General features: G+C 43.8%; 6 protein-coding genes across 7 annotated transcripts in view; 3 read left to right on the top strand and 3 right to left on the bottom strand.

Annotated features, from left to right (window-relative positions):
• pcsk6 (proprotein convertase subtilisin/kexin type 6) overlaps nt 1-5,681 on the top strand; it is a 54,639-nt gene extending 48,958 nt beyond the window's left edge. The window contains exons 20-21 of the mRNA XM_080539943.1: nt 2,479-2,591; nt 4,938-5,681. Coding sequence (XP_080396069.1) covers nt 2,479-2,591; nt 4,938-5,035 — 211 coding nt within the window. The 3' untranslated portion in view covers nt 5,036-5,681. The remainder of the gene's footprint in view (nt 1-2,478; nt 2,592-4,937) is intronic.
• An 11,064-nt stretch (nt 5,682-16,745) lies between these two features.
• Nucleotides 16,746-20,933, top strand: snrpa1 (small nuclear ribonucleoprotein polypeptide A'). Its single transcript, XM_080539870.1, has 9 exons — nt 16,746-16,921; nt 17,122-17,269; nt 17,435-17,513; nt 17,712-17,758; nt 18,047-18,149; nt 18,772-18,851; nt 19,227-19,305; nt 19,653-19,746; nt 20,126-20,933. The coding sequence occupies exons 1-9, from the start codon at nt 16,840-16,842 to the stop codon at nt 20,560-20,562; spliced, it is 1,149 nt and encodes a 382-aa protein (XP_080395996.1). The 5' UTR covers nt 16,746-16,839; the 3' UTR covers nt 20,563-20,933.
• A 1,711-nt stretch (nt 20,934-22,644) lies between these two features.
• Nucleotides 22,645-26,901, top strand: selenos (selenoprotein S). Its single transcript, XM_080538805.1, has 6 exons — nt 22,645-22,808; nt 23,630-23,761; nt 24,062-24,168; nt 24,505-24,594; nt 24,711-24,780; nt 25,479-26,901. Exons 1-6 carry the CDS (start codon nt 22,760-22,762, stop codon nt 25,556-25,558), a joined length of 528 nt encoding a protein of 175 aa, XP_080394931.1. The 5' UTR covers nt 22,645-22,759; the 3' UTR covers nt 25,559-26,901.
• An 18,006-nt stretch (nt 26,902-44,907) lies between these two features.
• On the bottom strand, nt 44,908-75,183 carry slc6a2 (solute carrier family 6 member 2). Of its 2 annotated transcripts, XM_080539390.1 has the most exons (15): nt 74,925-75,183; nt 73,804-74,294; nt 72,435-72,566; nt 71,088-71,322; nt 61,334-61,472; nt 60,783-60,917; nt 59,704-59,807; nt 57,817-57,941; nt 57,030-57,142; nt 53,525-53,653; nt 52,155-52,254; nt 51,168-51,268; nt 49,158-49,325; nt 48,029-48,100; nt 44,908-47,698 (listed from the first exon to the last, which is right to left on the bottom strand). In XM_080539390.1, the coding sequence occupies exons 2-15, from the start codon at nt 74,102-74,104 to the stop codon at nt 47,675-47,677; spliced, it is 1,878 nt and encodes a 625-aa protein (XP_080395516.1). In that variant the 5' UTR covers nt 74,105-74,294; nt 74,925-75,183; the 3' UTR covers nt 44,908-47,674. The 2 variants fall into 2 exon arrangements, with proteins under 2 accessions (XP_080395516.1, XP_080395517.1); XM_080539391.1 differs by lacking the exon at nt 74,925-75,183 and having other exon boundaries at nt 73,804-74,318.
• Nucleotides 75,184-86,695: 11,512 nt separating this feature from the next.
• lpcat2 (lysophosphatidylcholine acyltransferase 2) lies at nt 86,696-99,592 on the bottom strand. Its single transcript, XM_080539235.1, has 14 exons — nt 99,303-99,592; nt 98,666-98,808; nt 97,059-97,276; nt 96,701-96,813; nt 95,867-95,927; nt 94,786-94,844; nt 94,128-94,162; nt 92,722-92,776; nt 92,098-92,180; nt 91,619-91,744; nt 90,577-90,730; nt 90,088-90,186; nt 89,044-89,185; nt 86,696-88,620 (listed from the first exon to the last, which is right to left on the bottom strand). Exons 1-14 carry the CDS (start codon nt 99,411-99,413, stop codon nt 88,445-88,447), a joined length of 1,575 nt encoding a protein of 524 aa, XP_080395361.1. The 5' UTR covers nt 99,414-99,592; the 3' UTR covers nt 86,696-88,444.
• A 3,874-nt stretch (nt 99,593-103,466) lies between these two features.
• Nucleotides 103,467-116,875, bottom strand: mmp2 (matrix metallopeptidase 2; the record flags this gene model as incomplete). The annotated part of the gene is made up of 12 exons (XM_080539947.1): nt 116,709-116,875; nt 115,666-115,814; nt 114,621-114,749; nt 114,261-114,434; nt 113,411-113,584; nt 111,915-112,088; nt 111,290-111,445; nt 110,907-111,033; nt 106,272-106,408; nt 105,047-105,206; nt 104,403-104,512; nt 103,467-103,570 (listed from the first exon to the last, which is right to left on the bottom strand). The coding sequence occupies exons 1-12, from the start codon at nt 116,858-116,860 to the stop codon at nt 103,467-103,469; spliced, it is 1,746 nt and encodes a 581-aa protein (XP_080396073.1). The 5' UTR covers nt 116,861-116,875.
• Nucleotides 116,876-144,179: the final 27,304 nt, after the last annotated feature.

Raw genomic sequence — 144,179 nt, 5'->3', positions numbered from 1 at the left:
GATGTCTAATTTACCAGTCATAGATAGCAATACATTTGTAAATTCCTTGTATCATTGTGCAATAATGTAAAGAAGAAAAAAAAAGAGGTCAAAAGAGAAAAACGAAGAAAAACAAACAAACAAACTGGGTCTCTCAACAAACTAACCGAGACCCCCCCAATGCTCCAGAACTGAGCATTCCCCCCACCCACCTGTTCACTCCCATAACGCTGAAAACTACTCCACACCGAGTGAGGAGTAGTGAGGCTGAACTGATTAATCTCCTTATAAAAGAGTAACCTTCTCCCTCCACTAAATGTGAAATAAAAACCTAATTAACAAAGTTGGTATATTGGTCAACCACCACTAAATGTTAAGTATAGAAGCCCATTGTGAATTGTATATTATAATAACTAAAGAATGTGGATCAGCAGTTGACACCCTGAAAATAACTGAGCCCAAACTGAGTTTGAGCGGCATGTTATGGGGTGTTGCTGTTATAGTACATACACATACATGTGTTGTTCAGGAAACAGTGCTGCTCGAATAGTGCATTGTGGGATTATGAGTTTTAGTGTACCCTTTCCGTTACTTTCTGACCTACCGATCCACTCTAATATCCTCAAGGGAAACACATTGGCATATTAATCGCTTAAATAGACACAATTCAACTTGTTTCATGTAACTTGAAAAAACGAATAACTGTGAAATAACATTGTAAACCCGTATCATGGGTCTAGCGTAGCATTGAATCATTGTTGACGGTGAACTGTGTTCGAGTAGTGCATTTTGGGACATTGAGTCTTAACGTGCTAATTTCTGAGCTACCCTCAACTGAATGACCCCAATATTTTCTCCGAAAACATAATAGTATGTTAAATCACCTAGACACACACAGTTTAACTGGTTTGCAAATAAACATATAAGAAAAAAGAACAATATAAACCAGTGTTAGAGGTCTAACATGACGTTGCTCGTTATCAAAGCCAGCAGTAGTGTCTCATATACTCATCCACTACCGTTCTCTTCTTGGATTCGTTTGATGAAACTTTCCACTTCTGTCGGTGTGCCAAAAGTTTGTGTTTTGTCCTTGTGTGTCACCAGCAATCTAGCCGGGATCAACATGCCATGTTTTATCCCCATGCTACGTAATTTCTGTCTGGCCGAGTCGAATTCCTTCTGCTTCTTGTGTTCTCCTGTCGCTAGGTCGGGGTAGAAACGTACTGGTTTGTCCTTGTGTAGGATTTGTTTTTGGGCTCTGGCTGCTCTTAATACAGTCACCTTATCTCTGTCGTTCAGGAATTTCATGATCATCGTTCTCGGAGGCGCGTTGGGCTCCCGTCTTTGACCAATGCGATGAGCTCTCTCCAGTGTGAGTTTGGATCTTAGTGCTGCGAGCCCCAGTGTCTCCGGTATCCAACTCTCGAGAAAGGTGCAGGCGTCGTCTCCCTCCTCTCCCTCCCGCAGGCCAACGAGTCTCAGATTAGACCGCCTGGCTCTTGATTCTAGGTCTGTCACCTTGTCTTCCAGTTCTTGTTTCTTTCCCTCCAGAGAGTGGACCTTAGCCTGGAGGACATTCACCTCATCCTCCATGTTGGAAATACGGACCTCTGCATGTGTAATTCGTTCCGTACATTCTCCCATATCTTTCCTCAGTCCATCAATTGCGACCAACATTTCTTCATGTCGGTTTGCAGACTCGGACCTCAATTCTCTGATAGCTTCCAGAATCCTGTCATATTTTCCCCCTTCTCCCTCGGCAGTTTCTGTGATCCCCGCGCTGCTCGAGTTAGCTTTAGCATCGTCCTTGTTTCTAGGAGAGCTGAAGTCCATAATTTTAGATTGTACTTGTGGGTTCTTTCGGGTACTCGGTTTCCCTTGTGTAGACGACATCTTTTACGAGTGGTATGGCTGATTTTCGTTGACTTTAGCTAGGTTTGTAACAGAATTTGTTTGACGATTTTAGTGGAGGTGAGAAAACCAGTCTTCTCAGCACGCCGCCATTACCGGAAGTCAACAAATCACTTCTTACTAATCAGCAGAGCCAACTTTACATTTCACCCATCTCAATGAACTCCCCCCTCCCTCTCTCTCTCTCTCTCTCTCTCTCTCTTTCTCTTTCTCTCTCTCTCTACACACACACACACACACACACACACTTGATGAGAGTTGTCAGTCTGTGAAATGACCCGCTACCCTTTTTCTCCCTTGGCCCACTCTGGCAGGCTCACCCAGAACTAAATATTTCATCACATTCTGCTCCTGTTTTTGTTGTCTTGTCACTGTCAATTATTCCACACAATATTTGAAATGTTTACTGTTTACATCGCCCTCTCTCTGGTAGCAGACGAGGCCAATTTATATACAGTACCAGTCAAAAGTTTGGACACACTTTCCCATTCAATTGAATGGGGAAGTGTGTCCAAACTTTGGACCCACATACTGTATTTCCTCACTTTTTAAAGCTGTTCTCGATCTCTTTTTTTTTTTGCTATCCAGGTGCGAGGAAAATTGTGTGAGTTGCGACAGCCCCGGTACAACCTGCAACAAATGCAAAGAGGGCTTCAATCTGGTCAGCAGAACTTGCATTGTGAACGCCACATGTAACAACGGTGAGTTCCGGGGGCCTCACACACAAAGGACAGAAGTAGCGGAATAGCGGACAGAAACTTCTTCACCTGTAATTACCCCCACCCCCACCCCCACTCTGAATACCCAATGGATTGCTGCCACTCTTAACAATATCCTTGCTATGGCTCACATCACACGCATTTAATCTTTCTCACCACGAGTGAAGCAAGTGGCACATCTAAAAGGCTCTAATTGGCATTAACAAGCGCCTCTCTTCCCCCTAAGCTGCAGTAGTTATCGCTATCCGCGCCAGCCTCTCGTTCTTTTTCCAAAGTAGTTTCCGTCTGTTAGCCAGCACACCTGCTGGATCATTATAGCTGTCAGGTTTACAGTGTGTGAAAATGGCTGTAATTGAACTGGAGACGTTTTTTTTCAACAGGCTTTGTCACTCTGAAGTGGTAGGTATATGGAGCTGGTCGTACTCGCACGCCGGCTGTAATGGATTTTTGCGTAAAGGGAACTATACTAGTAGTCATCTTCCCCCCCCCGCGCTCAAGAAAATGAAATTACTTTCCGATAATAGGCCAATGCATGGGAACTAAAAGCAATGCATGGAAAGAAGCTTTTGAGGAATATGGTCATCATTGAAAGAAATCCCTCTTTAGCTTTGAACAGTTGTTTGGGAGTAATGAGTGTTGCATGGTGGGGGGATACTGCATAGTATTTAATTATGTGAGAGGTAACATTAAAATGTCTGCATCCAGACATGGCTTACTTTTTCCCCTGACACATTTGTTATGGTGTTTGGCTAGCAGCTCAAGGACAGAGAGAGCTTGCTGTATTGGACAGATCGATGTCTAGTCTAGATGTCTCACTGTTTCTGCATTCAACAGCGCTAGCTGGCTAGCTAACTGCATCATGGGCCTGGCGTGACAACTAGCAGTTGGCTGGAGAAACTGCCTGGCTCCCAGGCTACTTGACTCTGGGTCTGAGGGAGGGTTGACTGACACTGACACAGAGTCTAGTTTGAACCCCCTTGCTAAGCCACTATCTGGAGGATTTCAAGCTATAAAGTTGGATGTTTCACATAGGTGGCCATAGAGAGGGGTTGTTAAATGCGAAAGCAGCAGAATGTTTGTTTGTTGTGCTATAAATCTGTGTTTGTCCATCAGGATGCACTCAGCAGGAGGGTGTGACCCTTATGGTACGGTATATACCTGCCAATGAGGAATGATGGGTTTGATACCCTTCCTCATTCGGTTCCATGCTTTACAATGAGCCCATCCTCCAATGACTACCTCCACCAGCCTCCCCTTGTGCCATATACAGTACTGTATATAATAATAATAATAATAAAAATAATAATCATAATTATGAGAGAGCTGCTGTATTGGACAAATCGATGTCTAGTCGATCTGCCGACTAGACAGACTAGACTAGATTATTATAATAATAATAATAATTTGTATAGCACTTTTCCTGCAAACGTCGCAGCTCAGAGTGCTCCGATATATGAATATAATATCCAGTATGGTTAGTAACACTGCCCTTGTTTGACCTCATGTTTCTTCCACACAGTTTGTGGCCCACAAGGAGGAACTCTGTCAGGTTCTCCGGTGGTGTTTTTCAATTGTGTTGCTGCGGGGAAGAGAATGTGATTTGGGTTTGAAAGTGCTGGGGCCTGTGGCTGTCTGTGGCTGTCTGTGGCTGCAGCTGCGTAGAGCTATAGGAGGGAAGGGAGGAGGGGGAGGGGGGGGCGGGAGGGGGGCAAGCGAGGATTGGCAGACTAACAACAATGTTGCTATGAGTAAACACGGCCCTGTATGGCCTGACTGCGCTCCCGTGGCGTTGCATAAGGAGGCCGGGGGTCTGGGGCCTGGTTAACTGGCCTCTCTCTCCAGCAGGCAGGCTCAGAATGGCCCAGTTCCACCAGACAAACCTCAGCCAAAATTGTACTGTACCCAGGGTGAGGTGGGGGGGGGTGGAGGAGTAGGGAGAGAGGAAAGAGAGAGAGAGAGAGAGGGGGGGGGGGGGTGGAGGAGTGGGGAGAGGAAAAAGAGAGAGAGAGGGGGGGGGGGGGGGGGGGTGGAGGAAAGCATGAGAGGGATGGTAGGAGGGGAAGGAAAGGGCATACCAACAGGAGATGAGGCTGAAGGGTAGAGGAGACGGGGGTGGTTGGAGCGGAGGGTGGTATGGAGTTCAAACTGTGGAGAGGGAGGAAGACATACAGGTGGAGATTGTATGGGTAGTGGGTGAGAAGATTAGATCTGATTTCTCCTCTGCTCTCCCTCTCTCTCTCTCTCTCTCTCTCTCTCTCTCTCTCTCTCTTTCCCTCTCTCTTTCTCTCTCTCCCTCTCTCCCTTTCCCTCTCTCTTTCTCTCTCTCAGCGGATGAGGTGTTCTGTGAGATGGTGAAGTCCAACCGACTGTGCGAGAAGAAGCTGTTCCGTCAGTTCTGCTGCAGAACGTGTCTGATGGCCGGCTGAGACCCGTACGAGAGGAACCAGAGGGGAACCCTAACCCCCTCCACCAACCAGAGGGGAGCCCTTACCCCCTGCCCTCCACCAGGAACCCTTACCCCCTGCCCTGCCCTCCACCACCCCCTCATCCGCTGTACATTTCCAAACTAGCTAATGTCTGTGTTTGAATGGAAAACAACGAAACAAAACTACTCCTCTTGTCAGTTTACCCTGCAAAGGGTAGTTGTGATTTTCATAAGATATATTTTTAAAGTCGTCTGTTTTATAAACTGCATACAGTATGTAACATGTACAAATTGTTTATTTTTTATTCAAATGCAACGTCATCATGAATTAGGGTGCTTTTTACGACTGTACATGAAGTCGCTATCCAAACCACTGGGCACACGGTTAGTATGAATTGGTCGATAAAGAAAAAGGAAAACACCAGCTCTGGAAATAAGATCAGCTTTTTCATACTCAAAACACAACTTACCTATACAGACTTTCTACCAGGCTTTTAGTTTTTATAAAGAAAACGTGTAAAACAATTAAATATGCTGTACCATGTCAAATGTTGTTGTACATTTTAGATATGTATGTGTTGTTTAAAATTTGCTTTATGTAAGTTCAGAGGACTGAAATAAAGGTGTACGTTGTGTATGATAACGTAAAGGTGTACGTTGTGTATGATAACTTGCCTTTGTTGCATAGAAGTGTTTCACATGTGGGTAGATATTACAAACCAGTGATGTTCCCTGACTCTTTTCCTCACATTTGCATTGACCTTCTCATGAACACATCATCCCAATGCTTTGTCTCAATATCATCCCCTCCTGTCTGATGGCACCATGCTCTATGGTGATCACACGCAGGTGTTCAAGCTAACAATAACATGCTGCTTACTGCCTTTTAGCTTGTTAAAACACTAGAAGGGCCGTGAGGGGTCACGGTGACCCCTGTGAGTGAAAAAAAAAATCTATCTTTGCACTCGATCAAATTTCAGGACCCTCCTTTCATGACTTTTCCTAGATATGTGCGTTCTACCACCCAGTAACCTTACATTTTCAAAATCACACCAGGATAAGCTAGTAAAAAGCTATTTTGCAGTTTTTCTGTGTAGGAAGCAGGTCAATTTACAAGCGGCCAACTAGTGGTCGTTGTGTGTAAATAGCAGCTTGAGCATTGTAAAGAGGGGGTCATTTGACCCCTGATTATTGTAAAAAAAAAAAATAAAAGACACGGCTGTTCTAGAGTTAACAGCAATCAGGAGCGCAGACCTGAGCAGTTTCTTGTCTCGTTTACTATCTCTATTGCTTTGTAAATCCTCCCTCCTTCTCAGATGCGTGCTGCTTTTTTAATCAGTGATTTCATTAAGTGCTCCTTAGCCTTACTGTAGATCACGATCCTTGGCTCTCACCACTCTTGCTTGTTACTTTTGAACCTCAGGTTCCTCAGGAAGGAACAACAGTCAGTACGTGTATTACCATAGAGGGGCGACAGTGGTCCAGGGTGGTAATTCCATCAACATCGCAACTCTCGCAAGACTTATCAGATGAATTCTGTTGATGGAACACGTCCCAGCTTATATACCCTAGAATCAGTGATGTTGTGTTTGTTTGAGTAGGAGATTGTCTGTCGATCACACACTTGATACCTAAATGACAGAGGAACAGATACAACAGATCATGTTCATAACATTTCACTAAATCAGACCCTGGTGTCAGTTGGTCAGAGATATTCTGGCCCTGAAAATTAGAGGGTCAGCTGGAGATCAGGAGAGGCTGGTGGAGGTAGAAATCAGAGGACAGGCTCATTGTGATGCCTGGAATGGAATAAGAAACGGTATCAAACACATGGTATCAATGATATCAAACAACCCATCAGAACCCCAAATATTAGCTTGTTGGTTTGATACTATTCCTAATTCCATGTCATGCATTACAATGAGGCCGTCCTCCGATTTCTACCTCCACCAGCCTCCACTGCTAGAGATGTATCAATAGAACTTGAACTCCATTATAATTATCCCTCTATGGCACACATTATGAATCCAGTTGGCAAAAAAATTTTGGAGTGTTTTTTTGTCTTAGAATAGACCAAATAAACATAATCTAAAGAAATTTTAAATAAATATTTGTTGGGGGGTACTTTTTGGGATGCGTTGCCTTGAGGCAACACTGTGCCATAATGGTCAGTCAAAGTCAAAGTCAAAGTCAGCTTTATTGTTAATCTAATATATGTACAGACATACAGAGGGCTGAAATTGCGTTTCCCTCTCATGCACGGTGCATAGCAAACAAAAACAATAAATAACAGTATAATACGACAAGATTAGACATAACTATATATACAAAAAATACTAGATAAAATATTTTAAATGTGCGGTACAATGTACAGGGGTGGAATACAATAGACAATAGTGCAATAGTGCAATAGTGGTAATTGGCTCAGTATAATAGAGTAAAGTGGCTAAAGTACGTTATTGTAAGTAATGGTAAGTAATGGCATGGAGAGTGCCCCCGAGAGGCGCCTGAGAGGTGCCCCAAGAGAGGCATGCCTGCCTCTTGACAGGTGCGCCTGACCAGTGTCATGGTGTCATGGTGAATCCATGGTGGTACAGTGTTGCCTCAAGGCAATATTTGCAACTTACCACAATGGTACGGTGTTGCCTCAAGGCAGCATTTGCATTTTAACAAGTTTCCATTACTTAATTAGCAAATAAAGTAAATTAAACTATTAGAAGGTAAGCTTTACTTAGCTATTATTATGAATATATATTTTTCCAGATTGAAAAAGGCCAGGAAAATATGTTTTCAGACGATGTTTGTGGAGAGAAATGGCTAAGCTGATCCTTGTGGGACAGCCTGCAAAAAAGGGATTCAGCATGGCCTCCAGAGAGACATGTGACACATTCAAACACTGCCTTTGGTTCCTTATGGCCCTGCCTCTTTTTCTAAGTATTGCATCATAACTGGGGATGCATTGTGTGAATGTAAAAGGCCAAGAATGGGTATGTTGCCTAGAGGCAACAAGGTGCCATAGAGGGTTATGTCCCACTAACGCTCCTGTATTTCCCAACATTTGAATCAGGACATTTCTTGGAAGGGGGTCTGGGGTATTTCCTATTAGCACACTCCTTGAAGGGAACTCTGGGATTCAAACAATAACAACGCAGTCTCCCTGACAGAGCTGAGGGCTGGAGAAATGAAACCACTCTCAAATTCTAAGACATCGCTGTCCATCCATGAGGACTGTCCATCCATGAGATTCCAAAAATATAGTTTTAACAATGTTTGTTGACAATGACATTGTTTACCAACAATGGTGTACCACAAGTTAATAGTTGGGGTTCTGATGGGGTAAGACAGACTACAAGTATTCTTCTTCTTCAAGAATCAGTGGCTATATATCATTACCGGTAATTTAAAAGTAAACAAATCTACAATGTACCCACATTGTCCCTAACCTTTTCTGATCCAACGGACCCACAGGTGGATCCGAAGTGATAGAAAGAGCTTACCTCGATCAATTCTCTTCATCGATATCACATTTTTTTCGCAACTTTGCATGCTATACGATGCCACCAATTTGTTTCCGAGACGGTAAACACGGCCGAAGTCACTTCCAGTTTTCTCCAACTGGAGAATGTGTCATGTCCGGTTTCAACGCCGAATTTCCATACCATTGGTCGGCCAACCCCAAAAAAATCCCCCCCCCCCAAAAAATAAAAATCTGATACATGAGAAAGATCAAATGGCAAAGATGGTGCCAAAATATCTCCAAATGGCCTAAACATATAGGTGTCCGCCTAAACATACCTGTACTAAAACAGGTACAAAGTTGCATTTGCTCACATTACTAGCATCGACTTTGGCACAAGTACTAATAAGACCCTGGAGTACTGATTCCTAGATGATTTGGGCGTGGTCATCAGGTTTCCAAGGTGATATTCACTGTAAAAGCTGGGGGGGTTTTGGGGCGGAGACTGAATTTGAGATGTTTTATAATGTTCTAGCTCTATTTACTCTGACACAGTAACATAGATTTTGATTCTGACACTTCTACAGCCACCCCACAGGTGTTAGCTTTCATTTGATAACAAGATCATTATGAAGGCCCTTGTGATTGTGGAGATATTCTATATTCACTGTGGGCATGTCATTTCGAGCAGAAAACCAGAGAAATTAGGTGGATAAGAAGTTAAGGATGCTCTACTGATCTCTCAGTACTGGGGACGTCCTCTGGCCTTGTTTTCTCTCTACTTCACTGGAAGATGTGTGTTTCCAGTCATTTATCCTCCTCACCCCTCTTCACCCCTCTTCCCAGTAGGTTATTGACTCCTAAACATCCCCCAGCCCAGTGCAGATTACATTTGACAGAACAAGAATGAGCGACCAAGAGTTACCTCATGTGTTGGATTGTGGGCTGTTGGCTGTTTGACTTGCTTTGCATCAACCATTGTAATATGGGGCTAAAACACACACACACACACACACACACACACGCACATACAGTACACACACACGAGCACACTTACACATACACACATATGGGCACACACACACAAACACGCACGCACGCACACACACACACGCACCACACACATACACATACACATACTCATGCACACACACACACACACACGCATACGCACACGCACACGCACACGCACACACACACACACACACACACACACACACACACGCACACACACACACACACACAGATACACACACACGCACACACACACACACAGATACACTTGAGGAGAAACAGATGCTCTCTGGTGAATGACCAATGGGCTAAGTCTTGACCTGACCAGACTGAACTATGCTCTTGCACTGAAGTACTGGTTAAGCTTGAAGCCTTACTCCTGCTGTTTCTCCTTTACTGCTTGACAACATCCAGGCCTCTCGCTGGCCAAGTGAGTGTTTGGGAGCTGGGTCAAGTTGTTCCGGTAACAGAGGTCCAAGTGCTGTCATTCAAGAGTGTGTTTGCTGCATGCCCTCAAAGGAATTATTCTCATGGTTTCATCATTTGTAGACACTATAAATACCATTTTGGGGTACTTATATATGCCATTTAGCTAGCGCTTTTATCGAAAGCAACTTACATTACAGTGATGCATATAATCTTCAGTATATATGGTCCCAGGGGGAATCGAACCACAAACCTAAGCATTGTTAGCCCCATGCTCTACCAACTGAGCCACAGAGGACCACCAACGTGGTTATTACCCGTAATCTCTTTATAGAGATGGTTTGTGGGGGAACATTAGATTGTGAGTCTCCTGGGATGTGTTTGGTTGCACCAAGGAAATTACAGTAATCCTTGGCTGCACTTTGTGGCATCTGCCTTGATTATTGTTAATGGGCGCCTCCCTTTGGTTAAGAATGGAATTGCAACTTTTTCCTTCTTTTCAAGCTATGGAGCTATGGAGCTTTATTATGATTGATGGTTGATATCAACTTTTTTGAAATGTCAGTGGGTGAATGTACTTCTTCCACATAGCTTAGCAGGTCGAAACTTTCAAATGTGATATAAGGAGAGGCTAATAACAGGGGTCTTACCCAAGGGTGCTACCCAACCTTCACTCTCTCTGTATAACAGAACAGTATGTTCTCTCTTGAAATATGAGCAAAAACCCTCCAGTCCGTGCTAGAAATCCATCAGTTAGACTGAGGAAGATGTGTCTGAGACCGAGGACAATATAGAAGTGAACTCTGACGATTATAATAATAATAATAATAATAATAATAATAATAATAATAATAATAATAATAATAATAATACATTTTATTTGTAATGCACTTCACATAAAGAAATCTCAAAGTGCTACAGATTAAAAACAAGAAGAAAGATAAACAGGTGGTCAGGGAGAGCATTCCACAGCTGATTTGAGGATGGGGGGGATGTGATGATATTTGCGCACCCCACCCCCCCTTAGGACTCTGATCATAGGTGTGATCATTTTGGGGGAGGTAATGACTATTTTACAGTGACTTATAAAGCACTGGGTCGATTGGAAACAACATAGAGAGTGTGTAGCCATATGGAACCTAACCTAACAGTAGGCTTAAGATCGCCAGGGGAACCCCAAAGCCCTCTGGACTATTGGACTATTCTTGAAACTTGAAAGACTCCTTTCATCTTTATTCAAGTTTAATTCCTGACCCTGTTTGGGGTTGTTTGAGTCTGAATCCTTTATCATCTGTACAATCCTATTTAGCTGGGTTTAACATCCCAGCCTGGCGCATGAATCATCGCTCAGCATGACTTTTATATCTTTTAGTCGCTACCGGGATCCTATTCAGCACTTTGTTTCCTCCACAGAGGGATGAGTTACTCTTGAATTAAATCGCCCAGAGCCTGTTCTTGGTGCTGCTGTGTGTGTCGGTGATGACTGTGTTAGGGAGGTGGCCCGGCATTGTTCCAACGTGACCCATTTCTCAGTCTGATAAGCGTGTATGATTGGGAGAGTCTCAGAGATGCAGTATTGGTCTGGCGAGAGTCACAAATCTTCCTCTACTGAGGCCTATCTCTCTGTACAGGAGGAGAGGCCCTGTGATGGAGCTCCCTGGGCGGTTTTCATGGGACTAATCACTGAACAACTGTAGGATATCAGGGCAGATGGATTGTCGTTGCAAAGTGTCTTGACTGCAGCTGCAGGAGTAGAAACAACAGGCAGTAATAACACTGTGGTCTATACGGCTGTTGCAAATCAAATCTAATCACATTGTGTTTATATAGCACATTTCGTACACGGATGCAGTACGATGCGCTTCATGGGATGAACGAGTAGAAAACAGAGAGAGAAAATAAAAGAACAATGAGACAAAAACAAAAGGATAGAATGTACGAGGACCATGGGAGTTAAACAGTAAAGACAGAACGAATGAGGTCTGTAGGGACTAATGCATGGAAAGCTTGAATGGAATAACAAAAGGATCCAGTAGCTACTAAAATAATATACTAATATACTACTACTAATACTACTGCTACTACTACTACTACTACTACTACTACTACTACTACTACTACTACTACTACTACTACTACTACTACTGCTACTACTACTACTACTACTACTAATAATAATAACAATAATAATAATAATAATACATTTAATTTAAAAGAAGGCGCCTTTCTCAGTCGGACATAGACACTTCAAGGACACTGTATAAAAGAAGAAGAAGAAAAAAGAACCTAATATACAATAAGATAAAATCGTCACAGAAAACAGTGGAAGAGCTCAGGCAACTATGAGGAATAGTGTTACACAAGAGATATAACAGGGATATAAAAAGGATGAGCTAAACGGACTGAATGACTAAACAACTAAAAGCACCCTAAGTAAAAGCAAGGCCAAATAGATATATATTTTTTATGCTGTTACACTCTTTAGACCTATTGATAGAACGCAGGCATGAGTCAATCAATCAATTCCCTCAGAACTAAAACCTTCAGGCTATGAGAGTCTACTATCACTCCCTGAGACGTCTTCCTCATCTTGCAATCTGCCTCTCTCACATATGAATGAAGTTCTCCTGGTTCTGAATCCCTGGGTGCACAGCCACAGAGAGATAGATAAGCATTTGAAGTGGGAGAGGTGGGAGACCATGGGCACGGGTAGAGCTGGGCTGAATGCTAAAGAGCGTCTGTGCTGGGGGGGTGGTGCTGAGTGGGCATTAGATCACCTCAGAGTCTGTGAGTACAGAAGGTTATCTCTGTCTGTGTAGCTATCGCCTAGCAGCAGCAGATTAGTTTGGGAGATCGCTCACTGAGGAGGGAACAACTGGAGAATAGTTGCCCGGGCAGAAAACAAGGGATTTGAACGATAACAATGCCACTTATCAAGTTTGGAAGTGTGGAAACTGAGAGAAAGTAACATTTATGTAATGATGCAGTGGGTTATTTTTAAGTTGCCAAACCACATCATGGGAATAATATTGTAATAATACAAATCTAATATTGTAAATAACATGTCAAATCATGTTTTTTAAAATATATATATTTTTAAGTGTGACGCCTCCCACTCTGCCTAGGTGCACGATCTCCCTACTTCCTGAAAGGCAACTGGGATTAACATATCCTGTCTCACTCTATTGGTTTAATTTATTAATCAGCTGTGCGGTAAACTGTTGGAACACACAGTGCACAGCTGATTAATCAATTAAACCAATAGAGTGAGACAGGATATGTTCATACCAGTTGCCTTTCAGGAAGTAGGCAGAGTGGGTGGGTCGTTAGGCTGAGTGGTGTCACCTGGGTTTGGGGAGCTGGGGATGTATAGATAAGATGGGTGTGTCCTCAGCTCTCCCTCTTCCTTCCTTCCTTCTGATTTGGTTCCGGGGTTTGTTTGTAAGGTCTCTGGGTACCAGGTTTTGGGGCCTTTCAGTTTTACACTACATACTGTATATCCATACACCTCTTACACATACAACATACATTATACAACCATTCACTCATGGCATACACGACTGATTCTTATCCATAATCATATACATATGTTATTTAGGTTATGTTGGCTTATTTACTTAAATAAAACTTTAATTGTATCATTTAAACACGTGTGGACTCCCTTATTTGTTACTACCTTCGGGTGTGTAACATAAGTTACCAAAGTATTTTAGTTAGCAGAATGTAGTCAATGTGGGAATCAAGACAACAACATCCCTGACCTGACAACTGGTGAGCATCAAGCCTCAACCCACTGAGATAATTGAACCACAAGATCATATACCGTAATGTTAATTCTGCCATATTTCATTTGTACATAGTAGTTGCCAGGGAGATACAGTATGAATAGCAGCCTTATACCAGGGGTATCTAAATCCAGGCCCAGGGGTCTGCACTCTTCTTTTCTCTCTGGCAGTCGATTCATTGATTTCATTGATTGGCCAGAGAGTCTACTGAGTAGAGGAAAGTAGGTGAGTAGACTAGTTTCCAAATTCCGAATCAAACCCTGATTAAGGCAACGATGAAAGCCAGCATTGCTTGGTGTTGCCCTAAGGGGCTGGATTTGAGTAGTCCTGGCCTATACAATACCCTACCCTACCACTGTGACCAAGCCTTCCTGTCAGCACATTGTTATGAGCCTCAACCTCTTTTGTTCTGTCCAGTCCAACAATCCCTAAGGAGTTGCGAAGACACCATGCCTTCTGGAGCAAATCACAGAACAACTGCCAAGCAGAAAAACCCATTACTTCTAGAGAATAAGAACAGCTACTGCTCCACCGAGCAGAAATTGCTCGACAAATCCCCTCTGGCTTACACCAATAGTAGGAGCAAAAAGCGACTTTGAAACTCAAGAGCCACGCCTGGTAAATAATAATGTGAGAAACCACAGAGGGAAAATGCCAATCCCCCTGGGTCCCCACCGAGAGGGACTTACACACCCCAACAGGAAAGGATGTAACTCATCCTGTCTGTGAGAATCACACAAATGGTAGAGAATTACAGGGGCATCTGTCTGGACAAGGAAACAATGATTAAGGCCCTCTGCGAATGAGATCTCCTGAAGTCCTAAATGTTTCCACAAAGGTTTTGTGAAAATGGCTTTGTAAAAAAAATACTTTCTGTACGTCTCTGGATACAGTGTCTTCCTGAGATGAACAGGACTAATTGCAAACTCTAGCAGGGCCGTTACTGGAGTAACATGCTCAGGTTATGATTGGAGATATGTTCAGGATTTCTTCTCTATCTGGGTAGGTTTCCCTAAATAAAGCAATTATTTTCTCTTCATAGTTTTCTTATTGTTATATCACAACGTTGAAAAACACGATCACTCTTAATGGTTAAGAAATTGACAATGACCACATTTAGAGAGATTTAAATTACATCTTGGTAGGTGTGATAGTCTCTAGATTATCATTATGAACTCTCCAGGAGTAGCATTCTCTTATTAATGTTAAAGACAGGAGTTTAATCAATTATTAGGTTAAAAAGTGCACAGGAATTCACAAAATAATTGTGGCTACACAATAGCGACACATCCTCCCTCGTGTAGACACAGCCGTTTTTAGAACTATTTGGGACATCACTGTGCAGCAGTTAACTTATTCAGAGGAAGCACACTGAATATTTATCAGTTCATGGACATTTGGTGGTATATAAATTTAGATCAAAAGAAACAATCCCACTAGGATTTACACGCTTGAAGACTTTTTTAGTGGCAGAATAGGCAATATTCAAAGTAAAAGAAATACATGCTTCTTACTGCTCTTTCATTCTCTAACATATGTAACATTTTGTTTTATTGTTTATTTATGTTAACTATGCTGATTAGGAAACATTGAACAAGAGTCCATTCCAGATCTACCATTAAGTGTATATCTATACTCTTCAGATATTAAAACACTGAAGAAACCAACAAAAAAATCCCTTTCTTAAAAATACAATTTCAGTTTGGCACGCTGCACACAAACATATAGGTGATATACCTGTATTGTCTCAATTTACTCCTATATGGGGCAATGAGCAATTTACAGTAGTATTTACAGGGTAGAAACGATGGAGGATTTAGGTCATGGAATATAAACGGTGTTAAGAAAATGATGGATCTATATGTAGACGGAGTGTTGCTTTCTTTTGATCAATTATGTAAAAAATATCAAATTCCTAAAAAACACTTCTTTAAATATTTACAGTTAAAAAGCTATATGTCATCAAAATATAAACAGATAATGTGTATACCACCTCTATCAAAACTCGAGGAAATAACACTTGTACATTTGGAAGAGAAGGGCCACGTATCTAGGTATTATAATATACTAGTGGCACATAGTAACTAGACAAATTAAATGCTTGGAAATCTGACATACAAGAAGACATTGACGAGACTGATTGGAATGCTGCTTGTTTAAAAGCGCAAACACACACGATAAATACAAGGTTTAAACTACTTCAACATAAATGGTTGATGAGAACGTACATAACTCCTGTCAAGCTCCACCATATGTCTGCTAACATCCCAGACGTTTGTGTTAAGTGTGTAGATGAGAAAGGTACTCTATTTCACTGTCTATATGGGAGTGTCCGAAGATCCAACATTTCTGGAAAGATGTTATAAAATGTTTGTCTGAGATATTTAATGCCAAAATACCGTTAAATGTAAAACTCTGTGTGCTTGGAATATATCCGGAGGACTTTATACAGACATCAAAACAGACCAAACTTCTGGACTTTGGACTCCTTCAAGCCAGGAGAGCCATAGCACTATGCTGGAAGAGTATGGGCGCTCCATCATTGAGAATGTGGAAGAGGGGGGGCTCTTGGAATGTATTGGTCTGGAAAGATTAACCTATATTATTAAAGGCAAGCGGAAAGACTTTGACAAGCTGTGGGAACCATACATGAAGAACATGTAGGATAGAATACTTTATACAAAGTGGAGGAAAGTTTTGTTTTTGTATTGTTTTTTATTCAATCCAAAATTGATGCAAGTTGTGTGTGTCTATGTTTGTGAACTTTGTTATTGTATGTTTCTCTTTATTTGTCTTTTTGTTGTTTTGTCTTTGATGTTGGTATATAAAAAATGATAATAAAATATTGTGGGGAAAAAACAACTATGCTGATTAGGCCTACACTATTGTAGTATTATGGAGACTTGATTTTCTAGATGCAGTTTTACGGTTCAGCGGTAGAAGGCGCTCGCTAAAATGCATTTAACTATTCTCATTTTGTGAGCGAGTACCCGTAGTTCTTCTTCCGGGCGCCAGCGTGTTGAGAACGCTTTGAAAGACTTGTTACTTTTGAAATAAGAAACTCGCCTGTCTAGTTGTTGCTTTTCTAATCCGTGTTAGCTCGTTATCACAGTTACTGGCAATATGGTGAAACTGTCGGCAGAGCTGATTGAGCAGGCAGCTCAGTACACGAACCCCGTGCGGGACAGAGAACTGGATCTGCGAGGTGAGTCTCAACCCGCCAATCTGATGCTAGGCCTTGTAGCTAACTGTTAGCTTACAGACTTGGGTGATGTTGCCACAAGTAGAATATGCAATGCAATCCTCAGGTCCAAGATGGTACACTATCTTATTTTGCTATAGATACAGTGTTTTCAACCAAACAGAAGTTAACCTATTTTTTCCTCTTGTATTTCCTTCATGTAGGTTACAAGATCCCTGTACTTGAGAACCTCGGTGCTACCCTAGACCAGTTTGACACCATAGACTTCTCTGACAATGAGATCAGGAAACTGGACGGATTCCCTCTGCTCAGGAGGCTCAAAACGTTGCTTATGAACACCAACAGGATATGGTAAACTGGCTATGTTTCTAAAAGGGTGTCGTTTTTGTTTCACTCGTTGTTTTACACCTCTTTGTCTTCGTCTGAGGTTCTCCTTGTCTGAGAATCATAACAGTAACATCTGGTGATGTACTAACAAATTTTTTTTTTGTTGCAATGATGTGCTTTTCCTCACAGCCGCATTGGTGACAATCTTGAGCAGGCTCTGCCATTTCTAAAGGAACTAATCCTCACAAGCAACAACATCCAGGAATTGGTAAGTCGTCTCATTATCACCATCAGTACAGATTGGGTTTATCAGTAATCTCGGAATCATATTGCCTTTTCAAAGGGATCGCCAGGTGTTATCGCCAGGCCTATTCAATATGGTAAATCCAAATACCGGTACCGGTAGTTATCATTGTAAATCACAGTACATTGTTATTATTGCGTAACCTTGTGTTCTCACCACCAGGGTGACTTGGATCCATTGGCCTCAGTGAAGACATTGACCCTTCTCAGGTATGTGGTGAACACTCTGACTCCTGACGTGGTCATATCACAACAGGGGACGCCGGTGGAGGTAGAAATCGGACGACGAGCTCATTGTAATGCAAGGAATGGAATGAGGAATCATGTCAAACAAGATGGAATGAAAATTATTCTTTATTCCATTCCTTGCATTGCAATGAGCCTGCGATCATTTCTACCTCCACCAGGCTCCCCTGCACCACGATTATGATAAGGATGCATATCAGGAGGATGAGGTTAGTCAAGACTGAAACCTTCTATAATCTGTTCCCATTCCAGCCTGTTAAGGAATCCAGTAACCAACAAGAAACACTACAGGCTCTATGTCATCAGCAAGATCCCTCAGATCCGGGTTCTTGACTTCCAGAAGGTGAAGCTCAAGGTAAGTGCCGCTGGCCTTTGCTATGAGATGAGCATGGTTACGTCATAGAGAATGAATGAATGGTCTTTATTGTCATTGCTATAGTACAGGTACCAAACAACGAAATTTGGGAGGGGTGGCTCCCCTGGTGCTAGGAAAGAAAAAAAAACTAAAAAAACAAGAAGGGAAAGGAGCTGGTTAAAGGGAACACTCTTAAAGGTTCTAGTTGATATAATACAAGTAAATGTATTATTATGATTACTTGACATTGACAGAATGTTTTAATGAGGCCCTTTTTGTACATTTCTAACCAGGGTACACACACACAGCCTTGGGCACAGTCACACCCCCTTCAAACTAAACGGGTGTAGTCAATAACATAATCACAAGCGGTAGCGTGATAAACAACCCTTCCAGCAGGAGAACACGTTAGAGGGCAGCTATATGAGAATGTTCTGCCCGGCGACCAGAGGTCATTATTCTCCCTGGCATGTTTAGAACGGTGCTTTATTTGAAGTTGTTTCCCCACAAACGTCTGTCTGTCTGTCTGTCCGTCCTAACCACTGCCTGGGGGTCAAGGTGCCCCGCCTGTCTGATGATAAAAAAGCTTTAACTTTAACTGTGTGATGATGTATTACCTTAGGAGCGCCAGGAGGCGGAGAAAATGTTCAAGGGCAAACGCGGTGCTCAGCTCGCAAAGGATATTGCCAAGCGAACAAAAACGTAAGATGAAAGTCCCTGTCGGACAGCAGCTCCCTAGAATCACTGGACACTGGCGGTGGGGTGGTGTCGGAATCACCGGAATACTACTACTACTACACCCCCCCCCCCCAATCACCCCTGGTGTAATACGGTGACTGGTGTATCTAAAACCTGGGGTAGCCAAACTAGGCTTGTAACTAGGCTTGTAAACCCAAAACCACAACCCCACGCAACCATGTTTCTTCGGAGCGCTGTCCTTGGGGCATTTCTTGTCCGTGTCAGTTTATTTTACTTGAAGATAAGATACTACACCTGAGATACTACTACACTGGTTGAGAGGTTTGAGAAGCACCTGCCTCCCCCATGTTCTCTCTAACACGGCCGCCTGTGTTTCAGGTTCACCCCGGGGGCTGCCGTGCAGCAGCAGCCTGAGAAGAAGGCAGGCCCAAGCCCTGCGGATGTGGAAGCGATCAAGGCACTCAATGATTTTTTTTATTTGTTTCACAAAAAAAAAAAAATATATATATATACTAGCTGTGTATATGTGAGCCTCTATTTCTTGTTTGGTGTTTGAATCTGAGGGGATTATTGTGTTGTTCACTCTGCTTTCTTATGAGCTCTTGAAACAGGATGTAGTGTGTTCATACAAGCACGTTTTACTGTGGCGCACAGGTCAGCGTGTCCTGCAGGTCCTGCCTCACTTATTTATTGTTTTAATACGGGTTGCTAGGCGAAAATAAGTGGAACTGAGCGCCTGATATCCCAAAACCGACCCCCTTACCCGCCATGTGAACTGATGTATTTCTTTCTGTTTCTTTCCAGAATGCCATCGCTAACGCCTCGTCCCTGGCTGAGGTGGAGAGGCTGAAGGGCATGCTCCAGGCTGGACAGATCCCTGGACGGGAACCCAGACAAGGTCTGTACACAGGATCAAACCGGCCGCATCTGGTGCATTCGATTGCTGCCTGAAAGCCGCTGTTTACCACTAAGATTTAGCATAGGATTTAGCATAGGGCTCCCTATTGGGTCATTCTGAACTGGCATCGATTTGCGTGGTCGGGCATTTCAGATGTTCCTAGTTCCAAGGAGCGAATGAATTAATATTGCAAAACTTTTAATCTGGATCAGAATTATTATAATTTTTGCGTTATCCTGTTTTGATCCATTTTGAAACACTGGGCCCTGGTGTTTAGCCCAGTGGGTGGCGCTGGCAATCCCATCTGGGAATCACTTCATAGCATCCTACGCTTTGGCTAACCCTTTTCTCCTTTATTAAATGTTCTGTTCTTGCCTAGGTCCGCCTGAGGTGATAGAAGTGGAAGAAGAGGAAGAGGAGGAGGAAGAGGTGGTGAAGGAGGTGGTGGTGAAGGAGGTGGTGATGAAGGAGGTGGTGAAGGAGGTGGTGAAGGAGGTGGTGCAGGAGGTGGTGCAGGTAGAACCGGAGGAGCCGATGGATGAGGGTGGTAACGGAGAGCAGATGGAAGAGGAAGTAGAGGCCGAGGAGGAGGAAGGAGAAGAGGAGGAAGCGGAAGCGGAGGAGGAAGAAGAAGAAGAGGAAGTACAAGAGGTAGTAGAGGAGGAAGAGGAAGAGGCTGAAGAGGAGAAGGAAGAGGAAGAGGAGAAGGAAGAGGAAGAAGAGGAGGAGGAGGAAGAAGAAGAGGAAGAGGAGGAGGAAGAAGATGATGATGATGATGATGAGGAAATGGAGGACACACCTGTCAATGGATCGTGATTCTTTAATGTGAATCTATTGTCTCCAGTTTTGATTGTTTTGTAGGTTCATATTTATGTTGAACGTGCATGTACCGTTTTTTTTATTTTATTTGAGAAAGTAAATGTATTAAACATGATTTTTACAAACTTGTTTCTTTGATTTCACTTAGAATGGATAAAACTGAAACCCATGATGTTAGTGTTACGAAAATTTGCATTGATCATTTTGGATGATTTTGCTTTCGGTCTGTACATAAACACTTCTCAGAGGTAATCAGTTTTGGAAGCCATTGCAATTGGATGTCAGTCTGATATCCATAATCCTTTTGTGTGTAAAGTATTTGATTTACATTATGCTCTTTTGGCATTATGTTATGTGGTGCTTTACCAAGTGAGACCACAAAATACAATAAATTGCTTTGAATAATGATCTCTGTCCTAGACTGTAATTCTGATATCAGAGTCATGGATGCAGTGCATATTCTCAACAAAAGAAAACGGACTAACATGCACACAACACAAGTTCACACCAGAGGTTTCTGGGGTTATTGCTCTGCTATGGTTCTGTCGCCCCCTAGTGGATGACGATACCCGTGTCAGGGTGGTTGTCCCGCCACTTGGGGGGGGTCAGTCTGGGTCCGTGTCCCCCAGCAGTGGCTACTGTACTGTGAGTAACAACCATAAGTAACTTTGCCACTTTGAGAGGAATTCCTAATATATATCCTTTTTTGGAGGACGGACTAAGACAATGCCAGAAAGAGGTAGTGAGGGAGAGGAAGGGGGAAAGAGAGGGACACACACTGATAGAAATGGAGAGTGATGGGCAGAGATGGAGAGAGAAAGAGAAAGAAAGAGGGAGAGAGTGCCAGCCAGTTTCCTGACCTGGGAGCAGCCTTGATGATGTTGTCGACGTGGAGGATCATCTCAGGGGCCTCGTTGGTTCATGTCTGGACACGCAGGAAAGGGTCATCACACACAGGCAATGGAAGGAGAGCCAGTTCTCCATCCGTGTCCCTGATTTGGACATGTAGGATTGGAGGGGAGTGGACAAGAGTAAAGTTCAGGGACAAGGATGGAGAACTGGGACTCGGGGTGTAATGTTGCTTGGACATAGACATTATAGACATTATACAGACATAGACATAAACATTCTACACAGGGAATGATAGAAGAGGAGAGAGGGAGTGATAGAGGGAGTGAGATGTATATAGAGAGGGAGTGATGGAGGGAGAGAGGGAGACAAGACTCACTCAGCCCGTAGGTGGTCTTGTTCTCCTGGTGAGCCGCCCTTAGCTCTACATACACACGCACGCACGCACGCTGTAAAACTGCACATTGTATGTAGCTACTAGGGTGTGTGTTTTAACTTCACGCATTTTGTAACTTTCAGGCACTGACATTTTGATACCGCCTAAATGCAATTTATCCAGCCCAACCCGCCCAAATGATTTCCCCCCCAGCCCAATGTGATCAAAAGTAGCCCATTCGGCGGTAACCTGCCCCATCTGGCAACCCTGTCGCTGATTTGCAAAGTCATAAAGGCGTCTGCTAAATGCCAAAATGTGAATGACTACATTTCCCAGTATACATTATTAAGCACTTTGAGCTGCAACGTTTTCAGGAAAAGTTCTATACAAATAAAAGTTATTATTATGAAGTTATTACTGCGGGTTACACATGCGCAGTAGTATACAAGACATGTTGAATAGAGCCGAAACGGCTTACTATGGGTTGTTGAATACCGAATAACACTGCTTCTTGGTAATAAAGAAGGCTTTCAAAACCTACGCCGAGTTTGTTATCTAGTGGAATGACGAACATAACACTTGGCGTAGCAAGTGTATGGTTACTGGACTTTCCGGCAATAAAAAGGTTTTGGGCTGGTTTTTTGGGGGTGGATTCGGCGGTTTTTAGACTGGTTGGGCTGTAGCTAGGGTTGCCAGATGGGCAGTGTTTTTGGGGGGTGGATTTAGCGGTTTTTAGACAGTGGTTAGGCTGGAAATGGTCGATCCCATCTGGCAACCCTGGCTGTAGCGTAAACGGTCAATCCCAGCTGGCAACCCCGGGCCACGTCATTCTTAGCTGTGTTGTGGTTGGACCGGAAGTGAACGAGCTAGCCAGCCAGCTGTGAGGTGTCAACATAAGTTCATCTGATGTGGTGGAACGTAGACAGCTAGCTAACAAAACAACGGTACACATTTGAAGCTACTTCAGAAATGGAGGAAGATCTTGAAAATCAAGATTTCAGTTTCCTACATCAAAGTGGTAAGCAAACCGAGCTATCTAGCTAGCTACATAGCTTAGCAGCAGGATGAGATCTTACAAACGGTTGTCAGTTAACTAGATCTAGCGAGTTCACCGTCTAAAAGACACTTTTCTTTTTGCGCAGGATTGTAATTGTGTCAAGTAGAAGTACACTGAGCCCACAAAGTAAACATTAGATAACTAGGCGACGTGGTGGAATGGATACAGCTAACGCTAGCTTATAGCAAGCAGGGGATGACGAGACGAATATGACATGATACGACTTTACATCCAAGTGACTGCTGTGTGTGTGTGTGTGTGTGTGTGTGTGTGTGTGTGTGTGTGTGTGTGTGTGTGTGTGTGTGTGTGCGCGTGCGTATGCGCGTGCGTATGCGCGTGTTTGTGCTTGTGTGCCCTGTAGACATGTCAGATATACAGAAGCCTTTAGAGGCGACTTGGGTTAGCGACATCCAGCCTGAAATCCCATCCGATATGGATTCTGTCAGTCAGCAAAATGCTAGCATAGAGTACAGCACAGTGTTTTATCTGTACAGTATAGTATAGTGGATAGTGTATATAGCCTTTATTTATGTAAACCAGCTCCTTTCCCTTCTTGTTTTTTTAGTTTTTTCTTTCTTTCCTAGCACCAGGGGAGCCCCCCCTCCCAAATGTCGTTGTTTGGTACCTGTACTATATCAATGACAATAAAGACCATTCATTCATTCATTCATTCATTCATTCAAACAACACCACTCTGACATTCCTGAGCAGAGCACTCCAAATATGACCACAATACATGTTGTTGAGAATCCGATTTATTCTCCATCTCTTGTCCACCACAGTGGGGACTTTCGTGGCAGAGTATGGATGGTACCTGCTGTTCGTGGTGGCTGGGGTCTACCTGCTGATCCAGCACCTGAGCAAGTGGAGAGCGAGCCAGGTGCAGAGCAGCACACAGAATGAAGAAGTGAAAGGTAAGGTGCATTCCATTTGACTTAAGGAAGTGAACCATCTATCCACCAGACATAGCAGGAAAAAGTAATCTATGCTCTGGCCAGGGGCCGTTGGCAGTTGTAGTGCTAGAAGAAGGAATAAATAACAAATAAAATAATAAAAAGCAAACAGGTGCCCGTTCCTACAGGAATGACAAGCTCCATATGCGTGTAGTAGTGTGCTAGGCTGTATGACATTGCATACGTGGCTGTCTGCATTTTTTCAGTCAACAGTACCATCAAACTGACACATTGTGTGGGATTTTTTAATTTCATGCTTAGATCCCACGTCAGTGTTGCAGAGACGAGAGGCATTGGAGGCATCCAGGCAGAAGATGCAAGTGGAGTTGGATGCTAAGGCAGCCCTGTTCAGAGAGAAACAGCAACAGGTGAGACAATGCTCCTTTCTCAACAGAAACTTGATTCCTCACACCATGTCCTCCGCTCTGCACCTGCTTACTACTCAAAGGCATTGGAGGAGAAGATCTAGGTTCCTCCTCTTAGATATTCTCCTCCAATGCTTTTTTGAGAAGGAAGCAAGTGAAAGGCAGAGGAGAGGAATCGTGTTTCTAACATTTGAGAAAGGGGGACAATACGTTTGTCATGGAGCCATGTTTGTGTAACACAGCTTTTTGTCCCAGCACACAAAAAAAACACGCATTGATTGTTCCTGCTATATCTGAGCACCTCACCAACATATTTCTCCTTCTGTCCTTTTCCAACAGCTTGAGGAGGAGAAGAGAAAACAGAAAATAGAGCAGTGGGACAATATGAAAGAGGGGAAGAGTTCCAAAGGAAATGTACTGAGAGCTCAGGTTAGATGTGCAGTGTCATCACAATCGTTTAAGATGTAGTTGATGATGGAGGATGTTACTGGTTATTACGATTCACTCCTTCTTTGTATCTAACGAAGCTTCCTGTTACTCAGCAGAACACAGAAGAGGCCAGCACTTCCACAGCTGGGTTGAAGAAGACTGACAAGAAGCCCCTAAGGAGCAGTGGTATGTAGAAACGTACTTCATTATTTCACACACCGTTTGGAATACTACATAACCCGTACTACACTACAGAGCCGTAACCACGCTGAGCTGTACTGAGCAGGCCCGGTTACACATCCAGCATAATTGCTGAACCAGTGCTGGAGAGTGAAAGGAAAACATCAGAGCCAGCACAGTGTAGTTCGGGTCGGCCCTGTAGTGTGTCAAGCCCCAAAGTGAGGTCCACATACACATGTAGGCTACATGATAGGGGGCAATATGGGGTGGCTGTGGCGCAGGAGGTAGAGCCGCCGTCTAATGATCGCAAGGTTGGCAGATCGGCGTTTCGAGCCCAGGCTGGCCACATGTCAAAGTGTCCTTGGGCAAGACACTGAACCCCAAATTGCTCCCAGTGAGCGGGCCGGCGCCTTGCATGTGAATGGGTGAATGAGAGGCTGTTGTAAAGCTCTTTGGATAAAGGTGCTATATAAGTGCAGTCCATTTACCATGATAAGTTATTTGCATGCCATGCATGAAGTGGATAAGTGGAAAGCACATTTACTGTACATGTGAATGAAACGTATCAACAGTTTAATGCTGGGGGTCAGTGGTGTCTGTGCAATTATTCATGTGTTACGATTAAGCAAAGCTAAGGAAAAAGTACTGGATGCTTGTGGCTTCTGTGTGCCAGTCGCTTATGTTCTTCGCTGTGTGTGTTTCAGGCTTTAACCCCCTGAGTGGGGAGGGGGGAGGAGCCTGTGTGTGGAGACCAGGAAGGAGAGGGCCGTCATCAGGTGGATGAGGTTAAAGAAGGTCAGAGACCCATTGGTCACACTGACCAGTGAACTCTGACCCCATGACCCCTGACCCTCAGGGGCACACACTGACACACTGAATGAAGCTGCCTGCTCCCACAATTCCCCTCATGGTTACTGATGAAAACAAATGTTTTTATTTGGGTTTTCAATTCTTCAGAGATGTAGTTTCTGCTGATTTCACGTCATTTATGCTTCAGTAATATGACTATACTCATCAAAATCCACGTGTTGCTGCAATAAGTAATATTTTCAGTTTCATAGTATTTCAACATTGAAGGAAAACGTAGCTTTGTGAAAGTGACAGCTTCTAATGATGCCATCCCTTTAAATTGCTCCTTTGCGAAAAGGTTTGGCTGATGACTTTCAGAGTAAAAGTGTGTGTGTGTGTGTGTGTGTGTGTGTGTCTTTTTTCTTTTCTTATTTTTTTTATATCCCAGTATGCTTTCAAATGTGTGCCAACCAGGCTTCATGCTGTGACAGTACACCCGTTGGTGACTGCTGTGCACTTTAGTGCTCTTTGTACTTTGTAAATCAGGGGAGGCTGGTGGAGGTATACATCTGATGACAGCCTCATTGTAATGCAATGAGTGGTGGTCTAGTGGATAGTGAGTTGGACTTGTGATCGGAAGGTTGTGAGTTCAAATCCCGTCTGAAACCACACCACTACTAGTGTGCCCTTGAGTAAGGCACTTAGCCCTCAGTTACTCCAGGGGGAATGTCCCTGTAATTCGTAATTGTAAGTCGCTTTGGATTAAAAGCGTCTGCTAAATGGCAAAATTATTATTAATTAAAATTATTATGCATGGAATGGTGTCAAACACACATGCTTATTCCATTCCATGGAGTACAATGAGCCTGTTCTCCAACGTATCCCTCCACCAGCCTCCCCTGCTATAAATCAGATGTAACTGTGGTCTTCTTATCTTGTAATGAAATAATCTACTCATGAAATGATTAGTTCCAGGAGTTTCTGTGAAAAAATATTAGATTACAATTACAAGAAATGAAATTACCGTACTATAAATATTTGTATCACAATAAAGCTTCTATAGTTACACTGTCTTTGTACTTTGAATATGGTGATTTATTCTAGGAAATGTGGATAGTACAATCATCATCACAGAGGTACAGTGTACACCACCTGTTCTACTCATAAAGGTATTTAGGAGTCAAATTAATCATAATCAAGGAGTATAAACTATATCTTTTTATTTGTTTTACATTTTATGATTTGCAAATGAAAGACACAATGTAAAGAAAAGGCACATTAGGCCTTGTCAAGAAGCCTCCCCTAAAAAGTAATCATAAAAAAGTACAATATAATATTTATAATAATATTTAATTGTTTGTCTGAGATGTAATAGGCTACACTGTATGGAAATCTCCTCACCAACGGAAGTTGAGGGTTAAAGTGACGCTCATATTGTTATTATATGGTAATAAACAAGCTCTCTTCCTCCAAGTGTTCTTAGTCAAAATATTGTGATATTTTATAATCGTTCTAGTATAATAGCCTACTAGAACGAAATCTATCACCACTAGATGACAGCATTGCCTACAGCAAACCCTTTCTTGTGAGAAGAAAACCACTAGTAGCCTATTTGTGTGAGAGAAGAGGAACATCGATCTCAAGTAGTTTCAACAGTCAAGAGTGGCTTGCTCTCTTCGACTGATCCAGGGACAGAGGATGGGCTCATTGTGATGCATGGAACATTATTACAATGAGCCCCAGATACTTGACACCATTTCCGACTCCATTCCATGCATTAAATGAGCCCGTCCTCCGATTCCTGCCTCCACCAACCTCCCCTATTGTAGACACTGGATTGGGGTCAGTTTGGGGTTATTAGGGTAGAATTTGGGGAGAGTAACTCAACCCCAGAGTCTCATTTAACCCACTGATGAGTTAACACCACTGTATATGTTTATAGAAAATGTGAGGTTTTGAAGATTCAAATGTTATTCTTCATTTCATACCGTATATATACTGTAGCAACATTGCTGTAACATAACACTTTTTGGTCCTGACGTTACAGGATTGGTCATATGATCCAGAATGATAGGTCTACTATGTGTTGTGATTGTTTATTCGGTACATGTATTTTCCCACAGTTGGGGAGCATTAGTTGGCCCATCAATTGCTGTTGTGTAGTTTGCTAGTCTTTGCCTGCTCTGTCATTTGACTTTTGAAGAATGTTTCTCTGAAAGAGGATTTTTTTCTTCTTCTAATTAATGGGATTTAGCTGCATCAGAAAAAACAACTTGCTTGTGAAAGAAAAGCACCCCCTGCCCACCAATCACATTGATTAGGACTTTCTAATACCACGCCTAAGGGGGGCTCAAGACGATCCAATTACCTTTGGCTGCCATCGTTAGCTTGACGGGGCCCTTGAGTCAGTCTCCATTGTCTCTGGTAGCTACTGAGATCAGGCTGCAGGGACAATGGCTACCACACAGAGAGACTGTCCTAATGAGGCAGTGTTGGCTATGGTAATACCTCTGCTCTAAAGCAGCTTTATTCTCCACCGGGAGCTGAGTGAGTGTCTCTCCTGGCTGTCTCAGGCACCTCCTGGCAGCCTGTCGAGTGTCTCTGCTCCTAGCGGAGGCTGGTGGAGGGAGGAATCAGAGGACAGGCTCATTGTAATACATAGAACAGACTGGAGAATGATATCAAACAAACACACATATTTGATACCATTCCTTTTTTCCATCGCATGTTTTACAAAGAGCTCGTCCTCGGATTTCTACCCCCCAACAGCCTCCCCTGCTCTGCTCCCAGCCAAGCGAACGTTGTTAAATGTCCCTGTGCAAGTGTGATGCATGTGCTAGCCTCCATCTGTTTGGACAAAACATCGCTTTTTCCACTCAAACGTTGACAGTAGTCGTTAATGCTTGCATAGCAACGGAGACACAGTTAGGTCCGATGTACTTGTTGCCCCTATAGCTTGAGGCAGCTAGGCCATCACCCATTGACCTAAATCTCACCTATTGACAGTTCTATTAAATGATCAAAATAGAAGAAAATAGGAGAAATAACAGATGAAAATCATGTTAGAAAAGAAACAATATATTGTCTTTTATTGCTTTGACTACTTTCTGTTTTGACATAAATAATAACTGTTTGATGTTTTTTTAATTCTAGTTGTGTGTTCAACAGAGCGTTCAGACCGTCTGGCGGCGCGTTCATGATCTTATTCCAGAGTGGTATGAGACCATCTGGTGGGGCCAGCCCTTATTGGCTGTGGACCGAAGTCGTGCATAACCTCCCAAAAGCCATCCAGCAAATGTACCCCTTTTTATGCTCGGTCACGAGCCGTGTGTGGCCGCAAGTCAGGGGGCCTTGTGCACAAGTCTGGCATGAACTTGTGTGTTTAATATGGGGAAGGGTTAGTGCGTACAAAATGTATGTCAACGGAGGTTGAAATCGGAGGACATACAGGCTCATTGTAATGCACGGAATCGAATGAGGATGATGGTGTGTGTTTGATACCATTCCTCATTTCATTCCATGCATTCCAATGAGCCTGTATGTCCTCCGATTTCAACCTCCACCAGCCTCCCCTGGATTAAACAACACACAAGAGCTGAGATACACACTTACCTTTGTGTCTTCTTCTTTCTTTTCTTTCTTCAGCCAGGCTCGGACACTGTCTGAGGCCAATAGCACGAGCATTGGGTGAGGTATTAACTCGAGATCTGCGTGTGTAACTATGACATTTGCGTAAATCTTGCATTGACGTCAATGGGGCAGTAAGTGTAAAACGCTCGCAATGACGTCAATGGGAAATTTGTTCGACTTGATCTATACCAGCAGATTCCACCTATTTACAGCGTGCTGCGTGACACATGTTCTAAGTAGCGTGTAACATGTAACATGTCAGCGTGTAGACTAGGACTGACAGGTGGAATGAAGCTGTTTCCAGTCTAGAGGGTTAGAGTTAGGGCCTCGTAATGTCCCTCACTGTGCCACTCCATACAGCTGGGGGAACAGGGCTTAGAGCTCTGTGTATGTGTACCAGATGTCTGACTAGAACCATAAATATCCCAGATAAGGCATACGGATATCCGTCTGTTAATGTCTCTGGTCAAACACCTAATGCACTGTTTCATCCTGTCATGGGAACACTCTGCCGCAGTGTAACTCACTTAGAGACTGGTTTCCTATAGTTATTGCATGAAAAAGCACTGTAAAAAGGAATGTTAAAGGTAGCGTGCTGAGAAACATTGACAGATGTATCCTACCTCCACAGGGTAGCTTTTGTATTATGACAACCGAATGTCCATTTTGTTTAGTCTTAACTTTCCTGTGTGTAGAGTATGTCTGTCTAGGCTGTGTGCACAGAATATACTGTACCACTCTTCACAAACGACTAGATCTGGAAAAAAACAACAACCAATGACCTCCACTCTCCATGTGCTCGTGTCACCATGTTCTAATGTTAGAAGTCTCCCTGGTGGTCTGAGTCTGAGTGTGATGGGCAGGCCGGCCCTGACAATGCTCCAGGGGTCTCTCACACACACACTGGAGCTGCGCTATGGCCTCCCAGGAAATCCGCCCCAGATGGATAGGATAAGATCAAGTCCACTTCCTCCTGTGACAGAGTGCAGAGGACTAGGAACCAGCCCAAACAGGATTACAGCAGGAGAGATGGAGATCTAAGCCTTGAGTCAGAGAAACAAACATTCGGTTTGTGTTTGTGTCTTGCTCAGTCTGAAGGACAGGACAAGATTGCCATCGCACTGAGCGGCTGCGCATTATCCGCACCCCACTCCTGACAGCCACACCCCCCCCCCCCCCGTGGCACTCTGCCACTTGTTTGTGTTGAGTGTTGGCAGCGATGTCGCGGGGTCACCAAAGTGGAGGCTGGTTGGCGGTAGAAATCGTAGGACGGCCTCGTTGTAATGCATGGAACGTAATGAGAAACGGTATCAAACGTGTGTTTATTACAATGTCTTATTCCGTTGCATGCGTTACAATGAGCCCGTCCTCCGATTTCTACCTCCACCAGCCTCCACTGGGTCACCACGCTGGGTTCAGAGGGTTGAGTAACACCATGCCTCAACCCCATTACGTCTGGGAATGTGATAAGCTTGCACTTTCAGCGGCCTATCTTTTGGAACTTTCCTTGCAATGTTGTCTTCCTCAAGGACACAACCTGCTTTGATAGTGTTTCTCCTGGGAGCTGATGGTTCTTTGTAATAGCTGAATGTACATTGTGAATGGAATAACACAGCTTTTCAAGCGACTTCCTGAGGGAAGACATTAACCCTGGATGAAACTGCTGAGCCATCACTTTTTGTCCCCCATTACAATAATGGGTATCCATGGGTCCCTGGGGTCTGGTGCCCCTTATGGGGGTCTTTGTGGGAATCTACTATTCCATACAGTGCAAATACAATGATATTCACAATTTGCATGGCCTTAGGTTCTTTTGAAATGATGCCCTATAAGTAACCCATTTCTTGTCCTTCAATAAACATGGAGAGCATTAAAATAGTATCTAGAACAAGCTTGCCTTTGCAAACTGCAGTATTGCCTGATACTTTGATGCTACTATACAGAAATAAACACCAACACCCAGGCCTGACTCAGCCCGGTGTAATCATTGACGCTGTATGACGATGACAAATCAAGAGAGAATTTCCTGTTGATACTGATCATGCCAGAAGTTGTACTGCCAGGCCTTTATTTGTTGCACTGTCAAGCCTTTTCCCAGAGTTTCAAAGCCAGCTCTGTCACCGTAGCCATTTAGCTCATTGCCATCTCAGTCCCTAAGCAGTGACACCTACAATAGGCCGGAAATCTTGGTAAAAAATACTGGTGCGAAATCCCTGCACTGCTGTATGACAGCGGTTCCCTCTTGACCTCTGAAATACTTCAACACACCCTCGCACCAGACAAAACAAGTCACGCTATTGCAGTCACACAAACAACAGCTGTGTCGGAAACATGCGTGATGTGTGCCGTTAAACAAATGTTGGGAGTGCTGAGGTTTAGCCATGGCTCGCTGACTAACCATGCTCGGCCAACAAGAAGTGCTTCCACTGTTAAAGCTAGTTATGATTGTGCACTGTCTATGGCTATGCAGATTCTGAGGTATACATTGCAAAACATTTCTACATTTTCAAGGAAACCTTGTGTGCCACAGATCCCTGTACTTCATCAGGGTATGGAGTCTCAACCATGAATTTAAGTGTATAACTTGTGTTTTTTTTTAATTGGATTTGACACTGAGCACGAAGTTATAATGCATTCATAGTTCATTATACTTAATTAGTACTTTTTAAATGTCTTATATCATCTCATAATGATCTTGAGCTATTATACGATATTTTGTGTCAGTTCAAGGAAAATATCTGACAGGCAGACAGACATATCGTATTATAATGTATTATGAAGATATTACAAGGTATACCGGAGTTATAATGTTATTTGTGTGCCTCAAAGAAAGTCTGATGTCCTGTCTGATGTCCTGTCTGATGTCCTGTCTACCATTCTTGTGAATCTTAATGGAGATGACTAAAGCTTTGTGTGTAGGTGGATCATTTTGTCAGAGTATTGGCATGATTTATGCTTGGCAAACCTCCAAGGATGTAAATCAATTAAGCCTAATAGGTTAAATCATATCAAAGTATTTGTCTACTCTCTCAGTACAAGCACAGGTCCAGAATATTCAGGGTCCGTAGCCAATGTCTTTGAAATTAGTTTCATACTGGATCTGTTTCTTTATGAATATCTTACAATGCTATTCCAAACAATGACATCATGTGCAATACAGTGAAACAAAACATGTGGCTTGGGAATATTGACTACCATATTATGAAAAACTCACTTTTTCAGTGCTTGTGCACATACATTTGGGTCTCTGACACACAAACTGCGAAATAAAACAGTTTTTTTGTGGGCTGCCTATTTCACAAAACATGCCATTCTACAAGTCATTCAGATTTGCCTTCCTTTCCTACATAACAGAGGGGTCTCATTAGAATGACACCCTCCCTGATCTGAGTATCTCCGCCTACAGCTGCAGGACCCACAATAATGTTTACGGTATTACCGGTAGTTTAACGACACACGTGTTAAAAACAAATGCTCAAACTGCAGGAATTCCTTTGCCTGGCAATGTTGTGTTACTCTGATTAGCATCCAGCAGCTAACCTGCTTAGACCACAAAGCTGCAGTGACCAGGCAGTGTGTGTGAAGGCCAGGCTAATACGACCATTCTGATCCACAGACACTCTCAGCGTTACTTATAATATTAGTATTATGACTACTGCAGCTGCGTTGCAGTTCTGGTATAAACATGAATACTGTCAACAGCCCTCAGCCTCTCCTGTTGCGGTCATATAATCTTGTGAAACTGCATTTCGTTGTATAGTACTTGATGGCAATGAAGTTGAATCTAATCTAACCTAATCTAATTTGATCTTCTTTAATCGATCTTCTAATCTATAGGTAAAGGTGATGTAATTGAACCAATCATTTATTTAACAAAAAATGAACAAAGATGCCAATTCCTACTGAGGCCGAGGCTATGCCCTAATAGCTGGTATTGCCTCCTTTGGCTGAAATAACCTCAATTGGACTTTGGTTTCCTATAACTGTCTACCAGTCTCTGACACCGACTGGAAAGTATTTCCCACTTCTCCATGCAGAATTCTTTCAGCTGTGTGACGTGTGTGTGACGTGTGTCTTGCACGCACAGCCCAATTCAAATCACCCCACACATCTCAGTAGGATTAAGATCCAGGCTTTGACTTGGCCATTCCAGAACTCTCCATTTCTTTCTTTTGAGCCATTCCTTGGTGGATTTACTGGAATGTTTGGATCATTGTCATGTTCCATGGTCCACATTCACTTCAGTTTAAAGTTTTGGACAGATGATCTCACATTTTCCTCAAGCACCCACTGATACAATAAAGAATTCATAGTGGATTCTATGATGGTGACCAGGTCCCACTGCAGCAAAGCAGCCCAAACCATTTCCACCCCCATGCTTCACAGATGGTATGAGGTTCTTAAATGCTGTCTTTAGTTTACGCCAGAAATGTCTTCTGTTGCTGTGCCCAAATAATTTAACTTTGGATTCATCTGTCTATCAAAGCTCATTGTTCCAGAAATCCTGTTGTTTGTCTAGGTGTTCTCTGGCAAACTTTAGTTTTGCCTTGATGTTTCTTTTTTACATTGCATACCTCCAATGAAAATCAAACTTGTGCGGTCTCTTTCTGTTGGTAGATGCATGTACTTTTACATCAACTGTGGCAAGAGCTACCTGTAGGTCCCGTGATGACATTCTAAGATTTTTGGAGACTTCTTGCGGTCTGCTCTTGGGCTGAACTTGCTATTCATGTCTGACCTGGCCATGTTGGCAGTTTTTTAAAATGTTCTCCACTTAACTATTATTTTTAAATTATTTTCCGGACAGTGGAATGGCTGATTTCTAATTGTTTGGAAATCTTTTTAAATCCTTTCCCAGACTCATATGCATACAACCTTCTTTCTGAAGGCCTCAGAGAGCTCTTTTGATCTCGTCATGGTGATACCACTCACTTCAGCATTTCTGTATTTGTTTAGTTATATTACCTCCATCTCTCGATATTGTTAAAACGAAGATCAAATGTCCATATGTGTAAAATATGTTGAAAAAAACATTGGTTTTCATGGGGTGTCCTATCCTTTTCACATGACTGTATATTAACTTGAAGAGTATAATATGGAACATTTAACACATAAGCAGACGAAGAGGTCTTTATAACATTAGAATCAACTATTGTCATTGCACACACGCCTATTAAAGAAAGAGTACACTCATATTCAGTAATATCAGAATTATGGGCTGCGTAGGGGCGTCTCTATCTAACTGTGGGGTTGTTGAGGGACATGTCTGTCTATGCCAGGGAACTTTGACAGCCTCACAGCATCATTATTACTTAGATATGATAACAGCATGTTGATGTTTCGAAATGGACAAATAGATGGCCATATAATTATTTTTTTGTTATGATTTGTTAAAATAACATTGCCCTCAATATTTTGCCTGCTAGTATAAACATGTAGGCGTTTTTGGAGTGCAGACTCTGTGAAACAAGGCGCTAAGAAAATAGAATGTGTTGCCCAAAATACACATACTTTGGCCTAAATGGCAATTTTCTGAATCATTGTACAATAACATTCATTGAGCAACACCATGTCATGTATACGAGTGTTGTGGTCCACACTACTAATGGTGCGTGCTACTGTTTGTACGTGTGTGTGTGTGTGTGTGTGTGTGTGTGTGTGTGTGTGTGTGTGTGTGTGTGTGTGCGTGGGTGTGTGTGTGTGGAGGATGAGGAGATGGGCCACTTTGCCCAAACAAACACAGTCCAAGATTGATTGCACTAAGAATGCTTTTATGATCCTAGCCAGTTACTGTGAAGTGGAGTAACTCCACAGCATGCTGATTGCTGGCAGGCAGGTCAAGAGTGTGGCAACACCTGCTCCCCATGGTTTGCTTTTACTGTCATTCAGGCCTTGTCCACACCAATACGTTTTTTGATAAACGTGTTTCGTATATAAAAATATTACCGTCCACACAAGCATGTTTGTAAAAATATCTATCCACATGCATACGCATGGCATGAACGCAATATAAACGCTGTCATTGAGCATTCCACCCCATAGCCCTGCTGGCCAATCAGACGCCAAACAAAGCTACTACCGGTTCTTCCGCGTTACTGCAAAATACAACATTTTAAATACAACATTTCTCCCTCATAAGCAACATGCTGCCTCGGGGAAAGGAGTCGTTTGTTTGGACAGACATTGGACAGATACAGACAGGCTAATTGTGTAGCCTCGACCACCATTGCCTGTTGTAAACAAAGTAGTTACTGGCACCAGGATATGACGTTGGAGGGAACAGCAAACAGCTGCAGTGCGCATGATCATATAAATCTACTCGCATGATGACATGTCAAAAATATACAGCGTTTTTAAAAATCTTCACTGTGGCCGGAGTTTTTCTAAATGTTCGTTTTCAGGGGGCAAAATGTTCTTTGCGTGTGGACGAACCCCCCAAACTGAATATAAAAATCCACGTTTATAAAAAAAAACGTATAGGTGTGGACAGGGCCTCAGAGAGGAAGTCGGGATCTATCAATCAATCACAGTCATGCATTGAATGCACTCCAAAACCTATAGTAAATAAACTATAATACAATAAAACAAAAGGTAGGAGATATACGAAATAGATACAATTAATATAACACAATAAAACCAGGAATAAAACAAGAAATAGAAGATAAGATAGGAGTAAAAGTGCAAGTTGACATAGATACTAGATAAAAGGCCAGGCTAAAAGGGTGTATTTTAAGTTTTCTTTTAAAGACATCCACACTGACAGCCACACAAGTCCTCTGGCAAGCCGTTCCACAGTCTTAGGCCATAATGGCTAAAAGCCACTAGACCATTTCAAACTGTGCAGTAATGTCAGAATGGATGTGTTTGAAAACAGCCCAGCTTCTTTAAAGAGTATGGCCAACCTTAGGGAACATCTGCTCTCTAATCTTCTCCAATATCCACTGTACCTATCAGGCTGTGGAGGCTGGTGGATGGGGTAATTGGGAGGACAGGCTCATTGTATTGGATGGAACGAAATAAGGAATGGTATCAAACACATGATTGTACATGTGAGCCCAATGAGCCCATCCTCTGATTTCCATCTCCACCAGCCCCCCCATGTACACATTAAGCACATGTTAAGCACTTACAGTAGGTGAGGTTCATCGTAGCCTCGTAGCACTGAGTAATAAAATCTCCCAGGGGGGTCAGATCAACTAGCATTGAGGACAGTAAAAAACGACCTACCGTCATAAGTCATAATGACAACCACTCAGGACACTCTGCTTTCTACTGGAGAGTGGGGAATGAGATATACGACCACTGATGGCCCGACTTTGAAGACACTCAACCCCACAAAGGTCCTCATCACCGGGGGTTGGTTGTTCTGGTGTGAGTCTGTGGTGGTGGCCATGGGTGTGTGTGTGTGTGTGTGTGTGTGTGTGTGTGTGTGTGTGTGTGTGTGTTGGCGGGGGGTGGGGGGGTTATTACAGTGGTCCAGAGACAGAAAACAGGAAACACGTGTAGCACTTCATCCCTAAAATGTGCCCTTGGCTTGGGAGTGTTATGTGGCATAAAGGAATGCTGGTCCATTAACTGCAAACTTGGTGCCCACCAGCTCTCTCTGGTTCTTCTGTGAGGTTGTGTCCTTCCCTGGGCTCCAACAACAGTGGTAGTGAGTGGGTGGTAGTGGTGGTCTAGTGGATAGTGAGTTGGACTTGTGATCGGAAGGTTGTGAGTTCAAATCCCGCCTGAAACCACACCACTACTAGTGTGCCCTTGAGTAAGGCACTTAGCCCTCAGTTACTCCAGGGGGATTCTGTCCCTGTAATTCGTAATTGTAAATCGCTTTGGATTAAAAGCGTCTGCTAAATGGCAAAATTAAAATTTAATTAATTATTAGACCCCTCTTTTAAAGGTTATTTTTTTCTGAGTGGGCCAGTCCCACTCATATTTTTCATTTTATTGGATAGAGATAGTGAAGGTAGACAGGAAAGTAAGGAGGAGAGGGCATGTCAGCAGGGCATGGGCCGGATTCGAACGCATGCCGACATGGGCATATGTGTGTACTGTAGACCGCGGTGCTGGACCACTGGACCACCCCAGGCCAGGCCACAAGAGAGACCCCTCTTTTAATAACGCTGGAATGTGATCCTCATCCTTCAATGCCAAATGCCTCATCCTCTAATCCCACAATGTTAAAAATAGGGGACTATATTATTGTATCGTATTAAAGGATGGTATTTGACTGTGTCAGGTATGTGGCGTGATGAGTCATCTGAGGAACCTACAGTCCCAAGGAGCATGGTTGTCTCTATTGGTTGTTTATTATTTAATTTCATACATAGATAAAAACTTGTGTTTTGATTTTGATTTATACAGGGATACCCCACTGAAACCAAGGTCTCTTTTCCAGGGGAGGCCTGCTTACATTAAAATATATATGACTGCTTTGGTGAATTTCTGTTGAATTGGTCAGGGGAGACGACGCTGATTGCAAATATATCCTCTGTTCCCTTTTCCCTTTACTTCATGCATCACGACCCACAGTAATCTTTCCACAACAACCCCGTATCGTAACACATGCAACATATTTGGCACTAGTCGGTGGAAAACCAAATGGGATATTACACACATACTGAATCAAAATAGAAAAACAATAATCGCTCTAAATGTAACAACAAAGGTTTTGGTTGTAGACACTGCAGACACCGACTAATCTATGATGTCTCTGTTGGAGAGCAGAGTGGAAAAAAGCTCATCCCTCACTGTGCTTTCCTCCTCTGTCCAACAAAAACAACCACAGGGAATATTTACTGTACTGAAAAAGACCATTGATGCCTGACTTCCCCTGTTACACCCCAAATACTCCCCAGCTCGGGAGGAAGAGCCCCAGCATGACCTCCTCTCTAATATTAGTCTATTCAAGTCCAGTCCCATAACAGCTACAGTATGTGAACAAGGTAGAGGGGCTCATGTTACGCAGGAACATCCCCATGGGACCGTAGTACAGGAAGGAGATTTCATAGGGTGCACGGCCCCCCCAGCTAGAGGCAAACTCACCATTTCCTATAAACAAACCTGCCCTCTTAGATACAAGATCAATGCAGTGATTCTATAAGTGCTACTTGGCTGAACAAAATAGCTTGGCACGGCAGACGTGAGTAAGTCTGAAGACAGGGACATACTGACTGTGCTTTCTTGGCCAGGTCTTCCTCGAAAAAGAGATTTTAATCTCAAGGGACCTCCTGGTTAAATAAAGGTTAAGAAATTAAAAATACTTAATGTGTTGGCAAATGTACAGTCATTTCCAATAGAAAGTTACATCAAGTTGCATTGTGTTGCTTTAAAAAACAACAACAACCTCTGCCTCATATTTACCATGCAGCAATCCACTGGAAGATTTAAACATTACTTCTTCACAGTAACTGTCAACCCCAAAACTACACTGGCAGTTTCACAGTGACGTGTGTCTCATCTCAACTGTGAATTTGGCTTTCAGATGTTGCTAATTGTCAGTTTGAATAAGGAAGTTGTGAGCACTCCAAAATCAGTATAGTTTGCTGCAATGATGTATTAATTGTGACCAAAGCTCCAATTTGTTACTGGCCCAAATGCGCTCCTTCAGTTTTTTCAGTATAAGAGATGGTGGGCAGATTGCCATCTGCAATTGGGATGAATTAATGTTAAGATGAAGATGACCTTGTCAATCAGAAATGTCACTGAAAATCTTGTTACCATATTATTGTTATTGGTCATCTTGAAACGTTTGTGGAAGAAAATTGGAGCCCCATAGTTGTCCCACTTGGCATTGATGGATGCTAAAATGGCCAAAGTTTATTTTTCCAATAATATCTGTCCAAACAAAGGCACATTGGATTACTTACATTCCAATGTGTCTTGTTTGATTTCCTGTGTACAATGTAACTGTGACCACCTAGTGCAGTTTGGCAGTTGTAGGGAGATCATTGCTTCACACAGAGGAAAAGAACAACACATCAAAATGTGTTAGGGATAGTTGTTATTGTGGTTATCCAACCAGTACACTGTTGCGTAGTAAAATGTTACGAAACCCCAAAACTGGTGGCAATTGAGCTGCCACCAATTAAATCAAATCAAAACCCTACATAAAGTACTGAAACCCATTTTTGTGAAGGTTTTGGGACATGTTTTAGGATGTATAAAACGCTCATCATGAGACACTTTGAAACATGACATGGTGTGTTGTTACACTAATATATCAAGATTTGTGATCAAAACTCAAATCTAGAAGTGTTCGAGCAGTCCAATCATTGTACGATCATTTAATCTATATTTCCATACTGCAAATATGATTATTATGAAAACCAACTGTGTTTTGGTGTTTGGATGTTGCTTTAGTGGTGTGTTCAATCATACTTGTATTGGGTTTACATTGAAACACCATTCAAACATTCAATCTTAAGTACACCACTTTCTGTGGTTTCAAAACATGTACGTTTTGATTCACCTACTTCTAACAGTGTAGACCAATATCTGCTATGTCCCAAATTAAATCCGCAATAGATAATGTTCATTTTGGTCAATTTGTCAAACCATTTGTCATACCCTAACCCTTTTCACCATTTTCCAGTTGCCCAAATCCCTTAGATAGGCTGTGATTTTAAGCCTGAATGGATAGTATTTAAAATATGGTTGATTCCTTTTTTTGGCATTGAGGTCATGACATTCATAGGTTCATATGAGATATCAAGCATAAACCTCCACAAAAGTATTCTGGTATTGCTTAGTGGACAAGAAAATCTCCACTATGCCAACTATGCTTTAGATTTTTGTATAGTGGATTACTGAATTAACCTCTCAATAACAACACATTCTCTGTTCTGTCAATCGCTTCATGTAGGAGTCCCTGCCATCAACAAAGGAATGATGTTAATGCTTCGTCACATGGATTAAACTCCGGCAATTGGATTATGAGTAGAAAACATACCCTTGATATTGGATATTAAGGCAAACCTACAAAAGTCCTCCTTTCCCCCAATCACATTAGTGCCGCACAGAGCCTGCAATTAGGAGGTAGTCTGTGAAAGGCCAGCTTGACTTTTATTGGCTAAACAAATTTGATGAAAGTTTGGTGGTTTTGACCTTTTTGTTGCAGCAAGGCCCAACGGGGGACTCAGCAAGCAGAGGGAGATAAGCCTGATTGGAATAGCAGACGAATAGGACCCTTATCAAATCAGATCATCAGAGAGAGAGAGAGAGAGAGAGAGAGAGAGAGAGAGAGATCATCATCTTTTTCATAATGTAAGTGTCCAATAATGGAGTTCCATGTAAAATAAAACATTTAAGACATCCTGCTTCTTGAAATTCTGTTATTATTATCTCCCATATGCAGTATCCCTCTCTCATTATGCTGGCCCGTGCGGTTACAACCAAATGACCATGACACCTGTGTGGATAACAGCATACTGTACTGCTATATTCAGCAGTACCTCCTAGAGATTAAAAAATAAACAGACTGTGCAACATTTTGGGACTTCATCTTACTACTTACCCAGAGTCAGATGAACCTGTCGATATGTGCTAAATTAATGGAAGTCACCAGGAACATCTACATTTTTTATACCTTACCATTGCAATAACGGGGAGAAAAAATCCACTGGGTGCATTTGAACGTTACTGTACATCAAACGCTAAATCAGGAAAGCATGCCGAAGACCCTACAGTGTGTACAGGGAGTCCTTGCCATCACACGCAAGCATATTTCTCTCATGTTTTAATAGAAACTATGCAGTTCTGGTAATAAAGGATTATTGCAGCTTCAAATTAGGTCTTAAGCTCTTGGCTTCAAAGCGTCCTACTGGAGAAAAAGCCCTTCTCCCCTGCTCAGGCAAGCCTTTGTCTGGCTTTGACGACACCCCATGGCAGAGCTACTAGAACCTAGAGACACAGTAGTAGATATCAGGGGATAGGATATGGGAGGTGGTAGTGAGTGAGGGAGGCTGGTGGAGGTAGAAATCGGAGGATGGGCTCATTGTAATGCTCCGATTTATACCTCCACCAGCCTTCTCTGGTTGATATACTACAATTAATATCCCAGTGAATCGTGAAACTTGAACAAAAGCAAAGGAACATTTCCCAACCCCAGAATACTCCATAAAACGACGAAAACGACGAATCTCAAACAACTCTCAACCAGTCTTTAAACCTTTCACAACCCCATATACCCTAAACTACCCCCCCCCCCCCGCAAAAAAAGAATAAAACAAGGGAACATGGGGTTTTAAAAGAAGGAGATCAACCAATTAACCATAGTACCCATGGCAATATCAACTGGTGATGTTAAATCAAATGAGTAAAATCCAATCAAATCCACATAATCATGCCTGAAAACTCTGCATTGGGCTCCCATGCAGGGAACACATATAGCAAGGGGCCACCTGGGGGACATAGAGGACCACCATATGCATAATTTAACATCAGCCATGCCCACGACCTGCCGAGTGTTGCGTTTGTCAGTTTAGCTTGATCTAATGCTACACAATGCTGGCTTCACAGCCATTTCCCCTGACTCTGTCGTGCCAAGGGGATGATCACTCCGCCAGCTGGGAACCTTTGCAGGGAGTGTCAATTTGGACGAAAAGATAAACGTGGCCCCAGACTGTAGACATTAATGAGGTGATATAGTTATTTTAGTAAAGCTCTGCCACTCATGACTGTTGGCAAGCAGATCAGATGTCTTAAATCAACATTTATTTTAATGTTATTGGGTGTTTCCAGGTGTTTAAGTACTGGCTGTCACTTCCAAGGCAATCACTTCTACTAATTAAACAAACACATATGATTTGTTGGCAGAACAAAAAAATATGGAAAAATAACAGCTGTCTCTCTTGTTTTATGGCTAATCCAGCACCTTCCTAACGGCTTCACTTCAAGGGCTTCCTTTCATGAAGAGAGACACATTTGAGAGGGCCTTTTAAAATACCAACCGTAGAAGTGATCATAAGTTATAGCAGAATGTACAATTGATGGTGACCTCTGACCCATAGTTTGACATGCTCTTAAACAACACAGTAAAAAGAGTAAGTACCCTTCAGAACTGATAGTTCTGGCCCTTAGGGGGTAAGGGGCGTGAGGCGCTTCTGTAGCGTGAGGCGGCACGTGAGGCGGAAGTACACCCCCTGGACGCTGGTCCCATGGAAACACACCGTAATAAGCATAAACTCCTCACCTTAATAAGCATAAACTCCTCACCTTAATAAGCAGAAATTCCTCACCTTAATAAGCATACATTCCTCAGTTGATTGTACGGCGCCCCAGAATGGCCTTAGAAAGAAAGCATAAATAAAACGAGGCCACAATTCAGTACCTCGAGCGCACGCGATAACATTTTGTAAATTGTGGCCTTTTTTAAAAATGGCCTTCTACTAACAATAATGCCTTGCAAAGCATGTGTTGTCAGCATGTCTTGAGAACTCCTCCCAATACTAAAGTAAAGCCTAATTAAGAGTCTCTATCCATATCTGCCTCTAAATAAAGGCAGAAGTGTCTCAGTCAGGCTGGACTCAATGGCGTGGCCTCTCTCACAAATGCACACTGCTAATGTGTTGCTTTGAAGGACCAAAAATGTGTGCAAGTCTTTTTTTATTTATTCGTGGGAACGAGTTAACCAAAACGAAGGAACGACTTAATCAAAACGAGGGAATAAATTGTTAAAACGAGGCCCAGACTTACTACATCATGTGCACAGGATTTATTTTTTCTCTCTCTTTGGTCACTCCAGGGCTCTGTATGATTGGTATTTCTTTTAATCTGTGAGTGTAACTCTTGCTTGTGACAATTCAGTTTGTAACAATGATCTTACTGTCAGGCAGCCTTTTGATTTCTGATAGGGTTAGACATTCAATGTTTCCTTTTTAATGATTTAGTTCATTGAATTAGCAGCAGTAAAAGGATTACAAATGCCTCTAGACAAGTGTGTGTATGTGTGTGTGTATGTGTGTGTGTGTGTTTGTGTGTGCGTGTGCGTGTGCGTACATGCATGCGTGTGTGTGTGAGGAAATCAACTGTTCAGAATGATTGGCGGCTAGGCAAACCTATCTGACAGAGACAGTGTGAGAGAGTACCACGATCATGTCATAGATATTTGGGAAACCCTCCAGGAATGTGTGCAATAATAAACCATTAAGATATACAATAGCCGTGCAGGAGAGACAGGGCGTGTGTAGGGAACCCCAAACCTGCTAATCATAAACAACAAAGCCAGCAGCAGGGTCGTCAGTGGCACAAAGACATTGAAGGCCCATGTGAGGGCCATGTGACATGGACACACAGTGGACACAAAGAGGAAAGAGATGGAGGGTGGAACGGCACAGTCAGCTGCTGCAATGAGAAGTCCTTACTCAGCAGGAACACAAGAGAATGATAGCAAAATGAGAGCAGATCAACTGTGATCCGTCAGAGTTGATATATGGCACTGTAGTCTGCATTTATCTGTCTGTCTTTCTATCTTTCTATCTATCTATCTATCTATCTATCTATCTATCTATGATCTATGCAAGTGCAGTATCTTATATATTATTAATATATAATTATGTCTGATTATGATATCTTTCTCGCATAAATGTGCCAAGTAGGAAGAATGCCAGTGTGTATTCGTTTTTTCCCTTTTCCAAGTTTATTCACTTAACTCTGAGCACCTGGAGCAAACCATGCATGAGCAAACTTTTGTCAAACAACGTATGATAACAAGACATTTATTTTCAGCTTTTGGAAAATGACTGATAATAGCTCATTACATATATGTAATATAGTATAGAATATGTGCTATGCACGCATTAATAACTGTATGCTCGAAGTAGTGTCACCAAAATGGTACATTTACATTTTATATTTATTTAAAGATGGTGTGCTGGCTGCATGTGTATATTTAACAAGGGGATATTTTGACGGCATCACTGTCTGTAACAAGTACTATGTAATGAGAGAGATAAACAGGCTGCATTGTTGCACTAAATAATTCACCTCTCCACAATTGAACGGTTGCCATCAGCTTCTCCCCACATTGTTAGGGCTGCCTCCCTCCCTCTGCTGTGTGTGTTGTTCTGGTAGAAATGCTTTGATGTACTGTATACTGCCAGTCAACACTGCAAAATATAGCCTAGCAGGCATTGTCAACGTTAGAATGAAACACAAACAATACAATTCCGATTATTGCTTTGCTCCACAAAGAGCCTTGAGAAGAAATGTTTCCAGAGCAGCAATGAAGACAGTTTTTTTTTTAAATTCTCCCTCTGTCGAGGTACAATAATAGAGCACATCCTGAAACAGTGGAGGAAGGTGAACTGGTCTCTCTGGAGGAGCCCTGGGGAGCACTGGGTGTGAGGCTACAGGCCGGATGTTCCCTCCCCCGGAGAAGACCCTCTTCCCCCCATCCTAGAGCTCCAAACACTCCCAGGCCTGGTTCCTCTGCTCTCAGCCCCTTCATGTTGTACTGAACAGTCTGTAACTGACAGCCCTCCCCCCGCACCTCAGGGGAGGCTGGCGGAGGTAGAAGTCGGAGGACGAGCTTGTTTTAATGCGTGAATGAAACGTAGCGAGGAATGGGGATCTGACACACCTGTTTGATATGTTCCTCATTCCATTCCATGCATTACAATGAGCCTGCCCTCCGATTTCTACCTACACTGGTCTACACATACAGTACCCACCCACTACGGCAATAAAACACTGCAAACACCCACAGTGTGTGTGTAGAAGAAACTCTTTATTATAATAGTGTGCATATTTTGGACTTCTTCATAGATAGTTGTCACTCACGTTCAACAGGACATTTGTATTGTACACAATATTCTGTAAACATAGTTCAGGAAAGCCAGGGCCTATTTGTCTACATTCATGTGGCAAACTTGCCCCAGGTTTACACTGAAGAATACATCTCTAAATAGTTCATCTTACCTACACCGAACACCATGATATAACAGTAGACAGTTACGTTTAAAATACTTTACATTCACGTTTTTATAAACAATTTGATAAATACAAGATTAGATATTTAACAAAAGAATATATTCATATATTTTTTATTTCTTATACTCCACATATATTTGAATTTCTATGTGTGGCTTCCCTCCTGCCAGTAAAGGTGATCTACGATATCATATTCAAATTCAATTTCATTGCAATAAATAAAGAGCAACGGAAATGAACAAAACAAAGACGCAGCTCTATAGGGGAACATTTTGGCACTTCCTTGGTGGTGAATTTCTTTTAAGTCGAGGTCAATTTGACAAAATATGCTTCAACAGATTACAATGAAACATGAACAATCATTATACAAATTAGGCTTTTAAAACATAACGTCACTTGCCATTCTTACACACGCATGCATGTACGCATGTACGCATGCATGCATTCACGTCGCACACACACACACACACACACACACACACACACACACACACACACACACACACACACACACACACACACACACACACACCTACAGTAACATCCATAGGGTACAAAACCCCAACACATACATACATACACTTCTTTGGACCACATAATAGCAATGCATTGGAAAGGTGGAATAGCACAAATTAAAAATCATTACAGCCTTCTTGTTTTGGTAAATGTACCTGTTTTATAATTGAAGTTAAACTTTTGATAAAACAGGGAATTTCCGGGAAAACAAAATCTAAAAACAATAAAAACATTCCCTTCTCACTAAGAGTGCTTCCTGGAGCAATCCATAGGAAACTTAACAAGACCCTCTGACAATGACTACTTTTACATGATGAATTCATAATACTCATATATGGTGGACTGAAATCCGTAAGTAACTGACTGAAATCCGTAAGTCAAATCATTGCTCAAATTTCCCATTAATATCAATGCAAGAGTTATGGAAAATGTCAGAGTTATGCTAGCAGATCTCGAGTTAGGATTCCAACCATACTGAATCAAAACCCTCTATTGAATCTTCACCATTCCCTCTATGGGTCTTTCAAACCTTCCTATCTATCCACGAGGGGTGAGGTTAAATGCATTGGAATCAGTAAAATAAGCATGTCTGAAGAGGAAAAGATCCAAGCATGATGTAACATTACACTGAAGCTGGTACTGTACAGAGAGTACCTTTAGAAAATGTGACATAACTACATTATGTGGATCTGAACTTGTTGTAAAGGCCATCAGTAAAGCTTTGGAATTACCACTACCACCATTAAAAACGCAAGTCTCAACATAAATTGTTCCCTTTTCTGTAACAGAGGAGACAAAAGAATATATATTTTAAGGTCAGTTTCAGTTTCAGATGCTCAAGAGTGCAAACTGTGATGAACCTCTAGCTTACTAAAATAACAATCTGAGAACATTGCCATTCAAACAAAATGTATTTACTATATGTGATTGTGACCATAGAGAATAACATCCACAAACTCTGATTCTGATCTGCAGGAGAGGGTTCCTGAGTCTCTGGGGATATATATAAACACACATAATATAAACCTTTCTGTTTGGACTGATGAAGGGGGCGAAGAAAGAAACATTTACACGTTCTGAAGTGTCTTGATAAGGCACTGACATTGTTGAGCTGCTCTTTTAAAAGCATGTTGAGAGTGGGTGGGGAGTTTCTCCCAATAATGACTGTCTTATGTCTATCTATGCAGCCATACACAAGGGGCATTTACATTTTAACCATTTAGCAGACGCTTTTATCCAAAGCAACTTACAATTAGAGATGACAGGGACAGTCTTCCTGGAGTAACTTAGGGCTAAGTGCCTTACTCAAGAGCAACACTAGTGGTAGTGTTCCCAGGTGGGATTTGAACTTATGACCTTCTGATCACCAGTCCAACTCACTATCCACAAGGCCACCACTACCCCCAAAGGAACTCTATATTTTGAAATGTCTCATTCACCTTAAAGCTTGAAGATCTTCTTCAAAAAGAATCAGAAGACACAAAGCAATGGGAGACATGGTTGCCTCCCCCCTGCATACATTACACACGAGAGCAGTGGTCATTTGGTACTTGTGTGTCTTGATTTCCCATCTAACCCATTCTGTAGACAATGGACACAGAACACTTAACAAAAAATCATAGTAAAAAGAAAAACACATCAACATGAAAAACATGTAACTTAAAACATGTCAATGAACAAAAAACACCTGTTGAGCAACTCCATCTTGTGAGGTGTGTAAGGTTGGAAAAACACATGATAAAAACACACACACACACAAAAAAAAAGCAGAAACAGAGAATATTGACTCTGTGTAAGTTGATGGTAAAAGCCATAGCTGGTTGCCAGAGATGGAGTGGAGGGTTAGGGTTAACCCTTCCCATGCCTTCCTGGATGAGAAGGCATGGTGGCAGGAACCTGACACTCTCTCTGTCCATCTTCCAACAGGAGGCTTAAGAACAGAAACGTCTGTCGTCATCGTGCCGCCTCAGCTCCAACTCAGCGCCAACACCGAGGGGTTTCGGATAGTGAGGAATGTAGAGCTGTCCGCTGTTAAATGTTAGATGGCCAACCAGTGCTTGAGCTGAAATTAAAAACGGAACTCTGATTAGGTGGAGCTCATCAACATCACGTTGATTTGGCTGAAAGCTAATACACGTTCGCTTTGATTGGACGGTATCATTCATTTGCCTCTAATGACCACGCATCAGGAACGGAGGTAGAAGTTGGAGGATATGTGTTTGACGCCATTCCTCATTCCATTCCATGCATTACAATGAACCCGTCCTCGGATTTCTACCTCCACCAGCCTCTCATGATGCATTCATTCTAATACCAAAGAGGCAGCATTCATGTACTCATTGTCCGTACTATACATACTGAGTGCTGATGTGTGCGTTAACAGAGCCCTTACCGTGAACTGTCTGATGTTGCCCTCAGCCACCAGATGATGTTCATGTTCTGGTGTGATGCAGTAGGCTATCCTCTGAAAAACAAAATCATTCCATCACTTTCACCTTCACTGTCTGAGCATGCACAGGACATCATCCGAGGAGGCTATGTACTTGGTGCAATGCTGACTGGAGGCCAAGATATATGATGATTGTAAAGCTACATAAACTGTGGGAGTTATTTGAAGGAGCAAGGCAAACAACAACATCCTCCCTAATAATACAATATAAACAATACAACAATATAAACCCCTGAAATGGACTTTAGCTGTTGTGTCGGTCATTAGCTGTTGTGTTTCTGCATTCGCGCACTGCCCTAGAACACCCCTGACCATAATAACATGTTTGTATTCAAAGAGAGTATCGGGTAGGACACTTCATTTTAGAAAGCGCTTTCGCGGGATGAAAACAGCATTCGTATTTCTTTCAAGGGAACTCATTCCGTGACGATTAAACATAGTCATTACAATCATTAGGAAGCTTTTAGAATGCGTACTGGACCTTTAATCTATGACCCATTTCATTACATACATTAGATCCTCCCAAATGAGGAACATTTTGATTGTTGTAATATTACGTACCGCAGTTGACTTTATTCTGGCTAGACAGAATGAAAAACATTTACTGTTTGAGTGTGAGTGTGGCTGTATGAGATTGGACTGGCCTTCAAATTCAACTCAATTCAACTGCATTTGGTACTGTACTGTATGATACACTTGGAGTACAGATAAAGGAAAAAGATGGTCATGGAATGACTGAGAGAGTCTAAACACTCTCAGCTATCAAAAAGGAAATGCCACAGGGAGTGAGGAAACACAAGGTAACACTGTTTACTGGAGGAAAAGAAAACTTTCCACAGCTTTGATGATTAGAATCGTACTTTGAACCAGCGAAATAACTAATGTCTGTGTCCCTCAAGTAACAACACCATCCAGGGAAAGATCAAGAACACAGTTCCAAACGCTTTGATGCTCATAAGACTTCAGGCTACACACCAGCAATGATAAATTGCTTGATTACATTAAATCAATACACACACAGTGAAGTACAGTATGAAGCAGCAGACAGGGGGTTTGTTGATTTCGGACTGACCTGTTTGAATGTCCCCGGCACAGTGAGGAACTTGTAGATGGCGTAGACAGGGACGAACAGCATCGAGGACAAGGCCACAGACCAGCCGAGCACATTGGACCACTGGGGGAATACGTAGTCGTCGTATTTCAGGCCCGTGGAGGTCACGATGCTGGCAATCACCACAAACTAAGGAGAGGAAACGTGGTTAGCACACTCCTGAGGGAGCCAAATAAATAAAAAACAAGCGTTTGTGTGAGAGCCGTGCAGTTATTTCTTTTTGGTAAGAAGCCCTTCTTCAGATGATTGGAATCGAATTGAGTTGATGGGCCTGTGAGAGCAAGGCCTTAGCCTCCCTCTGGGGCTGATATTACATCAAACTGTAATAGACTTCACTCCAGGTAGTCTGGCAGTCATCTGACACAGACTGGAGCCCACCTGATCCCTGGCCTTCCAGAGTAGCACCCATCAGTAACGGTTATAAATCAGAGGAGAGGTCAGACTCTCCTCCTCATCTCTAGTGAATATCAAAGGCCAGCATATTCATAATTCGCCTTCCAATGGCATTTGCCAATGCTACACCCAGAGAGTTCTGTGCAGCCTTCCTTCCTGACATCTCTAGTGCAGTATGTGTCTTGGACCAAGAGATAGGGGTAGCAGTACTGTACTGTACTCTGTACATCCATAAGTCCTAATCCTTACACAAAACAATGTAAGCTCCCATCAGATATAATGTTACTGTTTATGTTTACAGTCTTGATGGAATATTAGCTTTCAATCTACGTCTTGTCTTGTTTGCCGCAAGCGTTTTCCATGAGGATCACTTACTAAGATCATAATCAATAAAGATCATTAACGGGAAAAGGAACATTTCCCATGTGTTTTTAATAACCCTGCTTTTTCCAAAACCACATCTGTATTTCATTGACATGACATCTAACTACCGGTACCTAAAGTATATAGACTGAATGGACTTCTTCATGGACATAAATCAGTGTATTTCACAACTATATAAGGATGCATGTGATTCAAAACCACATGGAGATTAGGGATAAGCATCATGATTTTCCAACCAGTAAAACATAATAAGGGGTAAATTACAAATTATAGGCACATTAAAAATGAGTAGCCAAACTGAAATGGCTTTTTGTTATGCATCTATGTACTCAAGTTTCTGCATTACTTCAAGTAAAAGTAAATCACGTTAGCTTTTATGATTACATTAGATTTTCCTCACATCAGAAGCCTCAGGGTGGAATATCTTCATGTAGCCAATCAACATTAGAGCTGTCACTACCAATGAATGAATGAATGAATGGTCTTTATTGTAATTTATATAGTACAGGTACTATACAACGAAATTTGGGAGGGGGGGCTCCCCTGGTGCTAGGATTTTTTTTTTTTTTTACTAAAAACAAGAAGGGAAAAAGAGCTGGTTTACATAAATAAAGGCTATATACACTATCCACTAAACTATACTATACAAATAAAACACTGTGCTGTACTCTATGCTATGCTACTCTATGCTATGCTACCAAGTTGAAGCCACTAATATAAATATTTACCAAGAAGAGCATATCACATTTCACTGATCATGTATACCTATTCCCCTTAAATCATAGCCTACCTGATAGGTGAAAAGGTGTATTGATACAATTCATTCAAATCTGTGAGATGTCTAGCAGCGGGCCGATGAAACTTGCTAACATGCAAATGTTAGCTTCACCATTGCCCTAATCGTGACTGGAAAACCGTGTGCAACATGTCCAAAGGCTCAACAAAGGTCAAAACCATGTACCAGGTATGAAACGTACCCCAAAGAATATCATTTCAAAAAGGGTGTCTGACTTGAAGATAAAGTCTGACTTTAAGGCTGACTTTAAGATAACCAAATATGATCTGGATTGGTTCTGTCACACGGATTTACTCAATTACATACTTCAAGATTTTGTCAAGTGCTTTGCCCTCCCGCCTCCTCCAGCCCAGACATCCCGCTACCACCCCCAACTCATGCAGCTTCCTCCCTCTCACCAGCAGAAAAGCAGGGCTGACAAATTTCCAGCACAGCCTCCAGTAGAGACCTGGCTTGAAGCCCATCATGCGCTCGATATCGTCACTGAAGCGGTCCACTCCTGGAGGGGGAAACACACAACACAGACCACAGGCCTCAGGCTCTTTCCACATGTACAGTATATCAGTGGAGGCTGGCAGAGGTAGAATCATAGGACATCATTGTAATGCATGGAATGGAATGAGGGATGGTATTTAACGTGTGTTTGACACGTTAAATACCACACACGCTCATTCCGTTCCATGCATTACAATGAGCCCGTCCTATGATTTCTACCTCCACCAGCCTCCCCTGCAGTATATAGACCCACAGTCAGCCTCCCCTCTCTCCCCTTGTCACAACACCACGGGATACCTCCTCATTCACCCGTAGCCATACACACACAGGTCAGCCAGTAGCTGAAAAAAGACTCTTCCTGCCAGCTAGACATTGTTAAAAGTCTTGCAGCTTCCTCAGTATGTTTTGTCACAGTATTTAGACCAGTTTGTCCATAGTAAGGACATACGAGAGGTGATAGTAAGCAGGGGAGCCTGGTGGAGGTAGAAATTCGGAGGACGGGCTCATTGTAATGCACGTCCATTCCTAATTCCGTTTCACACGTTACAATGAGCCTGTCCTCCGACATTTTTTCTAATGTCATCAGTTGCTGCAGGGCCTGGGGAGTGAAGATGCCAGGGGGGCACAGGGGTTGTGAGAGAGCCCAGTGGAGGACATCTGGAGGGAGGGAGGGGGGGGGGGGGGGGACTGATGGAGGGAGAGGGGGCAGTAGGACCTGGAGCTAATGCACAGGTCAAGGTACAGTACTGTATGAGTGGATGAAGTATTGGAGTAAGCCAGGTTAGCGGTTAGTTAAACACAGCTTGAGATTCAGGAGGATATACTGTATATATATACCTCCCTGTATGTTGCTGTAGCTGTGTTAACAACATGTGTTACTGGTGACCTACCATAAAACCAGGACACCCCTATGGCCTCAATCAACACGGCAAACAGTATGGAGGTCCCGGCAGCGTAGTTGTCCAGCAGAGTCAGCACGTATATCCCTCCCTGCAGAAGAACAACAAGAAAAAGAGAGAGAGAGACACGCACAACATCAGAAAAACCACTCGCAAAAGGCACACCTTCCTTCCTCCAGCAGAGATCTGTCCTGGGGGGCCAGTATATGTATATTGCTCTACCAGGGTTCCTACAAGTTTCAACAAGTCAAATTGAAGACCTTTTTAGACCCTTTTTAGACCTCTTTGGATAGAATTTTAGACCTATTCACGACACCATAGCTTTTTGTCATCCTCCTCGAGGTGATGAAATTAGGGATTTCACTGCCATACCGACAAAAAAAGGAAGCGAATTGGCATTTTTGTTGGGTTCCAGCTTGATTAATTTCCGCGTAAATAGATGTGGTCGGACTGATTTCCTTGCAGGATCTCATTTTTAAGACCTAGCACCTCATTTTTAGACCGACTAACTGAAATGTAGGACCTTTTTAGGCCTTATGAATCGGATAGCTGGATTTTAGACTTGAAGGCTTTTTAAGACCAGCGCGGGAACCCTGAGGAACCGACCGATACTTTGGCCACAGTTTGGACGTGCAGTGGCTGGTGCCCAACGGAGGAGGACCACAAACACCACTCCTGTTATGAAGGAGGCGTGTGACATCCCGGGATCATCAAGGAGAACATGCGTTTTCGCGGAGTGACCATCTAATTGCCACAAAATTGCTTTTTTCCCGAAAGTTTGTTGATTATTTTCCTAACGAGGAACTGGAATGTTCTGCTAAGCTATGGCTTCAAACAGAGCTGTCTATCTACCCTCTACCGTCACACTGAGATGCAGGCTGGACATACTGCACAATCTTTATGGAAATCTATTTTAATGAGCTGAGCACAATTTGCAAGAGGCTTTGGCCGAGACAGTCTCTCTTCTCAAAAATCATCATCATTACATCATTACACCCCTTTCCCTGTCACCAATTGTAGAAGGATTCTCAGCAGCACATACTGGCAAGTTACCGATTAAGGACAATGTGTAGCATTCTTTATCCAATCATATGAGGAACAGCATGTGAATTTCCAAGTTCTAGACCCCCTCACCCACCCAACGTCATTTACTCATGCAACAATTGCTGCCTCTGTTATCCGAAAGCTCCATCTCAGGTAGCAGTGGCGTAGTGAATGAATGCGGACCATAGAGAGAAGCAATTCAAGCAATCAGTGTCCTGACTTGACTCTGCTATCATCCGAATCTCAATGCGAGAGTTGTCTAAAGTGATGTTGAGGTGGATAAAAACACGGAGCGCGGCGCAGAGGAAGAGACTCACATTTGTGACGCAAAACAAAGCCACCAGGAAGGTCCCGAACGCCGTGCAGAAAGTGAACAGCTTCCTGTGCCTCTTCAGGAGGACGTAGTCATCCGTGAGTCCTGTGATGACTGCCTCCATGCCCCCCATCTGAAAGGAAAACAGAGGGATGTTTAGATATCACACTCACACACACACACTCACACACACACACACACACACACACACACACACACTCACACACACTCACACACACACACACACACACACACACACACACACACCCACACACACACACACACACACACACACACACACACACACACACACACACACACACACACACACATATATATATATGATGTGACAGGGTTTTCAAGTTGTTTGGCATTGTTTAGGGGGAGAAGGTGCTCATGTATGGTCAATACAACCAACTACAATACAACTACTTGTTTCCCCTTTATCGCCTTTCTGAAACTGTTGAAAGGCATTCTCTTACTTTGGAGAATGTTTCTGCTTGAGGCTGCCTTCTCCTTAAAGGGATGGATCTGATCATTCTACTTGCTGGAAGGTACTAGAAGATATATACTGTATATATATACACACATAACCAAATTCAAAGACTTTGATGTACTTTGGTACTCATTCAAAAGGTATGAACAGTATCAGTAAGTTGAATTCAAGTACCGGTACACAAAACGTATAGACTGTAATTAACCTCCTACAGTGAATCTCCTCTCACTCACTGACTCATTCACTCACACTCACACTCACACACACACACACACACACACACACGCACACACACACACACACACACACACACACACACACACACACTCGCACTCGCACTCGCACTCGCACTCGCACACGCACACGCACACGCACACACACACACACACACACACACACACACACACACACACACACACACACACACACACACACACACACACACACACACACATACTATGTGATAGGGTTTTCAAGTTTGGCATTGTTCTCCATTTATTTGTCCAAATGTTCAATATCCATTTCAAATCTTTTGGTTTGAGATTTTCATTCTTCCAGATCCCCCCCCCCCCCCCCCTTTTCCTTTGCACTGCTCCTCTTTGTTTGTTAAATAGTTCTGGTACCTCTTGCAGCTTTGAATGCATTTGAGACCATTTGTGGTGTGATGTAAACCAGTCCTCCTCTCCCTGCAGCCTCTCGAAAAAAAGTATATTATTCACTGTACTGTACTGAGTGAACTGCTCCCCTACATCATCTTGAATGAGGCTCTTGTCTTGTCTCCAGGCAGCATTATCTCATTCAGCCTCTGGGAAGCATTTGAGAGGGTAACAAAAACAAGCGGTAAAAAAACAAATAAATATTGAATTAATTGATTTTGAAATACTACAGCCACAAACCCACTCCTCCTGGCTGAAAACGTAGTTTCTGAAAATAACTGAATAGGTTTTAGCAAAACCTCCAGGGCTCAATTGGTGACATCAATATTCTCAACCCAGGGATGTGCGCAAAACCTCTTGGGGAACACAGACGTTACAGTTATGGTGACGAAATCCTCCCTCTTCGCTGGTGTGTCATTGGAGAACTTATGGAAGGTAGTCAAAGAGGATATCCAAGTCCCACCCAATCATGCTGAGTGTTCTTCTGAAGGCATTGTGTATGTTGTGACAAAAAAACTACCGTAGTTTCAATGTTTTTAAGTGCTCTGCCTATGACTTCTGCTGGGACAGTGGAAGTGAATTCCCTGCAGAACTTGTGGTGGTTCATGCTAAATCCATCCATTGACATGTGGCGATGTTACAGATTGAGTTTGACTGTCAACTCTCTGAAGAGGGAGAGACAGTTCTCCGCCGTGCCGTGCCCTACAAAGGCAGAGTTGAGGTGGTGTGTAGTCATCTTTTGGTGGGGTCTAAAAACCTTATAGGCAAATCCATTTGTTTGAACTGAAGTTTTTAGTTGTTGTTTTTTTGGTCTGATTCATCAAAAAGCAGCACATCTTTCTTCTGCAACTTGGCCAGTAGGTGGTGCTGAATGTAAGGCGCAAGTCCCATGATTGGTCATGGAGGATGTCTCTTCCCCCTCCCCCCCACTGGCAATTAACCTGGCAACTGCACTATCTGGAGACATGGCCTGAAATAACTTGGAGTTGTCCTTCTTCAGCACTTTTGCAGGAATTGCGGTGACATGGTCCACATCTTTTCTGCACGCCAAAAATCATTATGTCTGACCCTGGAGGCTGCATGTCATTGCAGCAAATGACTGAGGTTGTGGATTCTGCAAGAACCAAACACAACATTACAATTACCCTTTAACTAAATTGCAATTAACATTTCTATCTGAAAACAACATGGTACATCTTAAATAGTATATACAATTACATTATTATTTTAGGCTACTCATATTTCAACCCAAGGCCATGCATATTATACAGTAATATATTGTGTTTGTGTACATTTCATTACTTGTCTAGCAAGATAGCTAACATGTCTGTTTTTAACAAGCCAGGCTAGCAACTCTGTCATTTAATTAGCTTGAATGAATTAGCTTCATTACCAGCTATCAAGCCAGCTCATTCAATTCGACTGGCAAAGCAATTTCTCATTAAAAAAAGGTAATTTACCTGTTGGTCTGGTTGGGCTACTCCGGAGGTTATAGAGGGAAAGTCACGTATTGATGAGGTGGCAGCATTTAGAAGACACTGGCTTGGTGTTTTGCCTAACTTTGTGTGGCTCTTCACGGCTGCCACACTGACAATCTCAAAGTCTTCCACACAGTTCTTACACACACACACACACACACACACACACACACACACACACACACACACACACACACACACGCCTGCATTTGCGCAAGACTAAGAGGTGTGAGTGGTACTCAGAAATAGAGTAAAACTTAACATAAACAGCATACTGCACAGTGCACAGTACTGTAACAAAATGACTCAAAGAGAGAAACAGAATCCCTTTAACGCGTAGTGCTGCCATGGCCATTTGATCACAGCTGTGAAGGAAAAATTGTTCCGATGCTGTGCAATTTCTCATCTCACTTCATTCCTAGATTAATGAGGACAAATCTCAATCTCCGAAACGTTCCACTGAGTGGTGCAATAAGTAAAGCAAAGATTTTCCACCTCTCGCCTATATGGGGTTATTGGGCAACATTCAAACAGTTGCCTTCATACATCGCTCTGGGTCTGGAGATCATCTGGAAAGGAGGCTATTACACTCTAAGCGGCGGTTGGAAAGTTCTCCAAAACAACGTATGAGCACTTGCTAGCAGATGTCCATCAGTGGAGGCTGGTGGAGGTGGAGATCCATTGCATGCATGGAGTGGATGATGAACAGTCCATTCTATTCCATGCGTCACAATGAGCCTGTTCTCTCCGATTTCTGCCTCCACCCGCCTTCCCTGAGGCCTATGCAGATATACAGTTTATACAACGCCAGCGGGGGGGTGGGAGGGTCGGATGGATGTCGTAATATCTAAAATAAACATTCATGAAACAATAACTCACAGCGCTGTCAATGCCCAGAGTGAGCAGCATGATGAAGAACACTATGGCCCAGAAGGTGGATCCGGGGAGTGTTGAGATGGCCTCTGGGTAGATGATGAAGACCAGTCCTGGCCCTGCACTCACACAGAGACACACACACACACACACACACACACACACACACACACACACGCAAACACACTTATGATTCTACGAGCATAGCATATCAGCAGCAACTGTAAAAGAGTCATATTGTTGATTTGGGTAGGAGGTTGAAATGAACCAGAGGGGTCCAATGTTGTCTTCCGCTTGACCCTGTCAAGAAGGGGGGGGTACGGAGATAACTTTAAAGAGATAGGGCCGAAACATAACGTGGGAAAAGAAGAGGAATGTGTTCGAGAGTGTGGAGAAAGGAGGAGAAGGAGAGAGTCAGGAGACAAGCTGACACAGCAGTGACATGTCGTTGAGGGAGAGATGAGAGATGAGGAGAGGAGGGGACACACCAGGAAAAAGCATGAGACAGAAAAAGGAAAGAGTATAAATAATTTTCACCCGCACCCAATTATCTTAGTATCACTGCCAAACGTCTCTCAACAGTCTGACTTAATGTGACTTACTGGAAATTGTTCCCTCGAAATAGTAGTCTTAGATATAGTCTGCTATTTCCATCTGAATCTCTCTCTAAGCTACTATGACATTCTATGACAATCTGTTCACTGTGTAGAGCAGGAATGAAGAGTTGCTCAGTATGTGATTGTGATTGTCTGTATGTGTGTGTGTGTGTGTGTGTGTATCTGTCACCACTCACCTTCAGTTGCCACGTCCTCTATCTTCACACCATGTTTGTAGGCCATGTACCCAAGAACAGAGAAGATTGCGAACCCTGAGAAAAAGCTGGTGACGCAGTTCACCGTACTGGTCAGGATAGCGTCCCTATATGAAGGAAACACACACGCACACACACACGCACACGCACACACACACACACACACACACACACACACACACACACACACAATAAAGAGGTTAACAGTTTGTCTTTGGCATGCAGCAATGCAGCATCATGACATGGTAATCTCCAGCCAAACAGCCTTTTCCAGAGTAGGAGGGAATTCAGTTTAATGAGGAGACCGCCTTCCTTCTCCCTGTGTGAGCTTTCACGTTTAATTACTGCCTGTGGTCTCCAACCAACGGTCACTGGACAGAGAGTACAGTGAGCATGACCTCAAATGCCTCGCTAGTGCATAGCTTGGCTTTTTTATCAGCATATTTATGGACATAACAGCCAACTTTCACACGCTTTTAAAAATCCGCCCTCTGGCGCAGGGGAGCACACATCGGAACTTTCAGCTGGGTAACATGGGGTGAGTTCAAGATGGAACACAAGTGAGATAGATTGTGTTGAACTGTCGCTGCATGCAGCGAGTGTGTACATCGTCATGCGTTAATAGAGAGGTTGCATTTGAACTGGGAGCCAGAGAGCACTTTTACTGGGTCTCCTCCTGGACCTGTCCTCATCTCTAAGGTGAAAAAGTAGAGAAATATGCGCATCCAATTCATCAGGTGCAAGACAGAAGACCTCAGCAAGGAAAAAAGGAATGTCTGCAACTCTGGAAAAAAGGAATGTCTGCAAACCCATGGTGATTTAATTCAGACAAAAACGTTTTTTTTTCTTCTTCTCTCATCTCTCTACGCGACCATCACTGAGGAGGTACATAAACCTGTGGTCTTCCATCCAGTTAAGTTTCGCTCTCTCTTTTGTTTCTCAGAGAAACCGTCATGTAAATCCCACCTGCCATAGCTCCACCGGTCCCTTAGGGACAGGCAATGATGAGAGGAGGAAAGGGGGGGGGGGGGGGGGGGTGGTGGGAGGGAGGGGTTTGGCATACTGCCCGGCAAACTGTTAAAGTGGGCGATGGTACACCTCTCACCTCTCAGCTTGGGCAAAACAAGATGGTAAACAGGTTAGAACTGGAACTATCTGATCGGAGTTCATTCTAAGTCTCAGTTCACTTTAGTTCAGTAAAAGGATTCGGCACACACACACACAGCATGGCATACTGCACGGCAAACTGCCCGGCAAACTGTTAACGTTGCCGATGGTACAACTCTCACCTCTCAGCTTGGGCAAAACAAGATGGTAAACAGGTTAGAGCTGGAACTATCTGATCGGAGTTCATTCTAAGTCTCAGTTCACTTTAGTTCAGTTAAGGATTCCACACACACACACACACACACCTGGAGTATACCACAGAGACAGGGCTTGTTGTCCGCATACAAGAGTCTGTCTAAATGCTGAATGGATCTAGCTGATAGCAGGCCTCTACTACCTCACTTCCACAGTGACCTATAGCATGGATAAGGATCAACAGAGCACACAGTTGAATGCCTGTTTCTCTCTGAGGGAGTAATCAGACCACAAAGGAAGGACACAGTGCCCGTGGCCATCATCTGGCACGACCGGTTACCCTGATCCTGTTAAAGCCCAGCCAGAAGGGAGAAACGGACAGATTGGGATCACCCTCCATTGCCCTCCATTTTCTCTGCTTTTATCCATTTAAAAAGAGGAAAAAGATAGACTCTTCTTAACAAAGCACATGATCTATTGACATAAGCTTGTTCTAGGCCACCCACGGGGGTATAGAAGGGACTGTGTACAGTAGGACAGCATCGTGATAGGGCATGACAGTAATACCTGTAGCAGTTGTTGTCAAATTTATTGTAGCTGGCGAAAGCGATGAGCACTCCGAATCCGGCTCCTAGCGAGTAGAATATCTGAGAGGCAGCATCGATCCACACCTGCAACAAACACACAGGGAGGGTGGACAGACACAAACACTTTAATTTGAGTGAGTTTCCAGGGAAGGATCAAAACACCAGCTCTCACAGCTTGCCTCTAATCAAAACAGTATACATAGTGTTCTTTTGTTTTTAGGGCAACAACCTTTAATTCTTCGACTTGATTCTAAAAACAGACTGAGCAGGTTTGGTTTTCTGAATCGGACGACTGAATTCATTTCAACATCGGACATGGCTAGGGTGAAGTAGTCCCCGCGGTGATACACTGTAGTGATATAATGAGAGGAATGTTGTCATTGATTATGTTGCGTAAATGGTTGTGGTAATTGTTTGTAATATTATTGTTCGTGTTGTAAGCAGGGCTCCCCTGAAAACGAGACCTTGGTCTCAGTGGGACACCCTGAATAAAAGGTTTAATAATACATAGTAGGTGAGGTTATGTTAAAAACAGAAACATATTGACTAATCCTGGTGTAAAATAGAAAATGTTGCCCAGAGTGTAGTTGGCTGGAGAGGCGTCGTTGGCCTGTAAGTATGTGCGAAGTGTACAAAACATGATTTGTCTTATGTCCTGTACTATAGTCACTTTTTTATTATTATCTTGAATTATGCCTATTGCCTTATTGTCTTGTGCTGCAATGTCAAGGACCGAAGCCTAAACATTTTACTCTCTTACACTTGTGTAATGTGACGTAACATTAAACTTGAAACTTGAAACGTTAGCAATAGCGTGTCTCACTAGACTGCAGAAAAGTTTTTCAATTTCAGTTGGACTGCTGGAGGGGTGCTCAGTCCATGGAATATGGTCTAAAGAGAAGAGGTTCTGGACTTGAGCAGATTGATCCCTTCAAAGATGTTTTACTTGCTGACGTGTTTCGCAGATAGCTCCTTTGCGTGTTTCGCAGATAGCTCCAGATTTCACATTTGAAGGGATCAAGTTCCACCCAGAACCGTCTTCCATAGGCATTATCTCACCTTGGGGTCATGGAGCTGTTTGAAGTCGATGTGGAGGTAGGCTCTGATGCCGTCCATGGCCCCAGGCAGAGTGACGCCACGGATGAGGAGCACAAACAGCACCACGTACGGCATGGTGGCGGTGATATACACCACCTAAACACACAACACACAGTATGTCACGACGACAGCAGCAGCAGCAGCAGCATTTCAGTTGAAATCATGTCCTATGACAGTATGGAGCAATGAAAATCTTGTTCCATTCCATGTAGTGGTGTACATACATACATACATACATTATTTGTGCATGACTCCCTTCCTTTACATACTGGTGTGAGAATGCGTGGGTGAGTGTTCTGTATACGGGGATGTGTGGTTTGTGTAAGCATGAGTATTAGTGTGTGTGTGTGTGTGTGTGTGTGTGTGTGTGTGTGTGTGTGTGTGTGTGTGTTGTGTAACCTAGTGTTAATGTGTGAGTGTGTACGTACACCACCAATACAGTATTGCATGTGTGGTTTGTGTAAACATGAGTATTAGTGTGTGTGTGTGTGTGTGTGTGTTGTGTAACCCACCTTGCCTGAGGACTTGACCCCCTTCCACAAACTGAAGTAAAGGATGAAGACCACTATGATTAGACACAGGGCGAGCTCCCATCGAGGCATGCCCAGGTCCCCAATGCCCCGGCTCTCATGGAGGTGCAACACGCCCCGTCTAGAGAAAACACACACACACACGCACACGCGCACACACAGACACAGACTGTCACACACTGCTCTCCTGTAGATACAGTACAGGGCCCAACCTGTCAACAGCAAAAGCATTAACAAAGACATACTGTAGGTGCAAGGATACATATAAGGACATTCGGCAAGGCTACACATTCTACAAGTGTTTTCCTTGGCCAGGCCTGGAGAGAGGTGTATTTGTACAGGCCAGGTGGATCCACCCAGGCCATGCTTCAGCTGGGACAGATTAAACAACACAGTCCCCCAGTCTGGGTGAGAGGGTACAGACTGGGCAGGCTCACCTGCTCTGAGAGGACCCAGGGCAGCTGAGAGAGAGAGGACTGAGAGGGCCTCTGAGGACAACCATCACTCAGAACCACCATTTTAAAACACTTAAAAAGGAGCAGAATGTACACTTTTTCCCTAAAAGGCTTTTTCCCTAAATGCCCATGATTCATCGCTGGCAAGAAGAGATGTAGGAGAGTATATGTGGGAGAGATGAAAGATGATCTCTGATATCGCAAAATATGTATGTTGAGGTGAGGTCCTCAATTGGCCTTTACATACCTATTTTACGATTAGGTTGTTTAAGATTATTTGCCGCTTTAACGTTGTTAGCATTATGTACGTTTTTTTGTTTTGTTTTTGTTTTTTTTCTGATTTGATCCCTTTTTCACCCAATTTAGTATCCAATTGTACCCAACCTAGCATCCAATTATCCCCTGCCTATTGCGTAGGATCCGCCGCACGACCCCGTGGCCGGCAGCCCCAGAGGAGATAGCCAGGCAGACTAGCTGTCTGGCTCCTCGAGCCCGACACCGTTATTCCGGCACCCAGGGGGCGGTGTTGCGCGACGGATCCTTGTCCGGAAATAGTCCTATACCCCCCTTGGGAGCGGCCGCTCAATATGCCGCTCCCTGTGAGCCCCGGCCATATCCGGGTCTGGCGAGACCGGGATTCGATCCCAGTCCCCGGTGGGCAGCTTGCACTAGAGGCTAATGCTTAGACCGCTGCGCCACCGCGGGGCGTAGCATTATGTACGTTTTTACAGTGAGATTTACAGGGTGTCCAGTGAGGAAACAGAAGTACATTCTGTACATAAAACATTCACCTCAAACCAATAAATCAATTTGACACTGAAATAAAGTTTCCACCAACGTTAAACAAGATGAAACGACTTAACGACAAGTAGTGAAAAGCTTCTACTTGAACGCCATAATGTGATTTCCATATCCATGTCTTCACCTAGCTGATTTTCACGCAGGACTCTTCGTGCTTGAAAAAAGAAACTCTTTTCTTCCCTTCTCACACACACACACACACACAGACCCAGACACACACACACACACACACACACACACACACACACACATGCAGACCCAGACACACACACACACACACACACACACACACATGCAGACCCAGACATACATACACACACACACGCGCACAAAGCAAATGCTTTGGCAGGTGGAGGATTAATTACAACTGTGCCTCCAGGGACCCACTCCCTTCAGAGTGCTACTCGCAGTGGAAGAGATGCTAAAAGGTTCAAGTGTTTTACGTCACGTAAATAAAAGAGACGAGAAGCAGGGGACACAAACGGTGTCTCCTCTCGGGAACAGGGTGTTCAGCATTGTGGTTCTCTAGTCTCTGCCTCTGCAGTTGTTTGCACATTATTTACATGCACTTTATGTTGGCTAAGAGTTTTTGTAAATTAGCATTTGAAAATAATGGTGATCATCAACCTTCAAGGGCTAGGTGGTGGGTGTCAAATCCAGTTGGATAATGGTACTCATTCCCTTCAGAGTGCTCCAACCACTCGTCACGAGCAGTGAAGGGGTGCTTAAAAGTTTTACTGGAACATAAATAAAACATTAAAAGCCTAAATGAAGCATTCGTATTATGTATCGTATTTGTCAGTTTTACTACAGTCCAACTATTTAAGTGTTTTGAGGTAACATACTGTAAGAAGACACTGAATAATGGACCGAGCTTCTTTTGACAATGTCAATGAAATAGAAGAGAAACATTTCTGTATGTGACAGCAGCTGGTGAAAATGGGAACAAGTTGGCAACCAATCAAAATGTTCAGACTTTTATTCGCTGAGTAATCCCCACTACTCTACACTACCTAGGTAGTAGTGGGGATTACCCCCCGAATCCATTGCATTGCAATGTTTTGGCTTGACTAGCCGAGTGTGTCATTGCTTTTCAACAACGTTGAAATGTATTGACATTTTTCAGAATAAGCTGCTGTCACATATGGAGTCACTCATCTTGTTCCTAAGCACCAACTCTATTACTGTGAGTGACAACATTATATCTATTCAAATTGTCATGACATGACATGACTGCGTGGAAAAACAACATATACACCCTTAAAATCTATTGTTGAGGTAATCACAGTCTCTGATTACAGTTGACTATTTCCCCATCTAGCTGTTAAGCACACCAGAGCTTCGGCTGAACCCAGGAGAGGGCTCTGCTCGGCGGGGGACAATGATGTGGGACGTCTGGATGTAGACATCAAAGCCAGGCCAGCCTGATGTTCTATTCATCACAGCACAGATGGTTGCACATCATTCACAGATTGCAAACATCGTATATATCTCTTGTACTTTCTTCCCCCGAAAGTTTCCTCGAACTGCGTTGACCGTCTGATACGGTTGGCTGAGACGACCCAGGGCGATAAGTAGAAGCCTTGCATCTGGATCTGATACACAGGTTGGTTACACAACCCGGCCGGGCCCTGAAGGCACAGGACACACAACCGCCGTGTCCAGACTTCCAGGCCCAGGGGATCATGGGAGCTGCCAGGTCAGTCATAAATACGTCCAACAGTAGATTTATCTCCTCCTGATAATAAATTCAAAGCTGTGAGCTCTCGAGGGAGTGCTAGAGGAGCGAGGGGAGGGCCGTCTGAGAGGGGTAAAAAGACCGCCCCTACGTCCCTGACTGGACACAGCCTCATGTTGGTCTGGTGCCTCTAGCATAATGTTTACAGAGAGTCTACTATCGTACATCTGATAAATACACTACCAGTAAATGCTATCCATGACATCAATGCGTGTTCCTTTGGCCCAGTTGTTCTAAACACTTGTGCTCTTATCTGCATTCTCTGAACTGGTCAACAATAGTGACCAAAAGCCTTTTGGTCTGTGGCCAGTTGTTTGGCTACTGTCCACAACTTCCCCTCAGGATCAGTAGTTTACGAGAGGCGTTTTACTAAACCCTATAACCCGGTGTCTAGTGGTTATGACATTTAAACAATAGTATATTGTATGTATGTTCTATCAAGTTGGTGTCACTTTTTTTTTATGTTTTCCAGGTTTAGACTGAATCGACAGGAGGAAGTGGGAACACCAAACACCAATGCCCTGACGACCCTAAGACACACGTGACTGGAATTGATTAAATATATCAAATCAAAGTGATCTTTGTTAGAATAATACCAAAATAGAACATAAAAAAGGTGCACTTTAAGTTTAATTGCGCATTGCCTGAATCACAGCAGATTGAAGTAAATTCTATGCAATTAGTACTTTTTAATGAAGGCAATACATCAAACTCCCCCTGACATTAAATTGAATGCAGCTGTTCCGGCATATTATGTATAGGATGTAAATAAACCATGTATGTAAATAAACCATGCTTGTTGACTAAATTCTTTGATAGTGGATTTACTTAAGCACGCAGGATGCGTTTATCATGTGTGCAGATTTGAACGTAGATATGGTTTACCACTGCCCCTGTAATGCAACTCTAGTTGTGCGAAGCCACTATCACATATTTACCATAATCATACATCAATGTACATCAGGGGAGGCTAGTGGAGGTAGGAATCGTAGGACGGGCTCATTGTAATGCAATGAGAATAGAATGAGGAATGGTATCAAACATTGCAATGAGCCCGTCCTCTGATTTCTGCCTCCACCAGCGTCCCCTGATCAATGTGCATTATTGATTACTCTCCTCAAAGACCAAGTGGTTGGCGAAAATGCTAAATCTTTGCTAGATTTCAGCTCAGTCTTTGCACTTGAAGCATAAGTATGAACTGGTGATGTCATAAAGCTAACAAGGGTTCTGGTTGACCTGTAGCCTGACCCCCTGACCCTGAGGGAATAGCCTGTTCAACACCCCGCTGAGGGAGGCACCAGTTACAGCTGACGGCCCATGAAACAGCCCAGCTTTCATACCTATAAAAACTAGATTTACGCTTGATGAATGGCCGCTTGGGGGATTGCGAGAGATCTCGGATCTGATGACTGTCTGATAGAGGCTTGGCCCAGGACCAAGCTGATGTCCGGGAGAACCACCTAAATACACCGTTTCCTTGAGGTAACCGGTGCTTTTGGCTGTCCTTCTCCAGCACCATGTACTGTATGTCCACTATGTCTCCACAATGACCCAAAGTCAGACCCTGGTGGGTCCTCTTACTCAATCACTCTCATTCTCACTCAATACACCAAAGGCCCCCCAAGTCTCAATTGAATGAGCAATTATGTTCAAAGCTTGCGACTGACGTCTTCACAGATGCAACATTTATGGGAGTACACACAGACCTCCTGGTGGTTGTCAAAACAAACATATTCCAGACAAGGTAACTAATGCTCTGAGTGAACAACAGGATGACCTCAGATGATGAAACCACAGAACTCCCGAGACAATGGCCGGACAGCTTTTTAGGCCATGCGAGCGAGGTAAAGTGAAGTGTTGTTATAAATGTTTAAACATTCTTCTTACTCTATGGATAAGAGAGCATTTGGCGGTATGGAGATGGGTTGGAACCAGGTTAGGAGTTATTATGGGGTCAAAGCCTTTGTGGAACTGTCGGAGCCAAAGTGATGCTTGTGTGAGCATTGGGAGTGCTAAAGGATGATAAACACGTCTAATGTTTTGAATCAGCTATTTCCAGATGTGTTGCATAAATCAAAATAAACACATATTCTAATTATCACGGACGGGTTTTTAAAATATATTTTTTATGGATAATAATAATGGATTATAATAATAACAGCAATCATCGATAGGAGAGGCCGATGCTTCAAGTCACAGTGGTGGGTTGTCACAGCGTATATGTTTATGCAGTACCCCCAAATTCTGAAGCGATCCGCCCATCACCTTTTGCGATACGATACTTGATTTCACATTGAAACGTGTCTTTCCTGTTGTTCTTTATGTCAGAAACCAATGATAGGTTCGCACACAAATAAGGCAGACTGCAGTATCTTTCTTTGTCTTTTTAAAAAAAGAAAACAATGATTTCGCAAGCATGCAGCAGCAGGGGAACAAGTGCACTGCTGCATTAGGAGTGGGAGCCCAGACTCCTTCAAGCCAGGAGAGCCATAGCACTATGCTGGAAGAGTATGGACGCTCCATCATTGAGAATGTGGAAGAGGGGGCTCTTGGAATGTATTGGTCTGGAAAGATTAACCTACATTATTAAAAGCAAGTGGAACGACTTTGACAAGCTGTGGGAACCATACATGAAGAACATGTAGGATAGAATACTATCCACAAAGTGGAGGAAAGTTTTGTTTTTGTATTGTTTTTTATTCAATCCAAAATTGATGCAAGTTGTGTTTGTCTATGTTAGTGAACTTTGTTATTGTATGTTTCTCTTTATTTGTCTTTTGTTGTTTTGTCTTTGATGTTGGTATATAAAAATGATAATAAAAATATTGTGGAAAAAAAGGAGTGGGAGCCCAAAGATTGGGCAATAAATGTTGAGTGTTTGCCTGGCTTAAAACGCCTGGACACTGGACACTATACTTTGTAGAGATTAATGTAATGGTTCTGGACAAATATGGGTACGAGTGCTCCCAGCAGCAGGGACATGTACGACTTGGAAAATTGGTAGGAAATCTATTACTTGTAATCAGCACTCGAGTTGAGGGTGGATGAGTGGGGATGGCATCCCCCCTGAAATAAAACCAGTAAAAATCATCCCCCTTCTAAAACTGCCATCCCCCCTTTCCATCCCTTATGTCATTAAACATGGTATTAATGCTATTTCAACATTTAGTTTTGCGCATATTGAGTAAAATACTGTGGGCGAGGGGGCACGCACACATGCAATGACATTTTTACCAAGTCACTGACAATGAAGTCACTGACGCTTTGGAGATGCTAAAATTGTCCCCATATTATAAAATCCACCATACCTCCCAGATTTTCTTTTACAACTTGAGTACTGCTTGTAAACCGGTGTTACAACGCTTCGGTCTGGGGAAACCGGGGCCCCACACAATGCAGCACACTGTGGGGTGTGTGCGTGCGCCGTGCGGTACCAAACAAAAACGCTGCGAAGCCGCAACTAAAACTAAAGAATTTGTTGAGTGACACAGAAAATGCCACAAGGAAAACCGAGGGGACGCTGGACAATGCCAAAAATAAGAAAAGATAGAAAGTCGTTGACAGTTGGTGACACCAAGTTCCCCACTCTGAAGAATGTGAGACTCAATGAGGAGGAACACTATGCAAAATGACCACACAGGGCGAGAGCCTTACATGACATTTACATTTTTGGTATTAGCAGATGCCTTTTTTCCAAAGCGACTTACAACAAATACATTTGTCTATGGTTGTGAATCATCTAAGCTCTGACAACAACCCATAAACACAGGCAGTTTAACCAGCCTCTTAGTGGAGCAACAGGGGGTCTGAGGACCCTGGTCTGTCATTAGAGGTTATGGCTCAGTTGAGCCTCTCTGATGGCAGCGTAAGTGACACCTGCTGCATGTCCGCCCCTGAGCGGGACATGACACTAATGACTATGCTATGGGGGTCTTTGCACTCCACCACCACAGATTGCAGGGCAGTAGTGATCAATAGACCCAATAATAAAGCCTAATAGGAGAGGAAATGAGGGCTTACCACATCCTCCGACAGCTGAGGAGAAGGCAGCACACACATCAAAGTGCTGTGGTGTGTGAGAACCAGAGTAATGCGCTGAGGGGATCTATGTGTGTGTGTGTGTGTGTGTGTGTGTGTGTGTGTGTATGTGTGTATTGACTGATCTGTTAGCGTTAATAATGGGAGAGTACAGCATCAACACAGTATTGCATGTGTGGTGCGTAAGCATGAGTGTGTGTGTGTGTGTGTGTGTGTGTGTGTGTGTGTGTGTGTGTGTGTCTGTGTGTGTGTCTGTGTGTGTGTGTGTGTGTAGGTGAATATTGTGTACTGGGGTAGTGGTGGCCTAGTGGATAGTGAGTTGGTGACCAGAAGGTCATGAGTTCAAATCCCACCTGGCAACACCACCACTTGTGTGCACTTGAGTAAGGCACTCAGCCCTAAATTACTCCAGGGAGACTCACTGCCCCTATAATCTCTAATTGTAAGTCCCTTTACTGCTTAAAATGTAAAATGAGTATTGTGTGTGTGTGAGTGTACCATTTAACGTTGTGTGTTAAATGGTGTTGATGGTTGTGGGTGGGTGGGGGACTGGAGAGAGTGCTTGCTCAACAGCTTGAGAAACAGCCTGTGCCATATATTTAAGTGGTTGGCTCCTCCACAACTGGCAGATGTTAACCTCTATGTTTATGGAAGACCATGGAAGATCTGATGCACTGACTCTCCTGTTCAACACTCAGCTCAATTTTGATTAAACATGGATGTTGCAATATTAAGTACTGTTTACTTTTTTGGGAAGTCAATTGTATGCTAGAGAACCGAGAGAGGTAAGTACCACACATATTAACCACACTCTCTCACGTCAAGGACAGTAGTGAGATGTCTCCTCTATGCCCTTCCTTCTGGCCTCTAGGTTAAACAGTTGTTAAACACCCAAAAATAAGGTTGACTCAGATCTTCCCTCTGAGAATACCTCCGTCTTAAAGGGAGAGGCAACTAAAGGGGGAAGAGATGGAAAGAGAGAGAAAACTAATAAGAGATCCAAAGAGAGGGTGATTGATCGGTGTTAGCTCGGTGTTCCCATGGTGCGGGGGTGACCATGCTTCTGAACTCGTCGTAACCTTGACGTAAGCAGTGTTATATGAGCCTGTTACCTACGTAAAGGCCTGTCTGTTTACAGTGAGATTACCAGAGTTAGAAACCCCCCTGCTGTTCCTGTCCCAGCTGCCCCCACTGCCTAAGTCCCATGCTCTTTATGAATGGACAGGTTCGGTCTGTCTAGAATCAACTACAGTAAGCCTCTACTGGGATAGAATGGCTTTCAAAGGGGCATACAGTACATCGGACCTAGCTAAAGCTCTATGTGTGGGGGGGGGGGCAATGTCTATACAGTACACCCAGTGGAGGGTGGTGGTAGGCTCATTGTAATGCATGGAACGGAATGAGGTTGTATCAACCTCGATGGCAATCCTCATTCCGTTCCAAGTATTTACAGTGAGCGCATCCTCCGATTTCTACCTTCCACCAGCATCCCATGGTATACAGTATTACACTACTACGGCTTGCATTTTCTAGTAAACACAGGGGGACTTGCTTCTATTCACTTCAGGTCACTTCGCGTCTACTTCTTCTGTTGGCGAGAGGAAATGTCCTAAAGGAAATCCTTGGATGCTGATTAAATAATCGCATGAGACTTCAATGCAACAAAGCAGTGTGGGAGAGGGTCTTTAATCTGCTGGTCGGCTGCCGGTGACGCACTCTTAGCCTGTTGTGTTCCAGCTCCCAGCACATCAGCTGGGAGATAAGGCCACTTTTTTGTCCCAGGCATTTCATCGACTTCCTTTTGGCTGTAAAAACCAATCTTCATATGAACTAGGGAAGAACTGGGTCTTTCTTTGAAGTGCAAACGGATGGAGCTTTTAGCTTTTTTTCCCTTTTTTGTCAAGATCAAATGCGGCAATCTAAGCTTTTTATATGCCTTTCGTTCGGGCGGATCGCTTCAGAATTTGGGGATACTAACTGCACAAACGTTTCAATGTGACAGTGACCCAGTTCACAGAGAAAACGCCTAAGTAGTGTCATACATACCGGTACCATACACAGATTCAGTAATTCCCAATGAGAGAAAATACCGTAACTTTGGATAAACTACATCAATACTTTTTATTTGAATGATAAACTTCCGATGAGACAAACTAAGTTAACTAACATTAAGTCCAAAGCGTACTCTATTCAAGTCTATTCAAGTCATTCCAGGACTTGGATTTCATATAGGCCACTGGCCAGTCTTATGAAGATGTGGACTTTAGTGGGGATTTAATGGCAGGTGACAAGAGTGTACACACACTCTTAAGTCCAGTTTGCTACTGAACAGTGACTGGCCTTTGAACTGCAAATGTTCACATTTATCTTTATGTCATAGATGAGGATAATCCATCATAAATGTCATCAATGAACACAATGAACACTTTCCTCTTTCCTCATATCAATCAATCCTGAACATAAAGTGCTCAATTTCCACTTTCCAAGTTGCCAAGTTCAATAACCAAGCTTATAAATTGCCTATGGCCTACTTCAAAGCACATTTCTGCCTCTAATAGAAAATGCTAAATTTGACACAGTTTGTATTTGGCACAGTAGGTCTGCCCTTTAAAATCATGTTAAGGAGCCAGTGTCTGTTATCTGCTGTGACAGTGGAGGGGTCAGGTCAAAGGTCAAAGGAAAGGACCAGCCTGTGGGTACTCACTCATAGAACTCCGCCGCCGGCGTGATCTTGTACTTGGAATACGATATATTGCCCAAGAAGGAGGCGTTTAGGAGCTTGGGGTCTGTGCAGTTCTCACTGTTCCAGCTGTTGCCACACCTGAGCCAGGGCAAGTCGCTGGTCATGGAGGCGAAAAGGTAGTAGAGAGACCAAGCTATGATGACGTTGTAGTAGAAGCCTACGTACAGCGCTATGATGATCACAGAATAGCCCACACCTGAGGAGGAGAACAGCAAGGTTACAGAGGACACGAGGAATGCAACTACACCTGTAGGTTTATCAACGAGGTCAACCAGGTATCAATCATCTTGTAACTCTTGTAAGGGGAGGCTGGTGGAGGTAGAAATCGGAGGATAGGCGAATTGTAATGCATGGAATGGAATCAGGGTTGAATTCCCTATGACACGATGGTCAATGCGGAGCGTAACACTATGTGGTACAGCCCCGACACTAAACCAGATGCCAGATAGGAAAGGCATTGGCATACTTTATCTACACAGTTTCACATGTACAGACTGCATGTCGGCTCTGTTAATGTGTCATGTGGACATTTTCTGGACTGTACAGAACTGTACTTTTCTGTACAGACTGTAGCAATCATTTTCCACAGCATGCAATATACCAATTATTTACAGCGCAGGTTTAACATGTAACATAGGTCAGGTCACATGTCACACATGCATGCAAAATGGGGGAAATGTTCAGGATCAACAGTTCAGAGGTGGTAGACTAATGAAGCTGTCAAAATGAAAACTGACAGACAGACAGACAGACTGCCTTTATTGGGCCGAGCATAGCAGGACAGAGCATAGTAGCAACAGGGGAGGCTGGACTTGGAGTTCGGGGAAGGAACACGTGTTTGATACCAATCCTCATTCCATTCCATGCATTACAATGAGCCCATCCTCTGATTTCTACCTCCACCAGCGTCCCCTGGGCTATAAGATATATCAGATGTGTCTCAGGATTTACTGAACACCTATGAACAGCCACAGCTTCGGTTACAGTGTTATTCCTATCCTTCAGAGAAACAGTCACAGGGAATGGTGAGGAAAAGAACATTTTGACATTTTTGGGAAAAAATGTGAAAGAAAATAAAAGAGATGTGTTAAATCAATTAGACTGTATCAGACGGGGGACACTCCGAGGGAAACCAGAGAGCGAGAGAAAGATGAACAAGAGGAGGTGGAACTCAAAGAGAGTGAGAGACAGGTTGAAAGGGGGGGGGGGAGATAAAAAGCAAAAGCCTGGAGGTAGGAGTGGGTGAGAGAGTGGGAGATGGACAGAGGATAACAGAAAGGAGTGGTGGGGGAGAGAGAGACAGCACACCTTTAAATGCAGGGCATATCCTCCAGACAGTGGCAGCCCCCTGTCTATTGTATTGCCCCAAGGCTAGCTCCATATAGAACAGGGGCATCCCAGCAATCACCAGGAACAGAACGTAGGGGATCAGAAAGGCACCTGAGGTGGAAAAAGACAGCATGTGTGATACACTGTACCTGTATGTAGAGACACAGAATGTGAAACAGACCTAGGCATTATGTTTATAGGCAGCATATCCCTCTATTATTTGTGTATCTTGCGCTGAACACTATAAACACACTATCTGCCCTTCATCTGTCTGTATCTAATAGACTAATTTGAAACAGACATAGAAATGATCTTCATAAGCCGATAAGAGAATACTTTAAACGGTGCAATCCCCTTCATCTGTCATACTTTAATTTGAGCCCTTTTATTCATGGTTTAAAACAAAAAAAACTGTAGCACTCAGTTTGGTGATCACTGCCTTTCAGCTGTTCCACAGCTGAAGAGTTGAAAACTATTATGACACATTCAGTTCGCCCCCCAAAAGATGAATGTCTATTTTCACTATGTGAAGTGAAACACAGCCAAAATTAAAGGGGACCTGATCCTTTCTAGTAAACAGACCAGGGGAGGCTGGTGGAGGTAGAAATCAGAGGACAGGCTTATTGTAATGCATGGAATGGAATGAGTAAATGGGATTATACTATTATATTGATACCATTCCTGATTCCAGTCCATGCTTTACAATGAGCCCACCCTCAGATGTCTACCTCCACCAGCCTCCTTTGAAACACACTGTTGTCACAATACATAGCTTGAGGTCTGTTGCTGGCAGCAATAACAAAAATGTCACTTTCTAATTAAAACGACCTTTGATTTGTTTAACATGCTGACGGATTCACTCAAGCACAAATGTTTCCTCTTGTTATTGTAAATGTAATTTTGGCAATTGATAATCTGTCTAGCTGGACATTACTTCTGCTACTGAACTGAACTGGTAAAGAAACATTACAGTTTAACTACAGAGACACGAGAATGTGTCTAGAATTATATTTTAAAGCCCCATAAATCATTCATTTTTAACAAACTTCTGCTTCAACCATTGGACTCCTGACATTTTGCCACCAGAAATAATAGTGTGCCTCACAGCCACCAACTGGTGTGTGCGTGTGTGTGTGTGTGTGTGTGTGTGTGTGTTTGTGTGTGTGTGTGTGTGTGTGTGTGTGTGTGTGTGTGTGTGTGTGTGTATATATATATGCGTGTGTGTGTGTAGAAACAAAAATATAACAACAAACACTCAATAATTGGTCAATAATTAGAAACCGTTAGATTTATTATTCCAATGACACCTGCGGAAATATGTGTTAGTTAAAAGGTTAGTTTTTCTCACCTCCTCCATTTTTGTAGCACAAGTATGGAAATCTCCACACATTGGCCAAGTCCACCGCGAAGCCTATGACTGAGAGGAGAAAGTCCATTTTCTTTCCCCAGGTTTCCCTCTCCTCCTGCTCCTCGGCGGTGAGAGGTGGGCCGGGTGGGCCGGGGGTCGGGACGATGCACGAGCTGGTGTACTGGACCCCATTCTGGTCCTTCAGCAGGATCAGTTCCACCTCCTTCTTCTCCACATCGCACGGATGATTCAGCGGGGCGACTGATGAGAGCTTGTGATCTGGCAGGACTTGGATGTTCATCTTTCATTCAGGACGAGGGTCGCGCCGGTGGTCGTGCTGTCACGGACCCCGGGGAAGCGGCGACGGGGAAGTTGGGCGCTGCGGACCGTTAACCGTGGTGACGGGGTGAACCCCGCTCATGAAGAGTGACAAAGTCCGCATACGAGACTATTTTCACCGGGAGCGGGAGTGGATGCTCCGCTTGCAGCGGCTGGAGAGAAGAAAAATAAATAAATTACGCACAGAAAGTTTGTAGAGGTGGAATAGTTGTGCTATATTAAGCTACGTTGCGCCTACATTGTTCCTACGTTAGATACATGACATTCTATTAACTACTCGTGACGTTAGAATTATAAGGTTCTATCTCCGTTTAGGGTAGTTCAGAGATATTGAGCGTCAAAGTTTTGACATTCCATCATGTTTTGTGAGATGGAACCTTTGTATTTTAATAATTACTAACTCAAAAATGTCAACATTTTAAAAATAACATCACACAGGCATTAATAAACACCTGATGGATCAGACTATGTAAAAAAACTCAATTTTGACAAAAATGGAGATAGAACCTTATAATTCTAACGTCACGTACTGTCTATCCGACTGTTACAATTACGCTATTTTCGTTTTAAATAAAGATCAAACAGGTGACAGACAGGCGAACTATTATCCCCATTGACCTTACAACGTTCTCACCATAACCCTATGAGTCCTATGTTGTTGAACACTGTGCTAGACAATTATTCAATCAAAGCAATACAAACTGGCAGCTCAATAAACATTATGCATGCCTATAACTAAAAAGTTCAGTAGTATAGTCGTTGATGTAGTATAGTATCGTTACCGAAGCAATGAAAGCCGTTATAAGCAGAAGAGGAGCGAGGTCCATACTTGTAAGTCTACGGACACCTTTCCATGATGACCGGTCGCCGCTGCTGTCCAGATGCGTCTGTGAAGAGACTGCCCATCCTGATGGCACTTTAAGACTCGACGATATCCTACATTGTGAGCTTTTAAAAAGGGGTGCTCTCTCTCTCTCTCCACGTGATAATTTATAATTGAACTTTTTTTCTTTTTTCTTTCTCTTGTTCGAGTTCTGAAGTGCGCACCAACCATGCGCCTATAACCATCAGCGTCAAGGAACATCATGTTATGTTCAAGTTAAACCCGCGGTAAATGCAGGTACATTGGATCTGAATGTTGCATACTCTAGCTAACATCTAGTAATGTTGCATTACTACTTGTAAACCAATTTCATTTGCAACACATATTTCTATAAATGTGAATATTGGTTTTAGATCCTTTGTTGTAACATATTATACAGTATGATTGAACTTTTCAAAGCATGCAAAAACATTGGATCGGATTCATTCTATTTTTCGGTTTTTGTCTTTTCTAATATTGCTGTTCACTTTTACCTATTGCAAGAGAACTCTTTCAGGAAATGTTTTAATTTGGACTTTATTTATCTGTTTTTTCTCTCTGCTAAATAGATTGAATTACAGTTTTCTAAGAAGCGGTAAAAGCATTGTGTTCCATGTGTAATTGAATTCCACACCAGCTTTAGCCATAGGCAACGATTTCTATTAGATATTGTTGGTCAGTTCATCCCATTAAAGTCAATGAATGTCCTCTTAAAGCTCTCCAGTGCTTCTTTTATAAAACCCTAAAAGGGCTGTTTTGGGGCGTTTTCTTTGTGAAGATTGAATAAGTGAAGTGATGGTAAAGCATTGGGGCCAGGTTATATAGAGGGATTATGTATAGTTAATGGTGTTTTTTCTCTGGCATCTTGAATTATTCCCCCTATTCCAGAGAGTTGCGGAGGGAATTTGAATAGTTGAATCTAGGACAGGTTCTTTGTACATTCAGCAAAGATAACATCAGCACAACAAATGTCATCTATTCAAATCTAAACTTGTAACTAGTTATTGTGCAACATCTTCCATTGACCTCAATGCACAATGTGACCGTTCGTTCGTCTTGTGCAGAGCCATTTATTAATTTTTATTTAACCATTATTTTGGCAGGAAATCCCAGAGGTATCCCATTGAGGCAACGGTCTGTTTTACAAGGGGGCCCACATATACACATGCAGGCAGACTGTATGGCTCCGGAGTTGTGATCTGTATGGAACTGAAGTTACATGTATACAGCACTCGAGTTGAGGGGGGATGAGGGGGGATGGCATCCCCCCTGAAATAAAAACAGTCAACAGTCCCTTCTAAAACTGCCACCCCCCCTTTCCATCCCTTGTCATTATCAATTAATTACTTAATGAATTATTACTGCTATTTCAACATTTAGTTTGGCGCATATTGAGTAAAATACTGTGGGCTGTACGCACACATGCAATGACATATTTACCAAGTCACTGACACTGAAGTCACTGACGCTGTGGGGATGCTACAACTTGAGTACTGCATGTATATTGCAGCCTCAGGTGACATACATAAGATGTCCAGAGTTGCTCGGGATGATCTGACTGGTCCTGACCTACAATGAGAGATAAAGTATAGGCATGATTGGTCCTGAGGCCCCTGTGTCGTTGCCATGAGGACAAACCTGTCTGTCAAAGCCACAGTGATATGGTTAACCTCTGACCCCACAGGCAGGTCAGACAGAATAAGAGTCTGGTCACTCATCAACTCACACCTTCACGAGTGAAGCTTCATCGTTCTTTCAGGTCCCTCTTGAAAAATATAAATTTCAGTGAGACTACCCTGGTTAAGTAAAGATGTTTGAATGAGAGGGTTAGTTAGTGTGAGTTCACTGTTCTTCACTACGGGAGACAACCTAACTGAAGATACATGTAACTCGTGTAATACATGTAACTCGTCTAATACATGTAACTCGTGTAATACATGTAACTCGAATAGCCTTAACCTTAAAGATTTATGCCATTGTCAGAGTTACAATACGTAAATGGACTGACTTACATAGCGCCTTATTCCAAAGCGCTTTACAATGGCCTCTCATTGGATGGGTGGAGGGTTTGGGGGGTGAATTGCACGTTTAAATTGGATCTTGTGGTACTAAAAAAGGAAAATCTTCAATAAGCAAATTGTAAAAATAATTTTAAAAAAAATAAAAAAAATGGCCCCTCATTCACCCACACATTCACACACCAATGGCAACAAGCTACCATGCATGGCGCCGGCTCGCTCATTGGGAGCAATTTTGGGGTTAAGTGTCTTACCCAACGACACTTTGACATGTGGCCAGCCGGGGCTCGAACCGCCGATCTGCCAACCTTGCAATCATAAGACGCCGGCTCTACCTCCTGCGCCGCAGCCGCCACGTAGGCTTAATTATTACACCTTATAACAACTCAGAGCGTCGGTACAGTGGTCACTGATGCAGCTTTTTAATGATCAGATCCTAGTGCCCTGATGATAACCCAATTTTGCACATGGTTGAATTGTATTCACTGTATTCTCGAGTTGTATGCACTTCATAATAGAAATAAGGCATCGTAGTCCTACACTGTTTTTTTTAAAAGAAAGTGTTTGAAATATACAACTAAGCTGTCAGTGGTGTGGAAAAAACACCTGTTGAATTTTTGAATCCTTAACTGAACTAAAGTGAACTGAGACTTAGAATGCGCTCCGATCAGATAGTTCCAGTTCTAACCTGTTTACCATCTTGTTTTGCCCAAGCTGAGATGTGAGAGGTGTACCTTTCCTTTAACAGTTTTCTCTTGCCCCAGTCTTTCAATTCTCTTAAACCCATCCTCACTGCTCAGTGCAGACACATGTGGCATGTTCTAGTCTTTTGGTTCGCATATCGGCAACCAATCAAAATGTTCTGACTTTTCTTTTGAAACACGGAACTACGTTTCAACGTTGTTGAGAATCACAACACAAACTTGCTAGTCAAGCCAAACATATTGCAACGCAATGGATTTGGTGAGTAATCCCCACTGTAACCTAGTAAACTATAACACTACTTGACATTGTTAGCAGGCTCACAAAACAAGCTGTGTTAGTTGACTAGCGACGTGTCATTGATTTTCAACAACGTGGACATTTTCGAAAGAAAAGTCTGATCATTACATCGGATCCCGCTATACGGACCAAAGCATTAGAACATGACACAAATGTCATCCCTCCCCTCTGGCCTCTATCATCCATCTCTCCACCGTGCTCTGTCTGCCTCCCTGCCTCCCTGCCTCCCTCCCTCCCTCCCTCCCTGCCTGCCTGCCTCCCCGCCTACCTGCCTCCCTGCCTCCCTGCCCGCCTCCCCCATTCCCTGCCTGCCTGTCTGCCTGCCCCACTCCCTGCCTGCCTGCCTCTCCACATGCCTGTCTGCCTGTCTGCCTCCCCGCCTGCCTGCCCGCCTTTCTGCCTGCTTGTCTGCCTGCTTGCCTCCCTCCTGCCCTTCCTCTTTCCCTCCCTCTGCCCTGGGCGTCCTTCCTTTGACAGACCAGATCTTGATCTCAAGAGAGCCTAATGAGACATGAAAAGTCTCTCACAACAGTCCATAAGGGTTCCAGCATCTCTGGGGCCTCCACCAGGGACCCCTGTGGTACCTGTCCCCACCACTCTGCATCTGAAAAGCCTACTTTGCTATCGGAGGACGACCCTGCAGTTTAACCTTTAACATTTATTTAGGCAGGGGGTCCTTCTGAGGCCGAGGGCTATTTTGCGAGGGCTAGGAGCTATTCTAACAAACAAAAACAATCATAAATGTAGATTCAAAATTACAAACATAATACGGTTCATTAATTACGTATCTGTTAGAAAGTAAATTTAGACAGTATAATCAATTAAAACATGTACATTCCTTAAGTAATATTGCAAACATTCTCAAAGCTTTATAGAACTGACTTCTATACATCTGTATCGTGTATACAATACAACAGACAGCCCTTTACATATGTACTGCAAAGCTAAGGAAGGGAGAAATCACCCTGTTTGAACATGTTAGAATGGCACAAATCTAACTCCATAAACATCATACTCATCAATGCGAGGTCTTTGTAAATTACACAGTGGTCAGATATGATCTACTACTTTCTTTCACTGAGAAACAAGAAGAGCAGTCATTATTTTTGTGTGCGAACCATTTCAAATCAAATCAGATTTTATTGACTATATAACACCTTTGGTGCAAAATTACAATAGAAGGTGCTTAACAATATAAGAAGATAACAATACAATGAAAATATAACAATAGAGTAAACATGAATTGTAATAAGGAAATAGTAAGTAAGGAAATTAGTAGTATAGGAAATAAGAGACATGGTAGAACACAAAGACCAGCGTAGTACAGTAAAAGATGGTGGATTAAAATAAAATGGAATTGTGAATGAATGGGAATTTTGAATGGGACAAAGCACAAATTTGACAGTGCGACAAAACTCGCACGCCGTGTGCTTTGTCCCATTCAAAATTAATGGAATCGAATTTTCGCCGTGCGATTAAAATCGGGCCGTGTGTGTTGAAATGCGATGTTCTCATAGACTTCCATTCAAACTTCAAAATGGAATGTTGACGTGCAACAGAAATCGCACGCTGTGTGCAGAGCCCTTAAGACTTTTACTCTCTTAAGGCCAATGCACACGGCGTGCGATTTTGTCGCACGACAACATTCAATTCTCAATTCACACCACCGAAGTGTGTGGGTGTGAATGGAGAATCGAATGTTGTCGTGCGACAATATCGCATCGCACGCCGTGTGCATTGTCTCATTCAAAACAATGGAATCGAATTCGCGGTGCGACAAAATCGCACGCTGTGTGCATTCGGCTTTACACTTGTGTAATGTGATGTAACAATAAAACTTGAAACTTGATTTGAACACCATTAAAAGAATCATAAAATCGATTCTAAAACTGACAGGCAACCACTGAAGGGACTTTAGGACAGGTGAGATGTGTGTTCTCATTCTGGTCTTGTTCAGTATAATATGCTGATGCTGAATACAATTTATAATGTGCATGTTGCATTCTGAATGATCTGTAGCTTATTCATAAGTTTCTTAAGTAGATCAGAAAGGAGAGCATTGCAGAAATCAAGCCTGCTAGTGATAATAGCATGTCTCAGTATCTGCCTGGGAGAGAAACGGTTGCACTTTAGCAATATTTCTAAGGTGATAGAAGGCAGTTTTAGTGACATTACACACTGATGTGAGATTCAAAATTCAGATCGGGGTCTAGAAGTAGGCCAAGATTTTCTGCTAGGGGTTTGGCATTTTGTGCCAAGGATAAAACCTCAGTCTTATCTTGATACAAGATACAATCAATGCATTGAACCAGTTTATCAATAGGGCTGATGTGATATGGTTGTGTCATTGGCATAGCTATGGAAATTAACTGTGTTCTCTGATGATTTCCCGGTGGCAGCATATAGACACTGAACAACACAGGACCCAGAATGGAGCCTTGAGGAACCCCACATGTAATGCCAGTGTTAGCCAAGGAGTGGTCACCGATGGACACAAAACAGTATCTGCTGGACAGATAAGTCCTAAACCAATCTGAAACTGAGCCAGAGAGGCCAACACACTTCAGTAGTTAATAAATAATGGATTGCAGTCTCATACCACATGAATGAGGCCAGACAGGATGTGGGTCATGTACAACATGCTGCCTCGGCACATCAAGCCCAACCGACTCCTGCTGCTGTGTAGTGAAATCTGCAACCAGGGTGAGCATCATACCAGCAGCGTGAGACAGTCAGTGCTGTGGTGAGGACGAAAAACCAGATTGAAACTTCTCAAATATACAGTTGAAATGTAGGTAATAATTTAGCTGTTTGAATACTAATTCCTCAAGAATTTCACTTAAAAAATAAACATTTGAAATTGGCCTGAAATTGTTTAGCACTGAAGGATCCAGGTTAATTTCCTTTAGGAGCAGTTTCACAATAGCAGTTTTCAGTGCCTGGGGGGAAAATACCAGTTAACAAGGAATGATTTACCATTACTAGCACTTCATCCTAAGCAGTCTTAAGAAAGGTAGTGGGGGTAGGGTCAAGTGAGCAGGTGCAGGGTTTTAGTTGCATCCTGAGCTTGTCTTTATCAACAGCATCAAAATCATTCATAGCAGTCTTAGGCAGAGGGGAAGTGTCCAATGACAGGGCTCAGTGTAACATGGTTTACATCTACCCTGACTTTTGTTATCTTGTCTCTGCAAACTCTTCACATGTTGATGTTGAGGTGATGGTTTTTAGGAGCTGGATTTATGAGGTTGTCAATAGTTGAGAAAAGCATTCTGGGATTATAATGATTTTAGAAATCAGCCCTGAGAAATGAGCTTGTCTTGCATTTTGTGTTGCTTTGCTGAAAATAGTGAGGTGTTCTTTAAAAATGTCATAATTGACTGGCAGCTTAGTTTTTCTCCATTGACACTCAGCTTTTGTCAAATGTTTCTTTAAGTTAATAATATCCCCAGTTTTCCATGGTGGTTTCTGTTTCGATTGAATTTTCTTATGTTTGGCTGGTGCTATAGTGTCAATGGTAGTCTTCAGCTTATTATTAGAATTGTTGACTAAATCATCACAAGAGGAAGGAAGTGGGGGTATGATATTAATATGATTTATGCAAATTTCAGCAACTTCAGAGGCAAGATAACATTAACTAACAACCTGCTCAGTAACAGCTAGATGCCGATAAGATGGCAGAGACGAAATACACAGTAGTGGTCTGAGATTGCCAAGTCGATTACAGAGGATACATCAATCCTTAGACCATGAGTGATAATTAGATCCAATGTATGACCGTGGTTGTGAGTCGGCCCATTAACATGTTGAATAAAATCCATAGAGCTCAACACATTTACATACTCAGCGGCTTTAGTATCAGCCGCATTATCCACATGTAGATCAAAATCACCTCAGACCATAATGTGGTCATAATTGGTTCTCTGTGAAGTCATCTAAAAAGAGAGGACACTGTTTGGGGGGTCTATACATTGTTATAACAAGTACAGGGGGTTGGGATTTTAACAGTATAGCATGATGTTCAAAGGAGCAAAAATCACCAACAGGGATATTTCTACAATTTTAGGGCATCAGCAATTATAGAGGTAGTTCCACCGCCCTTTCCCTCTGCTTTGTAGAACGCTCAAAACTATAGCATGGAGGGGGCGTCCCAATAAGAACAACAGGTCCGTCGCTATTTAACCAGGTTTCTGTTAAAAACATGCAGTAAATGTTATGTTCAGATATTAGTTTGTTAATAACAAGGACATGTAACATTTAATGGGATGGAGATCAGATTACTTGCAGTTACACCACAAGTAGTACAGTTTAACTCATGGTTAGTGGATCTCACGTGTTGCCTGTTGCAAATGTTAACTGAGATGAAATTAGACTGAAAACAGACTGGCAGAGTTTAGGGAGTATTTGTATAGTAGCCCCTTGTAGTGACCATGACAGACTGTAGTAACCATACAAGGTAACTCATTTCATTGGCTTTGTTCTATAGGCATGGGTGATGTGATTACCTTGTGGGGGCCTGGACTCTCTCAGTTCATTTCCAGTGTGTCTTGAGTAATATTCATGACATCATTTTAATGTATAGGGGCAGTTTGTTATTGTTTCAAGAGCACGGCTAGTCATGTCCAATGGGATTTGTCAGAGTTTGATCAAGTGTTCTGCACCCCTTAGGTTGGCTCTACACCGCCCCCCCCCCACCCCTCCTCACTCAAGCATCACACTTGAGGCCCTGTTGACCCCGCCAGTATGGCTAAAGACAGAAGTGACAAGAAGTAAGTACCCCAGCAATGTTAAGTTTCACTCTGAACCCACCCACATAGTGGGAAAGACCAGTGCACTTAATTGTCCTTACATAAATGGAAAAGATTGTATATGTCAACCAAGAGAAGCTGGAGGAGGAAGTAATCGGAGGATGGGGTCATTATAATGCATGGAATGGAATGAGGAATGGTATCAAACACACTACTGCCTTCGAAGTATTGGAATCGGTGGAGAAGAAAGCAGAAACAGTCACCGCTTGTTTTTTGGTCTACTTTTTGCGATTAAGTACTCTCAGGGGGGGGGCGGACGTGAGCTGGTGACTGTCAACATATTTAAGGTATCCTATCACCACTGCCGTTGTGCCCTTGGGCAAGGCACTTAACCCCTAACTGCTCCAGGGGCACCTGTCGGGGACTGACCCTGTGCAATAGAGCCCAGAGCTCCGTTCTCCCTAAGAATGTGCTGTGCTACTGTGCTGTGCTGTCTTGTACATTGTTGAGTGCACCAGCTTAACCCTCTTCAATTTGGCTACGTGTTATTATCAAGTGATCATCTGCGTCATAGTCTTCCTGGCTCCTATGTAAATTAAAGTCTCGAGATCGAGACCTAAAGTCTCGAGAATGAGACCTGTTGTGAAGCCTAGGGGGCAACTGGGGGACGTCCAGTTGGTGCTGCTAATGGGCAACACACAGATTGAATACCAATCAGTGGGCCGTTGAGACCTCCTGTTGTACTGTTCAGCCCCAATATAATCAGCTGTCTCCGTAAACCTGATTTGAACCAAGATTTATTTGTCGGTGGAATGTGTCTTGGCAATGGCAGCGGATATACAGCATTGATCATTTCTTTTCGAAATTCCCCTGCTGGGAAAATTAAGGGTGTTTAGTGCAGCATGTCCTAAACTAAGTCGACATAACCCAATAGCACATCAATGAAGTTTGTCATGGTTAAGTTTCAGGTCAGATAGTAGGTCTGGAGACATGGGAGACATGGCATGTGGAAGGCATGGGAAATGGCATCACATTGTAATGGATGGACTGGACTACAATGAGCCTGTCCTCTGATTTCTACCTCCACCAGCCTCCCCTGATGGTTTTACAGGGTGATGTGCACCATGCACCTGCTTTGGCCACTTTCACCTTCAAGTCATTGGGCTTCTCTTATCGAATCCAGGGCGGCAAGCACTCAAGCTGACCCACACTTGCACTGTTGCACAGGAAAAGTCTCTCCCAAACAAACCTGTACGATCCGATATAAGTGGTTGACTATTGATGTTCAAAACGTCCCCAAACCGTTTCCTCCGTTCAGATGTTTATTATTATACAAACCCATGAAACAGGGTACTTAGTCTAATTTCTCTTTCCTGGAAGAATAATAGAATTGAGAAGATCAACAAGGTGTTTCAAGGAAGCGTTAACAATGAGGTGCCGAGATCCTCCCAGAAGGTTAAACAGTTAGCTAGCATAGCTCTGCCATGTTTGGCCCTTCTAGAGCCAAGGCTGGCTTGGGTGTTAGGCCAAGGTCCTTAAGAAAACAGACAACAACGTATGAAGGACTGTCAAAAGTTCAACTCCTCCAAACATTTCTGTCTGAAAAAAAAAAGACAAATGGACCCGTACAGATCCTTGGTTAGGTGGGGTTTCTCATCCGAGCCGCCATGCAGAGGTGTGACATATCTGCATCAGGGGAGGCTGGTGGAGGTAGACATTGGAGGATGGGCTCATTGTAATACATGGATGGAATGAGGAATGGTATCAAACATGCATGTTTTATAGCATTCCATCTTATTCCATTCCATGCATTACCTCTTGGTCAGATCAACATTGGAAATGAGAATTTGTTCTCAACTGATTTTATTTGGTTAAATAAAGGTCAAATAAACAAATAAAATTACAATCTTCACCAGATCCCAGGCTGCTCTGCGTATTCTCTGCTACGACTCATGGCGGCTGGAAATATAATTTCGACAACTTTGGTGTTTCTTTAAGGACTTTTTGATTGGCCCCCTGTTTTTGAGGTGTTATGTCGCTGTACTGTGCACAGCGCATGGTCGAGTCATGACATTCAGTTCGCAGCTCACGGTTGACGGAGAGAGAGCCTGGTGTAGCTGGTTCTTGCCCAGCTGGGCGGAGGAGGTTACACTTCATTAAAGTCCTGTTTTGAGTAAGCCTCCATGACTTTTCACTCATTACAAGCAGAAAACGTGCACAATGTATTTAACTAAACAAAGTAAAGCCGTTAATATCTGGGTGGGGTGGAGCCGGAGGCCCTGCAGGCAGCTGCAGTAAATGCAAGTCCTCACTGCAAATGAGAACATCTTCTCATTTGACTGACCTGGTGAGATAAAGGCCTTAAATTGCGACATGTCAATTAGCCGCTTGGGCTGTGGGCTCTGACCTTTCCTTAAGAGTTGAGGCAGGGGCCTCTCATCCGTCAGAGGTCTCTGTCCAGCCAGGGCCTCAATGGCCACTCTCTCTCTCTCTCTCAGGAGGATGGAAAACCAAACCTGATTACTTCCAGGGATCGCCTGCAATCTAACAAGACAGGCCTTACCCCAGGGGTTGGGTTGAAATGGACACAGCAATATAGAGAGCCATGCAGAACAGAGGAAGACAGAGGAAGGGGAGGAGAGAGGAAGGGGGAGGGGGGGGGGGGGGGGAGACTGGGAGAAAAACAAGTCCGACGACAACGTGACTTAATTGATTCCTGCAATCTCATCAATTATACCTTTGAAAAGGTTAAAACAAACTGAAGGTGGAGATCCCAGCCGGTAATCACAGTCTATCTAACAGCAGGCTTTTAATGAAGCTCCCTGGTCGACATCATTCATCTGGGGGGGCATTTCACAATGTGTGTGTGTGTGTGTGTGTGTGTGTGTGTGTGTGTGTGTGTGTGTGTGTGTGTGTATGAGAGAGAGAAAGACATAGACATTCATATATCATCATATAGTCAGATGATCAATCTAGGGCAACGGATATCATGTCGCCATTAACATCTGATAAATCACAGCTAATGTGCAGACCTGTGGGGAGTTTTTGATTGACGGGTGGTAGCTTGCGCTACACGACGGCGCCACTGTGGCCCCCTCTAGTGGCCGTGGCCCTAAACAACCGCAGAGTGTGTTTATGCCAGCAGCCCGCCTGTGGAAATACAGGGATCTGAAAATATCAATATTATATATAATATTATAGTATAATATCTAATTGCATGCATAACAATGTATTCATCTGGGAAAATACTTGAGCTGTTATGAACAAAATACATTGTATTTCCCAAGACCTACTGTAAGGCCTATAGAATATAGATATTCCTTTAGTAAATCGTTGCCTGATTATTGGGTTTAGATATGCTAATATCCATTTTAGCAAATAGATATAAACCGCGAAATAGTGAAAACGTGTTAGGTAAATGTATGTAAAGCATACATAACTCTCTGTTATGAAGGTGAAAGGACATTTGTCTCACAGTAATACAATGGATGTGTGAGTAAGAAAGAGTCAACTATTGAAAGACATATTTTTTCAATATTCCTTATGAATATTGGAGGAGGACTGAATCTCTCCTCCAGGATCGAGCCCTCCTCCAATATTCCTAAAATCAAGCAATTGATTTTCTGTCTAGTTTGTGTTATACACGTTCCTGACATTGTCCTATAAGGTCAAGTGCTCTGCAGTCAGTCATTGCCTTGCCTATGGGCTGGAAGTAGAAACAAATCCAACAATCACTTGCTTGCACAAACACACGCAGTGCACACCGCTGGAGGACAGAGCCAGCAGCGTGGATGACCACTGCCATCGGTTGGCGGTTTACAGTACAGCAGCACAGGCTATGTTCAAGGACTAACAGTGAGGAAAACACCTCATTAGTCACAAGTAAGGTACTAACAAGCCGGCAAGAAATACAAAACATGGAAGAGTTAAAATTGTACTCAAGTTTTATTGCAAAAAAAGCAAAAATTTTCTGTATACACAAAAAATGTACATAATTTCAACGTGCTCTGCTAAATAAATAACAATGCCACGAATTAATAATTTGAAACCATCCTCCCTGGAATACACTGTTGTGGATAGGCGCCACACTTCCTTTTTGCTCACAAATTGCCCTATTTTCAGCAGTTGCTGGGCTTTAGCTGAATGAACACACTGCTGTCTCAGCAACAACGCTCTTCAATCGAAATGCAAATAGAAAAAGATGCGAAGCAAAACCTTTCGCTAATTACACTACAGCCTTACGATGTCTGTGTCCCTGAGCGTTGGAAAAGTGTTGAGCACAGCATGTGTACTATTTCCAGACATAGCTTCAGTATTGCTCCTTTACGGTTTTGCCAGATTGGGTATTTTAGAAAAACACACCTAAATTACATGTATTCTGGAATCTAGTAACAAAGATTTCCTATTCACACTAAAGTTAGGTTTGGCAATCTTTCGTGGGCTTTCCAATGACAAAGACACAGCTATGTACAGTAAAGGGTCCGACCTATAAATTGCTTCTGGTTTCACAATAGTTTCCACATCAATATCCATGAGTATTTTGGGGTGGCAGTTTATGTTTACAGTTTCTGAAGTTCATTGGCTTTAGGTATGTGTGTTAGAGGGGTCAAGATTAGAAGTGGCAAAACAGTGACAATAACGAACAACAAAACACGATTGGATGATACCTTTGTTCCTAAAATCAAAGCCAGTAAGTGCCTTCACTCACTCCCACAGTCCTCCGTCTAACTTCACCACTTCCAAATCTAACATTAATATATAGGAACAATGACACAAGGATGTAAAAAAAAAAAAAAAACTGTCCCATTGCAGTAGCCCTGGGTAGTAGCTATGCCAAATCTCTATAAGGCACTAAAAGATAACTAACATAATCTAGACTAAAAATTTGAATTTTTTAAATAAGGCAAGCATATTATTATATTGTCTAAGTGGTTAAAACTTTGCTCTGCTGTATTAAAAAGAGGTTTCAGTTCTCTAAAATCAAAATCAGTGCAATAGACCCTGGTGTGTACTGTTCACAGTGGATTGGACTCGGCGGTCTTCAGCCTGTTACACACTATGGTGCCGACCCAAGTTGTGTCATCCCGTGCCGGACCTCGTTCAGTACGGCACGGTCCAGAACAGCCCGGTTTCATTTCGCATGACCCCGTTACAGCCCTGTTAGGGCAGGAGATGGAAGTAACAAAATATGCATCAGCGCCACCGAGTGGACAGTTGTGGTTGGGCAACCTCGTGGTCTCTTGCCCTCAACAGGGGCAGGGTTTAGACATCGTCATGGCTGGCCCGCCCCTCAGTACCGGTGCAAGTGGGTCTGGCACCAGATTTGCTGTGGGGGCGAGCGGAGCATACATATAACAACCCAAACCATGCCGAGGAACGCTAATGTGAAAGGGAAAAAACGCCTGTACTAGCACAATATGGTAGTCCGTGGCTTTACTGTGCAGTACAGCCGAGTTTGGTCTCAGGCTTGCTGTCCAATATTCTTCCCTTCACCAGAAGTGTGCACTCGTTTACTCCCCCTAGTGGATTCAAAATGAATAGACAGGTGGAAGGAATAACGGTGGAAGTTCTATCAAACCAATCCGATGCTTTTTTTTCTTTGTTTTTGTTTTTTTAAATGCACGAGGGGGAGGTGCGGAACAAGTGGGCTGAGGGTCGGGAACCCAACTGCCGTCTCAGTCGTCTTTCTTGTCGGAGGTGCTGTCTTCCTGGTTTTCTGGGCTGACTTGAGTGGGCGATGACGGGTCGTCTGGCTCCCTTCCCTGCAGGGCCTGGTAGCGCTGCAGCTCGAGGTACGTGGTGAAGAGCTTGGCGTACTCTGGATGGGTCTGGGCGAAGTTCTGGAACTCCTCTGTAATGAAGGGAAGAAAACAAACATACCGTGTCATAATACACATCTTGAGGTGCCACAGAGTTACTGTTTCAAACGGGCTATCATTACTGTATGGCGGTTTGACCTCAAACACTATGACTATCACCCCAAAAAGTGTGCCTAAGGATAGATCCTGATAGCTGCCATTCACAGCGTACCTTTAGGACGCCCTTTGGTCCTGATGTGTCCACAGCTTGACATACGTACAGTACATCATATATAGCCACCTCCGACCTACAGTGACAGGCTGTACTGACCACTTCTGACCTACAGGCTGAACTAATGACCTCTGACCTACAGTGACAGGCTGTACTGACCCTAACCCTGACCTACAGTGTCAGGCTGACCTCTGACCTACAGTGACAGGCTGACCTCTGACCTACAGTGACAGGCTGTACTGACCGTAGGTGATGTGGCCGGAGCGGTCCGTGTCGATCTCCTTGAAGAGTTTGGAGACGTTCAGGTCTCCCACACCCAGGGTGGAGCGCAGCAGAGAGGAGAACTCGTCCTGAGTAATACTCTGGTCCTGGTCTGTGTCAAAGAGCTGGGAGACACGGGGCAGATTTATAATAATAAATATAAAAATATATAATAATAAAACATATATAATAATAATAATAATAATAAAAACTAACACATATTAATAATAAGAATACAATAAAATAAAAGCAATGTTATTAAGTATTAATAACACACACACACACAATAATGGTAATAACACTGACATTTGCTACTCAAAAACAGATGAATCATCTATCCTTATGGCCATCATACTAACTTCAAGCTCCCCCTGCAGGCGAAATATAGTATACAGACACTGTATATCCCCACTGCAGTGGAGGCTGGTAGAGGTAGAAGAATCGGAGGACGGGCTCATTGTAATGCATGGAATGGAAAGAGGGCTGGTATCAAACGTGTGTGAGGTCTTCATTCCATCCCATTCTGGGGCGGCTGTGGCTCAGGAGGTAGAGCCGGCGTCTAATGATTGCAAGCTCGGCGGTCCGATCCCTGGCTGGGACACTGAACCCCGAATTGCTCCCAATGAGCGGACAGGCGCCTTGCATGGTAGCTTGCCACCATTGGTGTGCGAATGTGTGTGTGAATGAGAGGCCGTTGTAAAGAGCTTTGGAATAAGGCGCTATATATATATATATATATAAGTGCAGTCTGTTTACCATTCCATGCATTACAATGAGCCCGTCCTCCGATTTCTACCTCCACCAGCCTCCCCAGCTCCGATAACACACAGTTGACATTATCCCTGCCGCTGAATGCTTCCTCTATTCCTCCCCAGACGTAGGCACTCCACGCAGACGCAGTCAACTGCATTCCAACTGCCTCCCGTCACATGTAGGACAGCTGCATGTGACACAGCTGTTACATGGAATAAGCGTGTTGTTGTTGTTGTTGTTGTTGTTGTTGTTGTTGTTGTCGTCGTCATCGTACCTGGAAAGCCATCTGAAGGACCTCGTCGGTGTTGGCTGGCCGACACAGGATAGTCACACCGATGACATATTCTCGGAAGTCGATAGTGCCATCCCCGTTCTAGAGGTCGAGAGAACAAAAGAAAGCAGAAAGGTCAATCATACACAGGAGTCTTACGAGACACGTATACAACAAACTCATATTTACACTGCACTGTCGAGCGGTTGAGAAGTACAAGCGTTTCATTGTACCGTTCACATCTGTATCCTGTGTGTACAAGCAATCAACTTTAATTCGATTCCACAGATTCAATTTCTGTTTTTCAAGAAAAAAAAACATGTTTTTTCTTTCATGAGATGACTCATTTATTTTCTTTTTTCAGATGTGTAGTAGCTTGTCGAGCTGCTCTAGGGACAGTGGAGAGTGTCAGTGGAGAGTGTCATCACAGAGAAACGCCCTGACAGCCAACAGAAGACTCTGGACTAACACGTGTCGCCTGGGGGTTCTCACCCTGTCAAAGAGAGCAAACAGCTCCTGCAGGGCTGGGCTGGTGGGCAACTTTAGGAAGCTGGCAAACTCGTCGATGGTGATGCGGCCGCCCTTACAGGAGCAGGCCATGGTGGCGAAGCCCTCCAGCTCCTTCTTCACATTGTCCCACTTCAGGCTGGGGGGGAGACCGAGCAGGACACAAGGACTTGTGATGAGGGGAGCGGTCGTTGTCAGGGAAACGTTTTACAATGAATAGAGAAGTCAATTATTGTGTTAGGGGGTTGGCGCTGTTGCCACGACTACGACCGCTGTGTGCAATGTCAGTGCGGTATAGGGAGGTTATGCAAACCGAGATAAAAACCCTCTACTCGGCAAACAAGCAAAAGACTCAATACGTTATGAAGGGTAAACAAAACAGGAGACAGGTGTCATGGTTGCTAGCAAAGTGCTGTCGCTAACTGACGGTAAATTACCTGCAAGCTTAGTTAACCTTGTGTCAAATATAAATAAATGTACCATTCAGCCGGTTTCACAGACAAGGCTTAAGCCTAGTCCTGAACTAAATCCCACTTTCAAACGTAAAAGATCTCCATTGAAGACGCTTTTTAGTCTAGGATTATAGGCTTAAGCCTTGTCTGTGAACCGAGCCCATTATCTACTGCTCAGATTAACTTTTGCTAGCAATCATAATGACGACGACAACGAGTTAATCTCCGGTTATGTTTACGCACGGCGGTTTGTGACTTACTATACAAACTTTCATAGTGTATTGGAAGCGCTTTGTGGTCTAGGAGAAAGCTCGTTCTGGGTGCGGCGGCTGGGTGCAGTAACACAGGGTGGCGCAACCAGGGGAGGCTGATGGAGGTAGAGTATCAGAGGACGGGGCTCATTGCGATGCAGGGAATGGAAAGAGGAACGCGTGTTTGACAGCATCCCTAATTCCGTTCCGTTACGCATTACAATGAGCCCCGTCCTCCGGTTGCTACCTCCACCAGCCTCCCCCTGGGTGCAACACAACAGTGTGGCGACAGCCCCGTGGTAGAGGGACGAGAGCGAGCCTTACTTGAGTTTGCGGCTGATCTTGGTGAACTCCACCAGGCCGGCCTCCATGGGGAGCGTGAGCTCCCCCGCCGTGATCATCAGACGACAGTCCTCATAGGTGTGGTCTGTCACAGGTATACCCAGAGCCCTGCGCACACACACACACAGCGTTACATTTTACATTTTGCACATTTTGCACACTGTCTTTATGTGTCCTGTTGATATTGTTGTACACCTGTTGTCTGTTTTCACTTTTTTAACCTGCTATGACTTTCGCTCTTTTATTATGTTTTATTATGTTCTTCTTTATTGTGTTCTCCATATGTAAAAGCACTTTGTGACCTCTGGTCTGGGATAGGTGCTATACAAATACATTTTTACTTACTTACTTACTAAAGATGGGCAAACTGACACAGCAACACATGCATGCGGGCACAGCCCTGAAGACATGGTGAGGCAGAGATGACATTCATGTGTACACACACATGCGCACACACTTACTGGGCCATGATCTCTCTCACTGTCAAACCAAACAGAGCGGGCTTCTTCTTCTCCTCCTCCGTGGGGGTTAGTGGAGGGAGGAACTGGGGGACAGAGGGCAACGGTCAGGAAGGGACTAACCAGGAAGTATGAACAAACCCACATCACAAACCCAGACCACATCAAGCATGAAACCCCAACCCTCTCTGGCCAAATATTTCTATTGCCGACCACTGAACTGACATTTACAGTTAAACCTACTAACAATAACACAATACATTTAAGACAGCCTGCAGAGGAGGCTGGTGGAAGTAGAAATTGGAGGAGGGCTCATTGTAATGCATGGAATTGAATGAGGAACGGTATCCGATCAAACACGTGTGTTAGGATACCATCCCTCATTCGAATCCATGCATCACAATGAGCCCGTCCTCCAATTTCTACCTCCACCGGCCTCCCCTGGTAGCCCTGTCACCGTACAGTAGTCACGCTCGTCAGACCTCTCCGTAAATGGAGAGATTAGACCGGCAGACCTGCAGATTAGTCGGTGGGGTGGCCTCAATGAGTCAACGTGCCGCCGCGATAAAGCGGTGCGGTGTGTGTAGAGGAGACGTAGGAGATAAGGAGCACTCTGCTCATACAGACCTCTATCTCCACTGTGGTGTACAGCTGGCACAGAGTGAGGAGAAGGAGGGTCCCGCTGGAAGACAGACAATCACAACATCACCTTCCTTCCTCTGTTCAAAGGGCCCTCAGGCCCACCCTGTACTGTTGTGGTTTTATATCATGTTATACTGAGAATTGAAGTCTCTCTACAGTTTGGCGAATCTAGAACTCAAGAAAGGCCCATTTCCTTCCTTGAGGGATGGGCCAAGATCTGTGGCGCAGTGAATAATTCTGACTATGGACAGGACCCATAACTTGTGCAATCACAGATTTGTATAATATGATTGGTTCCCAAGAATAGTGACCTCATGACCAAGGACGGCTCAATAAATATGAGTCCCGCCCAACGTTGGGGTCTTTTTGGCTTTTGCTTCTTGCTATTTGGTCTGCTCGTTTCTCTCTGCGCTCATGTAACTTTGTATAAATAAAATAAATTTAATTTATAAATCTTAATTTATAAATCTTTAATAAAAGGCCTCTTTGGAGACAATTGATTTAAGCTCTTTGTGCTTTACAAGTTTTACTCAATCTATTAAGAATCAATTAAATCCACGACAGTACCTCTAAGTCTGATACGTACTGACTTTGTTTTTGAGAACAAGCCTCAAGGGTGAAGTTAGTAGTCCCATCGAGTCCCATAACGCCAGTGATGTGGATTTAATTGATTCTTAGAAGATTTAGTAGTAATATAAAAAGCACAAAGAGATTAAATCAATTGGCTCAAATGAGGCCTTTTATTAAGCAAAGTTACTTGAGCTCAGAGAGAAAGCAGCGGTCCAAAAGCCTCCCACGTGGGGCGGGATACATATTTATAGAAATGTCCTCCCTGATGAGGTCAATACTCTTGACCATTTATGATTTAACCAATCATAATCATCTGCGCCACAGTTCTTGGCACATCTCTTACAGGAAGGGAAAGGCCGTCCTTTAGTGCTCAATTCCCCAGAATGTAGAGACACGTCTAAATGAACATAAGTTATACACTCATTATTCAACACTCATTATTCAACACTCATTATTCAACAATGTCCACTCTCAGTCAGATCTTTTAATTTACCATACAGCAACCATATTTTTCTCCAACACAAGCGAGGGCCATGGGTAATTGTCAATATTGCTCATGCTAGGCGGGGGTGGGGGGGGGTTGCTAGTCAAGAGGTGTGGGTAACACAGTGAGAAAAAGGAGAACTACTATAGTGCAATCGGAAAGGCCCAGAGCGAGCTCACTACTGTAAAACTGTGTAATATGCACCCTCGGGCCTCTTGGGAGAGGTTGTGATAGAGACGTTGTTGCAATGTGACTAATGTATCTGTGTTGTAATGTGCGGGCCACTGGGACACCACTTATTGTTGTGACATGTTTTTGCACAAAAAAAAACACTTACGAGCTGAAGCCTTGCCATGTCCACGTCACCGTGTCCTGGAAAACAAACAGACACTCGCTGTCAGATGTCTCATACCGGTACTAGGGCTGGTTTAATAGTGTTAGGTAGTACTAGGGCTGGTTTAATAGTGTTAGGTAGTACTAGGGCTGGTTCAATAGTGTTAGGTATTAGGGCTTGTTTAATAGTGTTAGGTATTAGGGCTTGTTTAATAGTGTTAGGTACTAGACCTGGTCAGGTTCTCCTTTTTACCATCTAGAAGCAGGTTTCATCACTGCCAAACTATAGCACAAGCAATGCGTGTTCCGGTTTTCTCAGCCACAGTTCAAACAGACGAGATATGCTACATGTTGATGAGATATGCTACACTGGACAATGAAGCAGTATGTCAGCCAAGCAAGCTTGTGTTGTCGAAGTATCTTTTTGAGCTTCAAGTCTATTTAAAAAATGCTTCTACGCGTGTCTCTGAACTGAAAAAAAAACGTGACTTGTGCTGTTGATTCGGTCTCCGTTTGGCTGTTTCTTCCAGGGCTCTACACAACAATTTTACGGCATTCTGTTATTTTACGGCAACGAAACCCGACACTTGCGGTGCAGTTTGACAGTCAGTCTCATTTATCACGTGTTTAGATGGGCGGAGGGGTAAAGGATGGTCACTTACCAGCTTGTTAGGGTACCTCATGATCACTGGCTGCACTGGGACCCCAGGGATGAAGGCACCTGGGGAGGGGGGGGGAGGGTACAGAGTGAGCCTCTTGACCTTAATTAGTCACAGGCACTGAACACAGACACACATACAGACAGGCAGGCAGGCAGGCACGTACACAGGCAAATACACACAGCCACACAGACAGCGCACGCAGAGCTAATCGAAAAAAGAGTGAGTGCTGCGCTTAAGCTCTGCGACAGAGCTTTGTGTCACATTTACATTAAACGCAACTGTAATCAGTCAATAGTGATGGGACCATGTGCTAGATTTAGACAGGATTATCTGACCCAGATCAATCGATTCTAATCAGCACTTGCAAGATTGATGCACATGTCAAGTCCATATCGTCAGCTATTTGGGTTGGGCTGTTGGTAATGTTGGATGAAGGTTTGACGGCAAGAACACAACATCATTCAGTAGTACATGCAAATCTGTCTGCAAATGTAGCCGCATCTATTCTGTGTGGGGGGGGGGGGGGTTTCTGTTCCAGGAAGTCATAGACGCAGGTAGGGCCCCTTCCTTCTGGAGAAAGCCTTTTTGTTTGCATCAGGTGACCACACAAAGAGGAACACACAGCGTGAGTGAATAGAGGGGTGTTGTGATCGAAACACACCACTGGAACTAAACGTCACACACACCATTCTCTTTCCCGTTTGTGTATTTGCATTAAGTAAATGACACCACTAACATGGGGAATGCAATGCGTCTGCACTATATACAAATGACAACCAGCCTGTTATTAAAAAAAAAAAAAAAAAAACACAGTATGGGATATTGGGTATGACCACACCAGGGGGCTGGTGGAGGTAGCAACCAGAGGGACAGGCTCATTGTAATGCATGGAATGTAATGATGAGTGGTATCGAACACACAGTCTCTACCTCTACCAACCTCAACTGGGTCACAAACATGTCATTCACACCCTATCAGATCCGCAACAGAGACAAAGACACAGTAAGCTCTTGTGCAGTACAGCCGGTCCCCCCGCCCACGGGAAAAGTCAACACACAGCCCAGTAGAGATAAGAACATACCTTGTTTGAAGGTGATAAGACATGAGCGATTAGTACACGTTCCCTCTGGGAAAATCAGGACCTGGAATACAAAAAAACATAATTCAACCATTATTTGCCATGGGCAGTGACCCAGTATTGTGCTCTATTTTGAAAGCAGTCAATGGCCTGACCTGAGGTACTGACATAGATAGGGCTTATGAAACCGGAGCCCTGTTTGGATATTTTTCAAAAAGCACCCTTCCCTTAACTCCCTTGAAATCATCGCTGATCCAACAAGACGGGATTGGTCAAAGCAAGCGTTTCACTGCATCGCTTTGACCAGCCGTATTATGTCAGATCAGTGAGTGAGTATGGCCCTCAGGTTGAAGCATGTGGGCGCGAGGAGGTCAGAAGCTCTCTTTCTATATAACGTCCTGGATTGTTCTATCCTTTCCCAGGCTTCTTACGGAGGCCTAGGCTAAGCAAAACAAGTCAAGAATTCAAAAACACCGGCACGTATTCTCTTATGCCACACTCATAGACCTCGGATTAGACTGGCCAACAGTTTGCTTTGAATGGAGATTAGCCCTAACACTAACCCGACCATTATGGGTGGGCTGTTTACGTTCAACATACAGAAATCACTGAAACCTTGCAGTTGGCAGGGTAGTTCGGGGGAGAAGTGAGGCTTGGGAAAGGGGAAATAAGAGTGTAGAGTGTCTATGCTTGCAATACTGTAATAATAAGATGTGTGACTTCCTCTTAGAGGAAGGAAGGCTAGAAAATATTTAACAGTACTGGAACAGGGCCCTGGTCTGTGTGTGTGTGTGTGTGTGTGTGTGTGAGAGAGAGAGTGTGTGTCTTGTGACAGACCTGTGGCCAGAGGCCTCCAGACTTGGCTCTGCTCTCGATCTCCCGGATGGTGTTCTTGCGGGAATCGGGGTCCTTCCTGGACACCAGCACCGGCTGGAGACAGCGTATGAACCCTGTGAGGCAGACACACCTGTCAGACACACACTCGCATTGAAACAGACACCGTGTTTAACACACACACGTACGCACGCACGCACGCACGCACACACACACACACACACAAAATGCACCCTTCCCTTCCTCCCTGGAAATCATCACTGATCCAACAAGACGGGATGGGTCAAAGCACGCTTTTCACTGCATCACTTCACACCAGTCATATTATGTCAGACCAGTGACTAACTAAGACGACACCTACTGCCGAATATAGGCGTGTCCAGGTTCTCGGCGCGGGACACGAGGGACGGCAGGCCCGCTACGATGCACACGATGCCATCGAAGAAGGTGGAGTGGGGCGCTACCGCCAGGATGGGGGCCTCTCCGCTGCTGACCTTCTGCCCCTTCACCACCACTCGGAAGCCCATGCAGAAGTAGTACGTCCTACCCAGGGCAGCCATCACCCTCCGACACATGAACCTGTGTGGACCCGACCAGACAGACAGACAGACAGACAGGGGTAAGGACCTGAAGTTCCATAGTCACACACATAGTAGACACACACACACACTCAGTCGTTAGACAAGCACACACACACACACACACACACACACACACACACACATCAGATTTCTTTGCTCACATGTGGCACAGATCGGTTATGTAACATGCACATGTAAGCAGTAAAAAAGCACATTGAATCTGATATTCTCAGATCTGATTCAGGCCTCGATCATATGCGGAAATAAATCTGATACGAATCGGCTATCTGTCATTTCGATTGATCTAGCCGGACAGGTCGGATCTAACTTGGACGTTATCAACAGCTGTTCAAAAGTGAAGTCCTCTTTCTTCTCCGCCTTAAAATGTGCACAATATTTTGCAGACCTCTAAACATACTTCTGAAAGCAATGGCTTGGATTATAATTCCTGTCTCGTTTGCGTCCATTGCAAGTGCCGGCTGTCTCTTTTGTTTCCGGTGACCAAACCCTCATGTACGCATGTGGGCTGTTTCAAGTGTTACGCAAGTAAGCAAATGTAAGCACAGGTATTGGATATGGGTCATTTTAAAAAGTAGACTTTTTTTTTTTTTAAAGCAGGCATTCAAAAAATCTGAAGTAGGCATTGTGACCTGCAGTGTAAATGGAGCCATAGTAACATGAGACATGGGAACTCCTTTAAACCTAAATGGTTCATTAACCAGTAAACTCTTGAAACCTTGACCTGGTTACACACACCCTCACGCATGCACACACACCCGCACGCACACGTCTACCCAACTGACCTAACAGCCGCCAGCCAGTCAGTGCAAGCGCAACACACACAATAAACCACCTATGAGAACTGTAGAATATTAACTCTTCCTGCAGCAAATGTGGTCTGCTTTTAAGTCATAGCACACTATGCATATCTATTGCACAACCCCCCCCCGCCTTTCCCTTCTGAATAGAAAGATGTGGTAGACTGTGCTGTAGGGAAGTGGACAAGATCTAGATCTAGAGATGTATACTTCAACAGCAGAACAAGTTGATGTACATTCCTCCACAGCCTGACAGTCCCAGCTTTTTATAGAGGATCCACTACAATCAGTGTGAGATTGCAAAAAAACTACGTTTGTGTCAGTTAGCCTACAAAATGAACGTAGAGCTCACTTGTCACAGTGCATATCAACAGAGGGGGGTGAGTTGGTGCTTATCAGTGGAGGCTGGTGGAGGTAGAAATCGGAGGACTGGCACATTGTAATGCATGGAATGGAATGAGGAATCGTAGGACACCACTCCTCATTCAATCCAATGCATTACAATAAGCCTGTACTCTGATGTCTATCTCCACCAGCGTCTGGTGCTTATAGCATTATTGACTGTCTACCGTCTCCATCCGGTCATGGGCTCCACTGCTCCTTTCAGCGGGTGCATGAAGGTTGTTATGACCGCCACTGGCCATGTCACCATGAGGACCAGGGCAAGAAGGATGGCACGAACTGGAACCAGGACAATTCCTAGGAGTACACACTGCCAGAGGACGCACATACACATACACACAGACGCACACACACAGACACAGTGAGCCTTCATTGGAAAAACAAACACATATTTGGCATAACCATGTCTTTCAAAATGCCACAACACACTTGGCCTATTTGTAAGCAACATGGTGTGTGTGCAATGCAACCACTGGCCAGGGATAAGCACATTACATTACTCTAGAAATCCACTTGGTTATAGGCAACTTCTAGAAGGCACACAAATGCCTCCATTGTTTGCGTTGCATAATAACCCAGGCTTTACAAAACGGGTTGTCAGATTTCCATCGGATCAGATTAGCTATGTACCTGTGTGCATAATCACATCACCACCCTGTGCCATGGTCGCACAGCACAGCCCGACGTGGGAAGGCTCGAGGTTACACTTAAGTATCCAGCCGTCGGTTTACACCGGTATAACACAGATCGTATGAATGCAACAAGCAATTGATTAATATACTATGTTCTACGCCTTCTACTCACTTTGATTATGTCAGCCCTGGTCAATTTCACATCTTGGACGAAGGGGTTGACGACCGCGGGGAGAATGAGGGACTGCTGCCGGGGCAGAGCGAACACTCTGTGCGGCGGCATTCTGGACGGCGCTGTCAGGCTGCGGGGACACGACTCAGGTCTCTGTCTCTCTGTCTCTCATACGACTTCTGCTATTACCAGACTTCCTCGATACGGATCTTCATCACCCCCCGTCGCCTCCTGGTCTATGCATAAACATCATTTATGTTGACAACAACGACGATCAACAACAAAAAACAACGAGCGTGAACTCGCAGCTCTCCACTATAGCTGTGTGCGTACTTTCTCTAGGCCCCACCTCCTACTGCAGAGAGGGTTTAAATCGGATTGAGCCCAAGAGATTGCAAGAGAGTGAACGTGAAAAAAAGCCCTTGAGTGAAATAATATGAAGTGGGAGTCAAATCGTGTTTCATGTTGACAAACAAAATACACCATAGCCTATCGTTATGAAAGGGGCCTTGCTGCTGCATGCATTTTTCATCCATCTGCAGGCGAGTCCACAACACAGATTTAATAAGCAGTCAGCGCAGGGTGCAATTCAAACAAAACATAGGCTTGCGTTCGTAAACTCGCTCTGAGAGCGCCGGAGCGCACACTGGGTTCAACGTCATAGCGCGACCGAGTAATTTGATTGGACAAGAGGGCATTCCGTGAGTGCCGATCAGATTTCCAGAGCGGATTTACGAACGCAGACATAATGTGGAATGGAAAATATTGCCTTTGGGGCAGGTAGTGGCTATGTTCGTACTAGCTACAGATTGAGGTAAAGCTGTTTTTCAATCGTTAAAATGTCTGGCTACAAAGTGGGAAAATTATATGTCTAAAGGGCACATTATTTTAGCTGGCGTGATGACGTATCCGTTCCTTCTCAATAATTAACCCAGAGCACAACCATAGTCCATCCACAAGATGGCGCCCTCTAGTAGTTGTTTTCATTGTCCACAGCGTGGCACTGTGATTGTGCAGGCGCCAAGAATGACATGTAATCAATTACACAGTAACATTTCGTAGCTTAAGTAGTATTGCATTGGCCGTTTTCCCAGACAAGGTTTAAGCCTAATGCTAGACTAAAAAGGCAGACAGCGATGAGATGGCCTACAGGTGAAAGGTCAATCGCCTGGCTCAGTACAGCCAAGAGAACAACCTCTCTCTCAACACTGACAAGACCAAGGAGCTGGTGGTGGACTTCAGTAAGAAAGGTTGGAAACAGGACCCCATCACCATCAACTGGTCTGCTGTAGAGAGGGTCAGCAGTTTTAAACTCCTCGGCGTCCACAGGCACAGCAGCACCTCTTTCACCTCAGGCGGCTGAAGAAACTTGGATGGGGTCCAAGATCCTGACTGGGTGCATCACTGCCTGGCACAGCAACAGCACTGCCCTCAACCGCAAAGGGCTACAGAGGGTGGTGCGGACAGCCAAGCGCATCAGTGGATGTGGACTTCCCTCCATCTAGGATATACATATACAACAAACGGTGTGTCAGCAAAGCCCGGAGGATCATCAAAGATCCCAGCCACCCCAACCACAGTCTGTTTGAACTGATGCCGTCCAAAAGACAGTCTCTTCCAGAGCCTCAGGGCCGAAACTCAGAGGCTAACCAACAGCTACTTCCCCCAGGCGATCAGGCTCATAAACTAGCGTACTGAGGACAAGACATTTAATGACTGTCATGCAAGCACACCACATGTATACAGATGACCTAAACCTAAGCTCAGTCACTTTACTCAATAGCCTACTACCTCTCACACCCACTGCAATACTCAGGACATTCTACAAGTATTGTTTTTATTTTATTTTACTATTTGTACTGCTATTTGTATCCTGTCTTATTTGTCACTTATGTCTTGCACTATTGTCACTTTTTATCTTGACTTATATTGCCTTTTGCCTTATTGTCTTGTGCTGCATTGTCAGGAACTGAAGCCTAAGAATGTTACTCACACTTGTATAATGTGACGAAACAATAACATTTGAAACTTGAAAAGCATGGAGATTCTACATTGAAAGTGTAAATGGTAAAAGGACTGCACTTACATAGCGCCTATATCCAAAGCACTTTACAACGACCTCTTATTCACCCATTCACACACACATTCACACACCAATGGCTGCAAGCTACCATGCAAGGCGCCGGCCCGCTCACTGGGAGCAATTTGGGGTTCAGTGTCTTGCCCAAGGACACTTTGACATGTGGCCAGCCTGCTCTTGAACCGCCGATCTGCCAACCTTGCGATCATTAGACGGCGGCTCTACCTCCTGCGCCACAGCCGCAGCCGTGATTTAGTGCAGGACTAGCCTTAAGCCTTGTCTGTGAACCCGACCCATTGTCTCCCAACAACAACCCAGCTGCAAAGAGTAACATTTGCAAAATCAATGTTTGTAGGTCAATCTACTCTTGAAATAACAGTTCGATGAACAGTGTGTTGGGCTAGGAGAGGCATGGGCCTGGATCCTGGATCATCATCCAAAAAATAAAGTGCTACTTAAGCTACGAAGCTTTCAGCAACTGACGCCAAAGGACACTCTGGACAGTGTGGGGGCTGAAACGCCAGAGTATCCTACTGTGATGCACCGTAACTGTCCCTCCTGAGACGGTCCGGCCCCTCATCCCCCTCTACAAATAATATACAAATAAAAAAAAACATGACTGGCCTGAGCGTACATTACTTTTTCTTGCAATGACTGATGGATAGATGACTCACTTACTTCCACAAATGTTTTGTCACCGGTTCGATCCCCGGCCGGCCACGTGTCCTTGGGCAAGACAATGAACCCCAAATGAGAAGGCCGGTGCCTTGCATGGTAGCTTGCCATTGGTGTGTGAATGGGTGAATGAGAGGCCAAGCTATAAAGCTTTGGAATAAGGCACTATATAACTGCAGTCCATTTACCATTTGCTAAATGCCAAAAATGTAAATACACTGATAAATACTACATAAATGTAATACACTGTAACCTGTCAAAAACACTTAGGGCTTTTCCAAACTGTAAATATCACTGTCTCTGGAGTATTGACCATCCATCTTTATTTTTTAGCAACAGAGAATGACAAAGTGCACAAAGCATACAAAACACACAAATCAAAACAAATGACTGTAGTGTCAAATCAAAAGAAACATGAATACCAAAGATTATTAAACAATACTTTCGTCTTACTTTCTTGTCATGAGTCCATCATGCAACAAACCAGATACAGTCTCCAGGCAGCCCGTGCCTTGTGTCACGCTGTACCATTCGTATAAAAAAAAGAGACAGAAACAAAATTGAGGTGCCAGTAATTTGGTCTCCATATTTGTGCAGTGCCCCTTTATAGTCCGATACAAAGTGCTAACCATATAAAGAATAATGTGTGCCTTATTTTTGGTGTCCAAAATATTAAGAAAGTAGTCTGAACAGATGTGAAAAAAAACTAAAAAACTAAACATATTGCAGATTCTGTGATTTAATAAGCACCATTATCTGTTTTAGACACATTGTGCAAATAAATTCATATTTTGAAATATATTCACTGAACACTGAAATTACGATTGACTCGTGATGGTTTAGATAATGGTATATTTAGACATTTATCTTGATATACTCTGCACTTTGTGGATATGGTAGTAAACATATATCTGGCAACAGCCAAACATAAATTCTTCATATGGTGCAATACTGCCCTGGTGAACCCAATTTGTATGAACGAGATATCTTACATTATAACACCAGCTGCCTCTGTATTGTGGACATACCTGCTGTCTGAGTTTCTGATAATAAAAAAAAACACAAATAAAGGGGGGGTACATCTGCACCAGCACAACAAATAAACTGATAATATCACACAGCAATATAATACAAGATCCAGTTGCCTATGTTCAGCGAGCGTAGAGGCTCCTCCCCCCAGGTGCCTTAGAGGGGGCGGGTCCTCTCTACCAAGCTTGGGGCAGGTTATACTGGGTGGATGGGAGAACAGTCTGTTGAGAGCATATGTTGGTTGCCGGGGCTGGAATGGCTGCGACAACGTCTGCTGTGGTGACCTGGGCTGCGTTGCGATGGCATGGCGACAGGGTGCCCCGCGGGGTCAGGGGGTCATCACAGGAGGGAGAGCCAACGGCCACGTGTCTCGCTGTTGCTTAGCAACCCAGCCAGTCCCTTGTAATTTCGCCCAGTTTGACAATCTTCAGGCTACTGTCATCCAGCTTGAAATAGTGGGAGCCTTTGAAGAAGTAGCTGTAATCTACGGAAACACACAAAATGGTGGTTAGAGAAGGACAAGGTACATCAAAATCATCAAATTCAATTCATAATAAAAAAAACATCATGTTTCACCTGTGTCAGGCCAAGAGCCCTTGTGGTGGAATAAAAAAAAGTTAAACATTGTGGCTAGTGCAAAACACTACAACCCCTTCAGAGTTCATATCCATGCAATACATCTATCATTAGTCTCAAGCAGAGGCGGAGGAGGAGGAGGAGGAGGAGGAGGAGGAGGAGGAGGAGGAGGAGGAGGAGATGATGATGTCAGCAGCCTCCTCAGTCAAAAGACCCAATGAGGCGTCAGCGCTGTAGAAGCCGCACCACCTCACCGAGAGGCCTAATTAGCAAGCAGACAGAAACCCCACTGTGAGGGAACACAGGGTGGGCTCTCTCAAACACTGTTTTCTCAGAGAGTGGGGAAGCTCTGTGTGATGTCAAAAACCAATGGATGGGTGGGGGTGGGGGTGGGGGGGGTGACCACCGGACCACCTCACAGGCAGCCCTCTCTCCTGGCCCTACGGTCCCCTCTCCTCCTGCCATACGACTCTTCTTCTACTTCTACATGGTCCGACGGACCCGGAGAAGAATGACCTCAGCGGTCCTAGTAAGGTTACCGTATCTCTGGGCTCTTGTTGTTGGAGGCGAGGTGCCAGACGTAATGAGGGGGGTTGGCAGGGCTGAGGGCTCTAACTGCCAGGAATGCGAGCCTGCAGCCAGTGTCTCAGTCAGTACAGACAGAAGCAGTCCTGCCCACACAGGCCCCTAGTACCCCCCTCTCTCTCCTTCCCTAGTGGGCTCGGTTGTGTTCTGCTTACCGATGTCGTTCAGACTGAAGGCAGAGTCTATGCCGTCGGGGATGCCGTTCCAGGAGTCGGCGATCAGCTTAGGGAAGCCGGCGTCCATCTTCTGCTTGTCCTCGTTGTACCTGGAGGAAGAGCGCGCACGCAGACACACACACACACACACACACACGCACACACGCACACGCACACGCACACACACACACACACACACACACACACACCACATGTTACCATGTGTAGCTGGTTATGTTGTTGTGATGTCGATGTGTTGCTACTGTGCTGCAACTTAATGTCTGATTTCTTGTTATTTGTACAAGGGGCGGTGAACCGGATTTTCTTCATTGAGGACAATAAAGTATCTATCTATCTATCTATCTATCTATCTATCAAATATTTACATAACCCTTCCATGACTAGACAGACAGACAGACAGACAGACAGACAGACAGACAGTCTAGTCATGGAAGGGTTATGTAATTATCTCATACTGTACATACACTATGTTGGTGCTGTTTTACAAGCCTGTGTTTATAGTCACACGAGAACCCTAATTAGAAGCAGGCATGGGCGTGGCTCTGCACTGCAATAACACGCAGGGCCATCATCATTACAAGCCATAGGGTGGATGATGGGACAGGAACACGGTTTTGGCTCACCTCCAGAACTTGTCTCCTGCAAACAGGTAGGTCTTCTTGTTCTTCCTGAAGTTGAAGGCTGCGTCTATACGCTTCAGGTCGGCAGGCAGGCCCATGTGGGAGATCCTCCTCGGATAACCTTTCTCCACTACGTCCGCTTTGAAGATCCACATCTCATTGCCTAAGGAGCAAATCGGCTCATGTCAAGCATCCATAAGTGAGAAAATACACTGTAGAGTTCTACTGCTATAAGACTTGTGAGTGCTTGAGGGCACAACGTCCTCACTGTTGATCTTCTTGACACTAAGTGATTACATTGTGTTTACTGCTATAACAATTCACTCAAATGTGGGGGCTACATCTGATTGCATATACTGTGTACAGTATCTGTGCTGTTGTCAAACAATCCAGATGGTTCTAAAGTGCATTTTTTGGCTATTGAGTTATGTCAACTCAGCGATATCGAGAGCTGAAGGGAAAGCTTTGTTTCTACTCTTAAAAGCCGATAAACTCCCTTAAACTCCCTCCCATAAACTCTGAAAGACATAACTAAATAAGCTAGACATGCGTTTTAAAAACCTACTGGTTTCCATCAATCGAACAGCACAGATATTTTCCATCTCTAATATAATGATATATAATGATATTTATATTAAAAATTAAGTTATGGAGGAAATGGACCCATTAAGCGACTGTAGGCTTTATCTTGTGTGGTGGAGAACCGGATAAATTATTTAGGAAATGACCTCATAACTTTACAGGGCTGGACAACACATCGTCATTGATAGCCAAGCATATATCTCCTTAAAGAGAAAATATGTATTGGAGCTCTATTTCAGTTCTTAGGAGCTCGGAGTTCTTCCCATGCAACTATGCTCAAGGAGAATATCATGATACTACAATGCAAAGTATGTCTTATTAACCACTAATAACTACAGTCTAATGTTATAAAATGTCCAAAATGTCCAAACCACAAACCAGAAGCATACCAATATTATGACTCCTACTGTTACACTTCTTGGAAATAGACAAAAAGTAATTTAAAGGAACCTAGTCTTCGGGTAGAGTCTGCTTCCATTCAGTGTTTGGGTAGAGACTGCAGCCATCCTTCAATGAGAATGGGATTGTCGGCTTTTCTAATCAACATTAAGCTGAAGTTACATGATATATGCTGTATTATAAATACATGGGATCCTTGCTGGCACTCCCAGCTACACGAGTTGAGTCCATTCGGAACATACAGTACCTGCAAAGAACACAGTCTTCTCCTCCAGTGGGTTCTCATAGGCAGCGTCTATCACAGAGGGCAGGTCAGGCCAATAGGTAGCCACTAGCATGGGGCCGGTGGGCTTGGCCCTGAAGTTGACTGATCTGAACATGAACCTGAGAGAGAGGAGAGGAGGGGAGGGGAGAGGAGGGGAGGGGAGAGAGAGGAGGGGAGGGGAGGGGAGGGGAGAGGAGAGGAGGGGAGGGGAGGGGAGTGAGAGTAGAGGAGAGGAAAGGAGAGGAGAGGAGGGGAGGGGAGGGGAGGGGAGGGGAGAGGAGAGTGAGAGGAGAGGAGAGGAGAGGAAAGGAGAGTGAGAGAAGAGGAGAGGAGAGTGAGAGGAGAGGAGAGGAAAGGAAAGGAGAGGAGAGTGAGGGGAGAAGAGGGGAAAAGACGGGAAAAAAGAGAGAGGGGCAGTGTGAGCGCTTCAGTGGCCCAACCACAATGGTCTGATTCATGAGCATCTGGTTCTCGTTAGGGCCGGGGAGGCCGACGCCAGCGGAACAAGCCCCATCTCGCCCGGAGCTCCGACTGCAACAACAGCAGCTTCCCAAAGCTTTTCCACTGACCTATTTCTCAAAGAGCAACATCCCTCAAAGATAGAACAGACAAGTCCTGCTAATGACTGATGTTCTAATGGGTAGCAAAAGAGAGACAACTAGGCATCGATACATACATCGATGATCTCCTTCATAAATTACAGACATAGGTTTTATATGTTTACAAACTTTACAAGTTTTAACATTGTGTCGTTTTGAATAAAACAAGCAACCTCTGACCCGACATGACACTGAACAGGAAGTTGACAGTGCGAGCATGATGGAGATGGAGAAGGTTGTCCTTCCAAGCCTGCCTCTGGCCATTCCTTACAGATGCGCTTGTAGTGGAGTTCATTTGGAATCACAGTCTTGTGATGAGGTAGCCCTGCCTGCGACTTCTAAGCCCTAGATATAGCCCTCAAAAACTCATATTTGAGGGTTGTCTCATGAATATCATAGATCAGCGATTCCCAACCTGTGGGCTGTGATGGTATGCAAGTGGGCCACCATATCATGGACAAAACACCTCGATTTGATTGAAAAAAAATAAAACAAACCAAAAACATTTTTAAATGTCAAAAAACAAAACAAAACAAAATAATATGGTATTTTTTTCTTTAAAACCTTCAAAAATGCATCATCACTGTGATACCAATAGATAGGAACTTATTGTAGGTATGCTACGTTTCGTTGATCGCCCAAGCCGTACCACGATCGACCTGTACATTTTGAGATTAAAGGCCAATGCACACGGCGTGCGATTTTGTCGCACCGCGAATTCGATTCCATTGTTTTGAATGAGACAATGCACACGGCGTGCGATGCGATATTGTCGCACGACAACATTCGATTCTCAATTCACACCACCGAAGTCGGACCAGGCAGGCTGAGAATCGAATGTTCGAATCTAACCCTAAAGGGCTCTGCACACAGCGTGCGATTTCTGTTGCGCGTCAACGTTCCATTTTGAAGTTTGAATGGAAGTCTATGAGAACATACAACAGAAATCGCATCGCACGCTGTGTGCATTGGGATGCGATGTTTTATGATTTTCTCATAGACTTCCATTGAAACTTCAAAATGGAACGTTGACGCGCAACAGAAATCGCACGCTGTGTGCAGAGCCCTTAAGGTTTTATCAAACGAAGCTCTGAGTCTGAAACCATGTCGACTGCGCCGTCGTCTCGAGACAAAACACCAACAGTAGGCCTACATGTCCAAGCCACTTTAATTTTTCAATAATAAACTCCAGGAGTATTGGGGCCAAAAAGAAAGTCATCAAAACGTCATGTATGGGCACTGAGAACGCAAAGGCAGTGGAAGGATACATCGTGTCGTCCTACTCGTAGCCAAGGCTGGTAAGCCACATACAATCGGTGAGAATTTAATTCTTCCTGCCACAAAAGTGCAGCTGGATCGAAAACCCAGTTGCCAGCCACAGTAATGAGGCCTGAGCGCAAAAAAAGCAGGACAATCTTGTGGCGTTCTCCTGCGACAGCGCATTGAAACTGGCTTTCTCGCAGAAGTACCTGACAAACCTTTGGCTACATGTTGCTTCTGAGTATCCCGATCTGTCCCAACAGAGCCGTGCGATTCCTGATGCCTTTCCCGACGACGTATCTCTGTGAGACTGGCTTTTCGGCGTGTGTGGCATTGAAGACGAAATACAGGAATAAACGGAATGTTGAGCCAGATCTTCGACTGAGACTGTCATCACCTTAAGCCAGACATCAAGCATTTGATGTCTGCCATGCAACACTCGCCTTCTCATTAGGTGAGTCAACATTAATGTGCGCCTGTTGTCGGTTTTCTCAGTGCTGGCGTTAGTAGTTAGACTACATTCAAAACACTGCACCCTTCCAGACAGCGCCGAGTGTAGGGTGTGTTTGACGCCGTTCCTCATTCCGTCGCATGCATTACAATGACTCCGTCCTCTGATTTCTACCTCCACCGGCCTCGATTGTTTCAGCGAATCATCCTCAGCTCCCTACCGTCTGCTGAGTACACAGGAAAACTAAGCCACCCTTTTACTCATCCCATCCTGTCCAGATCTGCTCTCCATCTCTCAACATCAAACGGTGCCAGAAACTCAAAGGGAACGCTGTGTTCACTAGAAGCATCCGAACTCAAATAAACACTAGCTGAAGGACGCAAAACGCGCTTTAACTGACGCACACACACACACCATTTTTTCCCCTTTTCCTGCAGATACCGACATAACCCTGATACAACCTCAAGGCTAGCTCTTGTACTCTCCACTCGCCCGCACTTTCGGTGCGTTTCTGTCTGAGAAGGACGTCACCGATGTAACCCTAGTCTCTTTCCCTGATCTGTGCTCAACGTGTGTCTCCATCTTTCCTCCCCTCAGCACACTGCCTTATGGCCCAGATTGCTAAACCAGCTGCTGACGAGGCCCAGCTGTGAATAACTGAAGACTATAGTAATCTCACCACTGACATCTGAGGGACAGCCAAAGTGGCCTTGGAGTACCAATATCACACAGTTATAGTGTGTTTGTTATCACAACTCTTCCTTAGAGTTCTATAATGGCATTTCCACCCATCTGAGTGACCTAAATGGGACGCGTCATTGTCAATGATGTCATGGTAAAAGTCTTCTTCTTTAAACCCTTTGAAATGAAAGTCACAGTGTATGAGATTTGAATTTAGCCTCTCGTGAGCCAGCCAAAGCTGCAGTATTCTGTCAACACCAACCAGCAAGGCTATTCTGTGAGCTCTTATCCCAAAAAGTTTAAACCTAAATAAATCAACACATGAACAAGTCTCTAAAAGACAGAGTGACTATTGAGAGGATGATGGGCAATATCAATAAAAAACGAAACATGTTCAGTTTGATTCAAATGCCATTAAGAGGGTCAAGTCAACTTTCCATTGCCAGTTTTTTAATGTGGCATTGACACATCCTCAAAACAGTAAACAGGCTGATGGTTCACACAGCAGCCTGCAGCCTGGTCAGTACTCCAGTGCTGAGTAAGTGTTAATGCATAGAGAACCACATTTAGGGGAAACCTAATTTGGAATTAATGCAGGATTTGTAAGGAAGATTTGTGGGTGGTTTCTTCGCCCCCCAAACTCAGGGTAGATGTGGGGACGCCAGGCAGGCTGAATGACTGCTCTCTTTTGAGTAACGAACTCAAACTGGTCTGTTTGCTTTGGAAATCATTCCAAAACACCAACGATAGATATACAGTAATGTTCACCTCAAAAGTACGGAGCCAAAACGCTGAAAAGCGGCAAAGTCAGAGAACACAGACAGAAGAGAACAGAACATCGTTTTGTCTGCTGAATTGCATGCAGTATAGCTTGGGGTTTTAAACAATAATTGGTTCTAAACAGAATTCAGCTGTTGTGGTAGAGAAGAGTTCAAGTTGCGGACGGAAAGTCCAATGAGTCACACAGAGTTTAGACTGAACAAAAGCCTCTCCTCTCATGGGATTCACACCACAGTATGTCAGCCACTCTCACCCAAGGGAGGCTGGTGGCGGTAGAAATCGGAGGACGGGCTCATTGTAATGCGTGGATTGGAATGAGGAATGGTGTTAAACACGCCGATAAACTCCCCTTTTGTCTTATAGCATACATGCAGATACCGTACACTGAGGGCAGAAGGACGGGCAGCCATTTTAGTTTTAGCCCCTGTTTGCTACAGTGGGTGTTTTCTATGGTTACCAATTGGTATTGTAATTGGTTATTATAATTGTTACTGTGACGATTATAATTGTTATTATAATTAGCGCAGTCACACTGTAATGCCACCCTCTGAACAGAACCGCAGACTGCCAAGTCAAATGATGTATTTTGAGAATACAAACAAAGCTGTTAAGTTATTTGGATTGTGAAAACTAACTTGTGGCCTCGGCCCTGCTCTTACCGCAGAAACATAAACAAGAGGGGGTGATGTGTTCATTCTGAGTGCTTCCTGTGGACCTCAGACTGTCCGTGTGGTTTTTGAGTGGACAAAGGAAATGGGAGAGCGATACATCTTCAAACTGATACGGTATACTGCTGCATGGAACTACCACTGCAGATGTAACGAGCTTCTCCAATCATTCAGTTACCTGTCCTTAAAGAAGAACGTTTCTCCTCTGATCTGGGCCACGGCATCAAAGACAACTGGCTCTTTGCAGAGGTCCATGGGGGTCACGGGACCCTGGGTGGGGGGCATGGGCTTGTCTGTGTCAATACCTGAGAGAGAGAGAGAGAGAGGGAGAGGGAGGCAGGCTGGTGAACAATTTCCTTGCATCCTTCAACAGGAAGAAACACATTTTCTAACTATAGTGTTTACAGTTTACAGTGGAGGCTGGTAGAGGTGGATGCTGGTGAGCCGTTGTCGATTTCCACCTCAACCAGCCTCCCCTGATCTACACGACATTGCGCATCATGAGCTTTACAGTAGTTCCATAGACATCATCATGAGTTCTGACGGGCCCTGTGAGCTCACCATAGAGTTCCTGAATGCCTTTGATGTCATCGTTGGACAGCCTGAAGTCCTTGGTGTAGGTGTAGATGGGGGCCATGAGGGCCCCAGGGTTCTGAGAGTGCTCCAAGCCCAGAGCATGGCCGAACTCATGAGCCGCAACCAGGAACAGACTGTAGCCTGCGAACAAGTCACCAACCAATGGTCATCATGAGACGTCTACACACATTTGAGAAGTAACAGGTTGACATACAGTACAGGCAGTATTCGTGTGTATGAGAAATAATGTTTCTATATGTACACTATCAATTAACAAATACAGATCATCAGATGAACAGCTATTGTACCGCTAAGCTCTTTAAAAATATTCCAAAAGGGTTCTTTGGCTGTCCCTGTGGGAGAACCCTTTTGGGTTCCGTGTAGAACTCTTTTGGGGTTCCGTGTAGAACTCTTTTGAACTCAATCCTCTGTGAAAGGCCCTAACCCTAACCTAAAATGTTTTTTCAAAGGCTTCTCCCACTGGGAAAGCCGAATACACCTTTCTTTTTTGTTCTAGGTAGCAACTCTTTTTTTCAGGGTTTAATGTTTACTATATAATGTTGTAAGAACTCACAAAGAGCGCGCAATGTGTCAAAGGGTATCACTATACCTTGATCGGGACAGAAGCCCCACTTGCGGTCGTCGTCGTAGCTCTTTGAAGAGGCACACCACATCTTGCCATCGCTTCGTCCGGAGGAGGTGCAGGCGTCATAGGTGTCCCCCAGGAATGTAAAGGGGAAGACACAGGGGCTGCCTTCTGAGTTCCCTCCCACTGTTGACATGGCTGTTGGGGGGGGGAATCATTAAACCACACGGTTCAGTACCAGAATGTCTTGACCTGCTTGACTGCAGTATGCCAGGATTCTTCGTTTTTTTAAACCGTTATTCTAGCTGGAAATCCCATTGAGGTCTGATGACTATGGTAACCTGGCCAGGATACTGTCGCAGCTCCAGTAGAAAACATCAATTCCACAGTCAAGAGACAATTTAAAGATAATTATATAGACCTAACGTAAATACATCCATTCATCATCAAGAAACCAACTGTGTCAGGAAACAGTTAGTGTACACACCTCCTGCACACACACCTCCTCAAGAGGGATAAAACACTCAAAGTCAAGAAGCGTAAATAACTAAATAAATGTCATGAAAAAAGTAGCACTCCTCTATCATGTCTAACAGGAGGACAGGCTCGTTTTAATAGATGGCATGGAATGAGGAATGATATCAAACATGTGTGTTTGATACCATTCCTCATTCAGTTCCCTGCATCACAATGAGCCCATCCTCCGATGTCTGTCTCCACCAGTCTCCCCTGATGTCTACAAAACAAATTGAATAGGTTGAAGTGCGAAATAGCAAATAAGTTAATAATAAGTAAGTAGTAATAAGTAAATAACACCAACTCTGGATCCCCTTTGGCCTCAGTGAGAAATGGTGCTAAGCACCCGTTAAGTATCATAATGGCCGTGGCAACAGATGCTATTTTCATTTGTTGTATCCAATTTCTTGGGGAAGAAAGCCGAAAACCACTCCCCGTAAAATGCCTTTTCTTTTCCTGTGCAGATAATCGTTTTTCTGGGGTGTGGGCTGCTCCTCATGGGCCTGTGTTGATTCTCGAGCACTCTGTTTCTTATTCACCGCCTACACACATGGCTACGCTGCATGGCCGCATTCCCAGCCAATTAGAACCAGATGCAAATCCCAGCAGGCCTGAGCCACTGACACAATGGAAAATAACCCCCGCCATCACACAGTAAAATACTTTTACAGTCATTCGGTATACTGCTGCAAGAGTGGAAACCTGGAACATTCTTAAGGACCAATACACAGAGGTACGTTGCACAGCTTGCATAGATAAATACACATGCGTGCACACGCACACGCACACGCACACACACACACACACACACACACACACACACAAATACACACACACACACAAATACACTCAAACGCACAGAACATTTGGATATAATCCTCATATTGAGGTTTCCATGCATCAGCTAAAGCCTGTTGGCTACCTCAGCGCTCATGGCCACAAAATGGAGCTAGAGAAGAAAAAGTTAGGGAAGAAGAGTCTCTGCGGCCTAGGCTGACACCCACCAGTCTCAGGGCAGAACCCGTAGGTCTTGTCGCTGTCATAGTCCTCGGTGGTGGCACACCAGCGGTAGCCGTCGTCACGACCCTGCGTGGTGCAACCGTCATATTTCTCCCCCTGGAACGTGAAGGGGAACTTACAAGGAGCTCCGTCCGCATTTCCACCCAGTGTGAACAGCACTGTAACACAGACACACAGAAACACACACACACACACACACACACACACACACACAGGGAGAAGCCATTAACTTACAGGATTTACAGTTCTTTGTGTTTCTATAATGTCATACAGCCAGGGAGGCTGGTGGAGGTAGAAATTGGATGACGGCTCATTGTAATATATGGAATGGAATGACGGATCAAACAGGTGTCTGATACCATTCCTCATTCCATTCCATGCATCAAAATGAGCCAGCCCTCCGATTTTTCTATCTCCCCTGCTGTGTGTATTTACATGCGATTATGATGAGTGTATACCATTATGGCAGTACCCTGGACAGCAACACAAACTGACAAAACAAAAGGGCTTGAGGAAGCTCTGTATCTAAAGGGAAGTGAGAGTAATCAATGACCCCGATCACAACATCAGTTTCCCGGCAGACATTCCCACGCACCTACTCTAGTCACAAACCTGTTCTGAAGCAGTCTGGGCCATTATAAACAAAGCATCTTTAAAACACTATCCCAAGAGAGTTTTACACGCCTGCTGAATGCTGTATTGTTGTGTACGCAGTATGTTGTATTGTTTTGATCAGAAGAAAATCCCTTTACATGACATGTTCACCTTCATAGGAAAGAAACAACAGCCAGGCAGCAACATGTACAACAACATGTAGGCAGATGGTGTACTCACACTCATGGGGACAGAAACCGTATTTGCTGTCGTCGTCAAAGTTGTAGGTGGTGGAGCACCAGAGGAAACCGTCGTCGCGGCCTTGAGACGTGCAGCTGCTGTACTCCTTCCCCATGAACAGGAAAGGGAACTTGCAGAACTCCCCGTCCGCGTTGCCAAACTTCACCTTCACCACTGCCGAAAACCAAAGGGAATCAAACCAAAGTTATGGAGCTATGGAGCTATGGAGTCTACCTCTCTAGGCTTTTGTGTGTGAAATGTTTACCTCAAAACTAATTTGGACAACAGAGGGGGCAGATATGGCCATAAATGGCTTTTAATTAAAAACAAAACTCATCACCCTGAAGATAATACTGTTACCTTGGCCATCTCCCAGGGTCCACTGCTCGTCATCGTCAAAGTGGGAGTCTCCTCCGATGCCAGGTCCCGGTGCAAAGGCGTGAGCCAGGAGGCCATCTTTACCATCAAAGGGGTAGCCATCACCATGCTCTATAGACACAATCATCAAATATTTTAAAAACAAACTGTTGGTTAAGCAGAAGGTCATGAGGGTGCATAGCATTTTTGTTTAGTTTATTTGACAATTATCAAACATAGCATACACGTAATGAAAACATACATACATGTATATTGATACAATCATCAAGGATATAACTATAAAGCCCAGGACGCATTTGCATTGTGGTCCTTGTAGTCTTATGGTGAAATGTTATTATGATTTGATGATCCTGAAATATATATTTTTCAATTAAAGCCATCATTTTTACTTAATCATCACATTAGAGAAGTCTTAAGTAATGTGTATTTGTTTGCGTGTAGTCATTACTGAGCTTTTCTCAGACTGGGTGAACTAGCAGCAGACAGACAGGCCTTAGGGGTGATGGTATGAGTCAATGTCTAAAGTAGGCTTTGTGGTCTTGGTAACCTCTCCAAAGACCACAGTCTACAAATGTCCACCAAACCGTGGGAACTTAAGTATAGTTTTGGTGTGTGGGACGGAGTGGTAAAAACAAGCATATCTGGGCTACGTTTGACCACAAGTCGGCCGGACAGTAAATCAGTTATCACTGTGGTCTTACTTGGGGTCTGGACGGCCTCATGGCTATTGGCTGAAAGGAGTACTTTACTCATAAAGTATATACCTACAGTCCACCATAAGTAAGGTCCCAAACATGTAAGCTTGTCATTACGATATCTATGAGACTTGTACTCCAGAAGTAACCACATTTTAGGACCATATCAACGGTCGACTGATCGAAGCATCAAGAACCAAATATGTTCTCGAACATCAGCTAGCAGTCACCTATCTTAAGTTTTTCAAATTATTAAATTATTTTTTTTAGGGTTATTTTTTTTACAATACATTCATCTGTTTACAAAAGGTATATAAACAGTTATACAATACCATTGCGGCCGAAATTTATCATGATGTCAGCCTCTCCGTCCATAATGCGGGTGAAGCTGAGCGGGGTGACATCACTCCACACCTTGAATGCTCTGAAGAAGGCGTCATCAACCGTCTCCTCGTCCAGATCAGGAGTGTGCCCTAAAATCCTTTGAGGTGAAAAAGACAGAAGAGGTTCAACAGCTGATGTGGTTGGTAATAAACATTACCTCGTCTGGTCTTAAAAGAAAAAAACAGGAAGCCTTTTTTTAAACTTCTGTCCCAGCGTGTGAGAAACAAATCCAACATGAAAGTTGAACTGAAATCATAAAGCTGAAAGGACAAAAGCTATAGAATCCCAGAGACTAAAGAGTTGCCGTGAGTAAAAGGGTCTTGTGTCAGTTTCCCCAAAAGCTTCATAGCTAAAGTAGTACTTAATTTGTCCTAGCAACCCAGACACAAAGCTGCAAGAGAATAACAATTGGAAAATCAATGTTTGCAGGTCAATCTGTTGTGTTAACTAACAAAAGTCATTAAATGAAGAACTATGCTGGTCTAGGGGAGGAGTGGGCCTGGATTTTCAAAAGAGATAAAGTACTACTTTAGCTGCAAAGCTTTTGGGAAACTCACCCCTTGTCTGTGAGTCATCTAGTGTAATTTCCTAGTGAGAGAGTCCAGCCACTAACTTTTAAGTGTGTCTGCACATTCCTAGGGCACAGCCACTAAGAACTGATGTTGTTTTCATTAGTTTTCCAACTCTCCTTTTTACCCATAGCATGCACAGTGTCAGTGAGTCTATGTGGTCACAACTCTGCACAACTCAAGGCTGCTGATGTCAACAACACATTGCTGACTCATTTCTGATCCTCGAATCTGTGAGGAAACCAGTATTTTCAGATAGTGTGTGTGTGTTGGGGGTGTGGGGGGTTGAGGTTACCTCCCAACACAAACAATGTGGGGTGGGGTGGGATGCCCTAGTGCAAAACAACATCACTAAACATAGATAGGAGACATAGCCTATTGCACAATTGTATGTGAAAAACACTAGCGAATGTGACCCCAACCTGTAGGTGATGGCGTTTTTCTGCCACTGGGGTTTCCTGTGGAAGAAGTTGTAATTGGCCACATCTGGAACTCCACAACGGGGCTTCTTCATGATCTCCACGGTTTTGGGGTCGATCTCCCCGGTCTCTTGCAGCGAAAAGAACTTCTGCATTTTCTTCAGAGTGTCCTTGAGCACCATGAGGTTGCATCTGTCTTGTGGACATTGATAGAACTTGTTGAGGAAGTCCTAGAGTTAAGAGGAAAAGGGGACAAGCGTATGGTTCAGTCTTATTCACATGCCTTTCAGGTCCCCATCATCATCATCATCATCCATTCAGACATAGTATATTATGCCTTCATCCCCATTTGTGTGTATTACATACTGGAGCGCGCGCACGCACGCACGCACGCACGCACACACACACACACACACACACACACACACACACACACACACACACACACACACACACACACACACGTAATGCCAGATGTTATCAGTTAAATGTATTCATGCATGTATATTCATTAAGTTCATATAAATGAGTCCTTATTACTGAGTGTTTATGTATTCAAAATTGATATTTTTTTCTCCTTTTCAAATATAAAGGTTACTACTGTTGCTGTAATATAGTTTATGTATCTTCATGAATTATGGAAAAATATTAAAATCATACCTTTTAATCAATTATAGTTCAATTCAATATCTAACATTTGAGTTTCAAGAACAATGCACCAAAATGTTCTCAATTTCAACAGATTACGGATAAACACTTACCAGTGCAACTTCTTTGTCTGTTTTTGGAGTCGTATCGTCTCCGGGGAACTTGATAATGGGCGAAGGGGCAGCATATACTTTCAGAAAAGCGATGAACTGTAGCAGAAACACTTTGAGGACAACGTGTCGGACACTGAATATCGTGTTGCGCCTCATATTTGCCCCGAAAACAACCGCTATGTAGGTAAATCGGTATGGATAACTGCCGTGCGCGCTGCGCTGAAGTCCTACCAGCCTCCTGTGATCCGTTATGTGTTCCTTAACGGGACATCCTGCACCCCAACTTCGGGAACTCACTGAGTCAGTCCTGCTTGCACAGGCATTTTTTTTGACGCTCGCTCCTTGAGACTCAACAGAAACTTGTACAGACTGCGCAATCTCCAGGTCGGGTGAACTTTTCGGGGGAAATGTAACCGGAGACCGGTCCACAAGATGTGTAATGCCCCAAGTCGCCCTTGAGAGAAATGTAGGCTATATATTTACACTGCACAGTGCACACCAATAAGTTATCTTTGCACATGCATGGATGTGTAAAAAATGTACTTTAGGGGTGACGGTCGGTCCAGACACCAACTTGTAAATATAGGCCAAAAATGGCACATGCGCGAGGGATACAAGATTTAATTCCCTGCAGGAAAGTAGGCGTCTAGACTGTTCTATCACTTAGATTTCCTGGGGTTCCCAAATGTCTTTGTCTAAAGACACCAAATTGATTTCCTGTGACCCCCCAATGTGTTGTATGTTTGTATGATTGTATGTTTAAAACACTGCACTTCATACGCACATCCAATCGATTGTTCATGTGCACCAATTTCTAAATAGTTTGAATCCACTTTCTAGCGTGACGGCCAGGGTTTACTGACACTGGCCCACCACCATACGGTCTAGGTGATTCCACCACTACTAGGGACTAACATGGGTAATCTTTTAAATCATATCCCTTGAGTATCCTAGGTTTTCCTATTGATGGTTATCACGAATCGAAATGAATCCCAGATGGATTGTGCATTTAATGCCAGCATATGTATATTGGTGGTCATTTCAATCAATGATATATCCATTGCCCTTAGAGAATATTAGTAGTCAGTACAAATATCTTGCATAAAGAAAAACTCTTTTAATCATTTTAAAGCTGAATTCTCTCTCTGGAAAACAGAAATGCACTGTTCTATAGTACGGTAATGGCTAAACAGGTATGTTGACATTGAATAACAGCGAATTCACACAACATCCATGAAAAAACATCCATGAAAAAAAACAAAAAAAACCAAACAAACGACAAGATAAAACAACATTCTTTCCCATCGCATTGGAAACCACACCGCTTCTGGATGCACTATTGGAGAACTCTAACAGGGTGTCTCCCCAAAACAATCAACAGATGGGAGAGACTTGCGAAATATCACTTGGAACGTAGCATCTCAAATAGGACCAGTTTCTACGGGTGATAGGACCAGTTTCTACGGGTGATTTTTGAAATTAGATACTTCTCCCAGGCAGACTCCTGTTTTCTGGTTCGTTCCTGGGCATGACCTGAAGGAACACAGGGAGGATCGAATGAGTGTTCTGGTTTCTTACAGATCTCTGGCTACCCTCTGACGGTCAAATGCAGAATAACCAAAAAGCAGAAATGGCACCTACTTAGTTTTATCATGCCCACATTTCTCAGTTTGTTATGCTTTGCGTGTCCATTCTGAGCCAGTCTCAGAGACAGGGAGTCACCTCTCCTAAAATGGACACATTACATTCATTAAACATTTACAGAAAAACAAAACTACCAATCATTTGAATCCACAAATGAACTGAACTTGAAATGAAGTAACACATGTAATCACGGTGATTCAGAAAACAACTACCTCATTGCTCCCATCTTTCCTCTCTCCAAGAATAGCTCGACCATTACTTTGTCCGCCTTTGGGTACAGCCTGGCATAAAGAATCCTGTTGACCACCATGTCGGTGAACCAGCCCACTGCTTGCTGGGACCAGTCCTTACCGTCCACCGGAGTCACCTGGGGGGGGGGGGGGGGGACGACGACACAGATCATGTTGGCATTGTGATACGATTAATGATTCATCAACCCTCTTCAAAGAAAACAGTGTGATAATCATAAGGAAATATGCTGAACGTATCCGGATTAGTCTCATTGAGATAAAAAAACAAAAACAATAAATCTTTGTACGAGACCCTTGAGAAAACATATTAACATCGTGGACTTCATTTATGGTTATAGTTTTGAAAAGGTTGGGGTATAGCTAACAGTATGACAGATACAATATCAGCAACAACAACAACATGTTCTGCCACTACAGAGCAACTCACGTCGACCAGAGAGACCTGTATGGCCTGGAGAGGAAGGGTGGTCATCTCTGTGCTGAGCTCCTTGACATTACAGAGAGAGATACAGGCAGTGTCTCCATAGTCCAGCCTCCTCACCTCCACCACAATGTTAGCCATGCCATCAGTACTGTCAGAGGGATTGTTGTCTTAAAGATAAGAGAGAAACATATCCTTCATACATTTTATCAGAGATGGAAGTAGATTTTCAGTAGGTATAAATACCATAAGCATTACAGTTGTTTTAAGCGGCCTACAGTGTACAATTATTCTCAGTGTCCAGGGCTATTGTCGATACCAATCATTGTGACATACTACCATCTAGTGGTTAACATTAGTGGGAGCATTGTAAAAAAAAAAGAAGAAGTGTAATAAAAACATTCACCTCCACTCATCCCACATATCTTGACCACTTGGGCACGGCACCACTGCTTTTGTTGGGGGAACCAGCCCATCACGAGGGTCCCAATGTCTGGTATGCTCTTCAGCTCATTATAAGAAATCATTCCTTTCCAGCTTCTATATGGAGACAATCAAACAATTTTGAAAGGAGCCACTGGGGGACACAAATGTACTTATTTTTTTGTAATCATGTAATCTATGACTTACTCTGTGATGACTAACTTCTGCTGCAGGTTGGAGTCTGCATGCTGGATGTAGAAGTTCCCAGGACTGGTCATGTGGGTCACCACCACCGGCATCTCCGCAAACCTCTGGATCTGGAACTCCGGAATACGACGATTTTTTCGAGAGTTCTGAACACTCTGAGGGTGACTGTTGACATCCAGCTTCGGGTCTTCCTCTGTAACCTGGGGCCTTTGGATTTTGCTGTGCTGGGGATTCGAAGTGGAGATGTTAAAATTAGTCTCCTGTTCCTTTTCTGAGGCGCTCATTTCTGAAGGACTGTGTCTCACCTCTGTGAAGACGGTCCCAGCATCCCACAGCTCAGTCTGGGTGGCAAGCATATAGCTGTAGATTGGGGAACCACCTCCCTCGACTTGCTTTACCTTGAAGACAGGGGCTTGATTATCCATGTCTGTGAACAGCTCCTTCTTTAAAACGTGTGTCGGTAAACAACTCTGATCCTTGGTTGCATCTTCATCTTTGATTTTGTGGTTCTTCATTTGCTTGGTGAGGGCTACTGTCTGGGCAAAACTATGGGTATGAAACTGCATGTAGTTTCTCATGGCAAACAAGGTGATCTCCTTGTCACAATACTTCTTTTCATGTTCTCTGAGGAACCGCACGAGCTGAGAGGAGGTTTGCTTTCGGTGTAGCAGCACTTGTGTATCATTTCCAAGTTCCAGACTCAGAGTGAGTGGAGACATTGGTGTTCTCCCGGGGATGGGGTTACTCATCACTCTGAGCTCATTTTGAGGCAGACTTTTGGTGTTGTTTTGTTGAGGCTTCACCACTGTATTTTGCTGTGTTTTCTCCTCACAAATAATAACACCATTTGCTTCCTTGTTCTTGGTCAGATCCGGACAGGATGAGCTGGGTGCCTCTAAAACGGTGTTTTGGCTGGATGAGATGTTGCAGATAAGAACATCCTTTTCAAAATGTTTAACGGCATCTTGTGAGGTAACCAAAAGCTTCAGTTGACGGGGGGACAGCATTGATCCAACCATCTGCACTGCTTTTCTTATGGATCCGGCCAGAACAACGTTCTGTAACATCGGCCCAAATTTCAGAACATCTGACGTCATGATACTTTTGTCTCTGGACAGTTCTGGCTGAATTGTGGATTGTGTGGCCTCTGCCGGGCTTTTGACACCGTTTTGTGGATCTGTAAAAATACAATTGAGGAAAGAGAAAAGCATTCACATTCACCACATATCCGAATGCTCACGCACAAGTTAATACACTTGGCTACAAGGTACAAACACACAACTCTCTTACCAGTCATTAGGCTTTTGAATGCAGACAAAAGGTGCTCCACTGCATTGCATTTGGCCTCTACAGCTCCCAGAATGATGTCACAATCCTGTCCATTGGCAGGGTGAGGTAAGTCCAGAAAGCCTTGGACCTCCACGTGTACCTGCAGTACAGGGGGAAAAAAAGTAACAGGGAGCAAAGCCTGAATGCATGACAGAGGTTTGCGTGCACCGTTAAGTTACGTTTTGCTAATCTACCTCGTTGGTTTTAACACACAGTCATTATTATTAGGTAGGCATCTACTAGTCCACCATTCCCGGTGCATAGATACACGTAATGATCTAACGAGCCAACTGCTGCAGCCACCGGCTAGTCCACCACAGATTGCCATGCAAGCAAATAGCCTGTAGCCTATTATATTTTTTTTACTCTTTTAGCCCTAACTTACCTTTTGAGAGAGTTCCTGGAGCTGTCTTTCCAGTGTGGTCCTGGCGTTCTCCAAGACCACCAACTTGTAGACGAGTTTTCTCTTAGTGACATTGAACAGGTCTGCATGCTGCTTCATGACCGCGGACATCGACGCCATCATCTCCTGAAGGAACAGACAGTGATAAGTGGCACTTTACCAGTTGACTTTATTCTTGTTTCGAGTTTTTCTTTTACAAACGTCAAGCCATTTGCATTTAGAAACATGTGGCGTTTAGCTCCTTCTTCAGCTTACCTTGTACAGATTTACCTTGAGGGTCAATCCGCTTGTTAAATCGTGACGTGTTTTCCGGTCCAACGTTGGCTGAGGCGCTGTCTTCGAAATGCCGAAATAATAATACTAATTAATTATATTTATATAGCGCTTTTCCGAGGCTCAAATACCCTGACAATATGGGGAAAACGGGAAAGTGCTGTGGAGGGAATTTATGGTTTGGACTCGGAAATGGCTAAACGTCACTTTTGACGTCAGACTTAACAAGGGGATTGAAAATTGCAATTAAGCCTGTGCCACGTGGACTTAAAAAAGAAGAAATAGACAAAGTTTCTTGTCTTCTTACCAAATGTCATCCAAGTCGGTTTTTGTTATCATTAAAATCTGAGGAAACAAACGTCTCAGAATTGTACTCCATGCACAGGTTGCAGGGCTGATCCAGTTATTTTTCCTTTTTTTTTTTTAAAGAAAAAGGGGCGGGGTTTTTGATTGACGGGTGGTAGTTTGCGCTAAAATCACGTGTAGCCCCCTCTAGCGGCCGTAGCCCTAAACAACCGCAGAGAGAGTTCACACTCCGGCCCTGAGTTGAGGAGCATGTGCAGGGGTGCACATAACTGGTGCGCCAGTGCGCATGCGTCGCCAAAATGCATGCTGCGCGGCAAATCAGCCGCATGAAGGCGCTCTTGCGCACCAACAGCTCTTTTTTTTTTCTTTTTTTTTTTTTGTGGAAAAGTTGATTTCAGTGTTTACAGAACAGAGCAGTGCTTAAAGAGATGTCCGTTTATATCAGTGTGTTTAAAGAACAGACATTCAGTTAGTGCTTAAAGAGATGTCAGTTTATTTCAGTGTGTTTAAATAACAGACATTCAGTTAGTGCTTAAAGAGATGTCAGTTGATTTCATTGTGTTTAAAGGAGTCGGACAGACTTTCATTCTTAAAGAGCAGTCATTTGATTTTGCATTTGTTTCTTTTGTTTTGCACACAATAATTCATCGTTCAATCGTTCATCTTTATTTATGAATAAATGTCGTTTTGCTAATAATATATCCATGTATCCCTTTTTTATCCATCCTGTGGGACGGGTCGTAACTCGCGAGCTCGGGGAGCACCAAGCAGCATCGCTAGGTGCTCCTCTGAGCACTGGCCCCAAAAAGTTATGTGCACCCCTGAGCATGTGCCAGGGAACATGACGACTTGTCTTACTTTGTAAACTTTATCTAGGTCTAATTGTAGGTAAAATGTTTTTACCCACAGCTTCAGAATATTTGCTATTGCTTCTTAGAAAATCTGCCGGTATGATGGCAAAAAAGTGTCATTTAGAAAGTAAGTAGACAAGAGTAAAGATAATACTGCAGCTGTGGGATTAGATCCATTGAACCAAATAATACTCTCATTTAAATAACGTAATTCTCCATTAGGAACCCCTAACTAAATCCATGTGATGGCGATGTCACAGCAATATATCTACAAGGGAATACCTGTCTGCTGATCTTTGTTTCTTTTCAATGCATACCGACTTTGAAAACCCCATCAAAGACACTCATAGGCAATCTACAGACAAAACCAGTAGACACAGCGGTCCTCAGAATGAGGATTATGCACATCCTAACAGATGCAGTATTTGAGGGGGAAGGGTGACATCTAGTGGTCATGGTATGTAAAAGCCATTACGTTCTGACATTATTAATACAATAAAGACGAGAAATTATCACAGTCAAATGTGAATCATAGTGAGTTTTAGTAGTACACTGTAGACTTTACAGATGATCTGTCATGTCACCTTTCACCTGTGTCTTAATGTCTACCTCCACTAGCCCTTGTTTGTGCAGTAGATCGTATTTTCTCAAATTCAACTGCTTGAGTTAGTAGTTTGCAGTCTGTGTATCATCGCCCTCTGGTGGTTATACTAAGCCATGCACCTACCTCTTATAAGGAGCTCATAATACAGTAGGCTAGCACATAGACTCAGGATTTCTCTTAACTCCCTTTGACATGTCTTTGTTTCCCACTCACCGCAGATTACCCCTGACAGAATACGAATGAGGACTCTTTGATAGAGAACATCCACAATACTTTGCACCGAGATCTGACAGACGATGCACAGCTCACAAACAGTATTTCTTTTTTTTGCAGCACACATCTCACAAACCAATTGCTTCTCACAAACCCCTCACTTTAAGCCAAGAGTGCAGTTAATGTTTCTTAGCCTGGCCGTATGTGGCTGCAGAGTGAGTGTGAATACCCTGGCCCTGTCACTTTGGCACAGGGCTTTATTTTATGCACTTGACACATGCTGCTATCTCCTCAGACTGACACGGAGCGATCCCTCACAAGAGCCGCGGAGCTGAGTGGCTTCGCATTAAATGTACGCGCCTGCCTCTCCAAATGGGAAATGCTGAGATGTGTAAACTTGGGTTACAGCTAAGTGAATGCCTTTGTGCATATGAATGCAAATTTGCAGGGGAAACGGGCATAAAGAGATTGAGCTGATAAACTTTGATTTGCATGTAAATTGTTTCTTTTATTCTCTGGTTGTTGACTGCCAGAGTTCCTTTAGATTGAAGTGACTCAAGTTCTCACTCCACTGTGTGTGTGTGTGTGTGTGTGTGTGTGTGTGTGTGTGTGTGTTCTTGTTATTTTGTTTGCAAGCGTACACTTGTGTCCTTTGTTGTTTTTTGGCTCAATTGTTTACTTTTTTTAAAAATGAAATTTGCAATAGTAGTAATTCACACAATAGCATACATACCACATTGTCTACTGTGAGTCAAATATAACACCATAAACACATATACACTATCAACATTCTACATGTAGCCTAATGACCATCAGGTTTGTTTGTTACACTGCAAAGCAGTTCAACTTGACTTTAAATTTGCAACATGCTACCTTTGGTTTCACATCACAGATACCCACGTCATTAATTTAGCATTAGTGGCCTCCTCGGATGTGCCCAGTGTCCCTTCCCAGGGTCCCTGCTGTGCGGTAGGAAGGCGACAGGCTGGACATGAAGGCCACTATCATGCCTCTCCAACTGGCTGTGCTCGGCTGTAAGCACTGACTGACCTCGCTCCAGCACAGCAGTTCCCTGCTCAGGCCCTGGAGGTCACCCCAGCCCTCTCCTCTCCCCTCTGGTCACCCCAGCCCCCTCCTCTCCCCTCTGGTCACCCCAGCCCTCTCCTCTCCCCTCTGGTCACCCCAGCCCTCTCCTCTCCCCCCTGGTCACCCCAGCCCTCTCCTCTCCCCTCTGGTCACCCCAGCCCTCTCCACTCCCCTCTGGTCACCCCAGCCCTCTCCTCTCCCCTCTGGTCACCCCAGCCCTCTCCTCTCCCCCCTGGTCACCCCAGCCCTCTCCTCTCCCCTCTGTTCACCCCAGCCCTCTCCTCTCCCCTCTGGTCACCCCAGCCCTCTCCTCTCCCCTCTGGTCACCCCAGCCCCCTCCTCTCCCCTCTGGTCACCCCAGCCCCCTCCTCTCCCCTCTGGTCACCCCTGCCCCCTCCTCTCCCCTCTGGTCTTTGGTTCCCTGGCTCTTCTTGGGACTTGGGAGTCCGGAGCTGTCTGATGGATCATCAAACCTCGCCTTCGTGGTTCTTCCAAGGTCATGAAAGGCAAATATCCTAGTGCCAGAAGACCTACACTCCCACCGCCCTCTACTCACTCCAAGCTGAGTGTAGAGAGGCTCTTGTAGGACTTGGCCGTGTTTGAGGGTGACACACATAGTGAAGAAGGCAGGGAAAGTCATGGAGAGTACAGTAGAGTGCGATGCGTGCTTGAGCGTAGACCCTGTGAGGTGGAATGGAATCACAGCGTTGCATTGAGTAATTAAGGCCGATGTTGAGAGGTTTACAATCAGTCTGTTTACAATTGTTTGTTTTATGTTCTCCACAAAATGATTAAGCAATGGTTGCTGAGCAAACGAAAACACCAACGCCCTGATCAATAAATCTGTTTTAGATAAGTTAATTTGGCTAAGGACTGTGTTACGGAATAGTATGACACATTATATCACCCTGTTAGAAACATTCTGATCGTGAATTATTGAACATAAATCCATTATCTTGGACATATTTTATTTATGAACGCACTAAGACACTGGGGGACTTAAACGCTACAGAGTAATTATTGTTCCATATTGTGTCACCGTTCTCCTCTCGGATCCAACTGCTGGAGAGAGATGCTATGAATCACAGCTCTGCGGCTTTTCACTGACGCTTTGTATGTGAATCGGGCACACAACACAACATTAGCAGAATTGTTTTATTTAATGCTTTTCCCCCCCTTTCTGTTTCTCTTTTAGTTGGTCTTGTAAACACTGATGCAATAACGCTTTCCATTATACGCCGAGGAGAGATGAGTGTCTCTCGAGGCTCCTCTCCGTCTCAATAATAGGTCAACAGCTGTATTTAAAAAATTAATCACATTCTTGGCAGTTGAAAAGGTTAGCCCCGTCGCTCCGAGATGCAATTGGAGGCTCAGATCCGCGGCAATTCTCTGGAGGAGATGAGGAAGAGAGGTGCCTTTGATGAGTACAGCATGTCAATGATTTGTGTGTGTTTATAGGACACGGGGCTGGCCCTACCTCGCTCCCAGCCCAGGCAGCGCCGGCTCCACCCCGTGGCAGAGTTCTGCAATCGCAGATGGGAATGACAAGCGAGAGGGCGGCCTGCCATTGCCCCAGAACCTCACAGCCCTCGCTCACTCACACAGCTCTCTCTCTCTCTCTCTCTCTCTCTGTCTCTCTCTCTCTCTCTCTCTCTCTCTCTCTCTCTCTCTCTCTCTCTCTCTCTGTCTCTCTCTCTCCCCCCCTCTCTCTCTCTCTCCCTCTCTCTTTCCCTCTCTCTCTCTCCCCCCCTCTCTCTCTCCCTCTCTCTCTCTTTCCCTCTCTCTCTCTCTCTCTCTCTCTCTCTCTCTTATTCTCTCACTATAGGCCTCCTTCCCTTTCTATTACTCTCGGATCATCCCTCTCTCTCTCTCTCCCTCCCTGGCCTCATTCACTTTTTTATTTATTTATTTTTTTACCTCTCATCTGCCTGCCAGACAACAATAGATATTTAGATTAAGCATCAGCGGGGTGTAATGCCAGGAGGGAGATATCTGTTTGTCATGTCAACTCAAGACAGCTAAACAACTGCTTTGTGAAAATCAGCGCCAGTTTGACAGGCTGCATCATTGGCCCCGTATATATATCCGCACATTAAGAAATTGAAATATTGATGCCTTTTTTTCCCACATCTAAGACAAATGACTCTCAGATATATCTAGAGTTATGTATACTCGCAAATGAAATATGAATGGATACCTTGAATTGCTTTTAGTAATTTTTAAATATTCAAACCGGTATTTATGGAGCACCGTGGCTCCCTTTCTTGCCTTTCATGCACCGGCTGACAGTAGTAGATGAATTTTTCAGTGGCGTTCTGACTCGGGCCTGCTCGGTAAATGAATAGCCTTGATAAGTCATGTACATGTTTGGATTTACCTTTACAGTTGGGGTGGGATGTGAAGAAAGAACGACGTGTTCTACTTAAGTGTATAGGTACGCAATTTAATTAGGAGGCTGTGAAATACAGCCGTCTGGCTTGACGCACTTGTCAGTTGCAAGACTGCTGAGCATGTTAGCTCATTATGTTGTTTGTACTTGTCAGCTTTAGACAGTGTGTGACTGGTGTTTCCAGTGCTTACTCTTTGTGACGGGAATAAGCATGATGAGCGAGTCCATCATTGGTCTTCTTTTCTTTCTTTTTTTTCTTCTTTTTTTTTTTTACTTTGGCCTAAAGTACTTATGATGACGAGCATGTCGTCTCTCACGTTGCTAAGTAGCCTACATCATTTCCTTTCCACCTTGTGAAGTCTTTAAAATATTTTAGAAAGGCTCTGTGATATAGCGCTTTTGAGATTCCTCACATATTTTAGTAAATGCACTCCAGTTGTTAAGAGGTGAGCACAACTCTGGCTCTAGTCCCCCCCCCTCTTTCTCTCTCTCTCTCTCTCTCTCCCTCTCTCTCTCTCTCTTTCTCTCTCTCTCTTTCTCTCACTCTCTCTCTCTTTCTCTCTCTCTCTCTCTCTCTCTCTCTCTCTCTCTCTCTCTCTCTCTCTCTCTCTCTCTCTCTCTCTCTCTCTCTCTCTCTCTCTCTCTCCCAGGGGGGTTGTATCTCTATGGCAGCATCCATACCTGGCTGGCACTAATGTATTCCAACCAGAGTCTGCTATCTTTATATTGTGTGTATGCATGTATGTATGTATGTGTGTGTGTGTGTGTGTGTGTGTGTAGTGCTGGGATTACCCAGGAGGTGTTGAGTAGAGACCTGCCTGACTGTCTCTCTCATGAGGTCCCTTCTGCGCAGCTCGTCCCCCAGGCTTGATCGTCGTTAATTCAGCGAATGTGTAATACACCCAGGTAAGCAGTCTTAATCTGCTTTAGGCGTGCATACAGACAAGCAGGCTGAATTTGATTTGATTTGATGTGTATCTATAGCGCACCCGCTTTACATCAAACAGCACATTTCAACAGCTGGGCTCAATATTTCACAAACTCAAATCTCCACACATCCGAAGTGGTTCAAACAAATCCCCACATTCACCTTATTGAACCTGCTTCCTGGAAAAAAGTAATACCTTTAAACCTCTATATGGCGTTATTATGGTTTCGTCCCTCTGTCACAAATTCCATCCAAAAGTGAATTTCCTATTCCCTGTCAATAACAACTGAGGTATCACCTCAGAAAGTGAGGAAGCATGATTCAATAATGCTGTTGCTTTTTTTCTCTTCTCCCCACTCTGACCCCATGTCACCTTGTTACCAATAGAGTTAGATTACAGTTGCTCTTTTCTCTGTGTAACCCTGTTAGCCCTTCCAGACAGACTGGCTGTCTCAGTTCCTGCATAGCCCCCCCCCCGGCAACACAGCTCAGGTATTGTGCAACTATCCTGAGGCGTGTGCTTCAAGAATCACGCTAAAGAAAATGGCCTCCTTTTTCCCTCCGGTAGCCAGGCAACCTTTAGTCACGAACCCCCCAAATAAACGGCCTTGTTGCTTCGCATTTGGGGACACGTACCTTTTCGGTTATCACGCACCTCTGCAGGGAGACGTGCCCGCCTCCCCCCACAGAGAAGCTACAGAAGTCCAGCCTTTCTGCGTCGCATGAAAACAGCATTGTTGTGTGATGCGTGCGTAGGCCAGCGGAGGTGTTAGCCATGTATGAGCCAGTGTTCGGGGGCCGTGGAAGTCATGCCTCCTCCTATTCCTGCTGCCTGTGATCTGGGACCCTGTTGCAAAAGGGGCACGCCTGTAGGCCCGCAGGCCCCCGAGTCTCCTAACCACCGGATAGCACGCCACCTCTCCCTCAGCCAGGGATGTTTGCAGGATATTGAAAAAGACCTTTTGTCAGGAAGCGGAGGCCCACAGCGGTAGCGCTGCTTTTTAAACGACTGTATCACCTTTCTTCTCCCCAGGTAACATGACTGAGGCTCATTAACCAGCCAGGTTTTTATGTCTGACGGGTGACAGGTTTGTGTGTTTGGGTTTGTGAAGACCCTGGGATGGGCCACTAAATCATTTCTAAAGACAGGTTTGTAAAAGGAGCATAATCTCCTAGTTTTCTGTTCGCGTCTCTTTAGTCGGGGTGTGTGCACCGGGGTGTAAAAAAACAGCACATGACAGGTAGTCACATATTAGGCGGAGTGCATTGTGTCTACAATGAAGGAATGTGACAGGGTATGAATCAATGCACAACCTAGCCCCGGCATCCATTAATATGCAAACCGAATAGACGGCTTAAGTTTAATTTATATGATATTCCCAGAAGAATCATTATTATTCCGAGAGATCTTGCCAGGAACGTTTGGCCTATAAAGAAATTAACTTTGTCTCTTTGCTAAGTACACCAATACATCAAGCCCTAATCTCTGCGATAGATGAATCATATTTCATATTATGCAAGACGAATGTATTCATATTGCATATTTTTTCTAATTTCTTCCTGTCTGACCATCTGTATGTATTAAGTCTTACTAAGATTAATCCTGTGATCCTATTGGGGCAGGAGCCAGGTGTTTTTACTAATACAAATATGAGTAAATAAGAGCTGGTATCAAGACGTAATCCAACGCATTATTTTTTATATCTCTGTAATATATCAGGGACAGTGATTTCGGAGCCCAACAGCATGGTTAGTGTGTGTGTGTGTGTGTGTGTGTGTGTGTGTGTGTGTGTGTGTCTGTGTGTCTGTGTTTAGCGAGAGTGTGTATGTGAGTTGAACGACGGCGATGGCGAGGGGGGGTGGACTTATGCCCAGAAATGTCATATGTACAGCGTTGTGAATATCACTGGCGTATGAAATTGCTCCGTGTGTCCTCGGATCAGAGTGCTTAATCATTTAAGAGGAGCGATCCTTGAAGGGATTGAGGGGAGGAGAGGGAGAGGCGTGGGGGGTGGGGTGGGTCTGACAGTGGGCGGCGGGGATATTGAGGTCTATTGGGCTTGAGAGAGGATGAGGAAGGGTCACCCTCGACAAGGCTTCTGATGACCCACATTCCATCCCTGGCGACAGAGACCCTGATGATTTAGTTATTTTTCCAGGAAATTGAAGTGTTTTAATCTTTAGTCTCTGGTCAAGTGGGCCCGGGTCAGGTAACGATCGAGGTTCTGCTGATGATGCTTCACTGTCACTACACGCTACACACTGTACACGGACAACACTCGACCTAACTGCTCGTGCCAACTGTTATAGCCACATTACGATGAGCCCGTCCTCCGATTTCTACCTCCACCAGCCGCCGCTGTGGTACACGTTGTCCTACCCAAGGCGCCCCCCTGATGTAAGACAGGACGTGTGGACACACAGACAGATCGCAAACCGACATTAATGATCGGCCCGTCAAGGAGAGCTTGTGTTACTTAATCTCCTGGTTCTGCAGCAGGGGCGGCGCTAGGGGGTGGCTACTGGGGCTCAAGCCCCGGATGTTTTCTGAAAAGCCCCGAATGTTTTACTTTAAAAAAAAAAAAAAAAACTCTCGTGAGTAACGTGCAGTACCGGAGTCCAACAGAGAGGCAGCAGCTGCGCGACATTAGCCTGCATACTGCGTAGCCTGCCCTGCCCTGAAGAAGAAGTGATCTCAATCAGTGCCTGACTTGCAAAAGTGTAAGGAATCAAGGATGGATATCCGAAAGTTGTTTTCAACAAAACAAGCGCCAAGAACTGTTGCAGCAGCCGTATCAGCAGCTGACAACAATGACATCACCAGCAGTGATGACATAGATGATGTTTCAGGTTTGTGTATCTTATTAGAAAGGTGACTGACTCACTGACACTACTTTTCCGGTTTGCTAATGCTAGCTGGCTATCATAACATAACGTTATGTTATAATGAAAATGAAACATAGCAAGGTACTGTTACGGTACATGGTAAGAAATCAAACAAAGGATAATACTCTGGTTGACTGAGTAACAAGTGAAAAAGAATGATGTAACGTTAATGTTACAGCTAGTAAACATGGAGTAACCACATTAAGTATGCCCTTATGGTAGTATGTATGTATACAGAACATGACTCAAATCTATCCTAAGATGTAACGCTAACTAACTAAGTTTGTTTAATGTCCCAGGGGGGATTTGATTTCACAGTACTATACACAGGCCAACAATACATGTAATATATCGTCATATAACACAGGACAAGACTCTAAATACAATATAAGTGGTGAGCACAGAGTCTGCCCTGATATACTGTAACATAACTAGCCTCAGCCCATCAATTATGTAATTCTATACAAATATAAATGATGGTGACTGACAGGGGGAGCTACGTGTGCTGACCTCCCTCTGTGCCCAGAACCACCACAATTAGTTTGCTTCATTAAAGGGTGTGAATGTATATGTGTTCTCCAGTGCCTTTTGTCCGCTTTAAGGTGGTGGTAAATTGAAGGTTGAAGGTAAAATTTTCCGGCGCGCTATGCGCGCACATTATATTCTCCCTCTGGGCTAAGCCCCGGATCTCCGACGATCCTAAATCCGCCCCTGTTCTGCAGTACATGATCAAAGTGATGCAAATGCAGGCCTGTATTGATTCGTAGAGCCACACTGTTTATGCATTTTTGTCACTTATCTGGGGTTTTCATCAGTAGTTTTCTAACTCCAGTAAAAGTGCCTGGAACAGATACTGCAGAAGAAGACCGGTTCGCTGTCCCATATTGCAATTACAGGTCTGAGGATTTAGAAATAATGCATGATTATTGGACTTATGTTTGGATATGGTTGCAGATGCTCTTCAGCTGTAAATCCTTCAGATACTATAATCCGGTCAACCTTTACGGTCCGGAGCTTCACACTGCGACCTATTTAGTAGCCATTTTCAGTATACTATTATTAGGTTAGTTTTGTATGAGAAATGTGTATAAAATGTGTGTATAAAATGCCAAGACGTCATACTGTACTAGTTTTGCCTTTCCGTGCAGTTTGAATTCACTACTACATTATTCTGGAAATCCTTTCCGATTTTAGTCCCAAAATTCAATGGAGCCGGTAAGGAGGGTGGACAGTAGTGACATTGAACCAACTACCGTGAACAACATAGTTGAGTTAGAGATTGAGACAATTTCTCAGTATGAATGATATTTCATATTTAAATGTGTCACTTTCTGCATACATTTGAACTAAACAGGTATAGCCTAAATAGTATATTATGTTAAGTATAAAGTATACTTTTAGTAAACAGCAGGTAGCATTCGCACACGGCCATAACCTACTTTTGTGATTTCTGTGTTACTACACACTGTATAATTATGTCAAAACTCACTTGCAGCATTTCTACATTCCGGGTCTACATTGTTAGCCAATTTTTGAGCATTTAGCAGAAGCTGACAATGACATGAATCATTCCTGTCCATGTGTACAGAGATTATCTTAAAGGTGCAATGCTCGATTAGTTTTTATAGTCAGATGGCTGACGTGCCACTTGTTTTGGTATAAAGTCAAGAGACGTCACAATTCATAGACAGACATCTGGATGCAAGGACTAGCTGTTCCACGATATTGAAAATGATAGTTTAAACATATTTCTGAGCTATACAATTAATTAAAACAATCTTATATGGGCTATGATAAGGTAAGATACAGTAGCTAATTAGGCATTTATGAAGTCATATTCCTCAAGAATCAAATATCATGAATTGAGAAATGAACATTGAACAAATCACAGATTGTGCCTTTAATGATATCACTCCTACCACACACAATGTGAAGTTGCTGTTTTTGATTAAGATGTGGCATTGTTATTCTCTGTGGCTACAGCAATGGCACCCAGAGGCTCTTCCAGCAATCCGAACAGCCGCAATGAACCCTCCGTCACAATAAGCCATGCTGATTAGGACAGCCGTTGGGAAATGAAAATGAATTCCTGCGGGCTCTGGAGAGAGGTGTCATGTGGAATTCCTGCAGGTCAGCCTCCAGACGGCGCGAGTATGCAAAGTAATTCTTCTAAGGCATTATCCCAATAATGATATATTTCAAGGATTATGAATTGGGATGTTTCCTCGCACTAGGCTTTAAATGATATTTAGGAAAGGGGGCAAAGGTCACTTTTAGCCCTTTGATTTCATAGACGTCGCTGTCGCCACCTGCATGAAATCTTATTCTAATCGCAAAGAGCAATTTGAGGAATCACCAAGGCGGCCATGACACCGACGGCACCGCCTTCCAATCAGATTCTTCAACAGAGCGGTTAGCGCCATTATGAGAGAACCCTGTGTGTTAAGACTGGTTCAATTTGAATGAAAAATGAAAGAGTAAAATCATTTTAATGTATGTTCTTCTTGTGGAACATTACTGCACTTCATTGCTATGAAAAGGATTCATTTTCAGTTGCCTATCAGGCCTGTACAGTATAGACTGATATTATATGTCTGATTTGATGTTTTCTTATTGCAAATATTAGCTGGAAAATATGTTTTCCTCTTTGCAGTATACTCTGAGCTCAATCATGGGTTTGTATAAAATCAGACTTGTGTAACATTCGCACTTTATTGCAACATGTCCAATTTATTATTATTTATTTTTTAAAAACTGTTCAAAGTGGAAGAGTGGTCTTATCAGCTATTGCGTAGTATTGCTCTTTACTGTAAATCTTTATTGGGGTAATCTGATTTGAGGCCTGGCTTCGATCCAGTAAAAGTCTCGTTGCACCAGCCGAGGACCCGTCAGTGGGTATGTTTGTGCGTTGACGGCGCCCCTCGGGGCCTCTAATGGATGACTGGTGGGCGAGTATCGGAAGTACCGTAGTCAGCTGACAAACACACCGGAGGGATCCGCTTTTAGGCTACACCTTCTATAAGATTCCTCTTCTGAGCTCCAGGATTAGGGGTCTGCGGACGCACTCTTCTAGGCTCCACATGGGGGAGCACCGCTGCAGCCCCCTCTCCTTCCTTCCTCTGGCCCGATCCCCTGGGACCCCGCGGCATCTACAAAGTCAACAGTTGTGTCTAAAGAGGGGAAACGTCCCGCTGTTTTTCTCCCGCAAATGTGTGCAATCTCTGGCTCTCTCTCTGTGATTCTGGCTTAGCTCTAAATGGAAACAGTGTTGTTTCTTTTCTTTCACGCCGTCGCCGAGCAGCAGAAACAGCGTGTCAGGGCAGTTTCCTCTGGATAATTTCAGACATGAGAGGCCTGTTTGAGCCCTGTATCACTCCCCCCCCGCCCCCTGCACCCCCCCTGCCCCCCCTGCCCGGCCTGGCCTTCATTAGGCCTGCTGATTGGTTGCACATGGCAACAGAGTGGACTATGTGTTATCCCTCACACGAAAGGTACTGAGGAAATTGCTGAGTCTTCTATCGTAAGACAACTCCCGGGGGCTATTTCCTGGGCTTGCTTTGCACGCGTGGCCCGGCGTCTGCCTGGTGGCGAGGGGAATAATGAGGCTTACAGAGCGCCGCGGCCCAGCCTGGCAGGCCGTCGTCACACACCGGCCTCACTGGAACCTGATATCTACACTGGGCCGGACACCGAACCCTGAGGGTTTCCCTCAACACCTTCCTATGGGAGTTTGGCTTTGCTAACCTTCACCTCAGATGGTTCCTGTGCTCATACTTCACTAAAATAATGCAGTAAGTGCTCACACTTCTCGAAAATGCTAACTGAATTAACACAGGCTATGTGTGTGCCAAATGTAAACGTCATGTTTTAATGTAGTTGGTATTTGTGAGATGTACTTTAACTTTCACATACTGCATTATTCATACCAGACTAGGAATAGTGATACTGTATGTACGCATACAAATGTTGAGAATAATTACGTTGTTGTTGATCATAACACAAAATCATAATTCATAGGTATTGTATAAGCAGCTGATCAGATAGAAATGCACTGATTGGTGATATTTCACCTTTTCTGTAAAGGAGAAAAAATGAATGTGTTTTTGCTTTGAGCAAGTCACTGAATAAACATGTCAGTACTGTGTGTGTGTGTGTGTGTGTGTGTGTGTGTGTGTGTGTGTGTGTGTGCGTGTCTGTGTCTGTGTGTCTGTGTTTCTGCCTTTCTGTGTGTGTGTGTGTGTGTGTGTGTGTGTGTGTGTGTGTGAGAGTCTGTGTGTGCATGTGTGTGTATATGCGTGGGTGCCTGTGTGTCTGTTCCATGCCCTGGGCGAAGATGAAAAGTTTTGGGAGTTGTAACCCCTCTTCTCCTGCCGGTAATCACCCCGGAGCCCTGTAATCCCTGGCGCATGCAGATGCCGTCGGGGGAATATTGCTGTTCATAATATTAATCTGCCCTCAAATTCCTTTCTGTTACCAAGATGAGGCGTCATCGCGCGCCATGTTCTTATGGGAATTAAGTGTACTACAAGGGATTCATCGAGAGGTAGATTTCTCCTCGTCAGGGATCAAGCCTAGCCTGAGGTTGTATCAGTGCTTTAAGGAACACCCCGTGTGCACGCAACACACCCCCCCATCTCCATATTCTCATAAACACCCTGACATGAAAGACGTTGCTCCACAGCAGGAAGTCAAATCCAACCCCAGCCCACATGAATGGTGTCAGCTGGATCCAGAGGAGGGTTAAAGCCGCTTTAAGGTGCTGTGTCCCCGTCTGTGATACCTGGCTTAGCAGCAGGTAAACCAAGTGCCACGGTCTTGAGGACAGCTGTATTGTCTCCCATCAGCTGATCAAAGGCACGACACCCAACCACATCTCAACAAACAGGACTGTATGGGAATGAAACAGATCTAACATTTTGTTCAACCCCCTCTCTCCCATAATTTGGAGTCATTATATTCATTTTTTGTACGGCAGAAGCGAGATGGATTTGTGCTTTTTCAGGTATCTCAGTAGACATGTAGAATGGTAATTTCTCGAGAATTAGCAGGTGCAAATGACTACAATTAGTGGCTTTTACAGCTCAAGCCAAAACTGAATGTATAATGTACTTTTAGTATACATGTACTTGTATGTAGGGGCTGTTTTAGTGTACTAACTATTGGTGTACTAAATATATTAAAGTTGTATAGAAGTTTAACTAAAGCACTACTTATACTACATTAAGTGTATTTAGTAGTGCTAAAATGGAACACTTTATACTTATCAAAGTATATATTTTTAAGTATACTAAAATACAAATTCATTTACATTGCGATTAAATTCATTTCTTATAAATAAACTAAGATACAACTGTAAACAGTAAATGTAAATACAAAAGTATATTGAGCAAAAAGTATATTTATATTATATATTGAATAACTGCATTGTGCCTAGTCAATACATTTGAAGAATAGTTCAAACAAGTACAAGTACTCGAACAAGTACTCGAAACATACTTTTCATAGTCCAAATTCAAATCCTATACTTTTTATTCACTTGGGAGGCGTGGTTACTGGGGGGTAAATATACAAAATGTTCTCCTTATGTCACTGCAAAGATTAATTCAAGGTGTTGTCTCACGTAGCATCACATGTCTAACAAATGCTCGAGGCTATGTAGAGACCCTACAGTCCACGTATAGGAAGCCAACCTGTGAGTTGGAACACCCACCAAATGGCTCTGTTTATTAGTTAATGCTTTTCCCCCCCCAGATGGCTTGTGCATGTACTTGCATGAGATGTCTGAGCGCCTGTGGAATTGGATGCAGTCCACTGTGGGACTCTGGGTATATATGCAATCAGGAAACGAACAGGCGGAGGTGCGGCGGGTGCCAGTGGCGTGTGAAATCTGCCGGCAGGATTGACAGCAGGATGACGGATACCTGTAAAATCCATTCACGCCCCAGAGAGGAGGATTATTCTCAGAGTGTTATACAAAACACTCTCAATGACACAACTGAGGGATTGCTTCTTCCTTACTCCCCCCCCCCCCCCCCCCGGATAAAAAAGAGAAACCCTATCTGAAGTTAGGCTGGGGGGGTGTGATGACGAGATGGGGGCCAATGCCGTCACATCGAGATTGTTTTTGATGTCTGGGAAATGCACACTCAATTATAAAGGAAGGCACTGCATGTAGAGGCGTTTGTTTAGTTTCCCAAGCAGAACAACAGAAGTGATAACTTGTAATGGAAACCCATTCTATTGAAACAGTCAGGCATTTACATGCTGTACGTTTATGTATCGACTTCACCGCGTTGGAGAAAAATGAGAAGGCGGTTCGGAATTTACATTATTTCGACGTTTTTGTCTCTACGCCAGATCTTGAAGGAAAGGACAAAGAAAGATGGAGGAATTTGTGTAGTGTTCCATATCGATCCGTGTGAACTGGTATCTGTGTATCAGACTCTTGTAAATGGTCTGGCATTGTGTGACCCCTGGCTTTCATCCACGGCCGTATTAGTCACCATTAGGTGGTCTAAGGTCACCTTGTTATGAGTCTCCCATCCCCTGTGGAGTCCTACAGTCAGAGTGCCACTTTGCATACATTAGACTAGCATCTTAACCTTGACCGGGGGAAAAAAAAAAATCTATTCTCCAATAGTTAGTGAAGATTCTCAATGTGAGAAGGCTACAGACCTCAGGGACTTTGTCCATCCCCCCCCCCCCTCTGCATATGCTGTTCGGCTTCCTGTTAGCTATCAGTATAAAAGCAGACCACCAGCCGTGCATTGAGTGCGTAATTATTCCATTTCCAAGATAAATCTGGTGTATAGTGTCATATCCATCATGGCTGTCACCTTTTACACGGGGAGTAGGGCACTAAATGGAAGCCTTTTTGCTCATATGCACTTCTATATAGTCATCAATTCTGGGCAGTCTATTCATTGTTTGGTTTGACAGACGGGAGCTAATAATGAACGATCAAGCAATGCCCCTCAAACAGAGGAGTTAGTGGGAGTGCACAGGGGCTGAGGAGGGTGGGAGGGGCGACATCAGTTTGGATACATACATTGGATACAGTTTGGAGGCTGGTGGAGGTAGAAATCGGACGACGGTCTTATTGTAATGCATGGGACGGAATTAGGAATGTGTGTTTGCATTAGAATGAGACTCCTCCAGTCTCCTCTGACGCACAGTACAGTAACAGCAGAGGCGTTGTTAGGATCCGGAAACATCCGGGGCTTAGCCCAGCCCACGTTTCTTGACGGGAGGGAGGGGGGGTGGGGGTAGCTGAGTTTTTGATTGACGGGTGGCAGCTTGCGCTAAATCGATGGCGATGTAAGTAGATGGTGGCTTTTTTATTTTCCTCTTATTTTCCCCCCCAGGATCCGGAGATCCGGAGGCCTATTCAGAAAACATTCAGGGCTCGAAACCCCGGATGCCCAGACCTAACGACGTCACTGAGTAACAGACAAGGCCTCTCGCTTTACCTAGAGAGGGAATTCTCATTTCCGTCTGCGTTTGTGCCTTTTTCCCCACAAGGTTGGCGTCCTGCATAGTACATGTGGACAATATCCACTAATATCTGTGTGTTACATCTGACCAAGAGAACCACCAATAAACACGTGTTATCAAAGGGTCCAGGTGCTACCGACACAGGTTTACAGCTGGTATACACAGAGGAAGGCTGTGAAAACACACACCCACACACACACCCACACACACACACACACACACACACACACACACACACACACACACACACACACACACACACACACAAACAGTGGTTCGGCCTTCAGACGGTGCCCAAAGTGGGACTCTGATCCTTGTCCCTGCTTTGTCTGACAGTAATAAACATCGCTTGTCCACTCAGGAGCAACATGGAAATAAGATTTAGTCAGTGGCCACGCAATGATGTTTTTGTTATGTGTTATTGTCATGGACATTGGATTAAGGATGTTACTCTTGATATGAAGCTAAAAAAAAAGGCTTTTGGGCTGATTGGGGTCAAGCCAGGTTACATGATGCCAATAACAAGTCTTATTCAAGCAATATTGGGGATATTTTAAGAGGCTCAAAGGGGCAATAATCCATCTTCCATAGGTTTCTATGCTGTTGTATTAAGCCTTCTTATGAATGCTTGAGACATTTTATTCCTTAATAACAAATTACAATCTACAGTTAAGTATGTCAACAATACACCGATGGTAACAAAAAATATATAAACTAAGAAGAATACAAAAAAGATATGTAGCAGAAATATTGTAAGAGTAACAGTTAAGTTTAACACTAGAAGACCGTGAGGGGTCACGGTGACCCCTGTGAGTAAAAACTAAATTCTATCTTTGCACTCGATCAAATTTCAGGACCCTCCTTTCATGACTTTTCCTAGATATGTGCGTTCTACCACCCAGTATCTTTAAAATCACTTCAGGATAAGGTAATATGAAGCTGTTTTGCAGTTTTTCTGTGTAGGAGGCAGGCTAAAAAAAGAAGCGCCCTCTAGTGATCTCTGTGTGTAAATAGCAGATTTACATTCTAAAAAGGGGGTCTATTTGACCCCCAAGGCGGCTCTACTAGTAGGTAAAGGCATGGCTGTTGTAGTGTTAAGAGAGCCAGGATCTTTGGTATTCTCTCTCTTCAACAATGACTTATGATGGAGCTCAGTCCAGTCCACGTTTTCTGGTTTCTCAAAAAAGATGGGTATGCGTTGAAAGAGGGATCATTTTCCTTGTGTAATTGGAAAAAGGCTTGAAAACATTCGCCATGCGCTAACGTGTTATTTTCGGTCAACTATACGACATCCGATACTCTTTGTCAACTGATATTAGTTGTTGGACAAAAGTGGAACCAACAATTCATCGTAAAAGTGCAATTTAAGGGATATATTCGCCTATGTATAGCATTAGGGATATTAGTTTAGAATATGGCTACCCTCCACAATCACACAATAGATAGCGCCAATGTCGGTAGAGGACACCAGGGCTGAAATGCTCAGATATGTCATGTGTTCCATACATGAGTGCCCTTGATACATTAACAGTAATTGATTCTTTTCAATGATTTCCAAAGCCCTGGCTCCTGCCGGTCTGTGCTTCTCCCTTGCATGTTTGAAGGGAGTGCAGGAGCGTCATGCATCACTTAATTCCACAGATACGCCGCCTCTCTGTAATTCAATATGGCCTTTTCACACCTACCAGAGGTGATTAACTCACCCGGACACAGGGCCTGACCTATATGGCTCCCATGGCTAATGCCCCAGACCACTCACTCTCTCCTGATCTCACTTTAATCCTCACACACACACACACACACACACACACACACACACACACACACACACACACACACACACACATGCGTACACACACACTCTCCCATACGTCTGTAACAGCAATCCATCCCTATATTGTCCTGTGTATGGCATATTAACATTGAATGAGCAGCATCTTCCATGCCCTTGCTTTGGATCTGCATTGTGTTTTGGTCACATGTGGAAGGTGAGATAAGATGGTGTGCTGTATCTTGTCTACCTGCTTGTAAGTCACCTGGACCTCAAGAAAATGTGTTTTAGTATATCCTTGCTACCCCTCCATCCTTTTTTTATTTTGTTTTTTTCTCACTGAAACCCCCCCCCCCCCAAAAAAAAATAATAAAATAAAACTCCATCATTTTTTTGGTGCTTTTTTAGGTTAATTTCTGTTTATATGATGTCACTTTCATGTTTGAAGTAGACCTGGGAAAATGCGTATTTGCAAAATTGAAAAATATTAGAAACACATGAGGTGCACTTGATTTCCTTGTCAAGCACAATGGAAGCACCGAATAGTCTCAGAAGTCAAGCACACCATAAGTTTCTCCAACACAAACATACTCAAATTAGATGATCTGTTGTCTATCAGTCAATTCAAGACCTTGATAAAGGATCTGTCATTTGAGGGATGTTTTAATTAATTATATATATATATAATGAATTAAAACATATACAGTATATATATATATATATATATATATATATATATATATATATATATAAATTGTTGTTGTAAATTGTAAATTGTTGTTGTAAATTGTTGTTGTAAATTGTTTGCAATCTTTCCCCTGAAAAGAGAGATATTGGTCTCAGTTGGACACCCTAAATAAATAATGGTTTAATCATAATTCTCCCCAGGTCTGGTTGAACGTGAGTGGTCTGGTGCTGATGGTCAGTATACTGTGTGTTAGTGGAGGCTGGGGGAGGTAGAAATTGGAGGACAGGCTCATAGTAATGCATGGAATGGTATCAAACACGTGACATATACATTCCATGCATTACAATGAGCCTGTTCACCAGCCTCCCCTGGCCGATGTGTGACTTGCCATTCCTAACCATCCCACACATTCTCGTAACAGCAGATTATTGGACATTAACACAAAAATAATGTGTCATGTGGATGTAATGATAAAGGATCATTACGTCCAAATTAACTCTGCAAAGTTCAAAGTGAGTTCAATCCCAAACATGTTTTTGTCAAATAAAGAATGGCACTCCTACAGTAACATTTCAAAATTTTCAAAGGATCCAATGATTGTCTGAAGTCCAAATCCAGTCTTTCCCTGTGAAATGATGAACACATGATGTGAAAAACCAGCGCATGAAATGCCTCACAGCTCCTCTGAACACAGCCCCTTCATATGTATTGTGCTGGCAAACAACAGAGGAGTTATTTTGGAAATGAAGCAATTAAGAAGATCCAAAATGAATACAACCCCCATGTAAACCGGCACATGGCAATGTCATTTGCATGCCTTTGAATAACTAATCTCTGAGGGGATTTCCTTCAGATGGAATTCTCAATGCCATGCACTCTTTGTTTTAAACACAGCAAAACAAACAAACAAAAGCGTCCTGGGTGCAGAGTAGTTTTTCACCCCCCACCCCCCCACACCCCGCCCCCCACACACACACACCTCTCTCTCCCCTCCCTCCTCTCCGATGACCTACAGCAGACTGACAGTGGCTACAAAGGCCATTACTCAACTCAGCTCGCACGAAAAAAGGGAGTCTCTCTCTTATTAGATGAACAGGGGGAGAGAGAGAAAGAGAGAGAGAGTAGAAAAAAAATAAAAGAGGAAAAAACAGCGTCTCAAGTTGAGCGCAGGTCTTTTCTTTGGTCTTAATTAGAAACGCCATCCATCATGATCGGAGCGTTTTCTATTCATTCCTCTGATTGGGGGACATGACAAATGAATGTGGGAATAAACGGAGTGTCAGCCCGGAGCGGGAGATGGATGTTCTCCTGGCAGGGAGGACTGGGCCAAGTACAGTTAGCGCTGGCGACTGGCCAAGGCCCCGGTGCTCCTGTCCCTCCACGGATCACCTCAGGGCTAGCAGCAGGAGTGCGGCCCTCCCATGCCCCGCCCCCCCCCCCTAACCAGCCCCTCCACCCACTCACACACACATACACACACATACACACACACACACACACACACACACACATTTATTAGTAAATGAACACCTTGTCAGATACCCTCTCACCTCCAGCTCCCCTGCCACCTCACCCCCCCCCCCCCCCTCCATCCCCCATTCCCCCGCCCTCCGACTCCCCCTCACCTCACCTCCATTGGCTCAAATAATAGGATGTCAATCATAGAATCAGGACGCCGCTCGCGTCTGCTATGTGTTTGTGCAGGGATGCTGCGAAAAAGACGTTTCTCTATTAATTGATTCTCTTTTACAACTTCTGTGATGAGGAGGGAGAGACAGCCGGAGCAACGTAGCACATAAATGTTGTAGAGTTGTAGAGTCTGGTCTGTAATTATAAAACGGACATATTGAACATTACCCCCAACCCTTTAAAGTAGAATAGATTGAAGTCAGTTTAACACAATGCTATGTTTTATTCTGCCCTGCTGCGTTCACGGCAGGAGTCGGAAGGCCAACGGGGCCGCTGAAGTGTTAAGGAGCGAGAGAAGCGGAGGGTTGGTGAGTTCACAGTGAATTAGAAACCATTAGGAGGCATTTGAGTGACACTGTAAGCCTCCTTCTTCTACAGACTTTATTAGCAAACTCACTTTGATCCTATTATACAGGAGACAATTGTTCATCTAGAAAATGAAGAAAAAAATAATAATGTTATAAAGATTAATGCGCCCCTCCACCTCATTCAACCGCCCACTTTTGCATAGACTACGGCTCTCATAAAAATTTCGAATTGGTTTTTCAATTATTGGAGTGCCTCAGCCTCTCTGGCTAAACAAAGACTTTCCCTCGGATCCATTGAGATGAAGCTAGATTATGCATTACTGCAATATCCAATTTAATAACTTGGATTTTCCTTTATTGTTTTCCTGTTTTTCATTGTATTCCCTTCAACTGCAGAATCGAGCTGGCTGTCTGGCATAGGCGGGAGTACTGCCTCTGCCACTAACAAAGACATACATAAGAGTCAAGCCATTGAGTGAGACTGCACCAGCGTGAATAAATACAGACACTTCTCAATGAGAGCGACAAGAAATTGGATTCATAGTTCAA

This window comes from Nansenia antarctica (genome assembly GCF_963989245.1).
Source record: "Nansenia antarctica genome assembly, chromosome: 9".
Taxonomy (NCBI): Eukaryota; Metazoa; Chordata; class Actinopteri; order Argentiniformes; family Microstomatidae; genus Nansenia; species Nansenia antarctica.
The sequence above is the reverse complement of the archived record's forward strand: the minus strand, read 5'-3'. Positions and strand labels throughout refer to the sequence as shown.

Coding starts and splice junctions, on each gene's coding strand:
- snrpa1 (XM_080539870.1), top strand. CDS start 16,840: ATGGTGAAACTGTCGGCAGAGCTGATTGAGCAGGCAGCTCAGTACACG. Junction 18,150..18,771: donor TCCAGAAGGTGAAGCTCAAG/GTAAGTGCCGCT, acceptor GTATTACCTTAG/GAGCGCCAGGAGGCGGAGAA. Junction 19,747..20,125: donor TGGACGGGAACCCAGACAAG/GTCTGTACACAG, acceptor GTTCTTGCCTAG/GTCCGCCTGAGGTGATAGAA.
- lpcat2 (XM_080539235.1), bottom strand. CDS start 99,413: ATGCCGCCGCACAGAGTGTTCGCTCTGCCCCGGCAGCAGTCCCTCATT. Junction 96,814..97,058: donor GGACACGCCTATATTCGGCA/GTAGGTGTCGTC, acceptor TCTGCCTCACAG/GGTTCATACGCTGTCTCCAG. Junction 91,745..92,097: donor GTGAGAGAGATCATGGCCCA/GTAAGTGTGTGC, acceptor GTGTGTGCGCAG/GGCTCTGGGTATACCTGTGA.
- selenos (XM_080538805.1), top strand. CDS start 22,760: ATGGAGGAAGATCTTGAAAATCAAGATTTCAGTTTCCTACATCAAAGT. Junction 24,169..24,504: donor TCAGAGAGAAACAGCAACAG/GTGAGACAATGC, acceptor CTTTTCCAACAG/CTTGAGGAGGAGAAGAGAAA. Junction 24,781..25,478: donor GAAGCCCCTAAGGAGCAGTG/GTATGTAGAAAC, acceptor TGTGTGTTTCAG/GCTTTAACCCCCTGAGTGGG.
- slc6a2 (XM_080539390.1), bottom strand. CDS start 74,104: ATGAACATCCAAGTCCTGCCAGATCACAAGCTCTCATCAGTCGCCCCG. Junction 52,255..53,524: donor CTTTGTTTTGCGTCACAAAT/GTGAGTCTCTTC, acceptor GTTCTTCTGCAG/GGAGGGATATACGTGCTGAC. Junction 47,699..48,028: donor GCAACATCAGACAGTTCACG/GTAAGGGCTCTG, acceptor TTTTAATTTCAG/CTCAAGCACTGGTTGGCCAT.